This window comes from Vigna radiata, chromosome 8 (assembly GCF_000741045.1).
Source record: "Vigna radiata var. radiata cultivar VC1973A chromosome 8, Vradiata_ver6, whole genome shotgun sequence".
NCBI lineage: Eukaryota > Viridiplantae > Streptophyta > Magnoliopsida > Fabales > Fabaceae > Vigna > Vigna radiata.
The window spans coordinates 29,075,756-29,219,934 of NC_028358.1; the positions used below are offsets into that span (position 1 = coordinate 29,075,756).

The 144,179-nt window shown below is 29.6% G+C and overlaps 8 protein-coding genes and 1 long non-coding RNA gene across 26 annotated transcripts; 4 read left to right on the forward strand and 5 right to left on the reverse strand.

Annotated features, from left to right (window-relative positions):
• Positions 1-18,689: 18,689 nt before the first annotated feature.
• LOC106772171 (probable WRKY transcription factor 23) lies at positions 18,690-20,877 on the forward strand. The gene is made up of 3 exons (XM_014658384.2): positions 18,690-19,334; positions 19,872-20,015; positions 20,214-20,877. Exons 1-3 carry the CDS (start codon positions 18,928-18,930, stop codon positions 20,620-20,622), a joined length of 960 nt encoding a protein of 319 aa, XP_014513870.1. The 5' UTR covers positions 18,690-18,927; the 3' UTR covers positions 20,623-20,877.
• A 148-nt stretch (positions 20,878-21,025) lies between these two features.
• LOC111242323 lies at positions 21,026-24,838 on the reverse strand. Of its 6 annotated transcripts, none has more exons than XR_002669119.1 (3): positions 24,606-24,838; positions 24,286-24,457; positions 21,026-24,141 (listed from the first exon to the last, which is right to left on the reverse strand). It is a non-coding gene; the product is annotated as an uncharacterized LOC111242323 (long non-coding RNA). The 6 variants fall into 6 exon arrangements; XR_002669120.1 differs by having other exon boundaries at positions 24,541-24,838; XR_002669123.1 differs by having other exon boundaries at positions 21,026-23,986; positions 24,069-24,141; positions 24,338-24,838.
• Positions 24,839-31,087: 6,249 nt separating this feature from the next.
• Positions 31,088-31,962, reverse strand: LOC111242310. Of its 3 annotated transcripts, none has more exons than XR_002669110.1 (2): positions 31,649-31,962; positions 31,088-31,551 (listed from the first exon to the last, which is right to left on the reverse strand). XR_002669110.1 is itself a non-coding variant. In XM_022784941.1 (2 exons), exon 2 carries the CDS (start codon positions 31,563-31,565, stop codon positions 31,110-31,112), a length of 456 nt encoding a protein of 151 aa, XP_022640662.1. In that variant the 5' UTR covers positions 31,566-31,695; positions 31,799-31,962; the 3' UTR covers positions 31,088-31,109. The 3 variants fall into 3 exon arrangements, 2 of the variants coding, with proteins under 2 accessions (XP_022640662.1, XP_022640661.1); XM_022784941.1 differs by having other exon boundaries at positions 31,088-31,695; positions 31,799-31,962; XM_022784940.1 differs by having other exon boundaries at positions 31,730-31,962.
• An 8,556-nt stretch (positions 31,963-40,518) lies between these two features.
• On the reverse strand, positions 40,519-41,112 carry LOC106770478. The gene has a single exon (XM_014656286.1). It carries the CDS (start codon positions 41,110-41,112, stop codon positions 40,519-40,521), a length of 594 nt encoding a protein of 197 aa, XP_014511772.1.
• Positions 41,113-58,468: 17,356 nt separating this feature from the next.
• LOC106771337 lies at positions 58,469-61,237 on the forward strand. 4 transcript variants are annotated; one of them, XM_014657304.2, is made up of 4 exons: positions 58,474-58,562; positions 58,764-59,325; positions 60,786-60,926; positions 61,008-61,237. In XM_014657304.2, exons 2-4 carry the CDS (start codon positions 58,764-58,766, stop codon positions 61,013-61,015), a joined length of 711 nt encoding a protein of 236 aa, XP_014512790.1. In that variant the 5' UTR covers positions 58,474-58,562; the 3' UTR covers positions 61,016-61,237. The 4 variants fall into 4 exon arrangements, with proteins under 4 accessions (XP_014512789.1, XP_014512790.1, XP_014512788.1 ...); XM_014657303.2 differs by having other exon boundaries at positions 58,469-58,562; positions 58,734-59,325; positions 60,786-61,237; XM_014657302.2 differs by having other exon boundaries at positions 60,786-61,237.
• Positions 61,238-82,627: 21,390 nt separating this feature from the next.
• Positions 82,628-85,189, forward strand: LOC106769907 (probable glycerol-3-phosphate acyltransferase 3). The gene is made up of 2 exons (XM_014655708.2): positions 82,628-83,419; positions 84,129-85,189. Exons 1-2 carry the CDS (start codon positions 82,703-82,705, stop codon positions 85,014-85,016), a joined length of 1,605 nt encoding a protein of 534 aa, XP_014511194.1. The 5' UTR covers positions 82,628-82,702; the 3' UTR covers positions 85,017-85,189.
• A 21,715-nt stretch (positions 85,190-106,904) lies between these two features.
• LOC106772476 (probable pre-mRNA-splicing factor ATP-dependent RNA helicase DEAH2) lies at positions 106,905-110,632 on the forward strand. 4 transcript variants are annotated; one of them, XM_014658896.2, is made up of 7 exons: positions 106,914-107,300; positions 107,570-107,772; positions 107,884-108,968; positions 109,385-109,510; positions 109,612-109,850; positions 109,978-110,096; positions 110,256-110,632. In XM_014658896.2, exons 1-7 carry the CDS (start codon positions 107,037-107,039, stop codon positions 110,380-110,382), a joined length of 2,163 nt encoding a protein of 720 aa, XP_014514382.1. In that variant the 5' UTR covers positions 106,914-107,036; the 3' UTR covers positions 110,383-110,632. The 4 variants fall into 4 exon arrangements, 3 of the variants coding, with proteins under 3 accessions (XP_022640716.1, XP_022640717.1, XP_014514382.1); XR_002669130.1 differs by lacking the exons at positions 109,978-110,096; positions 110,256-110,632 and having other exon boundaries at positions 106,905-107,300; positions 109,279-109,510; positions 109,612-109,754; XM_022784995.1 differs by lacking the exons at positions 109,612-109,850; positions 109,978-110,096; positions 110,256-110,632 and having other exon boundaries at positions 106,905-107,300; positions 109,269-109,476.
• A 1,495-nt stretch (positions 110,633-112,127) lies between these two features.
• On the reverse strand, positions 112,128-117,562 carry LOC106772483 (long chain acyl-CoA synthetase 1). Of its 4 annotated transcripts, none has more exons than XM_014658904.2 (20): positions 117,479-117,562; positions 116,699-116,862; positions 116,437-116,500; positions 116,265-116,354; positions 116,121-116,177; positions 115,967-116,015; positions 115,788-115,864; positions 115,618-115,657; positions 115,434-115,528; positions 114,985-115,152; positions 114,811-114,921; positions 114,624-114,711; positions 114,366-114,432; positions 114,213-114,288; positions 113,959-114,076; positions 113,201-113,446; positions 112,981-113,120; positions 112,716-112,898; positions 112,464-112,583; positions 112,128-112,383 (listed from the first exon to the last, which is right to left on the reverse strand). In XM_014658904.2, exons 2-20 carry the CDS (start codon positions 116,842-116,844, stop codon positions 112,330-112,332), a joined length of 1,989 nt encoding a protein of 662 aa, XP_014514390.1. In that variant the 5' UTR covers positions 116,845-116,862; positions 117,479-117,562; the 3' UTR covers positions 112,128-112,329. The 4 variants fall into 4 exon arrangements, with proteins under 4 accessions (XP_014514390.1, XP_014514389.1, XP_022640719.1 ...); XM_014658903.2 differs by having other exon boundaries at positions 117,428-117,545; XM_022784998.1 differs by having other exon boundaries at positions 117,391-117,492.
• A 17,646-nt stretch (positions 117,563-135,208) lies between these two features.
• Positions 135,209-137,220, reverse strand: LOC106771460. Of its 2 annotated transcripts, XM_014657445.2 has the most exons (5): positions 136,913-137,220; positions 136,704-136,822; positions 136,423-136,611; positions 136,288-136,339; positions 135,213-136,202 (listed from the first exon to the last, which is right to left on the reverse strand). In XM_014657445.2, the coding sequence occupies exons 1-5, from the start codon at positions 137,201-137,203 to the stop codon at positions 136,092-136,094; spliced, it is 762 nt and encodes a 253-aa protein (XP_014512931.1). In that variant the 5' UTR covers positions 137,204-137,220; the 3' UTR covers positions 135,213-136,091. The 2 variants fall into 2 exon arrangements, with proteins under 2 accessions (XP_014512932.1, XP_014512931.1); XM_014657446.2 differs by lacking the exon at positions 136,288-136,339 and having other exon boundaries at positions 135,209-136,202.
• Between the last annotated feature and the right edge of the window lie 6,959 nt (positions 137,221-144,179).

Here is a 144,179-nt window from a genome sequence, read left to right on the forward strand (position 1 = left end):
AAAAAATAAACTTATTACTTTTTTTTATTTTTATATAATTTACCAAGTGTTAAAATTTGTCATTCAAAAAAGGAAAAAAATGTTAAAGAAATTTACTGTCATCATGAAACGCATGTGTTGTTACGGTAACTTAAAGCTGGACTGCTCTACATTGACGGGACAGAACACTGATGATGGGTCATGTTGCTACTGCGAGGGTGCAGTCCAATTAAGTATTAATTACTTTTTTTTTTTTTTTATCACGCCTTTACGAATATTTTAAATAAAAATACTTAGATAATATCTCCTAAAATAGTAAAATATAGATCACATTTTTTTATTCATAAGTAATGATCAGATAATGTGTGGAAGCGATTTATGATTATAGGATCTTGTTTTAGGGAATTTTCAATATTTTTTTTTATCAGTAGTGAAGATGTATACTAAGCATATTAGCAGTATTCCAGATTTTGTTATAGATGTATTTGATTTAGTGATAATTTTTAATGATTAATCAATTATAAACATGTTTTATCCTTTGAAATACACTTATTAAGCTTTGGATGATAAAAATGTGTTTATCAATGGTTAGACGAGGAATTGAATTTTAAAGTGAGGCTCCAATCCAGGAAGTTTATAGTTTATGGAGGTTTAGGAAAAATACTGCCTTTAATTCACTTTGTTTGTGAGATTTAGCAGGTCTTATTGGGCTTAGAGTTTTCTTCATGGGCCTCTATTGTTACTGTATAAATATTAGCTTTATTTCTTCCAGATCCATAATTTCTAACTGCCTTCCCTTGTAAAAGTGATTTTCTAGTTGTCCGTTTCCAAAATCACGTGGAACAGACCTTCCAGAATTTCTGGAAGAGGCTTTCGAAATACGTGAAATTCATTTTGAAATTAGCTTTCCATAATAAAATGTCTCGAACAAGCTTTTCCTATATACCATCTTGTAGAACAAGATTTCTAAAACGAGCTTTCTAGAGACTTAAGTTTTTTTTTTTTTTTTTTCAGAACAAGCTCTCTTTTTCTTTTCTTCCTCTCAAGGAGTGCAATGGAAGCACAACAGCAATGATGCAGCAGCAGCGGCTTGACTCAGTAAAGAGGGTATTTTAATCTTTTAATATTTATATAGGGTGCAGTTAGTAATAATGAGGTGCGGAAAGAGGAAGCCGAAAATTTTCAATAAATGTTCTTGTAACGACGGGCCTTCGGTGGAGTGTGTAAAAAGTGTGGATGGGCTTGGGCTTGGGCTTGGGCCTGGTGCTATCTTTGTTATGGAGAAAAGGAATAAAGGGAAAAGGCAGGATGGAAGAAAAAGATGATTGTTTGTTATTGAAGGACAGAAAATGATGGAGAGAGAGGGTTAAGAAATGGAGCTTGGTTATAGGTGGTAGTTGTGAATTGTGATTGATATTAGATTATATAAATGTTAAGATTTGTATTTTCAAAGCATGGGGCATTTGTGGTAAGAATTGGTAGGTCCATAGGTTCACCTAAAAGTGATTTTTCCAAAAGGGAAATGTAAAATATAATAAAATTGTTAATTATTATTTTTGAAGTGAGAAGTGTTGGGTGGTGAGGTGAATAAAACTGAATGTATTGACTTAACAAATTTAGGTGTTGACAAGATCACATGATCACTCTTTCTCATCATCCCTGTTTCTTTTATCTAATCTTTATCACTAAAAGCCATGGATTTAGAACATTTCCAAGCCACTATGCATCTCAAGTGGGACTCACACAGCCATTATGACAACTTTAATGCCCATAGATAATAATAATAATAATAATAATGTATCAAACCAATGAAATTCCAAGGTCATTTGGAAAAAGGGAAAATATTCCCCACACCCATATCATTCACAGTACAACTTATATTAATATTACTATGTCTGCTTATATTAATACTGTCATTAATTTTCCCAACAAAAAATTAATCAACAGAAAATGAAATGACGTGCGATGCGAGTTCATTAATTGTTGTGGATGATGATGATGAAGGAATACTCGTACCTTAATTTCCATGCTTTTTAAACTTTGAATCAGAGCTAGTGTAGGAATTGGAACATACCGTTTTGAATTAGAAATTTCTGCTAAAAAATATTCCCAGATTATCAGAGGTGTCGGTAGGCACCTTTGACCGACGAAAATTATTCCAATGTCACTGTTTCGCTCATATATAAAATACATAAATACAAATAAAAAAATACCACCAAAATCAAGAAAAAAAAAACACAAACACAAAATATTAATTACGCATAACACAACTTTAGAAAGTTCAATTATTTAAAATGAGAGGTAAAATACATTTAGATTTATTTTTAAGATAGTTAACTCTATCTTGAATGAAAAAAATAAATAAATCTTAATTAGTCACATTCTTTAATATTTATATTGAAGCAGTAATTAAAAAGACCTGACTCAGCCGAAAGAAGACAGTGAGTGAATGGTGTGGGTGTGTTATTGAAGAAAAAAGATAATTAGTGATATTAGTTATAAAGTATTATGGAAGTTTGTCTCTTATACTTGACTGAGCAAGGTGTTACTCATTGGCAAGCAAAATATATTTTATATATATATATATATATATCCTTGAGAGGGGGTTGAATTTGAATGCTGAGATGAAAGGCAGTGTTACTGAACTTTTTTATTTTTATTTTTTAATTTTGACTTGACTCCATGTGGAGGAAGCACGTTGAGGGTCTGAAAGCTGATCCAAACGCTAAAATAATTAAAAATGTTTGGTTTTAGTAAAGAAAAAGGAAAGAAATAGGGAAGCTTCATGGACAGTGAGGAATAGGATTTAGCTAAATGCCGGAGCTTCTCTTGCCTTAAATTATGTCAATCTTCTAGAAAGTGTTGTTCCCATAGATTGAGAGAGAAAAGAATAAAGATTTGAGCACTCAGAGGGTGATTTATGAGGAAAAGTAACGGTTAGGTGGGGTAACAAATCTTATATCAAATATACATCAATCATCACCCTTTCAGCAACCACTAATCCCACAAATTAACCATTTTCTTTCCGCCAATCTTCTAACTTATCACCACACCAACCAAACCTACGCCTTCCACACCCTAACATTTTCTCTAATATTCTATTTCTTTGAAAATTTTTATAAAGTACTACCTACCCAACATCAACAACAAAACCTCTCGTCACCCTATTTTTCCTTTTAATAAAAGTTATTTTTTCCGTAAAAAGTATGATAGGAATTGTTCTAAGATTGCGATTCCTTCTTTCCCAAATTAACGTGTTTATGTGTTAGCTAGACCATAATATATATATAGCATGATATGGTTTGAATGATCAAGTATCTAACATTTAAAATCATTGCAATATGCAAGGAAATAACAGTTCAATAATATAATGGGATTCTAGTGCATTCTCACATGCAACTGAGAAGAAGAAACGATACATAAACATTAAAAAGGAAAAAGTCTTTTTAATAATTTTTTTTTTATAATTTTTTACAACGCATACGTGACAATATGTGATTGGTCCGTTTTAAATATTGTTTTAGAATAAATTCAAACAGACTAATAAAATAATAACATATATTCTGTTATCAAAAAATTATTAAAAAAATTATTAAAATATCATTTTTCTATTTAAAAAAATTAGGTTTTACGATGCAACAAACAACAGCATTGCATTGACAAGAGAATAATGAAGTATAAAATAAAATAAAATAAAAAGTGGGAAATATTTATAGAAAAATAGAAATGAAAATGGGATAAGTAGCGTGGACCAGTGACAGTGGTCAATTCTAGGGTTGGGGGACCTGCTACTGCTATACTGTTGCTGCTGCTGCATATTGGGCTTGTAAGAGAAGACGGTGACGTATCGCGACAAGACAAAATTAGTTTTTATTATTTAATTTATTTGTTTTGTCCCTACATTGAGCTCCCAAAAACGTATCCCACGAGCAACCAACCCCAATCAAACACAGTCCCAGATTGATACTTGTATGTGCAAAACCTATTATTTTATCTAAACATCCCTCAATCACCGTAACACTCAAAATTTGGAAATCAAAAATCCCGCCCCAGAAACAACCTCTATCAATTCCAAACTAATCATAATTTTAAACAATAATCTACCGTGTTTTTTTTTCTATATTATACAGGGAGTGTTCGTAGAAAAAACATAATATTCCTTTTATGGATTTCATTATTATTTTAATTAGTACATCTTATATAGTGTTGTCTTAGGTCATCTATCACTCTTTTCTTTTATTTCTTTTAATTGAATTAGAGTACTTTTTTAAAAAGTTGTCATAAGTGTAACTGTCACTCTTAGGACACGTATAGTGTCAAGTTTTACATTATGACTTGCATATATCACTTTATCATATAAAAATTCATCGATGTAAGTACTTTTGTTAAATAGACAATATCATATTTTATCGTTTTATTTTTATATTTAATATAAGAATATGTTTAGTCAACAAGCACATAAAAATAAAAGTTAATCTCATACTAAATAAAAGTAGATAAATATTTATTTTATATTGTAGATACTTTTTTTTGTCAAAAAAAATCATTATAAAAAAATAAATCACATCAAATAATATCTTGAATAAAGAGTAAATTTCTCTTTCAAAAAATCATTAAACTAAACATTGTAATTGTATACTTTATATAACATATATGTTGAATATTGATATAATATAATCGATAAATAAATCACTTATTAGATAAATGATCAAAAGAATGCAAAAAGAATTAGAGAAGGAAACATTACAAGATAAAGAAGTCTTATATATCAAGTTAAAATGGAAGCTATTGAACCTCTTAGCACAAGGAGAAACCCGCTCAACACAAGTTACATGAGAACCGATATGCTCACTTTCGGATCAGGCCGTGCCCAACGAAGGAGGGCTTGCACCTCACAGCTCGTAAGAGTTTCTAGAAATTTCATCCGAGTTAAAGTGTGATTTGTAAGTTAAAGAGTTTCTAGAGTACTAAATCCTATATACGCCAATAGACAATCAATCTCTCTAATGAGTTAAAGTGTGATTTACGATCACTAATAATCTTAACAATCTATCTTTTTCAAGAGTGGTTGTTTGCCAAAAATATACTTGTGTAAACAAGAAGTGACTTGTGAAAGAATAATTGACTAAGTCATTAATAGCTTATGGAATTAAAAGCTACTTAAATGGAGTAAACCATGAGTTACTAAAAGCTTAAACAATACTCGAGTTAAGTCATGTCTCGTAAAATAATACCTTATCGAGTCAAGAGCCACTTGTGAAATAATATTTGGTTTAGTAATGAGTAGCTTATTAAAAGATAACTAAAGGGGTTATCCAAATAGACTATGAACAATACTCACATTGTACTTTGTAGAGCTAGTCTTCTTAGTGAAACTCGGTCAATTGATTGAAAATTGGATGTAGTATGCATGATTAGATAAACAAATATAAAAATATGGTGTGTATACTCTCTTTTTACTTACATTCTTACGTTACATGTTATTATTAACTACGCTAACTAGAAGGGAATTCTTTTGAAGAATACACGTAATAAAATGTTTTCAAATAAGCAAATAAATTAAGTTTAAAAGCTTCAAATGATACATTCTATCAAATGCAACTACCATAAATTGATTACTTAAAAGAAAAAACCTATCATTTGAATATTCCCTATCATATGATATTTGTGAAAGATATTTACACATTTTTTTTATAATTTTTGTTGAATAATCTCAAAACATCTATTTCTTGATCAACAAGATCTTTCATTAAAATAGACTATTCTTACAAGATACAATTATTATTTGGAATCAACCACTTTCGATAAAACAATAAGTATTCTTTGAACACAACCACTTTTAGATAAATCAGAGTGTTATTTATACCCACCAACTCCTAGCTAAACCTGAGCATCCTTTAGACTTAGCCACTCTTGGCTAAAAATGAATATTCACTCATGAACAAATTCAAGTATTGTTTGGACTTGACCACTCGTGGTTAACCTGATTATTCTTCGAAACATTGTCACTCTTGGATAAAACTGTATTCTTTGGAATATAACTGTTTTTAAATAAACCCCTTTTAAACAAAGGGTAACATTTACAATATCACAAGTTGTTAGTTGAAAGAGGTCAACGCCTTAAGACTAATATGAGAAGATAAACACTCTTTTAAGTTTCTCTTAAACATCAATAATGTTATTCCTCACACAATACAAGGCCAAAGATTATTGAAGACTATAATAACTTGTAACCACTTTTGTTAAAAAAGTTCAATCAATTTTCCTTCTTCATATGAATTTTCTTTGTATAGAGCTAAAAAGAAAAGAATTATTGCAAATCCTTTTAAACTTGTGAGGTTTGCAAGCTTGTCATCTTCATTAGCTATCATGTGACCATGTTCAAGCAATTAGACACATTAAATGCTTTTTGTGAAACATTAAATATATGTGACTTCTTTGTGAAACTTCTATGATAATTGGCATGACTAATCATGCTTAGACATGTACCTTTTTCCTTCCTTTTGCAAAAAAGCACAAGACTTGACAAAATTGGCTAACACTGTAACATTAAGGTATTTCCTTTTCAAAAATTTTGTTTCCACGGATTAAGTTTAAGCATGCTCTTCAAGACAATTTTGACGTATACATATCACTGTGAGATTCTCATGAGGGAAACAAACCAATGAACATTCCTTTCATACAGAAAATAAGCTTTTATAATTATTTGATATTAACATGAATATTCAAGGCTTATTATCTGTGAAATGGTGTATGTTTATCATCTATTCAAGCAAAAGCTTAGTAGACGAAGAACATGACCAAACTATTTGTATTTATTCAATCACGTGACTTGCAAGACTAAATAAGATACTTACATTTAATGAGGCATCATGGTCATAAATAAACATTTTATTGTTTAAGCATAAAATCAAAACCAACTAAAGGTTTTGTTGAACTTGAAATTTTTTACTTGTTTCAATCTCCAAATCCTTGGTTTGGACACGAGTCCAATTGTATTACAATTGAATTGTGTTCAGGCCTAAGATCCTTCATTTTTCTCAAGTGCTCTTAAATGTCTTAAATTCTTTTATGATCTTCTATAACTATCATGTCATCAATATAGATAAAAATAATTGTAGTATTTCTTTCCTTTTTCTTTAGAAATAAGGTATGATTTCGGTTGCTTATTCATATCCAAAAAGTAAACATCAACTTGGTGAATCTACTAAATCATATTTGTGGCCTCTTCAACTTACACATACCTTTCTATGTATATATGAGATCCCACATCCTTCTAGTAGTTTTATATAAACTTCATCATACAATTCCTCATGTAAGAAGACATTAATCATATAAAATTGTTGTAAGGACCAATCAAGGTTTATATATAGAGATAACAATATTAAAAATTTTCTAATTTTGGCTATATTAGTAAATGTTTAAGTGTAATCATATGCTTTTGTATACCCCTCTAGTATTAATCTAACTTTGAACATCTGAATTGTATCATTTCTATTAAATTTTATAGTGTACATCGATCAACATCTTATTGTTTTTTTTTAAATTTAACAATCTATATTAGTTCTCATGTTTCATTTCTTTGTAAGAATTTTATATCATTTGTAATATCCTTTCACCTAGAGTTAGATAAAACTTCCACACACTATTAAGAATCAACAGTAGATAATTGACTTATAAATGCGACATTTGAGTTAGACAATTTTTGATTATAAATGTAATTACAAGAAGATTCCTTCTCTAGTGATAATAAATTTACGGTTTAAACCTCTTTTTGGTCCCTAAGTTATGAGCGGATGTTTAGTTTAGTCCCCGTTTTTAAAAATGTAAACCTTTGATTCCTAAGTTATTAAAAATGTATCAAATGAGTCCTTTTTTTATGTTCATGGTCAAAGTACAAAGAACAATCTAAAGTGCTGTTATTATTAAGAAACAAATCAGAGCAATCTAAAGATGTAGCAGTTGTTAAGAAACAACCAAAAACAGTATTTCAAGTTAAAAAAGGACTCATTTGATACATTTTTTATAACTTAGGGACCAAAGATTTACATTTTTAAAAACGGGGACTAAACTGAACATCCGCTTATAACTTAGGGACCAAAAAGAGGTCTAAACCTAAATTTACTGTCGCTAGTTGTGGAAATATTTTTTTTTGTGAGGAAAATGTAAGATTTTTACTGTTTTCTAGCATAAGAAGTCACGTGATCAAAACACACAAAGTTAATTATTCACACATAATATAGTGGACATGCTTATGAAAGTCTTGTCATTGTAACTATCACCACTTACACTTATATCATGCCGTTGTCACCCTTCTCATTAGTAGTTACAGTAACAATTGAATTTCCTTTTGAATTCTTCTTTGACTTCTGATTATGATTCTCCACTCTGGATATTCTATGATTTCATAGTATCATTCATTTATCTGGTTATTCTTATTACATTGAGTACACTTGTAGTTACTTTTTTTTAGAACCTCTTGATTACTTTGTGTGTATCCTCAATCTTTCAATTTATTACTTCTAATATGATTTCATATTATCAAGGTCCTTAATAAATATTTTGTCACGATGGTTTAAATTCCTAAATTTTTCAACCAACTTTCTAAAATATTCAATTAAGGTTCTATTATTTTGTTTTACAATGAATATCCTTTGATTTAAAACAAACACCTATAGCTTAATACAGTGGGCAAACAAAGATACATTTTCACAATTTTTGGCTTTATGGACATTAATAACCGTATTTTTACTTCTAGCATATCATTTTTCATATCTCATCTTCTTTTATAGAAGGTTTCACCTTTTTACAAATGTTGAACAATTTTTCTCACTTTAGTGTGCATTTACCTTGATTGTTTTGGATTCATTTAAAGTAATGTTTATGTTAAGTTGATAGTGTAAATTTCTCTATCATCTCGAGTTAAGATCTCCAAGAACTTAAAGAAAATAATTCTAAGTTTTGATATCAATTTAAACAATAAAACCCATTTTATAATTTTCATTCATATATTTTTGTATACAAATACTCTATTTTTACAAATTTTATTCTTACAACTAATGACTAAATTAAGATAGCTCTCATTATGCAATGTTTTGTATTGTTGTAAAACTTATAATTTTTGGTAATAAAATATTTTCATCCCAACACAGAACACATAGTTAGTGTATTTTTTTTTCTATAGTATTAACTTCGTAACTTTTATATTTAAACACATAGTTAATCTTTTTTTTTTTCATTAACTTCATGATTTTTATACTGATATGCATATAAATGATTATGGGAAAAGCGAGAATACATGTGAGCATAATTAACATATAATCACACGATTTTCTCTTAAATTATATTGAAGTTAACTAAAAGTAGTGTCATTAGATAATAATTCAATTTGTAAGATTGAATTATAAAAAATATTAGTCTTATTATCTCTTTGATTTGAGACCAAAGGATTATGTGTCTTCAAGTAATCATACGACCTAGTGATCGAGTCAATAAACATAAAGACATCAGTATTTTAACATCTTGTTATTAAAGAGAATAATTTCTAATTATATAAGTTGTTTTTATCAATCGAACAAACAACCTAAATCAAAATCTCCAAATATTTAAGAACAAAAATAATTCTTCGGAACAAAAATTAAGAATATCTTATATGAAATTTTTAGGTTGACCCAAGTGACACAAATCTTTGGTAATTTTTTAAATTCAGTTGTTAACCCTATGAGGTCTTTACCTTTCAATTTTAGTCATGGTAAAATCTCCATTATTTGATTTTAATATCTACTAAAAGTTTAAATTATATATGTTGTAATCCTTAATTAATTTTTATCATTCTTTAATCATTTCAAAACTTTTAATATCTTTCTTTTCTCACCACAAATACAAAAATCTAAAACATTTTATCAACTAAAAGAAATTATTTGGCCGTAATATAATAAAAATATTCCCTACAACTTGCCTATCGACAAAGTAGGACCCATCACCCCTTAAAGACCGGCCACCATGTATCTTGCTTTGTGTTGCTTTTATCCCAATTTTTCAGTTTTCTACGTAAACAGTCTATCTAATCCCTTTCATTTTTCTTACCATATCAAATTTTCAGTACTTATTTCTATGAAAAATATATAATAAATAGAATCTCACTCAACCCTAGAGTTTATTATTTTAAACCAGTCTGTGGATTGAACCTTAAGTTAAGGTATTCTTTCTTATGTATTTTTTGGCAGTCAAAATTTGTGTACTACATACGTACATTAATTAATCACGTGGGTGCTATATTTATGTGTTCAAAATTAAGTTTTTTGTTTTTTTAAAGATGTTGAAAATGACACTGAATTTATGGAAGAACTACCAAATTATATCCTCTTCTGCAAAACTGTCTCTTCTTCAGTACAAAATAATAAAAGAGAAAAGGAGGAGAGAAAGAAGAAACCAAATGAGAAATTTTTTTTTGAAAGGTTGTAAAGAGAGTGATGTAAAAAATCTAAGAACAATTGGATGACGTACGTATGTGTTAGGCATGATGTAAAAATTTGATTACTTTACTAATTACTTACATGTGATTGATTATAACTAAAATATTCTTTTACTTAGATACATTTGTTGAAACAGGCTTTTAAAATTATTAATTTCATTTAAGTATATAAAAGATAATTTTTTTTATTTACTAAATCATGAAAAATATCATGTACATTGTTTTTTAGAAGAACAATAATAGTTGGAAATTCTGGGACTAACTAAGGCTTTTTATTTAGGAAAAAAGATTGAGAAAAATAACTAAATTTGTAAATATAACAAAAAAATTCAATTTTTGTTGAAATCTTGAGTAAATATTAACATAAACAACAACCTAAACAGTATACTAATCTACTATTGATTCTCTTAAGTAGCACATGTTTTTAAAATTTAAAATGAAGAGTAACGTGTGCTTGTTTTATTTTGAAAAAATGATTGTGATAATTTTGTAACTATGATATAAATTGTTATTTTAAATTTATAAGGACATTACGAAAACTTTTACTCTTAATAAAACTTTCACAACACGATCTTATCATGTTCGGATATGGAATTATTTTTAAGGTCTATTTGAATAAAAGATTAAAAAAAAAACTTAATTGTTACTTAAATCAATTCATGTCTTCTTTTTTTCTGAAAATTTTGAAGGAGTAATTGATTCCATTTTTCTTTATTTTTTCTCCTAAAAAACCTATGAAAAAATTTCTTCCATCATACTTTTTATATAAAAAAATTGTATGTCCAACTTAATACTATACACTACGATATTTAGACCAAAACTACCCAACTGTATTGTACACAAATAAATGAATTAATAAGGAAGCTTTTGTAATTTAATTTCATTTTAAAAGTATAAAAATAAAAATTTTGTACTATTTCCTCGGCTGAATTTTTTCGGTGGGTAGAAAAACTATTTTCTTTCTTCAAAAGTCATATATTCCCAATACTTCTCTGCTAACGTAGGAATGATGTGGTGAAAGATTTATCAATATATTTTATGATAGAGACCACTATGATTATGATAGATAGGTTTTATTTGGATAATATTTTAATAATAAGTTCTTGTAATTAAAAAAAAAGTAGAATAAAAAATCCTTAAATTTTAATAAATAAGAAAATTTGTAGAATATTTTTTATTTAGTTTCTTTAAAATCAATTTAAGCTATACATAAATATTTGTCTTATAAAAAAAAAACTTATTTTGACTTATAGAAAAGTTAAATCATTTTCTCACATTCTATGAATATTTATAAGTGTTTCCTTACCATTTACAAGTGTTAGAAAAGAAAATTTAGAACAAAAGATAAAATAATTTATAAAGAATATCTTCGAACGGGTTGACATACCAACGAGTAAAAGTATTTTTCTTACAATAAAATTAACATAAAATATTGCTAATTAATTTGTTTGTTGCTAACATGAACACTTAAATTTAGGTTTTATTAATGATAACAAATCTGTCTCCATTTTTTCCCTTGACTTTAGTTCTTTATTTATTTTTAATTATTTACAATTTTATTTTCTATACAAATTATGATGATTATAGCTTTTATTTAATGTGTCATGTTTAGAAGAATAAAACACTACAAAGAAAAATTTATATTATTAATTATTGATATACATGTTCAATCAAATAAATATACTAAGTAATGCAAGGTCTATTTAACTTTATCAATATAAAATAATTAAAATATATTCTAAAATATAATTGTTGGTGTAAATATTTATATATTATTAGAATATTTAACTAAATATTGGTGATTTAGTTATATCATGATGTTTTTTAATATCATATATTTAAAGAATATATGATATATTGAATAAGATATCATATATTAAAATTATTATTATTATTATTATTATTATTATTATTATTTTAATTATAATATATATGACCACTGATATTTTAATATTAGTTTATATTATCTTAACATTGTTTGTCTTTATCACATAAGTCATAAGATTCAAAAATTCTATAAACGCACGTGATATTTCACTAAAAAATACATTTTTTTGAATTCACTCTCTTTTACTTAAAAGATTAAAACTCTCTTACTGACTTGAACAGAGAGTCATTTGTAGTTAGATCTTTGTATTTCAATCTTCAAGAATTCACATCATGTTACTCAAATTTTGTCACGTGTTTGAAAGTGCACATTCTGAATCTTGATAAGAATGATGAGTAATGCTTAAAACTCATAGGTAAATTAAAAATACTGACATCTTATTAATGATAAAATGTTCTTAATTAAATTTTATCAACAGATTGAAAATTTTGTCAAAAATTTGTTGGTAAACTTTTACAGATAATTATTGAAAAAAAAATGTTGATTATTTTATGGTAAAATTTGTCTGTAAATATCTGATTCGGTTCTTCCTCCTCCTCCCTACTTTTTCTTCCTTTTATTATTTTTTTCTTTTCTACTTCTTCTTCTTCCTCCAACACTCATCTTTCTCTGACAAGATTTTCAACACCATCTTTGGCTCCGTCGACTTCATGGTCATTGTTGTCAGCTTCCCCTCATCTCCTTCTTCTCCTCCTCATTCTCCTCATATTCCTCTTTCTCTTACTCTTCCTTTTATTCCTTCGTTGTCACACCACCTCCACAATTATCACCGCTTTGTTACCATTGTCGCACATGCACTATCATTTATTGTTGCTACCTTACTTTTGTCGCTCCAATAATTTATCGTCTCCACTCATCTCTTTCTCCTCCTTCTCCACCTTTTCCTCTTCATTCTTATGCTCCTTTTTTTTTTTTCACACATTTCTAATTAATTTATAAACATATATTTCTTTAGGTTGGGGAAAGAATTTTGGAACTTAAATTTTTGATGGATTTATTGATAGACTTTTTATTGATAATCAAAATTATATTTTACTGACACATCTTACTAATGAATTTTAAGAAATCCAATTGCCTACGAATTTACTAACAAACTTTACTATGAAAAGGTCAAAACTCAAAATAGGAAATGTAACTTTATTTTACCAACATATTTTACCAATGGACTTTTACCAATAGATAAATTCATCGGAACTAATTATTCTAAAATATCTATGGATTTTCTCGACAAAGTTTACCAATGGAATATATTCTTGCCAATAATGAAAATTTTAATTTATCAGTGAATTTATTTCTATTGATAAAATCCATCAATAAATAATGTTTTATCAGAAAAATTATTTTTATAAACAAGATTGTGTCAATAATTAAAAAAAATTGAAATGCAAAATTATGAATATGAAAATAAGATTATGAATAATAAAAATAATTATATAAAAGAATTCAAATAATAAAATTACATATAGTTAGAAATTGAGAATTAAAATCACAAAAGACAAGTAAAGACTAAAACTATAATTTTGATCAAATATAAATACTAAAATTATCATTGAGGAAAAAATATAAAAATTATATATAACATGACATAAGGAGATATAAACGTAATAATAATAATAGTAGTAAAAGTAAAAAATGGTGTGAATTTTTTAAAGTGTGTAAACTAAATTATCACATGTTCTTCTATTATTATTTTAAAAAATATAACAATGTATTATTTGTATTACTTCTCCTTTACCTAGTCAAACAAAATATATGATTTTCTTTCTATATTTTTGTATGATATTAGAGTATGTAATCTTTTGGAGAAAAAATATTAAATAGTCTTGGACTAGGAGATGAGACAACGATGAATTCTAAAATATAAATATATGCCTTTGAAAGGGGACGAAGATAATTAGATTAAACTCGCATAATATTTTAGAGATATAGTTTTCATTTAAAATTTTAATTAAACAAGATTTTTCAAAATTTAAAATTCCCAAACTAATGTTGTTGAGGATAATATCAATGAATTGATTAAATTATGTCTGTGTAAAAGAAACTAATTAAGAAAACAAAAATTACATAAAAGCTACCCAAATGATACAGTCAGAATGATTGAAGATTAAGTAGTAATTTAATTTTAAGTAAGGGTGGACGAGAGTAGTTTCAATATTCTATCTCCATCTCTAAAATAAAAATTTATTCATATCCTTATCTCCTAATTTAACAAGTACAAAATTTTTTACTAATAATTTTTCTCGTACTCTTTTTCTTTTTACTGTTTCAATATTATTTAATTAATTATTTTTAAAATAAAAATAAAATAAATAAAATATAATTATTAAATATTCAATATCTAAATACGTATTTCATTTATTTAATGTCATGTATTTTAAAAAAATTATAATTGTATAAATTTTAAATCAAAATATTAAATAATAATTAGATATAAGTAAATAATTATATAAAATATTACACAATTACAATTACTCATAAATAAAATTTCATGACAATTGAAACAACCATTAGTACAGTGAAAACTTTCTATGCTAATTTTGGACTTGTTAATTTTGGACTTGTTATAAATACAACCAAAGAAAAGATTCACTTTTTATGTGAGTTCTATGTTGGTTATAAACTCAATGGACATAAAAAGTCATGCATGTATCTCTACATCTTTGGCCTCATCCAATCAATCTTAGAACTCATAGTCTGGGTTTCACAATTCTAACACGATTATTTCTTTCTTTATCTTAATCTTTCCAATCTTGAAGGGTATCAATTAACTTGGCATGATCCCTGTCACTAATCGAAGGTATCTCAAACAATGTGGATGAAAGAGACTAAACATTGAAGTGAACAAAGGCATTGTTGTAGGCCCGCCTACACAAGTGCTCAGATTTTAGGGTGACACCTTTATAGTCAAAGATAAGAGCCTGAAGAGAATGTGAAGAAGATGAAGTGGAAGCAAAAAAGACGAATAGAAATCATTGATAAATTATATTCGTAATAACAATAATCAATAGTAACAATAATAACAAAGATTATGGTTCAGGGTTAACCTTCTCTATGTTTTCCAAAAACCTTAAACGAGACAAAAAGCACAAAAGCGACAATGATGTGCAAAGCACAAGAGTGAGAGCCACCAAAACCAGAGCAAGAGCCAATGTGAAGTGAGGTTCGAGAACAAAGATAAGGAGACGAGAGGAGAGATTTTAAGGAGACAAGGAGGAAAGTGATGGGAGTGTAGAGAATGAGAGCAACTAATACAAGGAGGGTGAAATACCATGAGAAGGAGAGGAGGGAAGAAGTAAATTAAAGATATTATATCAATTATAATGATGGAGATATGAAGGGAAAATATGTTTGTAGTCTCTAATATTGGGCATGAAATCGAAATTTGTTCTTGTCTTAAAATTTGGTATATTTTGATCCCAAACTTTAAAAATGAATGAATTTAGTTTTTTTAGCCTAATGATAATTATTTTTTACGTGTTAAATGACATTCTAGGCTGAAATCTAAGATCGAGCATGTCAAATGATATAAACAACTCAAAATTTAGGAACTATAAGCATATCTAACTCGGTTAATAATAATAATTTGCATTTAAACATAAATGTTTCATCTTTTAAACTTTAATTTATCTTGGATGGTGATAAGAAATTTCATTAAAACGATATTAAGTTATTATATTATACTATAATAAATAAAAAATTTTAAATTATTGTGGTGATAAAATTACACTTATAAAAATTAAAAATTAAAAATTTCATCAAAGCAATATTTGACATTATAAAAGTAAATAATATATTAGAGACTACAAATATCTATCTATCTATCTATATATATATATATTAATGTTATTTAATAATTATAGATGTTTTAGTAATTTAACCGGGATGCAAATGACTAATCAAATTGGTATGGGAGAATTCTACCTCAAAATAAGAGAGTTGGACAATAATGAATTTACTTGTCATTCTTAATTTTAAGTTTTTTTTTTTATTATTTATTGTGATGAGAATCAATCTTAAATGAAATTCTCCTCAAATTTATTTGTGATAATTTTTAACGAGATGACAAAAAGGCTTGAAAAGTTTTGATGTTACAAAGTATAAAAGTAACACATAACTTTCACGAAGGGAACTATCATATTGATAACCTTGCAAATTTAGAGATTTATAAAAGACAAAACTTGCAATGGTTTGATTTTCTTTTTCTAGTTATTAATCTATAATTTTTTTCATAATAGCCGGGTTTTGTTAAAAAGGAGTTTGTTTTGTATTTTCTTCCTCATGAGTTTGGTTTTACTTTTCATATATTTTGTTTTCTTAGTTTTTATTTTTAATGATTAAATTTTGAATTTTTGGTCTAACTAAGGTGCTATAAATTCACAATCATGTATGCGAACAATTTAAAAAGAAAATGAAAATCTTTACATTCTCAGCAAACTATGAGGAAATGTATATTAAAAATTAAGAGAAGATTTCGTATCGGAAACCTTCAAAATTAGAAGTGAAATTTGAATTTTGCATCATAAATCATTCTATACAATAATATTATAGATGGAATAGGAAATAGGGAGTAGTGTAGTAGGGACCATTGGAAGTTAATTAAATTTATAAGGGACGAAGGAAGTTGATTTTTCTGCGGGCATGCATCCAGAAGAATAGGTGACGTACAACAAGGTACATCCCTAACAGATCTTCAACATTCACACAAGCTATTCATTCCACAAAACTCCAACACCTTATTTATTGCTACTAAAACGCACTCTAAGTATATGGTACTCTCTCAACAGAGTCATCAGAAAAGTAATGGAGAAAATATAAATCAGCTCTCACTCTTCAAAATGATAATATAATTAATGGATAATTTTAAGTGTAACTCAATCTAATAAAATCGGCTTGTAAAATTTACACTCTCTTACATATTATAAATTGATTTTATTTTTAATCGGTGTATTATTTTCAATACATTTATAAACATACGTTGATATCCAACAAAAATCAATATCTTCAAAATGAGAGAAGGAGAAATTCTAATTATTGAGACGCATGCTGGATAGCAGTCAAGTACTTGCACTCGGAAACCATGTCAGCATGCTTTTCGTGGTCGTGGCTCACTTAAAACCACACGTGCATAACCTTTTTCCGTTCTCTTCTCATCACATAATAAAACACTTCCTTCCACATCTTCTTATGCTACTTTTTTTTTTCTTTTTTCTTATGCAGTTTCTCTCTTCTTTTTTACTTTCAAACTCTAATACAAATAAACGATGGAAGTTGAAGAACATTTTTAGTATGGGTTTTATAGCTTTGCCTGTAAGAAAATTACATCCACCGACAATACATGGGTATGCTGACTTTCTTAGAGATATTCACACAACTTAAGGTTTGTGGCTCCGAATCCTTTATGTGTGACTTTCCTCCGTCAGATATGGTCGGATGTGATGTGGTCGATTTAGCAACAAAAGTTTTTATGAATACTATTCTCTTACACTCAACTATAACCGGATAAGTTTCTTTCCAATTTATACACCAAATCGAAATCAACCAAAGCCAAAGCTTCCATCTGCAATGAGGTATATTCTCATTGGAACACTCACTTTGGTACAATTCCCTGTTTAACCATAGACGAATCATATGTATTATGATAAGTATATTTCTCTCTCTATATGAATGGATGAATAATATTAATTATCCCCTATTGTATTGCTAGTTTTCCTCACTATACTTCTTTTAACTATTGTCTTTATACACCAAACAAAATACAACATGTAGTGAATATGGTTGCCCTTTTCATTTACGAGAACTTGCTTTTTTGGGAATTTCAAATGTTGATTTCACAAGAGTCAAGAGGAGGAAATTAGGCTCACCGATTCAATCAATTTATTTAAGGATTTAGGATTAGTTTTGTTTAGCCATCTATTTTTTTACGACTTTTTTTCCCAACCTATTCACGAATCCCTGTGCTACGTTGGTTTGTAAGACAAGTTGGCGTAATACCAAAACCCGCTGCAAAAGCTTCACAAAGTGAAAGAAAAATAATAATGAAAAAGGTAGGTCGAAAAAGAAAAAAAGAAAAACTAAAGAATTAAGAAAACGACGATCAACTTTGAAGGATTGATCAGATTTCGTAGATCACTTGCACACGAGTGAACACTATTATTACAATTTGGCATTTTTAGAAACGAGGGAGAGTAAAAAAAAAAAAATCATTTAACGCCGTTAGAATCTAGGAGATGGCGGAACCCCTTTCACACACACCCTAAACCAGTTAAGGGGTCAAATGCTACGTATGAAAGCGTCGACCATGGCATGCATTGATTGCCACCGGCTCAGCGTTGTCCGTACCAGATCATGACCTACACTTGCCGGTCAAATCTCGCCTTCATTTCTATCTTTGTTCCTTCCACACAGTTTTCACTTTCTTCTAAATCCAAAAGTACTCACAAACTTTCTCTCTCTCTTTCACACACACCTAAGCTATAAACCAGATCAACCCTACCTCTCTCCACTTCTCTCACTAGTGTTAAGTTCGAGTTTGTGGCGTGTGAGAGATGAAGGATTTGAGCATTTGAGAGATCAACTCGTTTGGTATATGGAGAAGAAGGAGATGGTCGTGAAGACTGAGGATGCGGTTGGGTCCTCTTCCTTCCCTTGTTATAATTCAAACGTTTATCCATTCTCGAACGCCTTTGATTTCTCTGAGGTGGAAAAGAGCTCTTTAGGGTTTATGGAGCTACTGGGTGTGCAGGATTACAGTCCTCTGCTTGAGTTGCCTCAACTTTCAACCGTTTCTGTGCCTCATCACTCTACAGTTAAGGCTCCACCTGATAACGGAAAAGAGTGTTCCGAGGTGTTGAACCACCAACCCGCCACTCCGAACTCTTCTTCTATTTCATCTGCATCCAGTGATGCTGTCAATGATGAACAGAATAAGACTCTAGACCAAGTTGAAGAAGATGACGATGAAGAAGAAGAAGGACAACAAAAGACTAAGAAACAGTGGGTTTTTTTTTCTTCTATTTATCTCATCACTTTTTCTTTTCTCGGGGATTGCTGGAATTATTTTTTTTCTAGTGAAAGGATTACTGATATATATGGTGGATTTTTTTCAGTTTTGTGCAAGTATTGAGTATTTTTTTATTAAGACTGCGGTATCTTCTCAGCGAAGACTAGCTTAGTCTAGAATAGGTTTTGTTTTCATTTTTTGTGGTTGTTGGGGCGGGGCGATGAAGCTTTGGTTTTAAAAAGTTAATTTTAGAAATGAATGGTTGATGGGATGTGAAGAACATAGAATTTGGGATGGTCTCTCTAGTATAAAGTACGTGTTTTTATATGATGTTTGGGTTTACTATGTATAGCAAGGGAGAAGGTGTTTGACGATCCAATTAGATAAAAGTAACGAGATCATGGGGTACATTTTGTTTTGTTTAGTTATGTTTTGGTTTTGAGATAAAATAAGAATACATGTGATGTGGTTGATGTGAGGAAGGTTCTAAGATTTGATGGTTTCTGGGATCTGATTCTTATTGGGTTTAGGTTGAAGGCCAAGAAGACAAATCAGAAGAGACAGAGAGAACCAAGATTCGCGTTCATGACGAAAAGCGAGGTCGATCATCTGGAAGATGGGTACAGATGGAGGAAGTACGGTCAAAAGGCCGTGAAAAACAGCCCTTTTCCCAGGTAACATCCGATTTAATTCTCCCGGTAAACTCTAATCTCAAGTCTTACAGTGCCTGCACCTACCTACTTTTCCTTCCTTCCCTACTTTATCTTAATTCGTTTAATTCACTCACAAGTTACACCAAACAAATTAATTAAATAATTAATTAATTAAATAGCCTTAACATTTGGAATATACTATGTGTGGATCACATGTAGGAGTTACTATCGTTGCACCAGTGTTTCATGTAATGTGAAGAAACGCGTGGAGCGATCTTTCACTGATCCAAGCGTGGTAGTCACAACCTACGAAGGCCAACACACACATCCAAGCCCGGTTATGCCTCGCTCAGGTGTCCCCGCTGGATACGCTACCAACTTTGCTTCAGTTTTTCCACAAGCAGGAAACTACTTATCCCACTATCAGGAGCAGCAGCAGCACCAACAGCAACAACTTATTTTCAACACATTGTCCTTTTTGGGTTTCCCTTACAATGATTCTTCCACTTCAAAGAACGCGGGTTTTACTCAAGAGAGACGGCTTTGTAATCCGGGGACGAATGCATTTCTAAGGGACCATGGACTTCTTCAAGATGTTGTTCCCTCACACATGTTGAAAGAAGAGTAGAGATGATAACTCCATTACTCATGCTTCTATGTGGTTTATTTTTTTGCTGACTTTTTCCTATGAGAGTTAGGTGAGAACTCTAGTAATGGTACATGTAATTTTTCTTCCTGACCGATGGTAATATTAGTGATCATGATCATATATATATATACACTTGTAAAACCCAGTTTATAGCTTTTTGCACATATAGCCCATGGATCATTACTATGTCTGTATAAGAAGATGGATTATGATCTAATGCAGGGAGTACTCCTAGTTGTAGTTTATTTTGCTTCGATGTTAATTTTCTTATTATGGTATAGAAAAAACAATCGTCCTCCCAAGAAAAGAAGAGAAAGAAAAGGGAAGAAAGCATTGATTGGTGGGTTGGGGTGTGTGGAAATGATAAAAAAGAAATAGGCAAATAGACTTCTATCTTCTTTTTAATATTCTGATTCTGACTCCTCGTTTTGTCTTGTATTTTTGTTTGTTCTAGTTGAAGGAATGTGCATTGATTTCACAGATGTACAGCAGTGAAGATTGTTAGGTTAAGGTTTTTAAACGGGAACGAAGAATTGGTGTAGAAACTTGGTTTGGCTTGTTTTGTTCCCGGAATCGATCGAAAAGTAATTATAGATAAATGGTTTTTGAAATTAGGAGGATATGGTGGTAAAAGCCTTGTCCAAATATGGAGAGGAGGTTATAAATAGGAAGAGTATTTCAACTACTCTCCGATCCATTTTGAGGTGCGTGAGTTAATGGTTCTCTGTATCCTGCACGCGATGCAATCTATTCACGGATTGAAGAGTGGCGGAGACGGGGGGAATTAAAGAAGAACATAAGCAAAAGGAGAAAAAATTATACAAGCTTAGCATAACGAGTGTGATATGGTCACCATGATGGAATAGATCTTGATAACGACACATGTTAGCTTTATTTATGAAGGTATCAAAGATAGCTCTCGTGCTTGTTTACAAGTTTTGTTTTATCGAGCAGATTGTGAACAAGAATAATTGAAGTTTTTGATATATAGCCGTTCACGGATAGATAGGCATAGGCTAACATATTGTAAGATGTTACATACGACACGCCACCGTCAAACAAACAACTGGGACCAGCTCTCTCTTTTTCTCTTCTACGCTTTCGTTTTCTTTCTCTTTAACGCCAAATGCCAAATACATTGCATCCAATTCAAATCCTTCACCACCCCTGCTCTCTTCTTCTAAAGCCAAAATTGTCTCTTCATTTCCATTATTTCGGCCTAGGCCTTGTTGACTTCATTAAACAAATAATATATTAATCTTTTTTTTACAAAGGGAATAAGCCCACGATCCTTTTAGAATCCACCATCAATCAGAATTTCAACATGAAAAGCAACACGAGTTCATGAAACAGATATTTTGCCTCCGTTTATCACATGTTGTTATGTCCAATTTCAATGTAGAAAATATTTTTAGAGTTAAAGTTTTAGGAATGCAACGAGCAGACAACGAATCTTAATCGTGTGGTGCCTACAGTAGTAGTGGAGCCACACTTCTTATCTTGCCTCGTAGGCTTAATTTAGTTTCTTATTCCTCTCTCACCCACAAGCAATCCCAAGTACGAATAAAAATCTAAAGATTTCTTTGATTGACAAGCCGAGTATGAACGTGAATCAACAGCAGCAATAACCTGCCCCCACCAAAAAAATGGAAAAGCCTGGCACAGCATCATGAAATGCGAATAGCACGCCTTATTCAGAAAAAAAATAAAATAAAATAAATGTCCATGTTAATTTTTGGTGTGCGTGTGGAGAGGGGCCTGTTTTACAATCACCTGAATTATGCTACCTCCACAGGTTTAAACAGTTCTAATTAACATCATTTTAGTGGATCCTTTACTTGTCTAGCTATCAATTCAATAAATTACCCACACAGTATATATCTTTTCAAGTGCATTTCCAAGAATGAAAACAAAAATGCAAAAAGGTTTCCCAATTACAAGATTTAGTTGCTGCAAGTAAATTGAGAAAGTGAGTATATTACGATTACAAAATACTTTAGTTTAAATCGACAATGGATTGTTTTTTCTCTTTCTTGCTCTAAACTCTACTTAAATTACTTGAGGAGTTAAATCCTAAATAACCAAATAGCAATAGCTTATGATACAAGAAAGGGTGCGCTTGTAGAATACTCGAGTGTATCAAGTTGGTTATCTAACTTCCAATTTTTTTATTAGTTTGAATCAGTTATCAAGACTCATATCACTCCAACAGTATAGTTAAAAGTGAATAACATTTGAATAGTTTTTCTGTCAGACAGAGGCATATTTGGTGTTTTCTTTTGAGCCGTATAAAGAATCTTACTGATAAGTTTTGATATCAAACAAAAACAGCCATATGAAACATTAGAAGATAAAATTTGAAGATATTTTAAAATTCTCAATGATAATAACTTTCAACAATCTGGTAATTCAGGAAACCAAGAATAATGTAATTAAACCTCTAGAACAATAGGACTTGTTTCTGACAGCCAATGAACAATAGGACTTGTTCCTGCATAATTTCATCAAGTTAAATAAAGTAGCAGACTGAACAAATAACGTTTAGCACCAAATACAGGCCACTCTGTGAAATAAACACGAGTAAATTAGTTTATAGTTTAAAAAAATTAGCTGTCACAATATGATCAAGTTTCAAGAAGCAAAAACTGGGCATGTGCAAGTTCGAGAAATGGTAAGAGCCTAACCATCCTTAATGCCTTGCAAAAGTACAAAATAACCAGAATAATTCATTGGAAGAGGCCAGAATATAATTATCTACTCAGAGAGGGGGAGAGAAAAGAGAGGAGGGGAATCGCTAATGGTTTTGAGTGTACGATACTACCAATACATTGACCGAATAAACCCTGTTTTGGCTACTCCTGCAGAAGATCTGTAAAGTAGAATTATTGAAATAGGAATATGGCATCAGAATGCACAGGAAGATTGCCATATTTGTGCAAAAATAAAGAAACGATACCCTAACTTATACCATTGAAAGACAACTAAGTTTATTCATGATCAGAGATAAAGCAAGACGAAATTCAATGGGACTACATTACACTTTTGAAACGATGATCGACCAATTAGAAACATGGTTTCCAAAACCGGTCTATAGCCTAAGGTTTTTGGATTCACCGTGAACACATTCCTTCCACAATTTAAAACCTTGATAAGAAGAATCCTAGATTTAAGAGGATAAGAAGCTTGCTGATTTCTTATATATAGCTGAGTGTGTTAATGGAACTGATTTGAGAGTGTACCTGTTGTCTATAAGCATTTTTGTTGAGAGCAATGAGACCAGCTAAGACCCTTGTGTTCTTCCTGCTATTTTTGTCACTCTTTCCGTCATACAAGGCTTCTCCCACTGCACAGACTTAAAAGAGTAATAATCATCGCAGACTAAAGCTGCAGAAACATAGCACAAACAAAAAGGGTTTAAACATTACTCCGCTGCCACAAGCTACACCGATGCAACAGTACTTGCAAGAATTGCTTCCAGGCTGAGTACCGAGTAGGCAACTGCAAAGAAGGTGAAATAAACTAGAAAATTGTCAAATTAGATAATTCACTTCAAACATTTCTAAAGTAGTCGGAACTGATCCTAAATTATGCAATCCCATAAAAAAAAAAAAAAAAAAAAAAAAAAAAAAAAAAAAACTGAACTTGAAGCATCAATCGAAGGGTTTAGGAAAGCTCAAAGTGAGAACGAACACACATTTAAGAGTTGAATAAGTAAGAGCATCGGTTAAACGACGTCACTCCACGTCTTCCATATCAGAAATTCAATTCACAGCGATGATAGATTGCAGTTACTTCCATAACGATTACCAACCCTCTTGTCGAGAAGAAGAAGAAAAGTGTTAGATATGATAAATTAGAAAAAGGATTCAATTCCTATAACTGCTACGATGATTTTACCATGTGTCTTCTCTCCACTGGCAAAACTGCAAAAACAATTGGATAATGTTTAGAACTGCTTGTACCTGTAGAAGTTCGAATTCGGGCGAGGACAAGGCATGCTTAGCAAACCCTTTTTTGTCGTTGAAAGTTGAAATTGTGATGCTCTCTGTGCAAATTAAACTATTTGCTTGCTTGGCTCTTCCGATTCGAAAAAATCACTGAGGAAATATACTTCTGAGGACAACTGAATGTTAGAAAAACTAAGAAAATCCGTGTTACAAGAAAATTAAGGTTCATTTCTGTTAAAAAAGATAGAGTTACTCCTTCACCCGAATACAATCAAAGTTTGCAATTTTTTGTAATAATGATTGAAAAGGTTGTATAAAGTAATTTTTACCTAATTAAGAGTGTCACATCTTTTATAAACTAAGTATATAATTCATTAATATATATATATATATATATATATATATATATATATATATATATATATATGGGTTTGCTAATATCCGTAAAGTGGTTTTTCAGTTGGTACATCTTAACAAAGTGTACCAAATTTTAGGTTACAAAAATGTTCCTGTTAAAAAAAAAGACCAACTTTAAATCTAAGGATATTTTAATAATTTTAAAATTTAATTTAAAATAAAAAAATTAAAGGTAATTATTAAAAGTCCTGAATGGTCCTAGTTTTTATTATATATTTTATTATATATTTTTTAAAATGTAGTTGTTTTTTAAAATAAAAAATAAAATAAAAGATAATTGTTTTTTTAACCCAGACTGGTTTTATAAACCCGGGTTCCATAAACTCAGACGGGTTCTATAAACCCAGACGGGTTCTATAAACCCTAAACTCTAAACCATTATATTTTTTAAAAGGTAATTGTTTTTTAAAATAAAAAATAAAATAAAAGGTAGTTGTTTTTTAAAATTAAAAATAAAATAAAAGCTAATAACATCTCTTGTACACATGGACCAATCAGGATTTTTAGTAACTACTTTTAATTTTTTATTTTAAATTAAATTTTAAAATTATTAAAATACCCTTGGATTTAAAGTTGGTTTTCTTTTTAACGGGACATTTTTGTAATCTAAAATTTGGTACACTTTGCTAGAATGTACCAACTGAAAAATCACTTTAAGTAAATTAGTAAACCCCATATATATATATATATATATATATATATATATATATATATATATATATATATATATATAATTTACGCTTTTTTTAATTGGTACATTTTAGTAAAGTGTACCAAGTTTTAAGTTACAAAAAAGTCTCTATTAAAAAATAGTAACGGTAAATCCAAGGCTATTTTAATAATTTTAAAATTTAATTTAAAATAAAAAAAATAAAAAGTAGTTATTACCTTTTACTTTTTTTTATTTTAAATTAAATTTTAAAATTATTAAAATATTTAAAGTTAGTTTTCTTTTTTAACAGGGATATTTTTGTAACCTAAATTTGGTACACTTTGCTAGGATGTACCAACTAAAAAACCTCCTTACGTAATATATATATATATATATATATATATATATATGTGTGTGTGTGTGTGTGTGTGTGATTTTTAGCAAAGTGTACCAAGTTTTAGGTTACAAAAAAGTCTATATTAAAAAAAAAAACTAACTGTAAAGGGTATTTTAATAATTTTAAAATTTAATTTAATATAAAAAAAATAAAAGGTAGTTATTAAAAGTCTTGATTGGTTCAGAGAAGTTATTGGCTTTTATTATGTATTTTTTAAAAGGTAGTTGTTTTTTAAAATAAAAAATAAAATAAAAGGTAGTTGTCTTTTTAAGTCAGACAGGTTCTATAAATCCATACGGATTCTATAAACCCATACGGGTTCTATAAACCCTAAACCCTATACTATAAACCCTAGGTAGTTGTTTTTTTAATCCAGACGGGTTCTATAAACCCTAAACCCTAAACTATTATTTTTTTAAAAGGTAGTTGTGTTTTAAAATAAAAAATAAAATAAAAGTTAGTTGTTTTTTAAAATTAAAAATAAAAGAAAAGCTAATAACTTCTCTTGTACACGTGGACCAATCAGGATTTTTAATAACTACCTTTTATTTTTTTATTTTAAATTAAATTTTAAAATTATTAAAATATCCTTGGATTTAAAGTTGGTTTTCTTTTTTTAACAAGGACATTTTTGTAACCTAAAATTTGGTACACTTTGCTAAAATCTACCAACTAAAAGACCCCCTTATCTAAATTAGCAACATACTTTGAATCCAAGAATATTTTAATAATTTTAAGGTTTAATTTAAAATAAAATAAAATAATATAAAATGTAATTATTTATCATCCAATTGCTTCCACGTAGTTATTTAAAATCCATGATTATGTTACATGTATTAGTAGTTATTAGTTTTTTTAAATAAAAAAATAAAAGGTAGTTATTACCTTTTATTTTTTATTTTAAATTATGTTTTTCTTTGAATGGGAAGTTTTTTGTTCATTAAAACTAGATACACTTTACTAAAATGTACTAACTAAAAATAGATCTTACATAAATTAGCAAACCATATATATATATATATATATATATATATATATATATATATATGAATATTTTTAGAAAAGAAGCTCATTCTCCTCACTCAAAAGATAAAAATAAAAATAATTCACCTGTCTTATTTCTTGAGGAATTATGTTCCAGACAATTTCTCAATTAAAAAGACAATTTCGTCCTATAATAGTTTCAATAAGGTAGGGTAGTTTCATTTAGGGAAATAATATGGCAAGTTCCATTTGGCTTTAGATGAATGTTAATAGTTCAACTAGGAATTGTCCTAATTTGGCTTCATGAGTGGGTATTTTAAGAAGAAGTCGGGATTGATATGTTTTTTTTCATAATTTTTTTAGGGTTATACTTCTATTTTTGCTAAATTTATGGAGGTCATATATGCGTTGGAGCAAGTTTGGAGAGAGGACTTTCAAAAGCTTTGGTTGAAGAATGATTCTTCTTTAATGTGCCATGGTTGTTTGGTTCAATGAATGGTTTCTTGGGGTCTTAGAAGAAAATGACATTAATACTTATATTTTTGTAAGCATATGCAGTCCAAATTTTCTCATGTTTTCTTTAAAGAAAATAATTTTGGTGATAAATTAACTAATTTAACTTTAATTTATAGAAAACAACATAAAATAATATGAGTGATTTAATATTTTACCTCCATATATTTATTTTTATTTTTTTTCGTATAATTTGTTTACGTTTAATTTTTATCATGGATTTAATGTGATATTTTATTCTTTACATTATTATTTTTTCTTTTAAATAACTTTTCATATAATGAAAAAAAAAAATCATAAACTTTGAAATAACAACGTTGAAATGTCAAAGTTAATGATAATACTATTTAAAAGTATAATTTATTTTAAATTTATTATATATGTCAAGAAATAATTATTTTCTTACGAAGAAACTAGCAAAGGAAGGTGTTACTACTCTACTCTAAGACACGACAAAAACCGCACCAAAACACAACGATCACTTCATAGACGTCAATTAATGTACAAACCGACGTCTATGATGTCCCAAAGACGTCGGTTAATGCAATGTTTGACAGCTTTATAGACGTCTCAAGTGTTACAGACCGACGTTTATATCGACCTTAGACGTCCGTTAGCGCAGTATCTGATGTTTTTGTAGACGTCGGTCTTTGAACTGAACGTCTACAAAAAACCGACGTCCCATTAACATCACCCTATAGAGGTGGGTTTTGGTGGTGACATTAAAAGTTCAAAATATCTAACGTCTAAAATCCTTTCTGCACTAGTGTTTGTTGTCTAGGTTGGATTAGACTATTTCAAAGGTTTCTATATACAATCTTTATAATCATATATTATTTTATCTTGTTTTAGACAACATTACTTAAAAGATATATTTTTTTTATTTGTTTGTCTTCTTTTATTCTTATATAATTAGTGGTCGTGCCATTCTTTTGTCATTTTCAATATTAATAAGATTTTCTGACTTTTCGATGTTATTCTTTTTTGGTTTATTAACCGAATTTTGGATGTATTTTGCTATTGAAATGAAATAATTTCAAGTCAAGATATCACAACGGCGAGTTTTGACTCATGAAAAACCTTTAACAATAAGCTTTTCTTTGAGACACAGAAATCAATTTGTAAAAACTTAGAATAGATTATCTTGTGCACAAAAAACATGAACACAAATACATTTTAGAGTGTTCCTCCCTACACCTTCTTCGTCTCGTCCTGCACCTCCAAATTTAATTTTAATTCCTATTGTACCCCTAGCTTCTCTAAGCCTCAGCCTATTGATTACTTTTATAAAAAGTCAGAAGACTCTGCCGCAACTGACACCACAAGAACCCTACACCCCCTTTCTTCTTACCCCTTACCCATCTTGCTCTCCTCCGCTGCTAAGACCAAATTTTTAAACTGCAGTTTGGTAATATCAGTTTCTTCAGTCATAATATCCATTATTTTTTTCCTATTTCCTTTATATGCATTGCCTACAATGTTGTTTAAAGAAAATTCATCACTTGAGTAGGTTTTAAGAATCAATTAACGACGCATACATTCCATGATAGAATCTGGTGGTGTGCATTTATATTTATTTCTTGCTAAGATTTATTCTTTGGACTTACCAAGTATACATTTTCTCCAGATGAAGAGGTTCTTCCTGGCAGGCCCCTTTCACCTGAGTGCCATGCTGAACTTCATACAGATTATGATGGTTCTGCAGTAAGATGGGGTCTTACACACCACAAGAAGGTGAAAAGAAATGCAATATTTGGGCTTATTGCCCATCTGAGTTTGGGTATCATTCTCCAGATATTTACCAGCACAAACATTAGGAATGTTGGCTATGTATATATATGAAATATGCCAATGGGATCGGCGGTGTGTGCGAATGAGATCGGCGGGAGGTGTGCGGGAATGTGATCAGCGGGAGGGTTGTGCGAATGGGGTGCCGCATATCGAACCGCACTTGGCACTGAGGTTAAGCTGTGCCGCAGTACGAACGGCGGTTGGGTTTCGAACATAAATGACTTTACGGTTAACGCCTGCCGCAACTGGATCAGTACCTGAAACTAACCGCAGTTGGATCTGTGGTTGGTCATTCTCATTCACCGCATATGGAAATGCAGTTTGGGGAAGCGGTTGTTGAAAACGAAGCTCAGACTGCGGTTCTAATTTTTTTTTCGTTAAGTTTTTTTTGAAATGTTTTTTTTTTAGTTTTAGGTTGTTTGTTAATTTTTTATAATTGATAAAATTTTATAATTATTTATTATTAATGTAATTTACATTAAGTAATAATTACGAATTTAGATAAAGTATTAATTTATTAATTGAATTAATTAAATTTTTTTAGTTATTTTATCTCTTTTCATTTTAATTGTTTCATATAATATATTGGTAATCCATAAAACTAATATAATAATAAGGCATCACTGAAACTACCATCAGTGAAACTTAAAACTAATATATATATATCAATTCATAATCCATAAATTCAATAATAAAACATATGAAATGTGTGCACCAGAAACATAACCGCAACACAAAGTGCGGTTAGGGGAAGCCGCAATTCGATGTGCGACTGTAGAGAAACGTCGTTCGAACGACGACAGCATGAACCGCAACACGAAATGCGGTTAAATCAATTAACCGCAACATGAAGTGCGGTTGGATTTTGTCGCAACTCGATATGCGGCGACAGTAACCGCAACACGAAGTACAGTTAAATATGTTTGTTTCCATACTAAACCTTCTTCTTCTTCAGCAACTCAGTTCTTCAGCAACAAGTATCACCACCACTCTTCTTCTTCCTCCCACCAACAACCAACTATCACCACCAGATGACCACCACGCTCAACTTAAACTAATGAAAGAGTAATAAGTGAACTCAAGGAAATGATTCAGAGTATAAGAAAAACGAAGAAGGGGGTGCATCTCTTAAGGTTTATAGGGGTGTATCATTAATGCTACTTTAACTTTTATTAAATGAGGGACAAATATGTAATTTTAGAAGTACAAGTAGAAAGCGGTGAAGTGCAGGGAGAAACACTCTACGGTTTATAAGCTACTCAAAAGTACAACTCCTGGTTAAAATACTTATCCCCAGTTGGAATAAAACCTAAAAAAAACTACAATAACACTCTAAAAAAACAATTTAAACTGACTAGAATTGTTCCGCAAAGTGAATTACATAAAGTTATTATGATATACTTGTTTGATATGCTTAAATAATTTTATGGTTAATGTTTTACATAGAATATTGTTTAGAGCACGTTAACTTTTTCCCTCTTCTCTTCGTATATATATATATATATATAATTGATTGTTAAGTTCAAAGCTATGTACATTTTTAATGTCAATAATAAAATGTTTTCAACGAAGATTATTTTAGTAAAGTGTTTTCAGCATTAACACCATTATTATAATTATCCCTAAAACTTGTTATAGAAAACATTAAACAACAAGTTCAGATAAATAAGATTGGATAAAAACAAAGGACAGATTACACAAAACCACAAACAAAGCAAAGAAAAACACATCTCCTACAAAGACTTAATCTATTCCACCGTCCTCCTTACATAATAAACTTTTTCATAATACATCCTACGAACACTAGAAAAATCATTACAAACACTGCAAATCTTGACTTACGAAATCCAAACCACACAAGCCAATTCCTACGAATCACACCTCCTACCTTCGCAGAAATAGCAGGTTTCTCGAACAATTTCCTCCCAATCTGGTAGCAACAGCAAACATTGACAGTTGGAAGAAGTAAATCACCATAAGAATCCTCATACAACCAACTCAAGAGTCTCCAACTTCCATCACGATCAAACCCAAGAACTTCAAGAGCGAGTTTACCAACACCACAAGTTCCCAAATGAGGAATGTCCAATACATCAGCAGCCCATGGCCCTAATTCCACGCCATTTCTGCATCTAATCCCAAACTGCGTCTCCAACATTTCCATCTTTCCCTCAATGCCAACGCCAACAAAAGTATGGTCCGGCCGACTAAGAAAATTCATCAGTGATTTGGGAATCGAATTCAGTTGCAGCAAAGGAATAATGATACATGTAAATTCATCACAAAGATATAATGTAAATTTACCCCAAGGATATAATGTGTAACTGTATCCTATATCCAAACCGACAAACCTGGATACACAGTCATAAAACATAAATTGTATACCGCTTTCCATTCACATCAATTTCATCCTCAGAATCCATTGAAATGGTGTGCTATTAGCTAAAGGCTAACCTGGCTTCAGTCAAAAAGCAAAAGTGAGGGCTATATATAGAGATACAGAATGCGTTCACCGTTGTAACACGCTAGAACAACCTCATGCATCGAGTTTGATGCAGGAAGCTCAAGGGACTTAACCAAACACCACCGTGAAATACAACTTGGAAATAAATTCTACATTAAATTGCATCATATTATCTTTGCCTAGTTCCAAGACTAATTATATCAGATTTATTGTCGGTCGCTTGAACTTTCCAAAGATGAAATCGTTCCAAAAAGATAAAAAAATAGGTACATGTTCGCTTTTAATCTCACCATAACTTTCTATTTTGATTTCAAAGGTTCCTTTACTTTTTAACATTTCAATTGAATTATTATTTTTTTAAATTGATCCCATTAAAAATTTGCCGTCAAATTACACACGGCTATTAAGACTTGTTTATTTATGAATGTAATTAGATTTTTGAAAGGACAAAGTGACAATAATTAAAAAAATTTAAGTGTAACCCCTTTGAGAAATGTAACTGAGATTAGGAAAAAAATTAGGATTAAGGTTCGTGTAATATGCTAACTTTGTCTGTGTTGTTTTGCATATTAAAGGATATTAAATCATTTAAAATGGGTTTCGGTCGAACTTCGACCTCGAGAAGTGGAGATTACTTGGAAGGGATGATTAATGACTATGTTGGAGAAAGAAACAAAGTGAAGGCTCAGAGAGTTTCCTCCACAAAGTTTGTTGCAGCACTCAACTGTTTTCAGTTTTTCTTTGCAGTTTATGCAACATTCATATTGTATTACACGGGGCCTTCCATTGATTTAAGAACCAAACCAGAGTTCACATGGACTACTAAAATTGCCCAACAGTGGAAACAACTTATGATCACACCCCACGTTATTGGCCGCTACTAAGAAGCTGCTTCCTCTCTCGTCATGGAGGGTGTTCTTCCTACAAGTCCGTCACAAGTGTGTGAGAATGAGAAGATAGACTTCCAGCAACAACACGCGTTCCGATCCCAGTTCCGATCGAACATCTCGAACACGCGCCTCACGTCCATCGCCTCACGTCCATTACGCATAACACAATGCCAATTTTTTCCCTAATTTTCTCACATGAACCCTGTTGGGAAAGTCTTCCTGGACAAACACAAACTCACACCACACAAATAATAAAAAGGTTTAATAGGTTCGGAGGTCCCTATATTTGGGGGTTTATTTCAATTGGATCCTCCAATTTTGAAAATGATCAATTAGGTCCCTGATTTTGTCAATTTGAATCAATAAAAGTTAAATGCAGTTAACGTGAAGTTTTTGAACATGTGACATGTTGACGCTTCCACGTGGCACCGTTTGTATAGGTGGATTATAAAAGTTGAAATCCCTTTTAATTTAGGAATTTCACCTTCAAATACACCATTTTAATTTAGGGATTTCATCCTTTTATAATCCACCTATGCACTTAAAACGATGTCACCTGGAAGCGTAAAGCATGCCACATGTTCAAAAACTTCACGGCGTTAACTGCACTTAACAAAAAGGCTTTTATTGATTCAAATTGACCAAATTAGGGACCTAATTCATCACTTCAAAAATTGGAGGACCCAATTGAAACAAACCTCCAAATATAGGGACTTCAGAACCTATTAAACCTAATAAAAACTCACAATAAAATATCAACTTACCTAAAAATAAAATTTCCTTATTCTATCATAAAATAATATTCTACTTAATAAATACAAAATCATAATTACTCATTCCTCTTTTATCTCTATCAAATCAAAACAAATATTACTGTACCCAAACCTAATAAAATAATAAATCTCTAAAATTTAAGTTTATCTCAATTTTTCTTCAATCTCAATTACATTTCTCGCACTTAAATTTTTTTAATTATTCTCACTTTCCTCTTCCAAAAATCTGATCACATTCATAATATTTAATAAAAAATTCCTATATAATACCACATAAACAAGTCTTAACTTAGTATAATTTGACAGCAAATCCTTAATTAAATCAATTTTATAAAATAAGAGACTCAATTGAAATATCAAAAAAAAAAATGACCTATTTAAAATTTCAAACAAAAATAGAGAGATTAAACCTTAAAATATCAAAAGATTGAAAGAAAAAAATATAGTAATTGTTTACTTTTAAATATATAAATCATACCGTATTTTATTTTCCATTTTAAATTTTAAATATTTATTCAACATCTCTTCCTCTTTCATAATGCAATTAAACAATTTTAGAAGAAAATTTATTTATCTCTGAACTTAAAAGATTAAAATAAATTTTTAATCACAACTTCTGTAACTCTTATGTCGATAGAATTCTTAATCACAAGTTTTTTAGTTTCAAGGTTACGCAAAACCAATGAAATAGACTATAACACCGTTCACTTCAATATATTTTACCGTTTAAGCAAATTAAGAGACAAATGTAAGTGATAATTCATGTTTACTTTCATGAATTTGAAAAGAAGGAAGAGCGAAAATTTGTGAGATACATTACATTGTTTTATCTCTGCTGAAGGAAGGGGAAGGGGATTTGTCCATTTTATCCCTTCTGTTTATAAGGTACATGAGGTGGACCTTGAATGAACATGGTGATGTAGAAAACCTGGAGATGAGTGCTCTCTTCATTTTATTTTACTTTATAATTTATCATAAGTTTATTTCGATTTTATCGTCGAATTAAAATACATTAAATTGAAATAATTTTTTAATTTAAAATGGTTTGTTTTTTAACTATTTCATTCGTTCAAATATAAGTATTGAATAAAATAATACTTTATTCTTAAAAAATTATATTTTAAATATAACTATTTAATTTTACTTAAATACAATTTTTTTATTTTAAAAAATAATTTTGATTTTTTTTCTCTTTATAATACTTTTTTAATAAATATATTATTAATAAATATAATTTTATATTATTTTTATCACAAGATATTTTGGTAGTTTTTAATTTCTATCAATTAAACAAATTTTTTTATCTGTCACATCAATTAAATCCTAAACTAATTCTCACACACTTTATTCTGAAATCCACTTTCATTTACTTCCAAATCCACTTAAATAAACAACAAAATATTTACCCTCAAATCTTCTCATATTTATCCACTCACTCTTCTCTAAATCATCTCAAGTGAATAAAGTCTAAAAGAATAAATGAGAAATAACATCTCGGCATTAGTAATTGTTTCGGTTGTGAGGTCACTACCAACACCTCCACAATTTGTCTTCTCAGCCGTCTAGTTCTACTTTCAGATCTCCCTCAATATTCTTTTATCACCATCAGGTCGCACTCATATGTCTCCTTCCTAAAACTGATCGGTCGGATACCTGTCAAAGGTTTTCCGGCGCTCAAGTCAGTGTACAGTCCACACACTAAATTTGGAAAAGTAATAAATGTGCAGTAAATGTGAATCACATACCTCATACCTTTTACCTGTATTTATAATTTTTGTCATGGGTCTGGGATTAGTGAAACTTTAATCACGACCTAATCCCAATCCAATGACCCTAATCACTCCTTACCTTAATCTCAATGTAAATCATAGATTTTGCCTAGCCGTCCATCCTAAAGCGTCCGATTATATCTTTACAAGCTAATTTTCAAGTCGTTCGATCCATAAAACTGGACCATCACGATGGAGACTAGTTTTTGGTGACGAGTCTACATAATAATGGTCCAATTGTCGTCCGCCCCCCTGGTATCGTAATAGTTCAGTGATCGTCCGGTCCATCTGGTACAGTAATCATGATAAAATTAACAAGTCAAGTAATACTCAAAAAGTTTACTTAGGAAATGTCTTAATATATACAATCTAACCTCATTCAAGTAGATGTTCATTGTAATATTATAAATACACGGTTTATGAAATAATACTTACATATTTAATATTATGTTTATTGATTGTTTATGTAAATACTTCTAACTTAGAAGTACTCGAATTGGAAGGAAATATATTGTCTTTTATGTAAAAAGACTTGGTACATTTGGGTTGTTTGCAGCGGAAGAAGGAAGAATATTTATAACGGACATGTATTTTTGTGTTTACTTAAGAAAAGTAAGAAGTTAATTTAGGAACAAAATCAAAGGAAAAAAGACATATGAAAGATAATCATTTGAGCCTAATTAACTTGAATCCAAGGGCTTTTCTTCTTACACCCCAATTTTCTTCTTGCATCCTATTAAAATTACCAACTTTAGCCCTAAGTCAAAGTCAAAACCTTATCTTTCCTTTTCATTTTACCTTGGTCCCTTGGGTCATTCTACACCTTTATCTCCCCACCTTTTCCTACACCCTTATCTCCTATGTCTCTATATACCTCCTTTGATCTTGATTATCGTTACACCTCCTTTTAGTTTAGGGAATAATGACTAGGACTCAAAAAGAACTCAGGGCTTAAAGGACACGAATAGACCCTCTTCAATTCTTTAGTGAGAGAACTTTTGAATTGAATGTTCTAAAAGATATTTCTGGATCTGGAAATGTCTTTTAGAACAATCAATCAGAAAAATATTTTTATAATTCAGATCAAATTCTAAAATACCTTTTTGAACACTCAGTCTAAAAAGTATAAAACAAGAGACATTTGGATGTTTTTAAAGGTATTTTCGTATTCGAAAATGCCTTCTAAAACACTAAATCGGATTAATTTTTTATATTTTGGATTGAAGCTTTTGAAGGCATTTTTTGAATTCGAAAATATATTCTGAAACACCCTGATCTGAATTATAAAAGAAAAATCTAGATTTAGTTTTCTGGAAGGTATTTCCGGATCTCAAAATATCCTTTGGAACACCCAATCCAAAATGTTTTTTTTATACTTTTTGGAGTAGATATTTCAAAACAAATTTCTAGATCTATAAATACTTTATGAAACACCTATTTTTGAATATAAAAATATTTTTTTAAATTGAGTGCTCTGAAATATATTTCCAGACCTAAAAGTATCTTATCAAACACTTAATCTGAAAGGTTATCCTCCTTCTTGGAGAATTGTAGGGAGTCGTATTCTTGGCCTTCAAACCCTCTTTTTGCTTCCTTAATCCTTATCATGTATCATTGTATTCATATAGAAGTGTAGTGAAAATCAAGATTAAAGGAGGTGTGTAGAGATGTAAATGATGGAGGTGTGGGAAGATGCATGGGAATGCAAAAGGGTGGGAGGTGGAAGAATTCATTGACGGGATGAGAAGGAAAGTGGAACCACTCACAGATGTTGGAGGGAGGTGCAAGAACTTAAAAAGAGGAATGGAGGTGCATGGACACATGATTGAAAAAGAAATATGGGGGAGAAAAATGAAAGGAAGAGATGTTTAGGATTTTGACTTTGACAAAATGGTAAGGATGGTATTTTAATTTAATTTTAGAAGGTGCAGGAAGAAATATAGTGGTGCAAGAAGAAAGCTTCGAATCCAAACCTATTTGGTCACATGTTATATTCTCAGTCGGGACTTTCTTCCTACACCTCTAAGTTTCTTTCTACACTACCAAAATACTGTAATGTCGAATATATCCTTTTGATATATATATATATATATATATATATATATATATATATGAACATATTCATGCTAGAAGGTGCTAAATTTATTGATCCTAGCACCGCGAAGTCACTCTCACAAAACTCAAACGACCTTTTTTCTCTCCTTGAACTTCAACTTTCTTCTTCTTCCAACGTCGTTTTTGTGTGTTTCTTCCTTCATTTTCTTTCGTTTGAAAAATAAACGTATGTATTAACTCCGTTCTTCTTTACTTATGCAGTTTTTTTTTAATGTTTTTTTGAGAGAATAATATTATATGATTAAATATGATTTTGATTTTTTAATTTTTAGTGAAAATCGAAATTAGTTTTTCTTTTTTTAAAATTTTTGCTCATTAATTCCTCAATTATAGAAATTTGTAAATTTAGTTTTTTTTATTTAAATTTTAAGTTTTTTTACGTTTCTACCATGTTTCATGATAAATTATAAGTTTGATGAATTACATGTCCAAGTGATTTAGTGTTGTGAAGGTGTTTTAAACTTTGTTTTCTTCTTTCTTTGTTTAGAATTACAAACCTCTAACTGTGAAGTGTGTTAAGTGTCAAATTAAACACATTTTTTTTTGTGTTTTATTGCACTTCATTGGGGAGTTTTCTTATCTTTATTTTTTGTTTTTAGTTTATTTTCATATTTTTCTCCAAAAAGCATAGTTTTAATAAAAATGTATTAGAAAGGTGGTTTAGATTGTATATTGTATTGTAAATTTTTGTGAATAACTTCAAAACGTCACCACTTTAATATAGACTATCTTTTTCGAATAACAGTAGTTTATCATGCGTAATAATTTTCCATATTTGTACCACTAAATGTTTTAATTTAATGCATATGACATAAATAGCAATTAAAGTATAAAAACGTTGTTTTTTGTTTTTTTCTGTTGCATCTTATCCATGCCTAAAATCTCATCTGGATCATATATAAGATTTCCACCCCATGAGCCTTGACCTTTCTAAACAAAAGATATTTCTTTTGTTCCATATAATCCGTATGATGGCTATCCACATCTCCATCTAAATTATACTTTCGTTTTTGTATAGTTCCATGAGATTAAACTGTTTAGTACTTGTATGATCATGATGTACATTGTTTACCCTTATCCATAGATGACATATTCCATACTTTAGAAGCTATCTTACATCCAAAAAACAAATGATTAGTTGTTTCCCCGCTCTCCTAACACAACACATAAATCATCATCAAGCCTACATCCCTCGCATTTTATTTATTCCTTAGTAGTTAGTCTATCTAGGATACTTCATCACTAGTGCAAAATAGGGTTTTAACGTTACCACATAGACGTCGAACCAGAAAACACCCAACATAAATTATTAATTGGTGGCATTTTCGTAAATAAGTGGGCATATAGACGTCAGTTCGGAGGGGCACCGACGTCTATAATATTATAGATGTCGGTACCCCTTCTAACAAATGTCTATATGTCTGACAGGTAAGTAGAAAGTCATTTTTTTTCGCCATATAGACGTCGTTTAAGAGGTGCACTTACGTCTATAATATTATAGACATCAGTGTCCCCTAACCGACGTCAATATGTTTGTCAGGTAGGTGAAAAATCATTTCTTTCCGCCATTTAGACGTCAGATCCCGCCAAACTGACATCTATATGCGATTATAGACGTCGAGGCCCCTACATCCGACGTCTATATATATCACGAATATTAATTTTTAAATTGAATGAACATTACGTTAGTGGGACCTGACATATATACGACAATAGACGTCACTCGCTAGTGAAACCGACGTCTATAATATTCTTTTAAATAACACGTTACGAACTAGTAGTTACCCGCACTTCATCGTCTTGCTTCGCCTTTTCTCTTCGTGGCATTGCATTTCCAAGTGTGTTTGATCTCTTTTGAACCGTTTAATCTTTCGTTTACTCCGATTAAAGTAATCTTTGATGTATTTTCTTTCGTTTGAACTGATTAAAATGAGTTTTCGTTGTGTTTTTATGCGGTTTTTCTCGTGTCTTTGGATAGCATAATGTACCTGCTTCCTTTGCTAGCTTCCTCGTAATAAAAGTTTGCGTCTTTTGGATCTCTTATGACATTTCAACCCAAAGTCGAACCTGGGTCCTTGCCTAGTTTTCATGTCACCGTATTATTTTTCTTTGGCAGTTGGAATGGAACTAGACAATGACCTAAATTCTGTTTTGAGTTGAAATGTTATAAGTGATGCAAAAGATGTAATTTTTAATTACGAAGAAGTTAGCAAAAGAAGGAGGTGCTACAACACTACCCAAAGACACGAACAAAACTACATTAAATTACAACGAATACTCAGTAAATGTCGGTTAATGTCATATCCGACGTCTTTTGTGTCCTTAGACATCGGTCTCGTCAGTTATTTGCATGGACCAACATCTGTATAGACGGCGTGGAACTTAACTGACGTCTAAGATGACGTCGTACCTGCAAATAACCGACGTCTAATTAATATCACCCATATAGACATGAGTTCTAGATGTAACGTTAAAAACCAAGTTTAAAACCCTTCCTCCACTAGTACATGCAAAATATAGACAAATAATAATGCTAGCCCATAATATTGTATCTTCCCTCTATGCAACTTTTTATAAGATCTTTAACCATATAAAAGTTATCATTTCGGCCCTCGTGTACAAAGTGTCTTTCCTTTCCATTCCACAATTAAATTAAACACTAGTTACAATTAAAATTGTATTAGACATCAATGTTTCTATTCCAAAATATACAAGAAACAATAATATGGTAGCAACAAACAAACAACTTTATTGTTTGGTTAAGTTAACGAAGTTCTTAAACGAACCAAAAAATCCAATTGCAACATGCTGTCACTGATTGATTCACAAGCATTATAAAATTCTTGAATTGGGTTGATGCTTGCATTTGAGACGAAAATACTCAACGTAGAATCCACTCTATCAAATCTAATTTCTATGGAACTGCACATACGTACCAATAACTGAGGTCAATAGATCAGACCAGAGCTAAGACAATTCATCAACATCGAGCAAGATCCGCATTGCTAGGTTCAAATTACCGCTATATTTTACATGAAGAAGACAATGGAAACAAAAGTAGTTTTTGGCCGAAGAAAAAGAAACATAATACAAGATAGGTATCTCTTAATAGACATCATTACAAAGAAATATAAACTTAAAGAGAGAAAATAATTGAACATTATCAAGGTTCAAGCAATTTGCTCCCGACTTTATAATAAGAGTAAACATTAACAGTAGCTAGTTTAGCAAGCTTTTTGCCTAGTTCATATTTACCCCAATCCTCAAAGACAGCAGATAAAGGTCTATGTTTTCGAAGATCAAGATTATTAACCACACGGGTTAGTTCATCGATGCCACAACCACTCAAACGAGGCATCTTCATGACAGTAGCAGCCAAAGGCCCTAGTTCCACTGCATTTTTGCATCTGATCCCATACTCAACCTCCAATTTATGCAAATCATCTTTAATGCCAACACCCACAAAAGTATAACTTGGAAGACGAAGAAAATTAAACAGACATACGGGAATGGAATTCATATGTAGAAGCTGGATAATAAGACATGACTGTCCATCACAAAGATGCAATGTGACACATTTGGTTTTATCTACATCCTTTGACAGATGACACTCAATATCGATCCCAATAACTTTCGCTTGCTCGGACTCTGAGGAAAACAAAAAAGATTCCAGAACATCACGGATTGTACTCTTCTTCTTGGTGACATGGGTCGTAATTTGCTCTCCGTTAAGATTGAAACTCTGAACAGAGTCCATATACCTATGCATTACAGCCTCTTTGACGACAGAGTGTAAAAATCACGGCTATATATTGACACAAGATAGGTTAAGGTGTGACTTTCCAATTCTTATACCATCTTTAATGATTTGATGGAGAATCTATGAATGATTTGATGGGGGAAGTGAAAGAGTTTATCTGCATATCATAAATTACGTAATCCAAGCATTAGAAGTAGCTCTCATATTTATTAGTAAATATTATAAGATTTTTTTTTTCTGAATCAGGATAGTAGATTATATCTATCAAACCAGCATATTTTTTTGAAGTTAAAATTCGATTTTCGAGTAATAAAATTTTAACCTATTTTTGTTTTCTTTTTATAATCTTAACTTAAAATTCGGTTTAAAAAAACCAAATTCTTAGTTATTTTAATATTCTTTTTTAAATCTTAAATTTATCTTTTATATTTTAATATTTTTTATAAAAACTTTTATTTTTTAAATATTTATATTTTAAGTTTTTTTATAATGTTAGGTTAGAATTTCATATTTCAACATTATTTTTTATAAAGAATTTTATTTTCTAAAGCATTTATATTTTAATTTTATTTTATAATTTTCGGTTAGAATTTATATTGTAATATTTTTTTATAAAAACTTTTATTCTTTAAGTTTATAGGAAAAGTATATTGGAGTTGGGTTTCCAACAAACTAGATTTTGACTTATATTTTGAACTCTTTACTAAGTCTTCAAAAAGGAAACAATGACGTAAATGGACAACTTTTTTTGACAAAATCAATGATGTAATGTGTTCATTGGTGCACTAAACACCATCCATGACCATTAAACTCATTCACTCCTATAAGAAACATGAAACAATAACTTCAAAGTAAACTCATCTAGGAAGCTTAAAAAACGTTTTTCTAAATTAAGTGTCATCTAGGAAGCTTAAAAAAACGTTTTTCTAAATTAAGTGCATCGAGTACAACGGTCTAAAATTTTTAGACTGTTGTACTCAGATGCAGTTAATTTTCGAAAACAAAAATCCAAGCTATTGTTTCGTGTTTCTTATGTCCATTTACTGTCTAAAATTTAATTGTCATTTTGGTAAAAAAAAATTGTCCATTTACTGTTTGCTCCAATTGAGGTGATGTACCTAACCATTGTTTCCTCTTTAAAGGCCTAATAAAGAATTCAAAATATAAGTCAAAATTCGATTTGTTTGAAATCCAATTCCAATATATTTTTCTTATAAACTTAAAGAATAAAAGTTTTTATAAAAAAAAATATTAAAATATAAATTCTAACCTAAAATTATAAAATAAAATTAAAATATAAATACTTAAAAATTAAAATTCTTTATAAAAAATAATATTAAAATATAAAATTCTAACATAACATTATAAAAAATTTAAAATATAAACATTTAAAAAATAAAAATCTTTATAAAAATATTAAAATATAAAAGATAAACTTAAAATTTTTAAAAAATATTAAAATAACTCAAAATTCGGTTTTTTAAAAACCAAATTCTAAGTTAAGATTTAAAAAAAAAAAACAAAAATAGGTTAGAATTCGGTTATTCGAAAACCGAATTCTGACTTTAGGAAAGGTGTGTTAGTTTGATAAATATAATCTAGACTGTGCTATCCTCGTAATTATAAACATGTTTTGTGCTATATCAGAAAAAAAATCAATATTATTATCATGTCTATTTCTATTTTTTGAAACATGTTTAATTAATTGAAGATTTTTTCATTACAAAATTAATAAATATTTGAAATAAATAATATAAAATTTTTATTTTAGTGTAATTTGAGAATATAAGTATTTATGATATCAAAATATCACTCAAACTTTAATTTTAAATGCAATAAGAATAAATTTAAAATATTTATTGACTAATTTATATTTTTAACTATTATTTCTTTAAATATATAAATTAGAAACGAATAGAAATTAGAGCAGTGCTCCCTGCACCTCATCTCCTTCTTCCTACACCTCTAAATTTATGTATTTGTCCTTCATTTAATAAAAGCCAAAATGTAATTAATGAATAGTTAATAATTTCTTAACCCCTAACAAGTTTCCTAACTCTCGACAACTCTGTACGAGGGTATAAACCCTAGCATGCACCCCCCTTTCCTGGTTACCATCACGAGCAACAACGTTTTCCTTCTTCACTTCACTGTTTTATTGAGTTGAGAGGGTATCCATTAGTGATTCTGATCAGTGGTGGTGATAGCTGGTGGGAGGAGGAAGAAAAGGAAGAGAAAGCTTCGTCCAGGTTAGCAAAAAATTAATTTAATATAATAATATAAGAAAAAAAAATGGATACCTCACCGCAATTCGCAACGAACCACAACTCAGCTCTGCCGCCGCATCTTGATTATCGGCTAACAACTGCCGCATTCCCAACTACGGCTACCCTTAACCGCATCCCCAAGTGCGGTTATGCACAGTCGCACCTCCCAGGTGTGGCACCCCTCAACCGTGCCTCTCAGGTGTGGCATTTCTCAACCGCGCCTCCAGATGCGGTTCTGTGCGAGCACCTCCCTCTGAACCCAGATCAAATACCCAACCCCAACCCCACCCCAACCCCTTTTCAATCCTAGCTAATGCGACTAATAGCAGTAATTCAATCCCGGTGGTTCCTCTCACAGCATATAAACAACATATCTACGAGACAAATAGCCTAATGCAGTTCAAGGAAAAAAATGCAACTAACCTGAACACCTACTAGAAGAAGCGCTGAATCTCACCACCACCAACAACGAACACGAGCCCGTGAAAATGATGAAAGACAAAAGAGAAAGCAGAGTGTCCTTCCCTGGGCAAAGTAAAAGAAAGAAGAAGGGAGTGTAGAGGTCTTGTGAAATGCGGTGGGAAAGAAGCATGGGAAAGGAGCATTTTTCAATGCATCAGATCAACTTTTTCAGTCTTTTTATGGGTAAAATTGGAAATATAGAAAGAATGGGAGGTGCAGGACGAAGTGAGTGAGGTACAGAGAGAAACACTCTAGAAACTATACGAAAAATTAATTAAAGGCCATAAAACAAAGTATTTTATGATCATTCTTATTTAAATTGTGTGAAATTTGCACGTTCAATATGTCACTTCAAGCCTAGTTAATATTTGAATGATTACTTTTTTTTTCACTAAATGTTAAAGTATTTGTCTCATATCTATGAGTCAATTAAAAGATTAATAAAGTATAGCCAAAGATTATTTTTGTAAAATACAAAATGGATATTATGTTTCCAACAAGTTCATATTATCATCACTCCAAATTTTGGTATTTGAGTTATATACCATTTCAAAATTTATCAATTATTTACCATCATATGAAAATTTATTAAAAATAAAATAAAATAAAAAATATAAAACATAAGAAATAAGATAAAATTCATATTTCACCCAACATAAATAAACTATACCTATTATAAAAATATATAAATAAATTTATATCATATTTATTATCGGTTGGACGCAGGAAGCTCAAGGGACTCAGCCAAACACCATCGTGAAATACAACTTCCCAAGGAAGTAAATAATTGCCAAATTATGTGTTATGTTAACTTCGCTTAGTTGTTCCAAGATTATTTATATCATATTTATTATCCGTAGCTTGAAGGTTCCAAGTACAAACCGTTGCAAAAGATAAATGAAGGTAAATGCTGCCTTTTAAAATATCAAAATATTGAGAAAACAAAATCATTTTTTCCTTTTAAAAATATAAATAAATTATATAGTATTTTATTTTCCTTTTTAACTTTTAAATATTTATTCACCGCCTACCTCTTTTTTATATAACGGAATTTAATAATTTTAGAAGAAAAATAATTTGTTTGTCAATTTAAAAAATTAAAATAAAATTTTAATTACGACCTTTTGTGTTTACCGTACTATGGGTTTATACAAGAAAAACACCTCCATATTTTTTTGCCCTCCACCTTCCCATCCCATATTTATCCCTTCTTTTTTATTTATATTTTTATTTTTTATTTATATTCCTATTATACCCTTTAAGTAAAATTTATTTTATAGGTTAATTATAATTTCATTCTCTTAAAGTAAAAAATCTATTTTTTTTCTCACGTTCTGCTCTCTCGTTTCTGTTTCGTTGTTTTTTAGAATTCTTTTATGCTCTCTTTTTTTTTACTGTGAGAATCGTTGGTCTAGTGGAAGAAAAGTTGCAACAGAGTTCTTCATCTTCATTTCTGTAATCGCGATCGTGTTTGAAGGCGTGGTGGTAAAAGGAAAAACGTAAGCGACGGAGAGGTACGTAACTGTTAAAAATAGCCTAAACCCTTAAATGAATTTGATCATCCTTCAACGGATGTCAACATCTGTTTAAAGTGAAACGGATGTCGACATCCATTTCACCTTAAACGGATGTTGACATCCGTTGAAGGATGATCAAATCCATTTAAAGGTGCGGCGATGCAGAATATATAAATCAAATCCGTTGACATCCGTTACATGCATATATAAACAAATCTTCCTTCAATCTTCTGTTCAACCTCGTCCTTCTAGCATAAGTGAGAGTCAGAAGAATCAATTTCTTTAGTTGCATACTAATACACAAAGTCCTAATTTTCTAAATTAGTATGGAATGGTAATGATTGCGAGAGCAGATGTTATAATTTTTCACAAGTGTGATTGAATTCTCTGCAACTTCTGAAGGTATGAAATCAGGATCATCAAGGCAATTCACATTTGATGGTTCAAAGTTTCATAGTCCCTGCATGATTAACAAACAATATTGAGATATAATTTTATTATTCAAAATAGCATATTTAATGTTTGTAAACTTACTTGTATGTGCAAATGGCATGTAGCACTTGAACCGAAGCGCCTACCATGAAGATGACAAATATTGTGTGTTTGCTTCGTTCTGGTCAATATGAAGATGACAAATATTGATATGGAATAAACGAAGAAAGCTTTGATCATTCTAGATCAGCACCCCCGCACACCGCACTGCCGCATCCGGCACCGCCGCACTCACCGCATCCGCCGCACCACGAAATGCACAGAGAGGACTAAAGTTGGGAGTCAGAAGTTAAAAAAGATGAAAATGAGAGTGAAGGGAAACAGATAGGGTGCTCTGTTACCGTTAGGGAAGAATAAAATCGAAAATGGGAAAGTAAAAAATTTAAGATTAGTTAAATAAAAGAGGGTTAAAAAAGTAAATTACAAAATACATAAAAGGTTATTTTTGTAATATAAAAAAAATTAAAAAAAATGGGAAGGTAGAGGGCCAAAATGTGGAGGTGCATGGATCAACACCCAAAAATGAAAGACAAAATAGCATTAAGGCCTAATCGTCCTCAAATCCAAACCTATTTGGTTATACAATATGCCTATTGCTTCTTAAAATCTCACAATTACTAACTGCACCCCACCAATAAATAAAAAGACTTAAAAACCCCTTACTATCATCGTTATCGTCACGTCATCTCGCCACCACTTTCATCGTACTAACAAAGGACAAATAAAAAAGAGAAACTCTGCAGAAGAAGAAAAAGACAAAAAAAAAAATCGCTCTGAAAATCCTTTATAAAACTTATTTTATATATTTCGGAAAGTTTGAAACTTCCAAAATATATTTGGGTGTTGCTTCCTCCACCTTTCCAAGTGGGTCATGTATCTTTCCACTATTTTAATTTATTTCAAAAATATTCTACACCTTCCCACTATTTTCTTTTATTCCAAAAATAACATACATCTCTCCACTATCCTTAATAATCTTTCTCTTTCCCTCTCTACATCAATGGAGCATTTACATGGTTCAGATTTGAATTTGTGATATATTACAAAATATAAAATTTAGAGAAAACTTCAATATTAGTACTTCTACCATTTCCATTTTATAAGATTAAAAGTTAGATACAAATACAAAATAATAAACATAATAATATTAATAGTAAATAATGATATATTATTATTATTATTATTATTATTATTATATACTAACTTTATACTGACAAAAGAACTAAATAAATTCTAAATCTTTAACAAATAATTTTTTTTTATATTATAAGTATTTAATAATATTTTATATTATTTATCTAATAAATTAAATATTTTATTCAAGTTATTTGAGTAAAACATATCAGTGAGTTAAAACATAATATAATGTTAAAAATTATAGATATTATATGTAAAAAAACACACATATATATAAACATTTTTCTAGAAATTTAGAATAAAATTTTATCATTTATTAAGTAATTTGAAAAGAAAAAAGATATTCAACAGCGAAAATAAGATTGAATAAAACTTATTTAAGAAAATATATCACAAGTTCACATTTGAGTCATGTAAATGCTCCATTAATGAGCCATGTAAATGCTCCATTAATGTAGAGAGAGAAAGAAAAAGATTGTTAAGAATAGTTCAGAGATGTAGGGTAGTTTTGGAATAAAAGAAATAGTGGAGAGATATAAAATATTTTTAAAATAAATTAAAATAGTTGGGAGGTGGAGGAAGCAACACCCAATATATTTTATGTACAGAAAAATCTAATTCAATCTTATCGGAAGTACTACATGTGTTTCGAAAATCTTATTGTAGAAATCTAATTCCAAAAAATATTTTATGTGTTCTGAAAATTTTGTTCCGAAAATTTATTCCAAAAAAAATTATTTCAGAAATTTCATTTTGAAAGTATTATTTTGAAAATCGTGAAAAACTTATTTCAAATATTTTTCGGAATATGTTTTTCAAAAATCACTTTTACAGTAAAATTGTCATTTTGAAAATTTGAAGGAATGTGCTGTGTTTCAAAAATAACACATAAAATTGTTATTTTGAAAATAAGAGAATGTGCGAAGAAATTGACGGGGGTGTAGGAAGTAAAATCCTGCTATCTTCTTTGTACAAATTTAAATGTATATTTGATTTAAAGTTTAGTTATATTTTATGTTAAAAGATAAAACAATATTTAAAACTACTTCGATTGGGATGTATATTATATAGTGACATTTAACTATACCCAACTTAAATATAATAGAACGATAAACAAAACATTTGTTTGAAGGCACTTAAACACTCTTGACGTAGAGGATTTCATTCTGAACCGATTACTTTCTCTGTCTCCTTCCGATAAGTGGTTCTTCTGTTTCCTCCGTTATTTTCGAAACCTAGGGCTTGGGTTTTATTGATCTCATGCAGTTAGAACCTCCCCTTTTCTGATTTCTATTATATTCTAGCTCTAAGAGCTGTTTTCCATCACCTGTTTGGTGATTTATAGGTCTTGTGAGTTCACTACTGTGTCGGTATTGTTAGAACATCCCCAAGTAACTGTTCTACGTGAGGTAAGGGGAGCTAATTATTTTGTGTGAATTTATTTTATAAAATATATGCTTGTTGAATTCGAAGCTTATGTACCGTTTGAACTGCATTTCTCACTATTTTATATATTTGTTGAGTATGAATTGGACTGTGCAAATGATGAACCTGTGATTGATTGCCTGTGGCGTGTTTTGATGAACTTGATTGCGATAATTTGGACTGTTTTGCGTTGATGGAAGAAATCCCTTTTTATTCGGTTAGAATTTAATATAAAATATTATAATGTATTATATGTTAGAAAGTTTAGGATTTTGATATAATATATTATATTTTATACATGATATATTGTACAGTATGTTGAAATCCTTTTAATTCGGTTAGAATTTAATATAAAATATTATAATGTAATATATGTTAGAAAGTTTAGGATTTTGATATAATATATTATATTTTATACATGAAATTTATACCGTATGTTGAAATCCTTTTTATTCAGTTAGGATTGAATATAAAATATTAATCTATTTTGGGTGAAACTGATTTGGTTGGAGGGTTTGGAGTAAAGGCTCTGTGATAACATGTATATGGGTATTAAGGTACTGTTTTTAAGGTTGCTGTGAGAGGAAGTGAAATATTAAAATTAAGCATTTCAGATTTACAGCATAAGAGAACAGGGTAGATAACTTACATAAATCAAACGGGGTTGTTGAGAGCCTTTCTTTGTTGGTAGGATAGAGGAACCTTAAAAACCTGAGTTGACATATCCGTGATCATATAGCATCCCTGGCCTGGTCCAGTCAATTGTGACTAGTCATATGTGCTGGCATCGAAGGTGAGTTTGATGCGTTCAGACATCTGGGTCCTCTCCGGTGACCAACTGGGGGAAAGTAACATCTCTACTATGATAAAAATAGAATAAAACAAGTTTATTGTAGACGCATAAAGTTATCATGTGTTAATTTCTAGTCAGTTATAATTTTAGAAAGTTAGTCACTATGTGTTTGGGGTTTAAAGTAAGGATCCATATATATATATATATTAGTTTAATATAATATAAATATATATTTATAAGATAAATACGTAACATATATATATATATATATATATATATATATATATATATATATAAAAAAATATATATATATATATATATATATATATATATATATATATATATATATATAACAAAGTAAGGATAGTTGTTTCTTATATTGAAACGTGATGGTTAATCAATAATTATATTACTTGTAGGTATGTATAAATTGATGCATTTTATTAGCTGGTTGGAGCTGCTTGGTTCTTGGTATTGATTAACTTAGATTCAATTGTGGAGATGATATTTTTATAACTTGTGATTGGTGAGAAATGTATATTGTTGAGATTATGTATATGTTGATTGGGGCAAAAAGTAAACGATTACAAAGTGATGAAAGTACGATCCAAGTTGTAAACCAAGTTCCATCTGTGTAGAATCTCTTGGTGAGATTCTTAGTGTTTTAGAATGAAAGTAGGAGCTCAGTCTTGGGGATCTTCTTGACGCTCCAATGGTCTTTCTTCTCATGTAGAGAGGATTGAACCATGTGGTGAGGAGTAGCAGGAGGTCATAGTCTTGGAGGCTTCCATCATGCTCCAAGGCGCGGAACAGACTAACCTCGTGAGTGGCAGGGCGGGGGAGCCTAAGTATCACAAGCCACCACGGGTGCATGACCCACCATAGCTCGACTATCACTCTAAAGTCCGAACGAGTCAAGTCTAGAAGATAACATGCTAGGATCTGTGTTGTATATATTGCCTTGCTTGTATGTTCATGTTGGTATAATTGCATGCTTTTTATATAATTAGCTCACCCTTGCTTGCTTGTTGTGTTGTGCCATGTTGTGTGTGCTTTCCTGTTGCAATGATCATCCACTTGGATGTGAGCAGAGGAAGATGAGGTTCCTTTGGAGTCAGCTTTGGAAGGAGATGGCGATGCTGCAGTCTAGCCCTCTAGGCTTCACTTCTCTGAGTCTATGTTATTTTGAAGAACTTTAGTATGTCTAAAGTTTTAAATTCCTTATACTTTGAAGGGAGAAACTCTAGTACTCCAAGTTTTTAAATTCTAGTGCTCTATTTATGGATGACGGTAATTCCTAAACACCTTAAACTATTGTCTTAACTGTTTTCTATTATTATGATTGATGACGTCTTTATAAATATATACTGCTATATATTTGGGATGTCACATTTGTCATCACTATCCTTTTAAAACACAATTTTAATAAAAAAGTATATTTTAAAAATGATTTTTATTTAGTTTTTTTTTTTAAATGATTGAATAACTACCGAATCTTACCGTATTATCAAACAACTACTACTAATCGAAACTTTGAAAAACATCACAACTTTTCAAATCATTTTAGTCGAGTAGGATTGATTTATTTATTTTTTCTATTAATTACGAGAATACTTCAAAATTATATATCTTCTATCATAAACCTCATATATCTACACTCTTATGATAAGTCATTACATAACATCTAAAAACACAAATCTATATTCGTGAACAAAATAGTTATTTTCATTCAAGAGAAACGAAACATAAATTTCATGTTATGCATTTTTTAACTTAGTATTAGATGTTCGTACACAAATATTAAACTACACTTGAGCTTGTCATTAACATAGTCTGTGTGCGCGCGTTCAAACATTTAGATCAATCTATTTTGGTTTAATTTCTTAAAGCAAGTTATAAATATATATATATATATATATATATATATATATATATATATATATTAAATCATTAATTTCTTAATTAATCTGATAAGTGTGAAAAATAGTTATTTTTACATTTATAAATGATCTTAATCTTGTAATTATTTATGTTATTACTCAGTGAAATGTTGTAATAGGAAGTAGATTGTTACGTAAATTATTATTCAGGAAAAGATGTATAAATGAAAATATTTCAACCAATTCTCGCAGAGCGCAAGCCAAATTAGCAGAGCCAGAAAAAATAGATTCGCACAGCGCACCAGGACCTGTGCGCTCAGCGAATAAGAGAAGTTGAAGAAAAGAAAATTTTGAAATTCGCTTAGCGCACACATACTTGTGCGCTCAGCGAATAACAGTGCAGCAATTAAAATAAATTCGCACAGCGCACACACTCTTGTGCGCTGAGCGAATTAAGGGAGTTAAGTGACTCTTAAAAGACGTGACAGAAAAGGCAGAAACGATCTCCTGACACGAAAAATAGAAAAACGCTCTGGAGAACTAGAGAAGACCATCAGGAGACTCTTCAAGACATCAAGACTTCACTTTCTGCAAGGAATTGTTGTAAAGAGTACGTTTTAGATGCCTAGGAGAGGCTAGTTTTTCTGTTCATTGGAATTGGTTGTATGACGATACATTAATGTAAATTTCCTGTGCAATATATCTCTCTGTTCTTGTTCTTTTCTTGACTTGCTTTAGATAATACGGAAGTATAATTCTTTTTAAAGGTTCTTTTGTACTGGAAAGTATTTTTAGAACCAGAAACGTAAGAAAAGAAACTAAAAGGAACGATGCTAGGGATAACTTCTATATTTTTGGTCATTCTAAACATTTGATTTTAATGCAAAATTATCTGTTGAATTAGTTAAGGAATTAATAATTTAATAGATAATTTTAGAACTTGCTTTAAGGAATTAAATCAAGATACGATTATGTGAATGTTTGAACAGAGAACTTATTTTATCCAGGATGTTACTGTAATGTTAGTAAAAAACCAATTCCTGGCACACCAACTGTGTTTCTTGTATTGTTTTATGTATTTTGATGTCTAATTGAGTTATAAAAGGAAGAATTGTCATGTGTTACACAAGTCCCTTGGGAGAATGATACTTTACTTATCCATTGTATTACTTGTAATGATTTGGTATACTTGCCAAAAAGTTATCAAGTTTTGGCGCCGTTGCCGGGGACTTGTGTTCCAACACAAGGCAATTTGGACATTTGTGACTCTTTTAGACTTTGTTGTGAGTTTTCCTTTCGAATGTTGTTATGTATGCAATTGTAACTACAAATGTTTATACTTTCCACTGGTTTGGTTTGTGCTTAAGCTTGTTTCCGGGTAAACCTTAGAGCATGATCTAGTTGTTGAAAGATCCTAGGGATGGGATTTCAGCAGCCGAACTAGCTAAATTAACCCTGATTTTGCAAATCACCAGGGATGGGATTGTGAGTTTGGCCCCCCACTGTTCTGATTCTTAATGCAAGTTTTGATACATTCTTAGGCCAAGGGATTGGGTGAGGTGTGTCAAGCTCAGATAGGCGCAACAAGAGAAATCTGAGTGTTTTTACCTTAGAGAACAGGGAAAGTAATATTCGTCACCTTAGGAAAGTACTAAGTGATCTTGCAACAAGAGGGATCTGAGTGAGGTTATTTAGGAAATCCATTTCGATCATTCTGCATATCAGAACTGTTGTTTGGTTGGTGTGCTCACGTACAACAATATTTGTTATTTTTTCCTTGTCTCTTTGTTTATGTTTTTCATTCTTCTATGTTACTTCTCTATATGTCACTTTTATTTTTATCTTTATGTTTTAGTTTTTGTTAGAAATTGTTGAGTTTGAGTGTGGAGAGGAGGTCTGGTAGAAGCTTAAATGTGCTTTTGTGACGCTCCAGTCGTAGAGCGCACAGCTGAAGTGCGCTCAACGACCAAATTATTTTTTTTAAAGAAGTGGTTTGCTCACACAGCGCACCACATGCGTTTTGCGTGAGAGAAAGAGAAGTTGTTAATTAAATTGAGGTTCGCACAGCGTATCACTTGCGCTTTGCGATAAAAAAAAATTAAAACTAATTTTCTCTCTGTAAGACAATTCGCATAGCAAAGCGAGAAAAATCTGTAAGACAAACTGGGAGAAATTAAGTGGTTAAATCGCATAGCACAAAATGTGAGAGAGGATTCTGTACATTAATTCACACAACGCAAATTGAAGTGCGCTCTGCAAATTATGCAAAAAAAAAAAAAAATTAAAAATGCATATTAGCAAAGCGCACAACATGATGAGATGCACTAAGCTAATGGTACATGCTTTAAAAAAAAAAAACTTTAAATCCGCATAGCGCACACCTTTTGGTGCGCCAACGAATACAACCAAAAGAAAAATATAAAAAAAAGTAAAAATAAAGAAAAAATGAAAAAAAAATATAATAAAATTGACATTAGCATAGCGCACAGGTTTAGATGCGTTAAGCTAATGCTTCTTCTTATTAAAAAGAAACAAATTTCTAAAAAAAAAATTAAAAAAAAAATTAAAAAAAAAATTAAAAAATCACATTAGCAAAACGCACAAATTGGGTGCACTCAGCTAATTTCTCCATGTTTAAAAAAAATAATAATAAAATAAATAAATAAAAATAAATAAATAAATAAATAAATAATTTAAAAGTGATTAGTAAAGCGCACATCCTTAGGTGCACTAAGCTAATTTTGTTTTTTCTTAAAAAAAAAAGAAAAAAAAGAAAAACTTAAAAAAAGAAAAAAATGATTTATTCGGCATAGTTTTTGTGTGCTTAGTGAATTTTGTGCAAATGACATCTCTTATAACCACTACAAGATCTTCTTCAAGAGCATATCCTGTTGCAGCATAGGAAGAAAATCTTGTTTAAACTATGATCGGTATAGATTCTCTTTTGAGTTTGCGAACCCCTACTATGGCTTGGGGGCAGGCCTAAGTCCAGGTGGGGGAGTGCCTATGCGGAGGATGATGATGACGAGGATGATGAGGAGCCCAATCTCAGATGGACACAACAAAGTCACGAGACATATGAAAGCCAGTGGAAATCCGGACCAGATGGGTCCTGGTAGAGCAGATAGACAAACTCTCCTGTTGTTTCATGTTTATTGTTATGTTTGTATTTCAGTCAGTTGTTATATTGTGGAACTCTGTTTAGATTTATGTTTGTGGATGTAAAGACAATGACATTTTGATTTAATGAATGATGTGTGTTTTGATTAATTGGTATGATTTTTCAAGATGAGAACATGTATGATTGTGGTGCAATGCGCTTAAACTGTGATCTTGTGCATGAGTTGAACTAAGACCAGATACTGTGGAGTGTTTAAGAGCATAAATGAGTGAAACATATGAGATGATAAATTTGTTTGGATATGGAATTGATTTTTGCATGATTGTGATTCTACATACACACTTGTGGTTAAGAATGAGAAAGGCATTGTTCTTATTGATTGTATAGCTACTGGCCAAATAGTCAACCTTCATACATCATATATGAGACCATTGTGAGCCCTTTTGAACCTTGAAAATTTTTCCTTCCACCTTGAGTCAATTAGATGATGTCCTACCTTACACTTTAGAAGAGAACAAGTAATATGTTATGAGTGAAGGTATGATTGGGTTAAAGTTTGAGGGAAGAAAAAAGTCAATGAAAAATGTCAATAATAAAAAAGGATCAAAAAGGGTACATGATTTGAAGAATTGAAGGTTGTAAAGAGAAAGAATATGGTATGAAATGTTGTTGAATATATTGGGATTGTGATGATGATTAAGATTTGAAACATATACTTATGTTNTCTTCTTAGGTGTCTTTGAATCCAAGAAAAACCATGATTCTTCTAGCCAAGCCAAGCTTTCACCCTTAAAAGACCTTTTGACTTAACCAAATGTGTGTGAAATGTATGAATTAGATGATGTGCAAAAGTTGATGAAGTTCTTAAACAAATTTGTTACAGGTGAGGACAAACACTGGAAGTGAGAGATCTTAATATCTGGTCTGGTTGTTCATANTCAATGCATAAGTGAACTTTTATTGATGAATGCACCATGTCATGTTTGTTTCAAGTCTTTGGAAATTCATATAATTTTTCTAATAAGCACATTCATTTCATCAAAATGTCAAATGTCTGTTATGTGTTGTTCATTTATTTTCTGTGATTTCCTGAGGGCATGAAATAATTCAAGTTTGGGGGAGTTGATAAGTGTGAAAAATAGTTATTTTTACACTTATAAATTATCTTAATCTTGTAATTATTTATGTTATTACTCAGTGAAATGTTGTAATAGGAAGTAGATTGTTACGTAAATTATTGTTCAGGAAAAGATGTATAAATGGGAATATGTCAACCAATTCTCGCAGAGTGCAAGCCAAATTCGTAGAGCCAGAAAAAATAGATTCGCACAACGCACCAGGACCTGTGCGCTAAGCGAATAAGAGAAGTTGAAGAAAAGGAAATTTTGAAATTCGCCTAGCGCACACATACTTGTGCGCTCAACGAATAACAGTGCAACAATTAAAATAAATTCGCACAGCGCACACACTCTTGTGCGTTGAGCGAATTAAGGAAGTTAAGTGGCTCTTAAAAGACGTGACAGAAAAGGCAGAAACGATCTCCTGATACGAAAAATGGAAAAACGCTCTGGAGAACTGGAGAAGACCATCAGGAGACCTTTCAAGACATCAAGACTTCACTTTCTGCAAGGAATTGCTGTAAAGAGTACGTTTTAGATGTCTAGGAGAGACTAGTTTTTCTGTTCATTGGAATTGATTGTATGACGATACATTAATGTATATTTCCTGTGCAATATATGTCTCTGTTCTTGTTCTTTTCTTGACTTGCTTTAGATTATACGGAAGTATAATTCTTTTTAAAGGTTATTTTGTACTGGAAAGTATTTTTAGAACAAGAAACGTAAGAAAAGAAACTAAAAGGAACGATGCTAGGGATAGCTTCTGTACTTTTGGTCATTCTAAACATCTGATTTTAATACAAAATTATCTGTTGAATTAATTAAGGAATTAATAATTTAATAGATAATTTTAGAACTTGCTTTAAGGAATTAAATCAAGATACGATTATGTGAATGCTTGAACAAATAACGTATTTTATCCAGGATGTTACTGTAATGTTAGTCAAAGACTAATTCCTGGCACACCAACTATGTTTCTTGTATTGTTTTATGTATTTTGGTGTCTAATTGAGTTATAAAAGGAAGAATTGTCATGTGTTACACAAGTCCCTTGGGAGAACGATACTTTACTTATCCATTGTATTACTTGTAACGATTTGGTATACTTGTCAAAAAGTTATCATAATCTAACACAAATTTGCATTAAAATATGATGTTAATAAACGACTAGAAGAATTGAAACTATTTCTAACATTTTTTTTATTGTTTTTTTTATGTTTATATTTACTTCCTAGTACAAATAAATATTTAAATTACATCATATTTCTGTATAATGAAAATTAAATTAAGGAAAACATATAAACACAAATATATAAAATTTGATTTAATATATTTAAATATATTAAATTATAATAAAATATTAGATTATTAAGATTAATTTTTTTTTAAAAAAGTTGGAGATAGATGGTGAAATGTTAGAAGTAGAGGGTAAATATATATATATATATATATATATATATATATATATATATATATATATATATATATATATATATATATATATATATAAAATTTTACTTTTAACGAATTTTTCTGAGTAGTTAATTTTTCTCATTAACCTCACAATCTTTCTTATATTTCCTTTCATTTTTACTACAAATAACTTTATACCTCGACTAAAATTAATGTTGTTAGTAAAGTGTCTTGTCCTAATTAAAGAAGTTCAAATTCTTAATTTATTAACTTTATTTTAATTCTTGTTTTCTTAGTTTTGGTATTTTTAATTATATATATATATATATATATATATATATAACTATATAAATATTTTTTTTTATTTTAAATAATATTTTTAATTAAATATATTAAAATAATTATTATAATTCTTTATTATAACTAATAATTGCAATTTAATTTATAAATGTCAATTATTTAAATTACAATCTTATTATATATCTATAATTTTTGAATGAGGTAATAAAAATAATATTTTAAATTATTTTTTATTTTATTTGAAAAAAAAATAATGGGTCAATCTATCTCGTCGTGTATTTAACCTTCTAGTTCGATAGATTATAAAGGACAGGTCAAAGGAAATTGATGGATTAAAACATGAATCGAGTCCTTCAAATTTGGATGTGTTAATGGATTCATCCATAAGTCAAAACTTGTTTTGTTATTTAATAGGTTATATGGAACAGGTCAAACCAAACTGATGAATTAAAAACATCAACCAAACTCTCCAAATTTGGTAAGTTAAGAGACTCATCGCAGACAAAACTCATTTTACCATTTCTTAATCATACTTACTAAAATAAAATAAATTATTTTAAAGGCTTTGAAAAATAGAAAATGTAGAAAACAAATCTAATAGTTTCCATAATTTTGGAAATGCATAATTACGATTCTTAAAAATTTTAACGATGAATTTGTTTATTAATTCTTTAAAATTAAGCATTTTTTATTTTTTAATGTGATTGAATTACGAACACAGAATCTTACATCTAAGAACGAAATAATAAATAATATCGTATTTACCTAATATATCAATGATAAAGTTTATTAACTAATTTTACTCATATTACTCTCAGACATTAACGTTAATCTTTACAATGAAGAATTCAGTGATATAGGACAGTGAAATAAAATTGTTTAAATTTATAGTTAAATTTTCATGTAAATAAAAATGATGAATTCTCGAAACTAAAAGTAAATTTAAATGATATATTACATCCAAACTAGTCTTCATTTAATCAAAATTGTATTTTCAGTGATCTTTTTCATTGGTAATATTAATTTTTGAAGAATTACAATTTAATAAAAAAAAATTATTTTTGGAATAAATTAATAAAATGAATATATCTTAAATAATTCATACGTTATTTTATTTATTTATTTATATAGAATAAGAATATAACAGACATGACTTTCTACGCTAACCTAGTTTAAAAAAGTAGGCAGAGTGGAAAATAATTGATATAACTTGGAAATGGTCCTTTTGTCTTCTTGCGGAGGTGTGATTTGGGAGCAGAGAGCATGTCTTATGATTCTATCCAAAACCAGTACATTGACGTTGGGTTTCATTAAAAACATGAAAATAAATTTATTTAAAAAATAAGTAAAAGAAAGATACAGAAATAATTGGCCATTATTAAAAGAGAAAGAAAAAGTTTAAATTGTTGGTTTTTTTTTTTGTTATTTGTTTAAAAAAAATGTCACGTTTGTGTATGAGTGCGCCTGCGGGCATTTGATTCCTAGTTTGGAATGTTTCTAGGGTTCTACCCTTTGACACAAGGTACATCTCACTTATTTTTTTCTTTATCTTCTATTCATTTTCGATTTACTGTTTTTGGTTTTCCTATTCCATCTTAATTTTCAATCATTGTTTTGGCCATAATGTTCATACTTTTTACGATTGAAAATTTCATATTTGGTGTGATTCTGAGCTGGGTTTTTCAAATTGAAGCTCCTTGTTAATGAAACTGATTCTCCCCAGATGGACCATACTATTCCAAGAGAGAAAGACGTTGAATTTGACCTTGAAAGTGGTGGGAACACTAGCGAAGAGGATGTAGGCAAGGATCGTTATGTTAGTGATAAAGAATCAAAGGGTGCTTTGAGCTGGGCGGGGAATAGGACTCCGAATATTGATGGAACATATAAGGGTAAAACTGAGATTGAGTCATTTAGAAATTCTGCAAAATCTGGAGATGTTGTGATTATAGATGAAAATAGTTTAGAAGTGTTTATGGATAGGACTTTTGTTCAACAGCAATGGTCTAATGTACATGGTAACCATCACAAACAAAAGATTAAACCTTTCCACCCCAAAAAGCCTCCAAAGCCACCCCTGCCTCCCACAGGTCCTTCACTAGATGCTGGTGATCAGAAGTTTGTCAAGGATCTTGCTGAGCTTGCCTTGAGAAAGCGCGCAAGGGTTAAGAAAATGAAAGCAGTGAGAAAGATGAAAGCAAACAAGTCATCATCATCATCAACTTATACCAACCTTTCTGCCATGGTCATTACTGTTTTCTTCTTCCTTGTAATAATACTCCATGGTAAATAATCTTTTCTTCTATTGGCTGTCTTCAAAGTGCTGTGATTGATGCACGTTTTCATTTTGATTTCTTTCTAGGAAGCTGTTTTGAGAATATCTCATGATTTGGTATATATGCTATTCTGAATGTAAATATGATTCTTCAAAGACACACTTAATATTTACTAGCATATCACCCCCCAAAATCTCAAATTACTGTCTTTTCATATTTGCAGCCACTTAGAAACTTGAACAGAATAACTATATTCTATCCCCGCTGATAGTAAATTGGTGATTTAAAAACAATAACAGAGAGAACCATTTGTTCTGAAAAATTGTAGCATAGTTGCCCTCATTGTACATTAGCTTGAGTTCATTTACGTTGGAACTGTGGTTCTTGTAAAGCTTATGTTGATGGCCCAAACTTGTAACTTAGTTTACCATACACTTTACACCCTTCTTTTTCTCTTGCTCTTTTCTTATATTACCTTTCACGATGTCTTACAATGTCTCCAAACATTTTATTTCCGTAATTAGTTGATTTACATCTACCGCTTTTGAAAAAATTAATGGCTATTTTTTCTGACTCTTACAGCTAAGGTTTGTCTTAAATGAGAAGTTTCCAATGTAGTTTTATTATCACCAAGAATATAGGCATATTATTGGGGTCTGATTTACTTTTTGTTGTTTCCCTGTATTTTCTTTTACCTCTCGTCCATCTTAGCAAAAATCGAAGACTTTACTTTGAGATCAAATGCTTATTCTGAACTGACAAAATATGAGTGGTATTTTGCATAATACATGCAGGTATATACATTAGTCTCATTTCTGATTCAATGTATGCATTTGATGGTCTTATTCTTTTTCAGTTTTTTCCTATGATACTATATAAATACACAACTGTGAGGATGTATCCTGATACTAAATTATCATTCCATACTATACATAATGAATTTTGTGCTACTGGATATGCAAAATTATAAGAACACTGAATCCAAACATACTCTGTGAGTAGTTATGATAGGGAGGCAGTTAGATTGACATATGATCTGCCATCTTGAGTATGGATTGAACATCTTGAGAGATTGTAAACTAACTTTTGGAGTTATTGTATTTTTTTTTTTTATAGTTTTTCAAAATGTTTTGAAAATGTCTCATTCCTTTTATTAGCTTTTGTGATGTGGTTCTTGTCTTGTTGCCTAGTAAGGGCCAAACTATTTTGCATAATATTAAATAATACTAAGCTTCACCTTTTCATATTTATTCACATGTAACTATATTGGCATTCATTACATGGTGTATCTTATAAAATCTTTCTTGCTTTCTTGGCTTCACCTTGCCTTCAAAAAAAGTTATAGTTTATCTTCAAACTCTAGGCTATCTGGTTTCTTACATATCAAACTTTAGACTAGTATTTTGGACGATCTCGTTTGGAAGCCTGGTATTTAGGGAATACTCATGTTGATTAGACTTTGCATGCAGGAATCAGATCTGTGAGTAGTGCTAGTGTTGGGGTAATGGATTCCCCTGAGGCTAAATTTGCAGCAGATGAAGGCTTGATTTCTGTTCGCATTCCCACGAACTTCAACACTAATGAAGGAAATGTACCTGCCTCTCATTCATGTATGCCTTTCTTTCCCACACAGTGTAATTGAAGTAAACTTTTATGCTCACTAAGGTAATGACTTTGCATCAAAATTGCAGCAATTTGATAGTTCTCCTAGTGTCTTATATTGTAGCAGTTCTGCAAGAAAGATGATGTGCAAATTTTGAAGGTTCTTTCCCTTTCAATGTGAGTTTAGTCTATTCTTTACTAGTTTGGATTATGTATGTCTTCTTGTACAGCCATTAGGAATCTTAGCCATTGGTCAAGTTTGCTGTATAGTGACTTGATTGGTAATGTTAATAAAAAGGAGAGTCCTGCTTATGGATTATGATGTGCGTCTAGTTGAATTTTTTGGTTCACCTTGGTACCGATGACACTGCTGATTTATCCCAGTATTTTACGACAAAACAAATATTTTAAATTTATTTTATTGTATCAAATACCAGTTATGAACTTTTATTTATTTAGATCAACAATCTAAGATTTTGTAGTTTGATGAACTTGAAAGTGTAAAATAACCCTTATGCAAAATAATAAAATCCAATACAAGGATTGAAGGTAGAACAACATATTTTTAATTTAACGAGAATCTGACTTTCTTAAATAAAACTTACACATCTTTAAGGGTTTTATTATTATTATTTTTTTTTATCAAGTTTAGAACCTTGATTAAACAAATAGATTGCATTAACTACTTCTCCAAAGTTTTTTTTTTCAGAAACAAGTTTTATATTTGAAAATACTTTAACTGGTTGAAAATGAAATGTGGTAAATGTTATCCAAAGGAAAGTTTCATTCTGCGCTCTATCAAATTTCTCTCTGCACCCATAATTTCAGATTTTATTTTCTGGAATACATAAAGTCAATCCTGTAAATATTTTTCCAGAAGACACTCACATACACTCATCTACTCCTTTTCTGGAATTGATTTAGTGTATTTCGAAAAATAAAAAATATAGATTGATGAGCTGAAGAAATTTGATAGGGTGCAGAAATTAAGTACAATCATGTCATAAAATTTCAAGTAACTTAAAGTAAAGAATGTAAGCAAAAGAAAGAAAAGTGCAAGAAAATGATATAGGATACTTGTTTTAAATGAGAGTTAATTTCAAAAGACTAAATATAGATGCTATAAGTGAAAGAATTTTGAAATTGAAAGAAAAGTTTTGAAATGAACAACACAATTCCGAATATAAGAATAACGAAAAAAAATATTCTCATTACCTCGGTTTTGCGAGTATTCATGGAGTGATTTTTCTTCATAACTTTCAATTCTTTCGAACTTGTGTCTCAATGGTCGCCTTCACCCATTAGATTTCTGCTTCTTAAAGTGAGAGATTTCCTTGACGAAGGAATATAATGAATGATTAATAGTTGTTGATAAAGAAATAACTGTCCAAGTTACAACAGATGCATCTTTTCTTATCCATGTGCTTTTATATTTTATGAAGACTTTTATCAGTTTTATAAACCTCATTTTATATACAAAAGAAAATAAATAGATGAATAAAGAGTTGTGTGTTATTAATATAATAAATTGATAGCTACACTTTCAGATGTACATTTATTTAAAGAAAAACAAATAATAAATGTAGTTACAATTGATAGTTGCACTTACAATATAGTCAAGCTCACGCATGTATATCTTTCATGTCCGACTTGGATAAATTGTCACGAAATATTCAGGAATGTAGAGGTTTGGTGAAGATATCATACACTTGAATAAAAGAAGAAACAAGAATTAAATAAATAAGACATTTTTTAGTAGTTTACTCCAAAATGATAATAAATTTCAATATACTTATCGTCTCATGAAATGTGGGATTAACTATGCAAATAGTATATTTATTGCCACAATGTATGACAAAAGATTCAGAAATATTAGTATACAAACTAGGACATAAATATTGTAACCATTAAAGTTCACAGAAAAGCAAAACTAGTCTCTATATTCTATGAAGAAGATCTGGACATTATAAACTACTTTTTAGACTTCCATGAGCACATAATAACTAATGATAGACCTTTTGGAAAGAATATACTAAGACTAGGACATCCTTTCAAATATCTTAATATATGAAGAGTTGTCATATGAGGTTTCTGTAGATGTAAAACAAATTAATTGAGTTTATGAACTGCGAAACTGATATCTGGCATGATGTGAGTGAAGTATAAGAGATGTCCAATCAATGTTCTATATTCATTAGGATCCAAAAACGATGAACTTTCATTGTCAAAGAGGGAACACGATGGTTTCATGGGAGAAGTAACAGGTTTGCAAGCTAATAAGCCACTATCAGAAATTAGATCAACGCATTATTTCCATTGATTGAAAACAATACCAGAATATGAACAACTTATTTCAAAGCCCAAAAAATATCAAAGACTACCAAGATCTTTGATACTAAATGAGTTATGAAGATGAGTTTTAGTACATTGAATTTTGCAAAATAATATGTTATAAAACAATTTGGAATTAGAAAGGTCGATTTCAGGATGATAAAGACATTTGGTTAAATTATTATTTATAAAGACATAACTAATCTGGAAGTTCGCTTTAAATGTAACCTTAGGTCTATTCTTGACACCTAGAGCCTAAGATCATAGTATAATTCCTCATTGATTGCTTGAATGTATTATTTGCATTAAGATTAAGGTTTTATAACTAGCTAGAGCCTTAGATATATATATTCCTAGTCTCCAAAAGCATGAAGAGAATTAGTTGGACCACAACATGGAACTAATTTCCACTCAATCTTAAGCTAGTGAAATAAAACGAGTGATCAGATCATCCAACCCAAGCATAAATTAATTCACAAACATGTAATAAAATAATACTTTGATAAATGAAACAATACTAATACAAGAGAGTTCCAAAGGAGATTTAGCTCTTCGTAATAGATGGAAAAATGCAATACAATGAAGAATCATAATCTCCTAAACCTCTAATAATATTCTTTAAAATACAAAGCAGGGAAAGTGTTTGAAAAACTCTCTAAAAAGTCTCTCTCTAAGGTCTATCCAGAAGTCTCTCAAAACAGAGAAGCAACTATATTTTTATAAAATTTCCAAGGCGTGGTTTCAACGGTGAAAGTCTAGCTCCAGCTATAGAGGTTTCCTTTCAAGGTGGTTTTCCTTTGTGGCTCAAGCCTCGTGCTTTTTGTGCTATAGCCCCTAAGATAACTTCTTAAAGAAGGAGTCTTCATGGTTTAGCCTCAACTTCAATGCTTTAGGTTTCCCACTAAGGTGGGTTTGCTCGTGAGTCGTCAAACCAATGTTAGTTTTACGCAAAATTGCTTGAATTTCCTCCATTTCCTTTATTTTTCACTTTTGACTCTTTTTAACCATCAAAGTCTTCAAAACAAATCAAATTGGGGATATTTCTACTTATATTTCCTAAAACCAAAACAAGATAAGTGTCAAATTGATCTCAAAGTTAATTTATATTGGACATTTATCACTTAGCTTTAAAGAACCATTTACACCTAATGCATAAACTTAATGAATCAGGTTTACTCAAAATTGATATAAGTTTAATCCTTATAGAAATTAAAATAGGTTTCATAAAAAAAAATGTGACACAAAAATATTCTTTTGATACATATAAATAGATGTAAATGTTTCAATATATCTTTGTAACATAGAAAAACACATTTTGTAGTTCTAAATCTAAGTTTTGTCCTTTGAAAATCACTAGTAAAAGAAAAAATGAGACAACCAAAAGCTTTTATAAAAGACAAATCTAGTATGACATCATAAACCATTTGGTATGATGATTAATTATGAAAAAGAGAAGTTGGGGTTCTATTGATTAAATGAACCATTTGTTTGACAACATATGATAAAAAATAAATAGGTAATTAAGATTGAAAGAAAAAAAATGCACGAGGAATACTTAATATATGATGATATTTGCATTCAACAATACTATTTTTGTTATGATGTTTTCACAAAACTAGTTTGATCAACAATCTTTTCTATTAAAGAAATTAGTCATAAGAAACACAAAATCGTTGTCACTTCTTAATACTTTTAAACAAGTATTAAACTAATTTTCATTCATAGTAATGAAATTTTGTAAATTTTTGTTTGTCTTAGTTTTTATTTTCATTAGACAAATCCACATAAATAGAGCAAAATCATCTAAAAGAGATAAAAAAGTATTTATATCCTTCAACAAAAACATGACTTAAAGAACCCCATATATTAAACATGAGGCAAGTCATAAAATTGCGTTCATATAATAAAAATAGAGGGAAAAGGTAATCTCTTGTATTTAGTAGAATAAATTATATGATAAGGTTCAACAAAAACATATTGAAATATCTAAGTAATATGAAGACAAAATTTTCATTCTATCACGAGATAAATGTCCAATTCTAAAATGCCAAAGCTTAGCACCATTAGTATCACCACCAATATTAATTCTACTCATTTTGTTGATGCATTGTCACACATTATAGATACTTGAAGTCCTAATCTAATAAAGATCATGTAATCTCTCAATTGTACTAGTCAGTCTCCATGGTTGTATACGAACAATTAAGCAAATACAAGGTTTAAAATTGGTTAAACAACTATGATTTATGATCAATTATAAAATAGAAATCAAATTGACTTAAAATGAAAATACTTATAAAATATCTTTCAAAGTGAGTAAAGGAGAGATTTGCACAGTACTAGACTAATTAACTAATATAACTGAAATACTACAAAGAGAAAACAAAATGTTCTATTGTAGCATATATGACCTTTAACCCTTATGTGTAATACTTGGTGACTATAAACCTTATCTGATTTGGTTGAATTAATTTGAAAAATACTAACGTGATTGAAGTTGGGGTTTGAGAAGTTGATTATTGAATCAAAGCCACTAAATCGTTGTGGTGTTCTTGAGAAATCTAAATAATAAAATTGGATGGACTAGACTTGAAAGGAACAATATATTCTTTAGTATTAACGAATATGGCTAGGAATGACTATTGGTCGGATTGAACATGGATAATGCCTATTCACTACCGGATCTACAACAAAAAATCTGATTTGTTATCTATCTCGTTACACATTTAAAAAAATGTCCAAATATTGTAGAAAACTAACGGGTATCCATGGATACCAACAAATATTTAAAAATAGATAATTTATAGATTTTCAAAATAAAATATAAAATAAAATTACAAAAAATGTTATAAATATAATGTAAATTAAATTAAATATAAATAAAATTTTAATTAATATAAATTAAATTTTTTATTTTAATCTTTTACAAATAACGGATATTAGTGAATAATGATAATATAATATGACAGTCGAGTGGATATTAAATTATTACATGTGAATACCTGTTTAAAGTATCTATCTACATTTTATCTACAATACTCATGGAAATTAATATTTTTGTCGTCCTTAAATATATAGTTGCGCTCCTTGTTTGAATTTATAACCCATGGATAACCATGTTTCTGATAGCATGTGTGCACGAAAATGTAAATTATTTTCCCTTCCGGTTCGTCTAGTCAAGCCAAAACTCCTTTCTCTATCGTGTCTTCCATTCAAATTTTGTTGGGCAACCACACTATCAATCAACACATTGTCGATCTCATTAATAATTTAGAGGTGTAAGGAGTAATAGCCTGGCCCACGGAAACAAGTAAATCCAGTTTTCTCAAATCCTAAATTTTGTTAGTTTTTTGTTCTAGACTTCAGTTATAGGAGGCAAAACCTTTTTAGGTGGAAACATTTCATAATATCTTCAAACAATTTTCTTAATATTTTCTTTCCATTTATGTTTTAGCTGAAAACCTTTCCAAGCAAACCAAACATGTATAATTTGAACGAAGCATTTAGCTGTTTCTACTACAGTTTCTTTAAGAACATCATAATAAAATGCTAAGAAGCTGTTTACACTGTACGAGTTTTTAAATTATGTAAAGTTTAAAATATATAAAAACGAATCATATATTATTACGGCTAAATAATAATTAGTGAATCTTATATTTTGAGTTGTTCTTATAGGGTCTGTACGTTTTGGACAAGTAGCATTACATGAGTGGTTTTAAAGTCTATTATGTGTACTCGTGATGGTTGAAATATAAAGAAATATTTATTTGTAAAAGATTATTCGACGTTTAACTCATTAAGAGAGTTTAGATCTTTGTAAGTAAAAGAAAAAATAAATATTAGAGTGAGTATTTATAGGATTTTTTGGATCTTGGACATATGTTGTATGATATCAAACAATATTATTGAAATAACGTTAACCTCAAATAGATAACAATAACATGATATCTTATGGTAAATAATAATTATAATATTACACTGACAAGATTCGATTACCCTTAATATGTGAATATTTTTCTAATATATGTATTTTGAATGATTTGAAGATGAAGAAGCTTAATAGGTCTTGTTGGATTGCGTTTTTTATCACACTTATTGGCTAGATAAGTACATGAGTAAAAGACTATATAAAAAAAATTAATAAATAAGACAATCAAGATGCAATACAATAGACTTTTTTCTAACTTAATTATGTAAATTGTTAAAGTATTTATGAATGTAGTCGGCTTAAAAAAATTTGGAAAGAAGACTCTACCCATGATTTAGTTTTTTCTACATTAGTTAGAACAAAATAGTAGAGGGGAAATTAAAGAGTATGTGATACGTTAAAATTCAAAATTAAAGAAGTTGTTTAATGATTAACTAAAGTTAAGTAATAATTAATGTTTTGGTTCGTTTTAGTTCGATCGGGAGGGGTTCCTTAAGTGGAACTCGCTCTTATCCAATGGAGTTTTTGGAAGGGGTTCCTTCTTTAGAACTCGTCCTTATCTGAATGTTTTAGTTTGATTGGGAGAGGTTCTTTAGTTGGAACTTGTCCTTTCCTAATGGATTTTTTAGGAAGGGTTTCTTGGTTGGAACTCGCCTTTACCCCTAATGTTTTAGCCAAATAGGTTTGTTCTGATATGAATCCACTGGTAGCCCTTTTGAGCCTTAAAGCTCTTTTTCTTATTTTAAGCCACTACAACCTTAAAAAGAAAAAGAGCAAGAAACTGATGGATTGTGTTGGGAATGAGTGATGAATAAAGTGTATGAGTAAACACCTCACCCAAAAAATAATAAAGATGATAAAAGGAAGAAAAAAGTTTCATGGAAAAAAGAGGGTGAAGGGAAAAAAAGATAAGAAAAATTGAAAGTGGAAAAAAATATAGAAAAAGAAGGATAATTGCTTTCTCAAGAACAACACAAAGAAAATAATATATTTATGTTTTAAAATCTTTGCTCCTTAATTCTTTTTTTCCAAACTTTTTAAGTCTTTAATCCTAAATTTTTCCTACTTTTTCTTTGGTCACATTACGACATTTTTTTTTAAAGTCCTCATGATCTTTGAATGCATATTTTTCAAAAGTATATGAATATTGTAATCTTCCTAAGTTATGGTAGTGTTTACTTACATCAGTATTTTGAATGAAAACACAAGCTTAAATACTTAAGAGAGCATTGGTGAGAGAATACAAATTTTAACTTGAGTGATCTCTTTCAGATATGATTTCCTGGTAAATTCTAAAGATTAACTCATGTGCTTAAATAAACTTTTCTCATTCGCATGACAACTTGGTTTAGAAAGTTGATTACTTTCCAATGAAGTTATTTCCTTTAATTTAATTTTGATATTAATATTGGCTCAGAATAAAGTTTTGAAATTACTAATTTTGTCAAGGAGTGAAAAAGGACAAAAGTGGAAAAGTTGTGAAGGCATAAATTAGTGCATATTTATGCCTTCATCTAGTTTTAATCTTGGATTCTTAACTAGCTTTTGTACTTTAAAATAATATTTTAATTAGAATTTGTTCTAATTGGTTTTATTGAATATGAGATACAAAATCATATAAAAAATAACTTTTTAGTTGCATAAATATTTTTTTCATATTTTAAAGTATGGTAGTGCACCTACAACTAAGCTGAGCTCGTGGAGGTATAGAAATAAATTAGTTAAAGTTTTATGACACCTTAAAGATAAATCAAAGAATAGAAAATAATTAAAACCACAAGAAGTCAACCCAAATATTCCATGAAGAAGGCAAAAAAACATGAAAATTTGAAGAAATTTGGCTAAGTCAAGAATAGGCAATCGACAATAAAAACTGGACTTTGTTGTTTTTTTATATTTTTTCTACAAAAGGACTTTGATAATTGATAAATATTTATGATAATAGATAATTTAGGAAAAATATTATTAAGACAAAATCGTCTAAAAAATAGAGTATATAAGCAACCTAGGTTTTGAGTTTAACAAAAAGCATTAAATGAAATATTCTTGTATATGAAAAGTTGTTTAAAAGAGGAACATCTAATGAAGAAATATTTTATAATGTATGAAGCCAAGATTATAAATAACGTTTTCTAGAATAAAATGTTTAAATGAATTAGACAATCATAAACGTCGTTTGAATGAAAGTATCTCTCATTGAGTTCATCTAATAAAGTATATGAGCAGAACAAACTAACGTATAATGAAAATAAAAGTCTATCTCTTGTATAATACTAAGGATAAAAGAAGTCTCTATTCAATACAATGTTATATCAAACAACACTTTGGCCTTTGAAAAAGGACCATATGTTGATATCGTCTGATGATTATACATGTATGTCTTACCAAACGATGCATTTATTAATGAAATAACAAATGGTAAAATGTCTTGAACACACTACACTGTCTAACATTGATCAATGTTCAAAGTATTTAATGCATGTACTATAAAGAACCTTGATGCTTGGATACTTTATTCTTAGTATTCGTGCATATCAATAAAGCAGAAAGATATTATCAGAATTACGACACCTAAGAAAAAGACATTGTGAGAGAAGAAGAATATTACGAGAATGTTTTCCTTGAAGTCCTCTATTCATCATATCGTACAAGCTCAGTTTCACTTAAGGCTGTAAGAAAAGCTTTGTACCCAACAAAGTAGACTAAATAATGACTTCCCATCAAAAGGCTACATGTTATCTTAAAGTCAACTTCTCTATCTAACAGTCATCTTTAAAGAGAAGCTATATATAGAAGAAAGCTTGAAGATAAGAAGTTGTTGTTGATAACACAAGAAGGATAACGAAGTGAATACGATTAAATATTTCTTGCTTTGATCACTATGCTAAAATTTGTATAGCGTTTGAAGCTTTCTAATGAAAGAGAAAAACACCTTCAAGTGCCATAAATTGTATTGTATTAGAACACACATCCTCTTTCTAAGAGTTAATTGTCTGTACCTAGTAGAAAATCCATTTATGGATTTGTTGTAAGTTCTGAAGAGAACTCAAATACTTGTTTGTTCAACTCAGGTTGAGTTGAACGTCTAAATAGTTGTTAAGAATATTATGAGTGGTTAAACTTGGTATAGTCAGGGTTGACTAGGGAACCATGAGTGGTGTTGATACTCGTTGGAATCAAGAGTGGCGAGAATACTCAGTGAGATCTTGAAGAGACAAAACTCGTGTAATCTTGGAAAAGATTAGTGGAACCCTTAAGAGTTCTTAAGAGAAAACTGAACGTAGCTCAGGTTGAGTGAACCAATATAAACATTTGAGATTTATTACTTTCCTATTCAAAATGTTTTCCATTTACTCATCTTATAAAACCCAATGTCTAAAGATCTTATAATAGTTACACTTTCTCTTTAAAAACTATTAGATGTTGCTTTGTGAAAGAATTTCAAAAACATTTTTCACCTTTCTATTGTTTTTCTTGTGTTTTCAAATATATCTTTAGTTTTTTCTATATTTTTAAATAATTATCATATTTAACTATATCAATAAATATCAAAAGATAATATTTTCTAAATCTTTTTGAATCTAACAAAGATTTTCTCAAATATTTTTAAATTTTCACAACAATCAAATATATATTGAAGATTTTGGATTGTTTAGAAGATAATGGGAGGAGATTACCTTATTAGAAAAAAGATTACAATGATTGAAAAGCTCAAAACAAAGTCAGAACAATTTTTATATAAAGAGACTTAGGGAAACACATAATTTTTATATAAAGAGACTTAGGGAAACACATTAAAGGAGCTGAGGAACCCTTTGAGGATCTAATTTCGCCCTCTCCACCTTCTTTTATTCTATTTTTATGTTATTTCTACATTTCATGGAGTTTTAAGCCTTTAAATTTTATTCTGTTATAATTTTGTAATTGTATTATAAGATTAAATGAATAAATTTGTTTATTCTTTTGATTTTTCTTGTGATTTATTTTTTCTATATCTTTTGCTTCTTAATAAAGTAAAAGTAATTATTTTTCCATTATAGCAATTAGAATGATGTTAAATCTACATAACATATCAATCATATGAATCCAAGATTTTTTAGTTTTAATTGAAAATTTACTTTGATTACAATTAGAAACTTTCATGTGATTGAATGAGTTCTTTTTTTTTTTTTTTTTTTTGCTAATAATTGATAATGTACTTTGATTAAAGGTGAAAACTTTAATTAGAATTAATCAAGAATATATGTTAGCTAATTAGATTTTTACTTAATAAAAGAGGTAAGGGAATCAATATAATTAGACCTAGTAATATTTAATTGAGAATATCCTCTAGTTAAATTTACTATGACGAGTCTTCAAATGTCTTGTTTTTAATTGAGAATGTACTTTAGTTGATAGTGAGAATGTCAACAAAATTAATTGAGAATTTAGATTGATTAATTTGAAAATCTAAGATAATAATTAATTGAACAATAATTTTTAAATACACAATGATGAATCCTATTTTGAAAAAGAAATAAAATCAATATATATATTTTTATTATTTTTATCTCTTTTTATCTTTTTTCTATTTTTATATTTAAGTTTTGTTATCTAATCTCTTATTTATTTTGTTAATATTTATTTTCTTTTATTACATCAATTATTTTATTTGAAGTATAGTTTTCATATCAACTAATATTTTAGAAATTAATTTGGTATTTATTAAAAGACAAGTCAGAGTTAATTTAATCCTATCTAGTTTGATAAAATAAATAGATAGATGATTAATCATTTAACACTATTATATGATATTTACAGGAGGTATTTCGATGTAATAAAATAATCAATAAAAAATACTAAACACAGTTATTTATGTGATGTATGTATATACAATCATACTTTATATATTTATTTGTAGATAATGTTATAAACTACTATTTTACTAATATAATCATAATATAATTATATTTTAATAAACATTAATTGATTCATAATTATTATTAATTAAACATTAATCAAACATTTATTCTATAATTAATCGATCAATCTGGCAGTCAATCTATCTGCTAGTCTATTGGTCGAGAGTTGATCCATCCATCAACATGAACAAGAAGAAGAATATGTACAATACAATTAATATTTTGATCCATCCATCAACATTAAGAAGAAGAAAAATATGTCCAATACAATTAATATTGTATTATCCGCGTCAATAGATAAGTAGTTTCCATGTAGTCAAAATTTGTAATAAATATGTTAAAATAATATCAATTTTATTAGAACAAAAATTTGTACTGTATTAATCTATTTTAATATGTAAACTTTTTTTCATTTATTACGATACATTATTTTATTTTTAAAAATTTCCATAATTTTTTTTAAAAATATACCTTAAGGAAATAGATTATGATGATCGAGTATCACCCTATGTTACTTTTTTTTTTCTTCAATTTTAACTGTTTATCATTTGAAAACATATTTTTCACTCTTTTTTTTGTTAGAAAAACAGTCTTAATGAAGTTAAAGAAAGATAGACATAAAATTTCCTTAATATGTGTGTATCTGAAACATTGTTTTGGGTCACTCTTGCCTAACTGGATAATGCTGTCCGAGTTTGAGCATATCGGGAATTGGCCGACAATGGAGGATCCACAGTTTCTGCAAAAACGGTGTAGAAAGTGGTAGAAAATGAGAAAAGATTATGCTAATAGAATCGCTTGACATGACTTTTTTGGAAGTGGTTTTAATTATGGTACATGTCCCTTTGTAGGATTGAGGAAGACGCCATGCATAATCCTTGTTTTCATGGGTTTTGAATGTTTTGAAGTATGGTGAATGGTCCATAGAGCATGGTCACATCGCCACAATAAAAGCTGGCGCCGGCACAATGGATCCTTTGATAGATTCAACGAACGACGTCGCGTACTGTTCCTCAAACAACAACTTCTGATATGATGTAAGAATTTTGGACGTAAGAGTTGTCTGATATATGACTAAATCCAATCCAATAGTCATGCAGAACCCATACACAGATTTCAAACCGTGGCCGGCTCAAACCGCCATTTGGTCGACCGACATGCTCTGCTTCCATTCGTGTTATCAGATAGGAGACACACTTCCACTCCTTTGGAAATCCATATTTTATTATCGTTACTGGTTTACATTTTATAAGATTATCGAATCGCATTGGATTCAGGCACTCAAATCAACTTCAATCATACAATTCAATTATTAGACTGCTTCAACCTCTTCATAACTAATTTCTTTAGAATAATTAAATGATGACTGGTTTTTAATATTAAATTATTCAATAAAAATAGTTGTAAGATAATAATGTGGAATAATAGAATTATCAACATATCCAATCGAAGATTAATAAATGCAAAGAATAATGTTATATATATATATATATATATATGAATTTGTTAAGACGCGTACGCCTGTTTTTCAGTTGGTACGTTTTAACAATGTGTACCGGATTATAGTAGACAAACATACTCTTGTTTATCATAGATTCTAAGTTTTAAGCTCAAGGATATTTAAATAAGTTTCATTCTCAAAACTACAACAAAAAAAAGAAACCCGAAACCCTTACTCACGTCCCTCCTCTCAACCCTTTCTCTTTCATCTCTCTCACTTCAACATTTTCTCTCTCATCCATACTTTTGCCCCAATTGAAAAAAAAAATCAGAAACCCTTTGTCATCAGAGATATTTTCTCTGTCATCTCAACATTTTCTCTGTCATCACTCCAATATTTTCTCTCTCATCTCAACCCAATTGAAGATGGTGGTGGTAATTTGAATCAGAGATATCTTATAAAAATTGAAAATGTTTATTCTTTTATAATCATTTTATATTTATTAATGTGTGTAAAATGAATATAAACTTTGTCACTTTATGTTACTCTTTCCAAATCTCAAAGGTAAAAAATGATTTTACTGTTTTTTATCTTGCACAGTGGTTAAAGTTTATTCTAAATGCCGGTAGAAGTTGATTCAGTGATAAAAAAGGGACATAAGGAAATTAAAGAAATAGGTATAGAAGAGCTCCCTAGGAGTACAATTCTTTCAATTCTAGGTTGTAATCTTACATCATGTATCCCATACAAATAGAGAAAGGAAAAAGAAACACTTTGTGTAAAGGGAAAAGGACAATAGAGGGAAATATTGTTCTTTAAAAATATAATGAAATGTGGTGTAGATGTGTAAATAATGAATGAAAATTTAATTGATTTATGAAGGTTTTATTTACATGATTTAATTTAAAAATGAAATTTAATAATAATAAGAAGGAAAAATATATAACACATCCTCCAAATGAACGAACAGAGCAAGAACAACAAATTATGATGTCACGGGTTGTTGTGTGTGGCTGAGGGAGAATATGGAGACGAGAGAGAAACAAATTGGATAAGTGAGGAAGGTGGATTAGGGTTAGAGAAGGGTTTCTAATTTTTTTGAGGTGAGTAAGGGTTTGGGAATTTTTTTTTTTTTTTTAGTTTTGAGAATGAAAATTATTTAAATATCCTTGACCTTAAAACTTAGAATCCATGATAAATGAGGGTATTTTTGTCTATCATAATCCGGTACACATTGTTAAAACGTATCAACTGAAAAACAGACGTACACGTGTTAACAAACCCTATATATATATATATATATATATATATATATATATATATATATATATATATATATATATATTACACGCATAATGTGACATGAATTTTTATTATCCTTGAAATATTACAAAATTTTCATTATGGGATTGTTTTAAGAAACTTTATGTATAACTACTCTGGAGACTGCTCACTACAATATTTAAAATTTAACAAAAGGTGGATTATAATTTTTTCAGTAGTATAATTTTCTTTTTACATTTCATTAAATAGACTTTCTAATATTTATTTCAAATAAAAATAAATTACATTTCTTTTTATAGTTAAGGCCTTTTGCTTCATCTACAGTAACATATCAATCTTCAAATGTTGCACTTCTAGCAGTAAGTGATTCATTTCAATGCATATGCTCATTTAAGAAAAAATTCTCTTGTTGGATTTTTGCATTATATGTTATTCTTTTCTAAATTTTCATTTTGGTACCTTGCAAAATTCATGGAATTTTCAGGATACCACAATAGTTTTTCTTCAGGGAAGAATACGACGAAAACTGAAAACTCTTCCTCCATGCATAATTTCTCACGAGATTAGTGTCCAAACGAATATGTAACATGTTAAGGCCAAACGAATCTTTAATATAAAAAAATCACTTCTTTTATACTGATTACGCTTTTAATCCGTATAAAATGTTATTGCTTTTATACCCGTTTTAGAATTAATATAAAAAATCTTTTCTAACCCATATTAAAAGACTTTTCTAGTGGTATAATAATAATAATAATAAAATTAATAATAATAATTATTATTATTATAATTAATATTATTAAATCCAATATTAATAAAAAATCATATTCATAATAACTATAATATTATTATTATTGTGAATTTTTATTATGACTTATATATAAATTGTGAATTTTTAGGTCATATACAACAACGTAATTTTATAATAAATTTAATAATAAAAATTAATTATTACTATAATTATAATGTTGAAAATAATTGTAATAATATATAAATTATTATTTAAGAAAATGTAATTTAAATTAAATACCTTTTAATTTTAATTTTACTTATCAAATTTTAACTTTTTTTAATTATAAATAACAACTTTAATTTTATTTTAATATAATTTTCACTATTTACATTTAAATTTTTATATTACATTTATTTTAAGAGTAAATTATTATTTTTTAAACAAACAACACTACAATTTCATCTATATCCCTTCAAATATATCTATTTACTCTCTCTCAAATCCTTTCACCAATCCAAAGACAATCTTAAACCTACTTAGCAATCATATTCAGATGGAAGCCTGTCTCAAAATATTTATTAAATCAATTCTAATAAGAATGGAAAATTTTCCAATGTTAACTCTATTAATTTCTTACATAGTCATTGCTTCTTTCAAAGTAGCGTGTGATAGAGGAATGTTGAAGCATAAACTCCCGCTTTTGTCATACATTTTTTTTATCAGGAAATTATCAAATATATACAAAGATACCAACTGTATGCATAACAATAAAATATAAAGGAGTCCATTCTAGAAGGATAATTATTTCTTATATGTACCAAAATTATATAAATAAGATTTAACCAAGAGGTTTTCCACCAAAACAAAACTCGAAAGTACTATTTGTAGATCCTAATGCTCTTTCTTAATATTATACTTTATTAATTAGAAGACAAGATCCCAATCCCAAATGGTAAGCATAAAAAAACTACTAGAGTTCAACAATTGTCTTAGTATAATAGTGAAATTGACATCTTTAATAATATTCTGTATAACAACCATGAACTTTCCCATTCAGACTTTTTACATACTTGTTTTGGACAGGTTTGAAAACTAAGTGGTAACTCTAAATATTCAGAATGCATATAATTGTAGTTAATTGATTAATAGTTTTTTAATATTTTAAATTTTATTGCTGACTAGTTTTACAAGTGGCTTTGAAGAGAGTTATATCAAATTTATAATCTTAAAATTAAAGTAAAGACTTGGAAAATAATGAAATTTAATGTTATTCGATAAACACCCACGGATATACAATGATGCCATTTGATATATTTTGTAGGGATTGAAGTGTTTCTGGAATTATGGTCTTGAGGCTTTCGTTCAATTCAAGAAAAACACGCCTTTTTAGCTACATTCATTTCATGAGGTCGGCAATGAATTAAAAACAAAACATAAGAAAAAAAAAAGAATATATATATATATATATATATATATATATATATATATATATATATATATTATGGTAAGATTTAATGTGTTTTTCGTTTCTAATCTTTCAAATTTTCCTTCTGCTTTTTGATAGTTGGAAAAGTGGTGGCATGTCATAAACTTATGACATGATATTTAAGTATGGTTTGATAAATTAAAGTCTTATTGTCTCTTCTTGTTTAAAAATCTAATTTTACTTTTTCACTAAAAGTTTGGTTGGTAAAATCTTATTAAATTCAATTTTAATCTTTTACTAAACTTTTTATTACTTTCAATCCGTCAACTACGTTGGTAATTATTTGTAGTCTTTTTTATTAAATATCATCATTAATTATTGATGTAACCAAACATGTGACTTTCCGGATATTATAATAGAAAGAAGAATTGATAAGGACAAAGATAATTAATAACTATCAATATGGGGTTTGTCAATATTTCTTTTAGTGAAATTGACATAGATATCTTAGGAAGATGTTAGATGAATTTTACCAAATTAAAAGAAGCTTTTGTAGAGTTTGATAAGAAATGACTAAATCGAACTACGAGATAATCAAAATACTTCGATTATTAAGCTGAGAGAGAAGATACAAAACATAAGGAAATAATAAACAACCAACAAATGTAGGAGAAAGGAAAACAGATCAAATGTAAGGCATTGTTGAATGATGAGATGCCTTATTATTGTTTAATCCATATTCATCAATATTTTATAGTATTTGCAAGAAGGGAGTGAATTAAATTTTGAAATATTTTTTCCTATTAAGTTGAAGAATAAGTTGTATTTCCAATACCATTCAGTTTAAATAAAGCAAGTTTACTAAAATTTTGGGTTTACGTGATAGTGGATTTAAGATATGATAAATTAAGAATGGAGGTGAGTTTGTGAATAATGAAATAAGAGATGAAGAGATATCAAATACTATATAACGGTAATGATAATATGAATTGTATTTAATTGAAACTTCTTCTAAATTAGATGGTCTATACACGAACATGAATTACTATTATCGAGGATAGGGGATGCAAAACATTTTCATAGATAAAGATGTCGTCAGTTGTTTTCGATTTCACATTGTGTTAATAGGTGACCGCATATGCAACCCACTAATGGAAAATACACATTATAATAAAAGTGGTTTTTTTCGTTTTTTATTTTTTATTTTTAATGTCAAAGGAAACTCTTATGTTTTAGTCGAAAATTAATTAATGTCGAAGTTGAAAAAAAAAACATTCAAGAACGTTGGTTATTTTAAGGATTTAATGAGTTTCAACCTTTGGATACAATATTTTAATTTACTGATGGACTTACTTATAATTGTAATTATATTTAAAACATAGGTTAATATATTATAATATCATAATGAAGTGATAGGAAAGAATGTAACATTTATGTTTGTAATAAGGACTTCAAGTGAGGTTTCATCTTCTTGTGAAGGAATAAAACCATACAAATATGCATTGACTTGGTATGATCACCATCCGTTGTCAATGGGTCCTATTATGAATTTCAAATAGTAGGTCAATTGATTAAGTAAACCTTCAAAAAATTTACTATCAATAACACATACCCACCAATGTATGACGCGAGGTACATCTCTCTTTTAGACTCAGTCATCTATGTTTGCAAATATGATTTCTTCAATTCAAACGTTTTTCCATAAGGTTGAATTGTTGATGTTCCAAAAATTCATACATGGACCTGACCTTGGTCCACAATGATGGTGTCCATGTACCTATAACAATAAAGTTAAGTGTGTGTGTGTATATATATATTAAAAAGTAACAATTTGAATATTTACATATGGAAGACAATGAAAAATCTTACATGCACCATAGTTGTAGGATTGAAATATTTAACATCTTGTCTCCCCCAATGACCTCCAGTGCATCATTTAGAGTACTATATAATGGCACATGACACTAGAGGTCAAATACTCTTAAATCTCATTCCAACTCTACCAGTCCTTTATTCGAGCTGTATAATTTGGTCATCAACTTTGCTAGAGGGTCATCCTTTGCTTTTGGCATGTCATCATCATGGATCACAAGTTCATGCATAGGTTGTTTCTCAAGACGGAAGAATTAAAATAAACATTTTAAAATACTAAGAATAACAATATAATACCTGTGGTGGGCCAAAATATGACATGATCAAAATAAACATTTTAAAAGTTATTTCCATCAATTTTCTTCTTGAATTGTGATAAACCATATTTTGGACTCACCTTTAGTGAAGCATACTTGTCTCTATACAATATAGAATCATTAGGACATGTATGTATCTTTTGGTATTCAAAACCTATTGGACATAAAATTTTCTACATCTCATAATTACGGATAGGTAACATGTTATTTTCTGGAAGCAGCTCCTTCAGCAACTCCAACAATTCTATGAAACTTTTATCAGTCCATCCATTCCTTTCTTTTAAACTAAACAATTTCAAAGTTGCTTTTAAACAACTTTCCCTCTGAATCATTCTTAAAAGAATCATATAAATTAGTTCTTCCAAAATTTTCTTAACCAACATTACGTACTATGTCCTCTAAATGATCATTCGTCCATTCATTCACATAATTTGTTCCTCTTTATGTTGTAGGCTTGTGTAGTACTTCTCCATGCCAAGTCAAAATTGTATAACTCCTCGTTTTACCACAGATGAATAGATGATCATGTTTGTTGTCCAAGTTTTTTGACATATTTGATTAAGACAACGAACACAATGACAAAAATATGTCTTGTTCACAGAGTTTGCATGTTCTTGAACATATTGTAAGAACTTGCAAATTTCCTTTTCATTATCTTGACTGATAAGACATTCATTTATCCAGTTTTTATCCATACTATTTTCAAAAAGTGAATTAAAAAAATGCAAAAATTCACATTACAAGAATTATCTAACTTACAAGAAACATAAAAAATTAATGACACCTACAAGAAACAGCACACAAAGTACAATAATGAAAACTAAAAAGCACTTATAGAATAATCAATCATTATATTGCAATGTATATCAAAACCAAGAAACTAACTTTGATAGAGGAGAGTTGTTGGCAACAATGGAGAATGAAGAACTTCCCGACGTTGCTAATTGTGGTGGAGCTTTAATGGAGCACGAAAACATGAAATGAATCCATAAAAACACAAACAAAATGGCAACCAAGATAACAAAAACACATACATTTAAGGTAAATGACACAAAACTGAGCTTTGTTCTTCCTTGCAATCGTGAACGAAGTAGTTCGTGTCTCTGAAAGTGGTGGAGTTTCAACTCGTGTTAAGGACATCAATGTTAAACGAAAAAGAAATGTCAATCGACAAAAACTAAAGAAATATCCAAATAAAGGCAACAAAAACCCTTTCGTTAAGGGAAATTACACAAAACTTATCTTTGTTCTTCCTCGCACTCGTGAACGAAGTCCCTGGTTCAAGCACAAGAGGAAGTGCGAAGAAACAGTGTGGTGGCACTACTTTTAGAAAATAATTACAATGTATATGAAGTGAAAAACTCCAAATTCGACGTCTTATAGCTCTTTAACATCTTATGATTCTTTGATGTCTGATATTAGGGCATTCTACCTCATATGTGTGTACATTTTCAACTTCGCACCAAACATTTTCATGAAATTTATCCAATATGACGTCGAAAATTGAGAATTTTGTGTCTAATGAAGATATGATGTCAAAAATGTATTAATTTTGATGTCTAAATTGAACATTTATTTACAAAAATATCACCGGTCATTTTTTACATTGCTTTTTCGTTTTCTAATATTGAATGCGAGACATGGAAAACTTATTTCGCACTAGTGTTTATCAATTTGTTTATTAAAATAAATTACCTTTAAAATGCAATTAACCTCAAAGAGAATCTTTTATTATTTGTATTTTGCTTTAATAAATTTAAAATTTTTGGTGACTTTTTTAAAATCAATTAAATATTAACATTAATTTTTCCTTTAATAAACATATGTGATAATTATTAAATAGCTTAATTATATCAATTACTAATGAAGTTTAAATAAAATTAACATAACTAATACTAAAACTAAAATATTATTTTATCAGTTAAGCCACTATTGGTCATAGATAGCGTCCAATAAATAACATTTTTTTTTACAAAACACTCTCTATAGGTAATTAATATTACTTTTTAAATTCATAATTTCAAATAGATCCATAAGATAGCGTTTTTTTTTTTAAATGTTGTTTAATGTGTTATAATAGATAACTGTTTTTTAGAAAACTGCTATCTATTTGGATACAACAGATAACGCTTCTTTATATAAGTGCTATCTACTGGACATTTAAAAAAAAATTTAAAGAGGTTTTTAGTTTCCCCTTCGTCTCTGTGCTTCTTTTTTGTTTTTTATTTGTTTTTCTGTTTGTCCTTCGTGCTTTGAAGAGATCATTCGGCTTCATTCTTCGTTTCGTTCATCTGACTTCGTGTTTCGTTATTCTTTGTGCTTGGTTTCGCGTTTCTGATAGAGTTCCAATTGGGGTTCTCTTTTTTCTAATTCTTGTGATTTGGGAGTTAGGGATTCAAAAAAGGTTTTCTTCCGATGCCTTGTGATTTTTGGTGTGACCGTGGAAGAAAATAAATTTCAAATATGAAGAGTTAACTCTTTGTATGTTTGATTAGATGCTTGCTATCTCAAATTAACTTTTAACCCCTTTATATAATTTTTTAACTATATCACATATAAGTCTTTACGATATCTTCCCTGACATATGCATTAAAAACCTAAGGGTGTGCATTAAAAAACTTAAACCACAAGGAATTTTGAAAAAGTGCCTCTTGGGTGGGGAGAACATGCCCTTTGCGTGACAAAATCGTTTTGCATATCATATATCATGAAGGTATTATATATACGATGGAAAAGAAATTTTGTTATTTTTAAATGATTGAAATTAAATTTTGTAATAGCAATTTGATAAGAATTTAATAGGGGTCCACTTTGTCATTCCTGTCCTATGAGTAAGAGATAATGTAAAAAATTGTCAGTGTTGATTTTAGTTTACTCTTTCAAACACATATTTGGGTCGAGTTTTATTAATATGATATTAGAAAGTTTATCCACATATTTTGAATGAAATTAAACTTACATAATTAAAATCATGTAAAGGGAATAAGTTTCCACATTGAAGACTTATATCATTTGTTTTTAGATATTTTACCCAATTTTTGGCATCATGTATGTGACTTAATTGACTAGCCATTTTCTGCTGTTGGAAATGAATGATTTGTGAAAAGCTTTACCACATAATGCCACTTGAAAGCGTGGTGCCGACAGAGAAATTTATTGTTACAGCACACAAGCATAAAGTAGTACTTGTTTCATTTTTTTCTTTTAAATTCTCAAGGTGATTCAAGTCAACGAGAGTTAAACTTATATTTGTAATATTTACTAAACGAGTGAAGACGCCGAAAAAGGTTGGCAAACATTATAATGGACTTGGGGAATTGGTCAACACAAACTAATAGAAAAAGTGTAGTTGGCAAACCATGTGAGACCAGCTCTAGCCGAACAAACTTTCATGTCAATATCGTAATAATAGCACAAAAGTATGGGTGTTAAGGTATGCTTATGGTATCCGTAGTTCTATAAATACCAAGCTTCCCCTACTGAGAATGGCAGCATATAGCAGCTAGCAACGTGTTGAGTTTAGTTAAGTCCCATATCGATAGTTTGTTTCCATGGCTAAATTGTTCAGAGCGTTTTTCTTCAAGTCTTTTTTCTTTTTCTGGTACCGTTTTCTCTTTAGACAATTCAAGAACCTTATTCGCTTCTACAGAACAATTAGCAATTCTTTTTCGGGTGCAACACAGTTTAGATATCCCAAATTCTCCTCTCTCCTTCACAGATCAGACCTCAACGATCACACGTTGGTGTTTGATGTGGAAAATGCTTTGTTGAGATCCTCTTCTCTGTTTCCATATTTCATGCTAGTGGCCTTTGAAGCTGGAGGACTCCTCAGGGCCATAGTTTTGGTTCTTCTATACCCTTTTGTCTGTGTAGTAGGAAGCGAGATGGGGTTGAAGATAATGGTGATGACATGCTTCTTGGGGATCAAAGCATCAAGCTTCAGAGTGGGACGGTCGGTACTGCCAAAATTCTTGTTGGAAGACGTTGGTGCTGAAATGTTTGAGACACTCAAAAAAGGAGGGAAGCAAGTGGGTGTGAGCAGACTCCCTCGAGTGATGGTGGAAAGCTTCTTGAGAGAATACCTGGAGATTGATTTCGTCGTAGGAAGAGAGCTCAAAATGTTCTGTGGATACTACCTGGGTCTCATGGACAACAACAAAACTGCGCATGTTTTAGACCTAGTTAAAGAAGGAAAAGGATGTTCTGATATGATCGGAATTACAAGTCACAACAACCTTCGGGACCATGAACTTTTCTCTCACTGCAAGGTTTGTCCCTTTTCTCTGCCTTTTAAGATTCATGATTTTTTTTTTCAAAACAAAAAAATTATCTGTTTGACAATCTCATTTTTTTAATAACCATAACAACGGTTTCTAATAATAAATATTATATTCAGATAACAGTAATATATAGTAATAATAAATTTGAAATAAAATAACAACTTTTTAGTTGTACAAATTTTGAATTCTTTCATCTTAAGGAATCATGTACGTTCTGTTCCTTAACAAAGAAATATTGCATCCCATAAAAAGTATAAACTTACTTATATCGAATTTGATCAAAAAGTGCAGAACAATTCAACTTAATTGATGATCTATTCACTCAACGGGAGGTTAATAAAACGTTTTTTAGTAAACTTTGTGAGCATACTTTTCTATTCAGTCTTGGTGAGTTTTAAGAAAAAATACTTGTTATTCAAAATGATAAAAAAGATATCGAAAATAATAATAATAATAATAATAATAATAAAGAGTTTGATGAATAATTGGATGAATTTTAAAAAAGTGGTTGTAATGTAAAGTAGTTCTCATGTGGTGTTTGTGTTTTTTTACCGAAAGTGGTGTTGAGTGGGTAAGTTTTTGAATGAAAAAATATGCATGTAATATTATTCCATGCAGTGATGTAGTTTGGGTGAGTGATGAGAGGTATCGAAATTTCAAACTGACATGTTATTTTGTCCTTGTGAACAATAAATAGGAAGTGGTGGTGGTGTCAGAAGGAGACAAGAGAAGCTGGCAAAAGCTTGGAAGGGAGAGATACCCGAGACCCCTTATTTTTCATGATGGAAGATTAGCACTCAGACCCACTCCAATGGACTCCATAGCAATCCTCATGTGGCTCCCCTACGGGATTATCCTCTCTGTTATTCGCATTATCTTAGCCGTCTCACTCCCATTTAACATGGCAACACCCTTGTTGGTCACCACTGGCCTACGTCTCACAACATCTGCACCCACACGCTCCCACCATAAGAATAATAATCTCTACGTGTGTAACCACAGAACCTTGCTAGACCCTCTCTACATCTCTTTCTCCCTGCAAAGGAACTTGAGTGCAGTGACATACAGTCTAAGCAGGATGTCTGAGGTGCTGTCTCCAATCAAAACGGTGCGGTTAACGAGAAACCGCGACAAGGATGCCAAAACAATGAAACACTTGCTGGGTCAAGGTGACCTGGTGGTGTGTCCGGAGGGGACCACTTGTAGAGAACCCTATTTATTGAGGTTCAGCCCTCTGTTCTCAGAAATGTGCGATGAAATTGTGCCGGTCGCAATTGATACCCATGTTACTATGTTCCACGGAACCACTGCAGGAGGATTCAAATGCTTGGACCCATTCTTCTTTCTCATGAATCCATCTCCTGTTTACACTGTTCAACTTCTGCACCATGTCTTCCCTTCACACTTTTCTCACACGACCACCACCCACGTTGACCAAGATTCCAAATTTCAAGTGGCTAATCAGGTTCAATCGCAAATCGGAACCGCGTTGGGATTTAACTGCACCAGACTCACCCGCAAGGACAAGTACTTGATGTTGGCCGGTAATGAAGGCACTGTTGCCTCAAAGAATAACTCCCAGTAACGGACACTTTACCGTTGTTCTTTGTAAAATCGACAACAACTTTCAGCTGTCATGAAAATGACCACATATGTATAAAAAAGAAAAATTAAATTCCGACCTATTCCTTTCTATTGATATTTGTTGCACCTGTTATTTTTTACTCAATCCATAATAATTCCTTGTGTAGTACATAATCAATATTTATTCATTCTTTTATATATTTATATAACATATATCATCATGAAATTAATGGATCGAGCTAACACTTGAGCTGTTTTATGTGGGTGCCTGGAATGAGATTTTACAGATCCAGATCCCATTCATTTAATGTTTTTGCATTTCTCACTTTCTCTACACGACCTTTTCCTATCATGTATCAATAGACATGTTATAAAGTCAAAATCAGGGGACTTATTTCCTTAGAAAAGGTGGTTCTACCTATCTTTTGTACAAATTTAAAATGCTTTTATGAGGTGAAACTTTATATCATTATGCTCCTTAATTTATAAACCTTATCAGAACTTGTGGGGGTAATTGGAAGTGTCTTGAAATACTACTCTTGCAATGCATTTAACTCACCTTAATTTCCACCATTAATTTAACACCTGAATCTGGTCCCATCATCAATACTGCTGCTAAAAAATTCATCCAGTCACTGAACCTGTCATTTTCTAATCATCATCTTTCTGTTTCCTTTCTATTTTTTTATTTTTCCAGAATTCTCCGCAGCTTCTGATAATTAGCAAACTAGATATTAAAAACCCGTATTTCATACTTTAATTTTCTGAGATCAATTTTCAACCATATAATTAAGATGTTTAAGGAAGGACACTTTGCATTACGTCATTGGCATTACCATAAATAATTTATTAGTTAGTTGATACTTAAAGTTGTGATTAGATTATTAATATGGAATGATAGATGTGAAGGAAGAAATATCTCAGTCAAAAAATAAGTAAGAGGAATAAGACTTAAACCAGAAAATAACCATATATATATATATATATATATATATATATAATATTTTTCACCACATGTACTATCAACCCATTTTCTATAAAGAGACAACTTTGCCTAGTTCTCACGTCTTTGATTATTTATAACAAAATATTTATTTCATTGTTGTTATGTTGTGACTTGTTGATGACAATCTTTCCATTGTATTTATTCCTCCGGTCCAATAAATATTTCCTCCATATTTTGTTGTAATTCATTGTTTTCACTATTATTAATTTAAAGTATTTGCTATTTCAAAATATTGATTAGTTTTTAATTGTAATACAATATATATAATTTAATAATTAATATTGAATAATTTTAGGTGGATCATGCAACGAATTGTGTTATTAATATATATTTGAGTAAAGTTTGAAATTAAAATTTTAAAAATGAAAAAAGAAACGTGGACAAAAAAATTTGACTAAAAATATCACGGCATTTTTTGAAGAAAAAAAGAAGTAATAATAAATAAAATTTTACTGATATTATATACGAACCTTATTATTTAAAAAAATTGATATAAATTTTGTAATAGCAATCGGGTAATTTTTTTTATAATTTATGTACATCAAAGTCTTACTTTTATATGTATTAAACAAATTTAATTGAAACAAAACCACTTCAACCCATTTGTACGGCCAGTAGTTTGAAATATCTGTGATATGCATTTCTCTCCACGAACTATGATGTCACAGAAAAAAAAAAAAAAAAAAAAAAAAAAAATATATATATATATATATATATATATGAATTTGTTAAGACGCGTACGCCTGTTTTTCAGTTGGTACGTTTTAACAATGTGTACCGGATTATAGTAGACAAACATACTCTTGTTTATCATAGATTCTAAGTTTTAAGCTCAAGGATATTTAAATAAGTTTCATTCTCAAAACTACAACAAAAAAAAGAAACCCGAAACCCTTACTCACGTCCCTCCTCTCAACCCTTTCTCTTTCATCTCTCTCACTTCAACATTTTCTCTCTCATCCATACTTTTGCCCCAATTGAAAAAAAAAATCAGAAACCCTTTGTCATCAGAGATATTTTCTCTGTCATCTCAACATTTTCTCTGTCATCACTCCAATATTTTCTCTCTCATCTCAACCCAATTGAAGATGGTGGTGGTAATTTGAATCAGAGATATCTTATAAAAATTGAAAATGTTTATTCTTTTATAATCATTTTATATTTATTAATGTGTGTAAAATGAATATAAACTTTGTCACTTTATGTTACTCTTTCCAAATCTCAAAGGTAAAAAATGATTTTACTGTTTTTTNAAAAAAAAAAAAAAAAAAAAAAAATATATATATATATATATATATATATATATATATATATATATTTATTTATTTATTTATTTCTTCCTAAAGAATAAATGCTGCTCTCTTAAAACGCTCAACCGCACACAAAAAAATAGAAGATAGAGCAATGGCAAGGAATGATCAATGAAATGTTCAATTGGTCAGAGATAAATTTCATATAATATTTAACTACAAAATAAAATATTAACTATGGGTAGTCGTCTTATATTTTTAAAAGAAAATGTTCAAAGAAGTTAAGGATCTCACTGTTTCTTTACCAATATATAGATTATCTGAACTTAGTTGTTTACATTATCTCTTACATTCGAGTTTCTATATATATGCAAATGCACATGTTGTTTGCGTTGCAACTACAAAGTTGTACCGAAACTTCTTCATCCATAAGAAGAGTCTGTGTGCCGCTATAAAATAATAAGAAAAAGTTTTTTTTATCAATTTTTTTACAACCGTTTTACGTGATAGTTCGTGATTTATCCGTTTCAAATATAAGAACCAATAAAATAGTGACATATAATTTTTTATAAAAAAATTCTTAACATAATAAAAAAATAATAACCCTAACCAACGGTTTTGAATGTCAATGCACTTGTAAGCTTTGTAAAAATTCATAAGGCTTTCTGATTTAATCTTGAACATAAATTCACAATGTAAATGCAATGCAACTGTAATGGTGTTGCTTGATTTAAATTTATATTAAAGCAAACTTCAACTATTTAAATTTCTGTTTAATTGAAATATTTACTTTAAAAAAAATCAGCTAAATCAATCATAAATACATTATAGCCGTATATAATTAGTCAAAAGAGTACGACTTATATATCTAAGCGTAGATGCTACTTAACTTCCGCATAATAAATATGATAAGTCAAAAATCGCTTGGACCATTATTAAGTACTTAGCTAATACGAAACCTTCCACTTTCATTAAAATCGCAAACTTTTCGCAATTGCACCACTAGATATGTACTTACTTCGTATATATTTATTTATTTATGTTTATTGTTAAAATATGTTAATAAATTATAATTAAAGATTATTTTTAATATATTTATAATGAAAAATAAACTGTTGATATGTCATGATTTTATTGTAATTCTTGGTCAAATCTGATAATTAAGAAAACTACAAAACATAAGTAAGTTTGTTAAAGAACATATTACTATATTATTATAATTATTCTTCTTTAAAAATATTTGAATGGAATCAAATTAAACTGAATTGAATCTTATAAAAAAAATTAAGTTATTTTGAAAAGTAGCTTTAATTTAATCTTTGAAAATAAAATCATTCCTAAGTTTAAATTTATGAAATTAAAAAATATATTTCAAAGTAAAATGTGTTCATAAATTATAATTAAAACAATTTCAAATAGTTTAATTCACTAAAATCATATTTCAGTTCAATTAGTTTAGATCAATTCAATGAAATTGCTTTTAAAATATAATTTAATTTTAAATTTATTCTAGTGCATTCAATAATTTCAAGTTGATTAAGAGTCTAGATTGAGAATAATTTAAATTTATCTTAATTCTTCAAGCTTTCAAAGTATTTTTTAAAGATAAAACTAAAACAAAATTTCATATTTCAAAATTTCATATTTCAAAATTTCATATTTTAAAATGAATAATAACTCAAATACAGTTATTGAGATTAATTTTATCATAATAGATTTGAGAGGAAATATTAGTTTTGTATGTGAATTGAAAAAGTGATTCAAAAGAGAAAACATCATTACTTTCATATCTTGAATGGGTTTGTTCAATTTGAATACATTTTTTTCTTTTAATTTTTCTAAACATGTTTTAAAGACAATTAATTTAAACAATTAAATTAAACTGCTTTTAAAATTTAGTTCAATTTTAATATATTTCACTTCAATTCAGATACTTTACCTACTATATAGCTGTAATGATAAAAATGGTTATAAATAAAATAATGTTCTTAGGTTAAAATACTTTATCTTTTTCGAAAAATTTAATTAAGTTATTATAATTTAATTGGTCTTAATTGAATCTCTATTTTCAAAAATATACAATGATAAGCTCTTTTTTTATAGAACTATATGGCCGGTTAAATATGTTACGTATTAGATTGTTGTTGTTGTTTTCTTATTTTAATTTTTTTAATTTATTTTTTTTATATTTTTTTTAAAAAACTATTTTTATCATGTGCCATATCAACATCATTACATTATATCACATGTCAAGGCACTATTTAAATCTTAATTTAATTTTTATATTTGTTAATTTTTTAATGTAATCTTAATTTTTTTTTAAAATAAAATAATTTTGTTTCTCTTTAAATTTAAACCAAATTTAAATTTTATATAAATATCATACAACTTTTGAATTAAAATTATATTTTCATTAAATATTTTTAACAAAATTAAATTTATTTAAATTTATATTTTTAACCTTATATTTATTTTATACAAAATTAAATTTATATTGTATATTTTTAACCTTATATTTTATACAAAATTAAATTTATATTTTTAACCTTATCATTTTTATATTTTATACAAAATTAAATTTATTTTAAAATTTTAAATATATTTGTATTGATAATTCATTATATTAAACTTTATATTGTTTTTATTTGAATTTATATTTCAAATAGCTGTATATAAATTTATATTTGTATAAAATTATATATCAATTGATTTAAAATTAAACTTTATATTGTTTTTATTTGAATTTATATTTCAAATAGCTGTATATAAATTTATATTTGTATAAAATTATATATCAATTGATTTAAAAATAAAAATTTTAATTTTAAAATAAAATTTAAATATAAAATATAAATTTAAATAAACTTATAGCGTTAAAACATTTAATAAGTGTTAAAAGTATTTAATAAAAATATTAATTTTAAAGAAAATATCGTTATGATATTTGTATAAAAATTAAATCAATCTAAAGAACGAAATTTGTCAATTAAAAAAAATAAGACTGAATTAAGTCGAAACAACAAACAATAATTTAACATATGAAAAAAAATTATAAAAAAATAAAGAAAGTAAAAAAAAAAAACAAAGAAAATATGACACATGATACCTATTTAATAATTTTAATATAATATTATAGAGAAAGAGCTATTACACGTTAAAAAAATTGAAAACTTTATTGAGATGAATCAAAATTATGAAAACTTAATTAATTTTGGAACAAAGAAGAACAACTAAATATTTTAACCTAATTTTTAAGAGAAAAGTTTATAAATGCTAAAAGGAGTTTCTCATGATGTAATGATATTAATAAAGTCAAATATGTACATCCTGCCGCCCTTGAGAGTCCAACTAATCAGAACTCAAAATCAAATTTAAGTCTACTCTCTGGCTTCTTAATACTGTTAAAACGCAAATCTAATTAATTATTAGAACATGCTTCCACCTACTTCCATATTCTTAACAATCCTTTTAATTGTGTCTGGGAGACAGAAAACAAAAGGATATTTAGACAACATTTCTTTGAAAACATTTGAACATGTGTCAATCTGTGATTGATAAAAATTACTCCACAATCAATAATAATAATCATAAACATTATTTTGGAGTAATTTTTAACTAATCATATATTGACACGTAATCAATATTTAAATATTGTCAAAAAAATATTGTCTAAATATCATTATCCAAACAAAAATATAACAAATGAATATTGATGGTAAAGACATTTTGAGGTCCCTAGGTAGGGTTTCACTCAAATTTTAGTTCTTCAAGTTGGAAAACTGCTCTCTTCTATTTTCTTACTTTTTACTAAGTCGTATTTTTGTCTTAAAATTATTCCATAAAAAAGTAACAGATTTTTCATTTGTTAAAATTTATTATATTTGTCATTTATGATTTTTTTTTTCTTGAGTTGGTTCATACAAGGTACTAAGAAGATTTTTAATCAATAATTAAATAAATATTCACGTTAATAATCTTGAATAATGCGTTTGTTATATTAATTTTAAACTAATGAAAATCAAATCAATTTATTAAGTTTTTCGATAACCAATTAGTTTGTTTATCGTGGACTTGTAAGAATCATACATACACATCTAATCGATTAAATCAACTAATAGACATATATATTTAATCAATTTTTATTACGAAATAATATATTATATGTAACAATTCGAGTTTTTAAAATCTTTTTTTTTTATTTAAAATAATTGGTTATATTGTATTGGGCTATTACTTTTATGTTAGATTCATGGGATAGTTGCAGATAAATATTAAGTTAATGGGATGTTAGCGGTACATTGAATAAGGTTAAATAAGATACTATCTATATTAATATACTCTATAAAATCAGCAATCCAACAAAACAAGATTAGTTACACATATGTACGAGTGATTAATGATAGAATAGGATTATATATATATATTTTTTATTTTTTCTTTGATGTGAAATTAGAATTCATTTATTTTTTAAATTTTGGCCTTTAAATTTAAAAAATAATCAATATAATATTTTTAATCTAATTATGTAAAATATTTTTACATGTTAAACATCTTTCAACCGAAATTAAAGTTAAAACATATCTAAACAACTCAAATGTTAATTTAAAATGTGTTTGGTACTTTAAAAAAATTTAACATTCATTTATTTCTAAAATTTGGAGAACAAAATATATATTTCAATGTTTCATACATATGCGAATTTCAATTTCGCATGAAAGTTTAAGGACTACTAAAACTACTTAATCTTAGAATATCTAGCTTTATGTTTCATGGTTTCATGGTTTCATATACTCAATCAATTGTCTCATCTCCCAGTGTCTTTCAAGTGTTTAATTGTTTTTATGTTTTATTTTTCTCTCTAGATGTAAACAAACTTTTTACAATAATTTTTTTTTTCTCTATATGTTTCTATTTATTGGTTTAATGTATTAGTCTTATGTATTCTTTCTAGTCTTCTTCGTTTTTCCTTGGTCATTTGTTGAGGTTGTTATCTATCGGTAGTCTTAAGGAAAAAGATTAATCAAGTTTGTTTTCTTTCCTTGTTAAATCGCTCTATTTTGGTAGATCCGATAAATAATGCTTATACCCAATTTTGCATCCGTAAATTTACTCCACATTTAAATATAATCACTAAAAACAACTTAAAACGTCGCATATTTTTTACTTTTCACGTCGAATTCGAGAACGACGTTATATTAGAAGACATTAAATTGACGTCGAATTTAAAAAAACCAACGTTAATTTAACGTCGAACTTTGTCAATATACAACGTTAATTTAACATCGAATTTTGTGTTAATTAATTTGTTTTTATTTTTTTAATTAATTGTGATCATTTTTTACAACTCTACGAAACCTGAAAAGCAGGAAAACAACAAATTTCAGTTTCTAGTATTTTATAAAGCATAAACTATGAAGTTCAATCAAACAACAAACAAGTTCAAACAAACAACAACAACAAACAAGTTCAACAAAAAAAAAATAACAAACAAGTTATCAACAAATAAGTTCTTCAAAAGGAAAACGAAACGAAAACTAACCTTTAAAAAGTGGGTTCATCGGAATAGTGTTGTCATCAGTGAGAGAGAAAGCAGAATGCGCCTGTGAAGGACAAAAACACGAAAATAATAGGTGAAAACAAATAAAAATCATATCTAAAGTAGTTAATTAACATGCATTTGTATCAAATGAAAGAAAGATTACATGTGATGGTGGTCAAACTTCGTTCGACAAAAATTTAAGCAGAGAAAAGGGTCTCGCACTAAGATAAAGTGAATGAATTTTTAATCTTCCGCTCAATTTTTTTTGAATTCACTAACTTTTAAAGTCTAAAGCTAGGGCATTCGACGTTTTATATATTTTTACGTCGAATTACAATTTTAAATGACGTTTAATAATTGTATTTATTTACAAAAATGTTACCGGTCATTTTTAACGTTGACTATTAAGTGGTTCGACGTTAAACGCGTGACGTTATAAGCTGTTTTTTCACTAGTGAATGTTTCTCATGGTTTGGAAATTCGAATTTTGTGCTCATAAGCATTAGACATCCATTAGCATTGATTCATCTTCCAATTTTAGATTACAACACCTAAGGTATGAAGGAGTTTTCCTGTTTTGGCGGGGTCAATTTGAACGTTTTATTTTGTGTTAACTCAATAGTAGCAAAATGGATGTATATATTTATATTTGAAATGTATAACTTTGTGCCTTTAAGTGATCTAGAATGTTGGTGATGTATATTTAAATATGATGTCAAGAATTTTTTTTCCGAAGAATATAAGTGAAGAATAAAAGAAAAAAAAATTAATCAAAATTCTATTATAAATACAATTAATTATTTCATGTTATTATTAAGAAAAGAAATTTAAGCCATAAATTGGATTCCTAAAATATTGGTGAAAGTAAAAGTAAAGGTGTTAATTTTGAAATGTTTTCTAATGATAAGTTATCATTCCTAAATGAGTGAGTTTTAGGAAAAGATGAAAACCATAAACTAAAATACATTATGCATGAATATTGATAAATAAATAAGATTTATAAGAAACTTAATTCAATCATGATGTAAATTATGGGGTGTGCAAAGGTTCCAATCATGTGGTTATTGTAATGGATAATGACACTTTGGTAGAGACTCATGTGATGAGAAAAATGTCTTTGTATTATAATTTGGTTTGGTGGACTTTTGTTAGGCACTTTTTGACTTAGGAACCCACATAAGTCTTAGAAAATTAATAAATATAGTTAGCTTCAAAATTTCCATAATAAATGACGAGAATCCATAACCTACTTTAGGATTAAGGATATCTAATTTCAAAATTCATCCAATGATAATTAGTTTAGTTTTGATTATTAATTATATAGTTAGTTTAAGTTTTATTCAAGTTTTACATATGGATGTTAATATACTTAATTAGTAGAATTATTAATAAATTTACTATTTTAAATGAATGTGAAATCTATTTTTTCTGATGAATATATATTAATTGAATTTATTAATAAATTTACTATATTTTCTATTGATTGGTTGAATATTGAATTTTAATTTATTTTTATTTTAAAATAATAAAAGTTGATGAAATTTTAATTTTTTAAAATGATCTATTCAATAAATTTTATATAAACTTTTAAATAAATTAATTAGTAAATATATTTATTGTTAAAAAAATATCCATTTATGAATTTTAATAATAATAATTATTAAAAACTAGTTCTATTAACTAAATTTAATTTAATATAAATTATTAAAGTTAATAGTTGAACATAAATTGTTGTAATATTTTTCACACATAACAAAATATATTGTAAACGAGTTTCTCTTTCTCCTGCATATTGCACCACTCTCCCAAATGTGTATTGCAACACATGAACAATGCATATCAAATAAGTAGATCCTTCTTAATCACCAACGACATTGACCTTTGGTTTTGTTCTTAGAGAAAGAAACATCATTAATATAGTGGATTTAACAACGAAGTTGGAGTGTCAAGATTCATCACGCTCCTTATTAAGATTTGTCATTAAAAGTTTATTGTAGGACATAAAATTATTGTTCAAGTATGACAATCTTTTAATAATTGAGACATGATATTAATAGTGTAACTTGTTAATAAAGTCTTCACACTAGTGGTATTGAAATATAAATGTAAAAAATATAAATTTTAACTCTAAACCCAAAATTAATATACATAAAACATGCAAGACACATCACTTACTTGCTTTAAAAAGTTTAGTATAGAAGAATTCAGTATTATTAGTGCATTTAACTTATTGAATTACTAAAAACTCAATATTGATCAGAAATAAAATAAATTCAAGTTAGTGTAAATCTTATTTTATAATTTATTTTATAAAATTGAATTAGACTCGAAATTAATTCTTAACATAAATTTCAAAATTATAAATTAAATTTATTCTAATAAAATTTTTTGTTTATTTAATACATTGTGTCACTCATTATTTTGTCGTTATTAAACTAAATATTAATATTGAGTTTTAAAATTCACTGTTTACAAATTTCTTTGACTTCATTTCTTCATAAAATTTTGAAATGAATTTCTCTGACTTCATTTCTTCATCAAATTTTGAAATAATAAAAGAATTTAAGGGAAATTGTTGGTACTGTATTGACTTTTAAACATTTAAGACACTTGTTGTAACATTCCGAATTTTCGAGATGTCACCATAATTTATTTTTTTAACATTACCTTTTTAAAAAATATTCATTAAAAATGATCAAACTTTACTCTATTGAAATGCGAAAGCAAAACATATATATTAACATCGTCTGAAAAATTCAAAATATCACTTTTACATAAAAATATAGCAAATCTAAAAATTCTTTAAATAATAACCAATTAACCCCAAAATCAATCTCCACATCTCTCGTCCAGCTACTTCAATCTGGTCTTATCTGCAACGCCATCTACTCTCGTACAAGTACGATCATCGTAGTTGGAAACCACATCCACAACAAGCAAGGGTGAACAACCGAAAATATCATCATAAAATATAATATAGTAAAACGACATCAAACACAGGCTATACCAAGTAATGAATTCATATCTCAAAGCTTAAACAATATCACACCAATCCATCTATAAACCAATGTCGTTTTTCTTGTACTTTGTTGTCCCAACCTGTTACGCAAAACAGGGCGATTCGAGTTGTCCTTCATTGCAACTTCAGACCTATCTCCCCGACTTACCGAAAAGCCCTTTGGGCGAGACATTCACCTCCTTTCGCAAAAGAAAGTGACACTCGAATCTCTATCTCTATACAAGACCCAACATCCTTATCGTATCACAATACAGAAGAGTCACACAACGACTAGTATGAAGAAATAACAGTTTCATGTTCATATCACAATTTCACGTACATTCTCATTATCATACATCCCTCCACAAATCATAAGATTTATCTCACTATTCTCATAACATACATAGTCTCAAAACATATAGTGTTCATCAATCACAAAATTCATAACACAATTCTCATTACCCTTCATACGCAGTTTCCACAACATTAAGTCATAAATCATAAAATTCTATTACACCAAGATTATAATAATTTAATTCAAATAAATAAAATACTCGCGTCATTCACTCTTCACATTACTAAAGTAAAGCTCGCTTCCAATTGCAAATAAAGTGGAACCCGCAACGAGTTCTCCCTCTTAAAACAAAGTACAGTAATTTTCCTTTATCACATTCCTCATTTATTTTTACTACCCTTTCTATACTTAATGTTTTATTTATTTATTTATTTTTTTATCTTCATCCGTAAGACCTACACCACCTAATAATTTTCCAAATACAATAATTTAGTTTTCTCTCTCCCGTAAGTTTCATGCATCCTTTTAAAATATCCTTTCAACATAAAATTTACTTTCTTCCCATATTAAACCCCTGTGCCGAAATTCACTTTCTATATATATACATATAATATTTACAATTAACATAAACCACCAAGAAGATGTCCCAGCATGTTTTCATTCCCTTCCTTCCAAACTTTTCTCACTCTTCATTTAATACAGTAATCCTAAGAAATAAAACTTTTCATTTTTTTTTTATCTTCTTCACTTACTCATACTCTTCATTTAATACAGTAATCCTAACAAATAAAACTTTTCATTTTTTTTTTATCTTCTTCACTTACTCATTCCTGTTACTCAAAAATGAAGGAAAACTCTGATATTGCATTCAAAAATAAATCTCTCCGCCATAAAAGAACCATGCATCTCAACACGTGATCAATGCACCCTTATATCTACCCATACTATTAACAATTAATCCTTCAATCTATTTCAAACAATATACTCCTTGACCATTATAAAATACCTAACACTTAAAGCAAAATAAGACTCCTTTCATGACAGCCCCTTGTACCCCTCTGCAACAAAAAAAAAAAAATCACCAACCTCTTTTATATAAAAATATATACGCCTATATTGACGTGCCTACACATCTTCCATTTTGTTTTCTTTCTCTTTTTAAACCACCGTATACTAACTTTTACAAGCATTCAACATTCTCTTCTTCTTCATTTAAGACTATCATCACTTAAAACTTTCTCTTATACCCCTTTACGTAAACTATTCCCTCTGCATGAAAAACGCTCTACTCAAAACCTCTTATGTCACTCACGCTTTGCCCAAGGGAAGATTAAAACCTTCACTCTCAATAGTTTCGGTCTACCTAAGGTGGAACCGTGTCTCTGACGAAACAAGAACTTTCATCCTTAAAACCTTTCTCAACATAGTGCACATTGAGCGAAGTTCAGCACCAAAGTAATTCAAACGGAAAGCAGTTTCATGCTAGTGATCGATCAAAACACAACATACAAACCTTATGCAAATGAGATAAATCAAGTTACTCCCCTTACTTGGAATTTCAAGAGGATTGCTATCTTCCGTTTGGTTCATTGCAAGGTTGACAAGATCCCATTCTTCACGAGACACTCCCACTTTGTTTGGCAAGGCACAAATGTATCTAGGATTGTTATCCATGTTCTCTTACCACTAAGGTGTATCTTCCCCGTTTCACCAAAACAACATATTTTATATCCCCTTTCTTCTAACTCCAAAACTGCCTATACATAACAGCCTCCCTTCCACTAACCCAATATTCTATCAATATCCTACTCCTTGTCTCCCTTTGCAATGGCTTGGAAAAGAGAATTAAAAACCTAACTTGACCTGGTCTCATGAAGAAAACAAAACAGATAAAACTCATGTTTATCTTTTCACTAAAACTAAGGAAACTAATTATAATTAATTAAAACAATTATTCCTTTGTCCACAAAACCACGTGCAACCAAAGAAAATACAAAAATAGAATTTGGCAAAGTAATGTTATAACCCTTCCTACCAGTTACACTAAAATAAAAGAACCTCTCTCTCTCAAGCCATGCACGAGAAAATATCCCTTCTCTCTCTTCTCATTGGTTTAATCAAACTAAGGGCCCTACTATCTCTTTCTTCCATTCACAAAATATAAACATATTAAAATAAATCTCTTGCATAAGGGAATAACGAATGGATAATAAAACAACCCTGCCAATGCAATGAAATAATTATTAATTAATTTTTATACAACTCCTAAATACTTTAATCACTTAATTCTATATCATAATTAAATGTTTAATATTAAAATTTACAACAAAATAAAAATAAGATATTTTTATTTTACCGGGGTATTACACTTGTGAATATACATTAGAAAGATAAAAGGCTTCTTCACTTGAGTGAATTTAAGAGAGAGTAATTGAAAGGATCTGAGAAGATTTGATGATAAATTTTTGTTGTTGTTTATTTGAATAAATTTGAAGGTAAAAGAGAATGAATTTAGAAGTAAATTTTTTTAATCTATCACATAAATTAAATTCTATACTAATTCTCACAAATTTTACTTCAAAATTTACTCTTACTTACTTCCAAATCTATTTAAATAACTAACAACAAAATTTACTTTCAAATCCTCTCAATTACTCTCTCCAACCAATTTACTTAACTGAAGAAGGCCTAAAGGAATTGAAATACTAAATTTATGCACATTTATGTTAAAAGAATCATCAACCAATTATAATTTGGTCAACTAATAATGATGATGGAAAATGATTTATTGACAAACGGTATCACTTTACTATTTACATATTGTGGAAGACAAACATACAATGAATGTGAACTTTCAATTACCATTCTTCATCATTATTTATCACGTTAAAAAAGTGGGTCAAAGAAATTAAGGGCCTTATGCACCATTTTTAAGTAAATAAAAACATTTTTTTAATTTTTAATTATATTATTATATTTGATTGTTATTTTCTAATCATTAGTGTTTTTTAAATATTCTTCTATATATATATATATATATATATATATATATATTTTAACTTCAAAAATTTATTCTAACAAAAATGTATTCAACTATAAAATAATTTCTATTAAAAATAATTATAAAATATATTGTTAATAATTTTTATATTTAAATAAAATTTTTAGGATAAATAATTATTTAAATTTAAATTTTTAAAAGGATAAAATAATAAAATATTTATTTTAATTTATAAAATGAATAAGTTTAGATTAATTATGAATAAAAATAAAAATATAATTATTTTAGGTTAAAACAACGGTTATTTAAGGTAATTTTAGAAAAAAATATATACACTAAAAAATGAATCTCCTCTTTATATAGGTATAAATAATTATTTAAATTTTAAAAAATAGTTATTGAAAGGATAAAATTATTATTTTCATTTATAAAATAATTAAATTTAGATTAACGGTTTTTAGTTTAAAATAACGATTACTTAAAAATAAAATTAAAAAAAATCGTGCATAAGATAATAATCCTCATGTATAATCTTAATTAATAATATTTGTGTTTATAATATAATGTCAGTATTTAATTTTGTCAAAACTACCGACGAAAACATAACTACTTATATTACTTAAAATTTTAAATATTTGTGTATATATCACATTAAATTAAATAATTAATTTTAATTTTCCATCTATATTTTTAATTTTAAATATGTGATAATATTATCGAAATTAAAAGGTATTATTTTTAACACAAAATTTTATTATCTAAATTTTCATAATTTTCAAAAGTGCTAATACTTCAGAGTTAAAATTTTATTTTGATTATTCTATTAGTAGTCACGTAAAACTAATCACATTGGTTAAAATATCTATATATTTCAAATATTATATTACTATTTTTTAAATAGTCATAATATATACTAAAATTGTAAACATTAACCATTTCAATTAATAAAATCACTATTTTAAACAAAGTTCATATTAATAAAATTATTAAGTTAAATTAATAAGGCATATATCTATTCATATGATAGATAAATAAATGACCGAATTTGCTTAATTTAAAATTAATTTTTTGGATATTAACTTATTAATTTAATTAATTATTTAAATTAAAAGGAGAAACATTTCTTCATTTTTTTTTGTTTTACTAGTATTTCTATATAAATTATCAATAAGAATAATAAATTTTTAAATGAAATTAAACAAAAATTAATATTAATTTATATTTAACTATTTAGTTAGATTTTTTAAATTTAATAATTTATACACAATCAAATTTCATTAACACTACAACTTTTTTAATATTAAAAATGGATAAAATTTTTAAAATTCATAATTTTTTTAACAACAGAAATGCCTATTGATTTTAGTTATTTAATTTAGTAGTTTATATAAAATTTATCAACCAAATAATGTTAAGAAATTTCATTTTTTTATTTTCTATTTTCTTATTAATAAAAAGAAAAAAATAGGCTGGAATTAAATTCTTCGACAACCACATTTCCGTCAATTCTTGGGTATTGTGTGTTACTTGGATATTTGGTTCTTAGTCAGAGATTTTTGAAAACTTCTTTAAGAAATTTAATGAAAGTAAAATGCTTGACAAATCTTTCAAAACATCCCTATCCCAACCTTGAAACAAAGTATGAATTGAATACTTCACTAAAGCAACTTTTGCTATTTTTTTAAAATATAAAATTTATTTTATCATGATAATTAATTGTTTTGAGTTTTATAACGAAACATTATTTTTAAAACATTTTTGCAATTTTTATTTCAATATAAAAAGCTTATAAGATTCATATTGTCGTTAACATTTTTTATTTAATTGTTAAAAAAAAAGTATTTTTAAAATAAAGATAACTTTTTATTCCTAAGATTCAAAATCTTATTTTTTGTATCATTTGTTATGTTTATTCAGTGTATAGGTTATACAATAAAAGTGGTCCACTACAAGAATTTGATTTGTTCAGTAGAAAATGTTTTAGAGGTACTTACGCGTTAGAATTTTCAATGCAAGAACACACATATTCACACAGTAAACAATAAAGACCGTTGTACCAAAATCAGAGTATTGATATATACATTTATTGAATAAATTAAATTTGAAATAGATATTTGATATGGCTATGTATCCCTCCACGCAAAAGTTCAAAGAAATGGTTGTTGGCATTTCAAAATCCTTTCCTTTTCAAGTTAGGCTTATGGAAAGTCAGAATTCATGTTATATCATATAATGATGAATAATTGTAAAAGGCGTAGTTTTAGATTTTGTTTCTTTGGTGCTACTTTCAACCTATCTACCCTACAAGAGACCCATTCACGTCAAATGATTGTGTTGCTTATACCATTATCATTATCTGCTACATCCAACATTTTCCTTCTCAATTGTAGGTTTTATAGGGTGCAGGAAGAAAACAGGGGAGTACAAAAGTGACCTAGAAAAATTGTGAATTAGTCCAATTGTAGACACGAGTCCAGGCCCACTATAGTGTAGCTGCTAAGGGGCAGTTGCTCTGTACACCATCATATACTACTTCCAGCACCTCTCCATTCCTGTTTTGTCCTCCAGTAAAAAAAATTAATTTTTAGGATTAATATTTTTTAATTTTTACTTTGTTTTAAGTGTGGTGGTGGTGTGAGTGTCTTTCACGGTGTGCTTATTGGAAGGTTACAAAGATTAGTAGTGGTGCAAGGAACTCAGCGAAAGATTAATCTTGTTGTTAATGCTTGAAGGTGCATCGGGGAAAGTCACTATTGAAGATATAATTTAGGTTTAAATTATTGTTGTGCTTAGTTAGGAATAAGTTGAAAGTTGTTTTCTGTTTTTAAAGTTGTTTCCTAATTTTACGTAAAAGCTGTTAACAATGCTTATATAATTGTATCTCATTTTGGGAAAAAAGTATGAATGAAAAGTATCGTATTTGTTCCATGTGAATTGTTTAACATGGTATCAGATGTTGTTTAAATTCTGGGAACACCTCTCTTCATCTCTGTATTGTTTTCAATCCCTAAATTTCCAATTTCGCCATGGCCAATACTTCCACCTCCTCACCGCCTACCGTCTCCAATATTATCATTTAGCAAGACAATTCTTCTTTTCCCATCACTATTATTTTGATGACTCAAACTACCCCCTTTGGTCCTAGCTAATGAACATACACATTGGTGCTCGAAACAAATCGGGGTATCTCATTGGCGCAACTGTGAAACCCTCCATTGATGACCCAACCTATGATAACTGGGTTATTGAGACTAAACGGGTGAAAAGCTGGCTTATTGACTCCATGAGCCCCCCGTTGATGCAGCGGTTTATCCGCCTTGAATCTGCCCACCAAATTTGGGATGCAGCTCTCTGCATATTCTACGATGGATCCGACGAAACTTGCCTGTTCGAACTAAATCAGCGGTTTTTCTCCACCAAACAACATGGTCGTCCCCTCTCTACTTATTATAACGAATTACTCTCCATATTTCAAGAAATCCATGATCGTATGTCCTCTTCTGAAACCACGTGAATGGCGTGGTCCAGATGCATTCTTCCATGGCTCGTCTACGCGTTCACATCTTTCTTAGCGGTTTGGATTCTGATTTCGACCAAGTTCGCAGAGAGATTCTTCGTAAAGACCCAAAATTGGACCTTGAGAGCACATATGCATATGTCCGTCGTGAACATCAGCAACGTATCACTATGGGTCGTCCTGCCCTTACATCGAATTCCTCAACTCTACTATCTCAGGTTCCTCATTCTTCCCCTGTTAATTATCCTCCTAAACACCGTAAGGATAATTCCTCTGGCAAACCCTTGTTATGTTCTCATTGTGGTGATACTGGTCACTCTAAGAATCGTTGCTATGAAATCATCGGGTATCCAACATGGTGGGACTTCATCAAACGTCCTTGCAGGAAAGTCTCCTCCAAAGCCCTCCATTCCTCTTCTGATGGTGACTCCTCTCTCTCTCTCTCCTCAAGCTAATGTTGTGTATGAAGGTATCCTAGGTAAAACTCTTGCTTTCTCTACTCACTCTAGGAATTCTACTTGGATAATTGATACTGGCGCATCAGATCATATGATTCGTGATGCTTCTATATTAAAACATTGTTTCCCATGCAATAAGTCCACCATAACCACTGCTAATGGTGGTTCTGCCTCCATTACTGGTCAGGGTACCATTACTTTATCAAAAACTCTCACTCTTCATTCTGTTCTTGTTGTTCCTTCTCTTGATTTCAATCTCTTATCTGTTAGTCGGCTTACATCACAACTTAACTGTAGTGTGATTTTTTGGCCCATGTTTTGTGTCTTTCAGGACGTCCAGACCAAGGTGATTATTGGATATGGTGTTAGACGTGGTAATCTTTACTTCTTAGACATCTTTGAGGGTGGTACTGACTTGCATTGCAGAGCATTTGCTACTAACACTCCAGATTCTTCCCCTGCTGCTGCTTGGCTTTGGCATAAAAGACTCGGACACCTTTCCTTTGGTTATCTTCAAAAATTATTTCCCTATTTATTTTCAAATTGTCATCCCTCTAAATTTCAATGTTCTACTTGTGAAATGGCTAAAAGCCACCGCATTCCTTTTTACCCCAGTATGAATAAAAGTTGTATTCCTTTTCAAGTCATTCATTCTGACATTTGGGGCCCTGCTAAAGTCCCTTCTTGTTCTCAATCTTATTATTATGTCTCCTTTATTGATGAATGTACTCGAATGGTGTGAGTCTCTTTGCTTAAACATAAAAATGATGTCTTCCCTGTCTTTCAGAAATTTCACATATGGTTCAAACACAATTTAATACTTCCATCCAAATTTTTCAATCGGATAATGGCCTCGAGTATAAGAATGGATCCTTTTTTGAATTCTTAACCTCTAAAGGGATAAAACATCAAACCTCTTGTACATATACACCTCAACAAAATGGACTAGCTGAGAGAAAAAACAGACAATTGTTAGAGGTTGTACGGGCTTCATTATTTGAACGTCCCTTCCCATTATTGGGGTAAGGCTGCCCTCTTTGCGGCCTATCTTATAAATCGCACTCCTTCTAGTGTTTTAGGTTTTCTCACCCCTCAAAAGAAGCTTGAAACTTTCTTTTCTATTCCACATGTCATGAATCTTGAACCTCGAGTTTTTGGTTGCACTGCCTTTGTTCATGTTCCAAAAAAACTACGTGGCAAGCTTGATCCTTGTGCTAAAAAATGCATCTTTGTCGGCTATTCCGACGTCCAAAAAGGATGTCGTTGTTTTGACCCTCAAACACACAAAATTCATGTAACACTTGAAGTATCCTTTAGGGAGTCCGAACCTTTCTATTCAGAGGGAGTCACCCCTTCTTCTTCTCAGGGGGAGATTCATCATATTGGAGAAGAAGAATTATGCTTACCTATACCTGTGACTTCTACTCCAACATCTCCTCTTGTTATGGACAGTCCACAAAATCAAAATCCTTCTCCTGGAGTCTCCATTGATCTTTCAGGTACAGATCTTATCAATGCAAGTCATCCTCCACAAAATGAGACACCGAGTCTATCTCACATACCAAAATCACCCGTTTTGGACAGTTCTGAAACACATCCAAAACCTATTACTGAGGTAACTTTTGTCCCTATTGTAAACTCTTCCACCCTAACTTCTTCTAACACTCAAAAATACAAATCTGAAGATCAGAGCAACAAAATCAAGGTATACCAAAACCAGTTTATGAACCATATCCGAGAGTGGAAGTAAAATACCCTATTAGCAGTTATGTATCATCTCATAGATTATTTGAATCATATGCTCTAACGGTTGATTAATTATCCACTGTATATATTCCTAACAGTGTGTAGGAAGCATTAGAAGATCCTAGATGGAAGCAAGCAATGAACATAGAGATGGAAGCACTTCAGAAAAATGAAACTTGGAAACTAACTTCTTTACCAAGTGGAAAAAAGACAATTTGGTGCAAATGGGTATACACTATGAAGTTAAAAACAAATGGAAGTATTGATAAATACAAGGCTAGACTCATGGCAAAGGGATACACAAAAATATGGGGTAGACTATCAAGATACGTTTGCTCTGGTGGCTAAACTCAACACAGTCCGAGTCCTAATTTCCATAGCAACTAATAGAGATTGGCCCCTGAAGCAATTTGATGTAAATAATGCTTTCTTGAATGGTGATTTGGAAGAGGAGGTCTACATGGAGGTTCCACCGGGAGTGCAGCCACCACCTTCAAAAGAAAGTGTAGTCTGCAAATTAAAAAAGGTTTTATATGGCCTTAAACAATCACCCAAGACATGGTTTGGAAGACTCACGTTAGCAATGAAGAAGTTTGGGTATAAACAAAGTAATTCAGACCATACCTTGTTTATAAAGCATAACAAAGGAAAAAGGGTCATACTTATTGTCTATGTAGATGATATGGTGTTAACAGGAGATGATGTGGAAGAAATGAAATTACTTAAGAAGAAACTGGCGGTTGAATTTGAAATGAAGGATCTGGGACAACTAAAATACTTTCTTGGCATAGAAATTGCAAGATCTGAACGAAGTATTTTTCTATCTCAAAGAAAATATATTCTAGACCTTCTATCTGAGACTGGAATGTTGGCTTGCAAGCTAGCCGATACTCTAATTGAAATGAATCATTCTCTTGTTGTATATCCAGACCAGATTGTGACGGACAAGCATAAATACCAAAGTTTAGTAGGAAAGTTAATTTATTTATCTCACACTAGACCTGACATTGCCTATTCTGTGAGCATTGTAAGTAGGTTCATTCATTCTCCTAGTGAAGAATATATGACAACAATATACCGTATCCTCAAATACCTCAAAGGTTCACTAGGGAAAGGTTTATTATTTTCAAAAAATGGTAGAGCTTGCATAGAAGGATACGCGAATTTAGATTGAGCTAGAGATAAAACTACAAGGCAATCAACTTCAAGGTATTTTACCTTTGTAGAAGGCAACTTAGTCACATGGAGAAGCAAGAAGCAAAAGGTAGTTGCAAGGTATAGTGCTGAAGCTGAATTTAGAGGTATGACACATGACATTTGTGAATTACTATGGATTAGAAGCATCCTAGCTGATTTGGGAATCAAATATGAACAACCGATGAACCTTTTCTGTGACAACAAGGTTGCGGTAGAAATTGCACATAACCCGGTTCAACATGATAGAACCAAACATGTTGAAGTGGATAAACATTTTATTAAGGAAAAGCTAGACAATAAAGTAATTCAAATCTTGGTATTTTGATTCATGTTAAAAAAGGGCTACCTTTTTAATGAGTTCTCTTCATGGTGTTCGATTTCTTAAAGACGGGGCAAAAGGTGTTCTTGGAGTTAATGGTAACTTTCATAATCTCTTTCCTTTGGGAGCTAAGAGATTTTACAGTATTGATCCATATAATGTGTAACATTTCAAGCCGTGAGGACAAGATTTGGGTCTGTTTCATGAGTTTACAGGAGATGATGATGTAAGGTTGATTGGAGTTGAAGGTGGAGGTTTGGAACTTGATAGTGACAAACATTCTTCAACATTGATCAAAGGAGAAGTTGGAGTAGAAAGTAAATAAATATGATTAAAGTAAAAAAGGGTATTTTGTAATTAAAAAATTTTGGAGAGGTGGAGGAAGTATTTGGTGGTGGTGAAGGGAGAAACTGCTAAGGACATAATAAGCCCATTATAATACGGCGTAAGATCCAAAAGAGAAGGCCCAAATAAAGTAGGTAGGTATGCTATAGTTGGCAATTCCTCTTTAATTTTATTTGGACTTATATAATAGAGAATTGCACCGTATCATAGTGTGTAGCCCTGGCCTGGCCTGGCTTGGCCTCAACCTGCTTCTAGTTTCTAGGAGCTTCCACTGAGAGCTGCTAATTTATTATTACGGAATTTGCGAAAGGATTGTTACGGGTGGTTGGGGGATTGGGATTAGGGTTTTGATGGGTACAGAGAGGAAGAGGAAGGTAAGCTTGTTCGACGTGGTGGACGATACTGTCGGTAAGATGGCCAAATCAAACGGATTCGTCGGTAACAACCTCATCAACCGATGGAACGGGAAGCCTTATTCGCAGAGGTATCACGATATTTTGGAGAAGAGGAAGACCCTCCCGGTCTGGCACCAGAAGGAGGAGTTCTTGCAGGTTTTGAAGGATAACCAGACTCTCATTCTCGTTGGTGAAACTGGTAGTGGAAAAACCACTCAGGTCAGTTTCTAATGCTTTGTATTGCTTTTGCTTTACCTTCTGCAATGTTACTAGCACTAGGAGTTACTTCAAGACATTAGGGAGCGTTCTGTTTAAAACACTAAGGGGTAGATAACAACTTGTACGAAGCGGACTAGGTGTGAATGTTAGATTCATTGTCAGATATTATTGTTTATCTTGTCTGTGAGTTTATATTTGTGTTAATTCTGTTCTGTATTTTAATGTGGCACGTTTCTTATTGTCTTTTCTTTTATGTTCTTGTGGAACAGATTCCTCAGTTTGTGTTGGAAGCTGTGGATATAGAAACCCCTGATAAACGTAGGAAGATGATGATTGCGTGCACTCAGCCTCGGAGAGTGGCTGCGATGTCTGTTTCCAGGCGTGTGGCTGAGGAGATGGACGTGAATATTGGAGAAGAGGTTGGTTACAGCATCAGATTTGAGGATTGCAGTAGCGCCAGAACAGTTTTGAAGTATGTTATATTTTACTAATTGATTCATATAGCTTGCTTTGCAATTTTCGTTTTGTTTACTGTTTTCTTTTGTTGCTAATGGAATGTTATGTTTTTCTCTGCCGCTAATAGGTATCTCACAGATGGTATGCTTTTGAGAGAAGCAATGACGGATCCACTTTTGGAACGATACAAAGTAATTATTCTTGATGAGGCACATGAGAGGACTTTGGCTACCGATGTGCTGTTTGGTCTTCTTAAGGAAGTGCTTAGAAATAGACCTGACTTGAAGTTGGTTGTTATGAGTGCAACTCTTGAAGCTGAAAAGTTCCAGGGATACTTTAATGGGGCTCCTCTTATGAAGGTTCCTGGAAGACTACATCCGGTGGAAATCTTCTATACTCAGGAGCCAGAGAGGGATTACTTGGAGGCTGCTATTAGGACTGTGGTGCAGATACACAAAGATGAACCTCCTGGAGATATACTTGTTTTTCTCACTGGAGAGGAAGAGATTGAGGATGCATGCCGCAAAATTTCGAAAGAAATATCAAATTTGGGAGACCAGGTGGGTCCTGTGAAAGCAGTTCCCCTGTATTCTACCCTTCCTCCTGCTATGCAACAAAAGATTTTTGAGCCAGCTCCACCTCCACTAAAGGAGGGAGGGCAACCTGGGAGGAAGATTGTAATATCAACAAATATAGCAGAAACTTCGTTGACAATTGATGGTATAGTCTATGTTATTGACCCTGGATTTGCTAAGCAGAAGGTTTATAACCCTCGAGTCCGTGTTGAGTCTTTGTTGGTATCTCCAATATCAAAGGCTAGTGCTCATCAGAGATCTGGGCGAGCTGGAAGAACTCAGCCAGGGAAATGTTTTAGACTTTATACTGAAAGAAGTTTCAATAATGATCTTCAGCCACAGACCTACCCTGAAATCTTGAGATCTAATCTAGCCAACACTGTTCTTACCTTAAAGAAACTTGGTATAGACGATTTAGTGCATTTTGATTTCATGGACCCTCCTGCCCCAGAGACCTTAATGCGTGCACTGGAAGTGTTGAATTACTTGGGTGCTCTGGACGATGATGGCAACTTAACCAAGCTGGGTGAGATTATGAGTGAATTTCCACTGGATCCTCAGATGTCGAAGATGCTCGTTGTTAGTCCTGAATTCAACTGTTCAAATGAGATTCTTTCTGTTTCTGCCATGCTATCAGGTATTTTTCCTTTATTTAATTGCTTTTGTGTGTGTCCAGAGTCCAACCTTAATATTAAGGGGTTGTAGGTTTGCGGGATCCACTTTAAAGGGGATGCCCCGCATTTGCACATGTAACACATGCACAAAGGCAATATTGTGCATATGATGGGGATGTTTGACTGCTTACCAGTGTGTTTAGTTGCACATGGATGCGGTTAGTGGAACATGTCCTGTTAGGTAGTCATCAGCAACTGTCTTCTCTGGGTTCCATGCCCCCGGTTGGCATGCACCATAGGATTCTAAGTAAATGCTGATGCAGATAGTTGCAGTTTCTCAGTATTCTCTCAATCTCATGAAGAAAATGGTGTGGTCTCGCCTCTATGCATCTGCTGACCTTCCGTGGGCCTCCTCTGTGATAATCATTTCTTTCTTTAGTACCCAATTGCTTTGTCCGGCCTAGGGAGGCACAGAAAGCTGCGGATGAAGCAAAAGCTAGGTTTGGACACATTGATGGAGATCACCTCACGCTCTTGAATGTATACCATGCGTACAAGCAAAATAGTAAGCACAATGCTTTTAGCTTTTTATTTAAACCATCGCATTCTTGCTAGTAATTTGTTATATTCTCACATGTATTAATTGTATGTGAATGGCTTTTTCAGATGAGGACCCTTCTTGGTGCTACGATAACTTCGTCAATCACAGGGCGTTGAAAGCAGCCGATAATGTTAGACAACAACTAGTGCGAATCATGGCTCGGTTTAACCTGAAGTTATGCAGTACTGATTTTAATAGCCGTGACTACTATGTAAACATAAGAAAGGCAATGCTAGCGGGATATTTCATGCAGGTGGCTCATCTGGAGCGGACAGGACATTACCTGACGGTGAAAGACAACCAGGTCTGTTAAGGGCTGCTATTTGTATTTTATCTTTTCCCTTCTCATTATGTTTTCATTACTAAAATAACTATCGTGTATGATGGAAGATTATATTTATATTAATGATTTATGTTTCTTATCTGAGTAGGTGGTGCACTTGCATCCATCAAATTGCCTGGACCACAAGCCGGAGTGGGTAATTTATAATGAATATGTTCTTACCAGTCGGAATTTTATTCGAACTGTCACAGATATACGTGGAGAATGGTAAGGATTTTGTTTGATGTTAGTATCTGGATTGCTATGATGTTTAAACTAATATATTAATTATATGGTAGTTCTATTGTAAAGTTTCTTAGTTGCAAGACAAACTGACATGATGTTAGTTAGATATACTTAGCTTGATGAGAAATTGATGTTGAACAGGTTGGTGGATATAGCCCCACATTACTATGATCTATCGAATTTTCCACAATGTGAAGCGAAGCGTGTTCTTGAAAGGCTCTACAAGAAGCGAGAGAAGGAAAAAGACGAAGCCAGAAGTCGTAAGTGAAGTCCTACCATCCACGCCTTTTTTGCCTTTGGATTGGAATTGGACCTTTAGTTTCTGCAATTTCGTCAGAGGAATGTTTACCTTTTTATTTATTACCACCTCTGAAAGACATTCATTGTTAATTTAAGCGAGAAAAAGATAGGCGGTTTCTTGTAAAGTGTATTAGTAACATGTTTTATATTCGTTGATCTTCTGTTGTTACTTTTGACTATTCCATGTCTTCTTTCATTCTTTTGGTTTAGATACCTCATCATTGCATTATCCCCATGAGTTATATTTTCATTTTTCTCAAAAAAGATAAATGTTGGCATCAAATGCTTCGAAATGAAGTGGTGTTCATTTTTCTTGAATGGAACGAGTGCGTTTGTTAATGCTTTATTTCTATTAGAATAGAAAATAGAAATAGAGAGGAATGAAATAAAACAGATTGAATAAGAAGCAAGTAAAAGATAATAACTAGATCAATCGGAATGATTTCCCTTATAACTAGATCATAGAGATATGTTTGTTTGGATCTTTAAAAAGATGAGAAACCAAGTCAATATTTTAGAGAGACAAATTTTATAAGAACTAAACTTGACTCTTATAAATGTTTCTTTTTATACCATTTTCCTTGTTTTGCTAATAATAGTATTTGTGTACTTATCTTATAAATGTCACTGCATTTATAAAAAATTACAAAAATGTCACTTAAAATCGTAATGTGTCCAAAGACTTATATATGTTATATTGGACTTAAAGTGATTCATCTTTGGTTCACAATTTATTTTTTCAATAGATTTAATTATTTATTTGACTTTTACAATTTATTTCTTTATTGTTTTCAATGCTGTCCGAAAATTACTTAAGAAAAGGTCCAATTTAGTCTTACTCTTTTCAAACGCATGGCAGTGTTTTTATTTTCGTTAAATTGATCTAGAAACAAACTTTAAATAACGCAAATTGTTACAGTAGACATGTTAATGTTAACACGGTTATTGTTGAATGTGACATTAAAACTTTCATTGCAACCAATATTATATCTAAGAAAAATCCTTACAACACAAAACACCCTCTTCTTCAATTATTCTTCTATCCCCACAAATTCTTTCTTCCAAAACATTACACAGAAAATGGTGATCAACCTACCAAATCTTTAGAATCAGCTTCAACTTCATCACTCTTCTTTTATTTTCAGCAAAGAAAAAAAACAATATGACATTGGTCTCCAAGTACACTTGCAACTCTAACACATTTAAAATGAAAATGACAACTTCCACTCAATCATATTGTCTCACTTAAATGTCAACCGACACATCAACGATACAATGATACGTTTGCACTGTTTAAATACCCTTTCTATCAATTCAACCAAGGACTGAAGAAACTGAATATGGAAAACAAAAATGGTAAATGATAGTATTGCTCTCACTAGACAAGTTTCAATTATTTACAAAAATATCATTACACTTTTTTTTTTTTCGTAGCTTTTTTATGAATCTCACGTATATAAACGCTAATTTTGCACTATTGTAATCCTTCTAATATATTAGAAAAAAATGTGCTTGTTTATTCATCCATCAATTTACCGCGTTAGCCTGTCTGTGGCAGACACAAAAATCCCGACAATTTAAAAAAAAAAAAAATCTATTTTTGCTATATAATATATGCTTCTGTTTTTTTTATATTAGTATATAAGTCCGACTTTAATAGTGGGATCAGTATTTAAGAGGTAAAAATAAAAAAATAAGATATTTAATCGTGAATTTGGAAAATTAAAGAGTCTAAGTGCCCACCCTCAAATTGAATAAATTAGAACAAGTTCACACAAGTTGATCTACGCGCGACATTTGCTAGAGCTAAATAATACAAATTAGCACTGAGTTTTTGGGATTATATAAGATGAGTTTGAGAAGGGAAACAAGTGCTACAGTGAAGCACTAAATAGCATATTCGTGCCTAAAAACCTTAATTGTTTTTCTTGTCTTTTGTCAAATTTTGGTATAGTTCATCTATTTCCACCTGTGACAACAATATCAATAATTTTGTGAGTATTTCTAAACTGCAATTCAGAAATCCGAATGAAGAAATGTGAGGTGTACCTGATAATATTTGAGCAGCTTGTTTCTTTTCTTCTTTAGTGTTGCAGTGACCAATTCTCTTTCCATGTCAAATGGCTGCGCCTCTAATATCACACCCTTTATATGTTCAAAGCCCCTCAGCTAGTTTTGAAATATCAAATTTAAGAGGAAACAACACAATTAGAGAATCATAGTTTGCATTATTATGTTTTAAGGTTTAAGGTTGTTTTTTCATTCCAAATGCAATAAAGTTTTATTACGTATAGATGTTACCTTGTTTCTCTCAGCTGTCAATTTGAGCTCAGATATCACATATTTGTTGAGTTGGTCAAGAGAGCACAGTTTGGGGAAAGAAGATATGTGACCATTTGTATATGCCCATTTGTTCACAACTTCTTCATTAGGAACTACTACTGCAACCAGCATTGACTTCAAGCTATTCCCATATACCCATATCTAAAAGTATAACATACAGGAATATATGAATTCACAAAAACTTTATGAGTTCTAACAGCAATAAACTGATGAAAATACTTACATCTTCAACTATAGGAGTGATTCCATAAACATTTTCTAGATGCTCAAGTGCTATATACTCTCCCTGTGTGAGTTTGATAAGATTCTTTTTCCTGTCAATAATCTTAATTACACCATTGGGAAGCACTTCTCCTATGTCCCCTGAGGATACAGGAATATATCAGACTGTATAAAGATTCTTACAAACTCACTTTTTATGCAGAAAATGACAACTGAATTACCTGTGTGAAACCATCCATCTATAATAGCTTCCCTTGTTAACTCTGGATTTTTGTAGTAACCACTAAAAACAGTTTTCCCTCTTACACATATTTCACCACATGGAGGAGTTTCAAGAGGGTTGTATCCCATTTCTGCAACCTCTTCCAGCCTTATTTCATTATATATTGATACAGCTCCAACAGTACCAACCATACACATTTCATCAGGAAAACCAAGAGTAGTTGGTCCGCATGTTTCAGTCAAACCTGGATTAACCTTTCTGTCACATGCTGTCTTCTCTTATAATTTCATCAAAACTATATAAATCATTTTTCAATGGTTTTTTTACCTATACAGTTAAATCTGACCAACAAATTATGGATCTAGACAAAAAATTTCAAATTATGAAAGTAGGTAAGTCGTGGAGTCTAGATAACTTAAAATGAAGAAGTCGTGTTCTCACCATAATTTCATCCTGTCGCATTGATTAAGATGAAGTCGTGTACCCAAAAACGACTTTAGAGGTGCATGACTTCACCTCTAATCAATGTGACATGATAAAGTCGTGCTGAGGAATACTACTTTTTCATTTGAAGTCGTCTGGGTCTCCACAATTTGTCTACTTTTGTAATTTGAAATTTTTTTCCTAAATTCGTAATTTCTTGGTTAGATTTACCTATATACGTACAAAAACCTTTTTCAATCGGTAACATTCTTATACGTGGGTAACTCTCATTCTTTTAAGAGCGAGAATGTGGTGAATTAGATTTTTAATTACCATAGCCTTGGCATACAAAGGCACAAGTAGTGACACGCAAGAACTCTTCCACCTCAGGGCTCAATGCTGCTCCACCAGAGATTATTAGTCGAACACGACCACCAAGCCTGGCTTTTACCTAAAATGGAGAAATTCTTACCCATACATAAAAGAAATCAAATTTCAAGAAAACTACTGATAAAAGGTCACATCTATTGCCCTTTTAAGAAAATAAATACATGTTTTTCGTTAAGTAAGAGATTATCTCATACAACCTTTCTGAAGGCTAACAAATCTGCCAAACGTGATGCTTCTCTTTGCTTATATCCCTTTTTCATCCAACCAAGTTTGCTGCATTTGAAAATAAATGTGAATTAAATGGGTAAAGATAAACACTGATAAAGATACGATACAAAATTCTAACTTACTAGTTGTAGAGCATGCCGAAAACAGTTCTCCTAATTGGATTAAGTTCTTCCACTGCTTTCTTGATCCCTGAAAAAGACATTCTTGGATAAATTATAAGTTGGCGAGATTGGATTACTTGATAATATTTTCAGTAATATTATATTTTTAATTAAAAGTGGTTAAAAATTAGAGTCTATTAATAATATCTGAAGTATATAGAATATTATAATCTCTAATAAGTTTCATTAAGTATTTAATCTGTGGAAGTGTAGCCTTGCCTTCATAGACCTTCTCAAAAACACGTGGAACACCAGCAAACAGTGTTGGCTTTAACTCCATTAAATCATCCCTCAACGCATTCAGATCCTTGAATTTAAAAATATGGTATGAAGCATAGAAAAATCATTAACATGTCAATGCCACCAAGGAAATCCAGATTATGAATAAATTCTTGAACAAAATTACCCCATGATAGTAACCAACAGATGCACCCTTACGGAAAAAGTACTCCTCAATTGTGCGATCAAGGATATGGGCCAGAGGTAGGAATGACAAGTACACATCATTCACAGTCATCTGTTCAAATTAAAATTCGTGTCACTTTTGCTAAAAGAAAAATGGATCAAACATCAGATTTACCTTGTCTTCAAATTGTTCCATGAAAAGATCCATTCCTCTTACTAAAGCCATCACGTTTTCGTATATTAAAACAACTCCTTTAGGGTCTCCACTTGTCCCACTAGTGTACATTATTGTACAGATGTCATGACTCTGAGGAGGAAAACTACTTTTCGGATTGGCTTTTCCCTGAAACATAATACCAGGAATCACAGTTTTACCACTTTATATCCTTATCACCTGCTTCTCAGTAAGTTGTCATATCAAAGTTTCTGCAACCTTTAGATTGCATTTTATTTTCATTGATGACCAAAGTTATTGTAACACAACATCTTTATAAAAGGAAAAACTAACTCATTTTTCCTGTGTGAATAACTTTTATAACGTGTGGCATCTAAGCTTTAAAGGCAAAACAAATTCCATAATTGCAAAAGTAGAAAAAAGTAAGAACTAATTCTCTACTAACTAACCAAGTTCAAGAACTCATCCCAGGAATATGGCTTAATTCCAATAGCAGAAGCCTTATCTTTCTCTTCCTGTGTTAATGTAGTGAAGCACACAATGGCTGTACCATAATCAAATTTAGTGTAATTCTTTTAATCATTCTGATAATTCTACCACAGAACTACTGAAATGAAAACCAGAAAAGTTTACCTTTAAGTCGCTTTGAGGATTTACATTCAGGATTTAAAACCTGCAAATGGTATATTTACTCAGAACTAAGAATCTATAAACTGCAGCTAGCTCTGAATCCCTGATATATAAAAAAATCTGAAGTGAAACATCATATTTTGTGTTTTTTTTACATTATCGTTATTGCTTACCTCTTTAACCTTCTTATCCTGGACGAACACAACATCTATTTCTGCATGATCTATGATATAGTTTACAGCACCAGGTCCTGCATTAAAAGTCTTAAAATTTGATCAGGATCTTAATTACAATACAACAAAGGAGAGAGAGAGAGGGAGGTGGTGATACAACTTTATTTGAGTGAACTTACCGAGAGTGTCGTAAAGAGGCACACAAATTAAGCTCTGAGCAGAACAAGCCTAAACCAATTAAGACATAATTATGAATCATGGTATGATATACAGTGTGATAGAAAGAACAAAAGGTAAAACTTTGAGAAGACAAGAGTTATAGAAGTATCAAACCTCCATTGCCACAATCCATTCAGGACAATTAGATCCATAAATTCCAATTCGACCACCCTGTTACATAAAAAAGATTCCCTTTGAAAACTGCTGATCTACTGTGCTTACAAATCACGAGGGAAAAACCCTTTAACAAGCACTTACAACTTCGGCTCCAGATGCTCGTAAAGCAGAACTTATATGCAGAACTTCATCATAAACTTCCTTATACGTGCTCCACACATATGGTCCAAACTATTAACATGATTCAAAAATAGTTACCTGGTTTTCTTGACATATAAAAAGTGATATAACAAAATAAAGCTCAGAAATATACCTTTCCATCAACAATTTTACGTCGTCCGAGCATCGGGTTGTTAGGATAGTTTTTGACAGAGTCACTGCAGCCATGAAAGAAAGGCTTTCCATGATGAAAATATCATTCATTGATGAACCACCAAAATCTCAATTTTTATTACGTCGTTATTTGACAGACCCCACATTGTTACTATATGGGTAAAGCTGAGTACAGAACATATGTAGTATCTTTAAAATCTAATAGCAACTGCTGAATAATTGTAGGTACTAAAAGCAATTACCAGAAAATATCCCATGTTGTAGAGAAAACAGGATCCAAAGGAGGAAATTCCTTTTGGGAGAGGAGATTGCGGTACACCGGACCAACAGAGAGGTTACCATTTTTACCTTCTCTTCCTTCTTCAACCTTAACCGAAAAGGCCTTCATTCTCCCTTGTTATCAAACCTGAACAAGGCACAAAACAAGTGTATCAACCACCGTCAGTTTCCCTCAACTTGATTCGCTTGTGTCTATTACTACATTTAAGTCATCCAAGTATCCGGTCAATGACAGGCACCAAAAAGTCAATCATTTTCTTTTTTATTATTAAAATAATAGTAACAAGACACATTGCATGGTTCGGAAGAAACTCTGAATTATCCACAATCCCCCAACTAATTTTTAAGTATGCTTTATGATTAAAGTTTTATCAAGCACTTCACATCAATCAAAAAGAAGCGTAACTATTCGTTGAAGTTTGGCAGAGGTGGTCCCGGATCACAGAACAAGACAATAAAACAGTTTTTTCATGTCAAATATATAGAAAAACAAGACTCCAAGACGCCGGGAACGAAGGAGAAGCTGAGAATGAGAATGGTCTTTGCTAGCACGATTATCATAGTTTATAAATTACTATAACATTAGAAGAAAAGGGCAAAGAGAAGAAAATTGAAAAGTGAAAAGGTGAACGACATAGGGCATAAGAAACACAACATGGCACATATATCTGTGGCTAGAGATAGGTACGGACGTTTGCGTGGATGTATGAACTGAGACTGGTTTCCGTGTATATAGGGTGTACCTCTCTGCTTCTCTGCAAATTGTGTTGAAACAAAGTTGATAGCAGACATATTAGCGAAGAACCAAGTTGAGAATTTTATAGCCAAGAAAGGAGTTACAAGTGCAAGTTGCAAGTGTAAATGAGGTTGTTGAAGGTTGGAAACGAATAATAATGAAGACTGAAAACCACCCATATCGTACAGTAACTTCAATTTTTTCCATGTGACCATGTCCTCCTTTTCCATCTCATGGTTATTGCAAAGATAAATAGAAATATGTAAAAGTAAATCAAATTTAATATTTTATCTTAAAATAACACATTTTACCAACTTTCTTTAATCCCAACCAATCAAGAAAAATTATTTAATTTATAAATTTTTCATTTCCGTTTATGTTTGTAATTTGGTCAATTTCTTTTTTTCTCTCTGTTGAACACAAATACTACTAGTGTTTTCATTTTAAATTATCTAAAAAATCTCAGTCACCTCACCTCATACCTGCTCATCAGCCATTAGGATGAAAATGCAGACAGACCAACTCATTGAGTGTGTTAGGCTGACAATACAGAGAGGCTCATAAGTGTGCTCATTGATAACTTTACAATGTTATCACTTATGATTTTTTTTTTCTTATCCACTTATAGAAGTATAGATTGTGTTTCGGTAGGTATTTGGCTGAGCCTTTAGTTGTAGTAGATTGCCTGCTTGAGCCAATTTTTGGGTTGTTTGTTTGTTTTTTGTTTAGCTTTTATGTCATTGAAAGTGTCATGGAATTTAGAAAAGGAATTTCAATGTTAAAATTAGTAGATGACTTTTCACTTAACCAATAATGTTGAAATACATTTTATTTATATCATTAGAGTTTATTATGAAAAAATCATAAAATATAAGACATGGTATACAAAAATTAGATTTTAGGTTTGAGAATCTATTACACCTTTAATTAAATGTATAAAAAAAATAGATTTTAAGTTCTAGAGTTGGTTACACCTTTCACTAAATGTATAAAATTGATTTGATTTTCAAAATATTTAAATCTCTTCAAAAATAACACTATAAAGAAAAAAAAAACACTATAAACCAATATTAACCTTGTTCTTAATTATTCTCATTAAGAAGAAATCAAAAGTTATATATTTCTTTATAAAACTATTTAAAAATGATTTTAGAAAATTTGATATTTTAGTTTTTGAAGATTTTAGATTTTTTTTTTTTTTGTATTTTTGTATGAGAAAAAAATGGAAGATAGTAAGTATTAGGCCAACGAGGATATCGATAATGCTCATATCTTTAAGATATTATTTAATTATTAAAAAAAAGTTAGGATATTAGGAGTACTCGTACCTCTGAAATGTTAAAAAGAAAAACTTTTTTCTTATTTTCTAAATATATTTCTTCCAAAATTTTAATTTTTAATAATTTTATATTTATTTTTAGTCTTTATTTGAATTATTTAGAATGAGTGTACATGGCATAGGGTAGTCTGCATCTTCATAGACATGTCTATTTCACCGAGTCTCTCTTCGAGACCATGCCTAGATCGTTACGTCTTTCGAGTGGGTCGAAACTTACCCAACAAGGAATTTCATTACCTTAGGACTGTTATAGTTACGGCCGCTGTTCACCGGGGCTTCGGTCGTCGGCTCCCTTGTCATCAAGTCACCAACTTCTTTGACCTTCCGATACTGGGCAAGCGTCAACCCCCATACATGGTCTTACGACTTTGCGGAGACTTGTGTTTTTGGTAAGCAGTCACCCAAGCATGGTCATTGCGACCCCACCAAAATAAAAGGAAAATATTTTTTTATTTTTTGAAATTGTTTATTTAATTTTTTATATTTTCTTTATAAAAAAATTAAAAATTAGTGTTACACAATGCGAGAGATCGAACAAGCACTAAAAGAAATAAGAAAAGACATTATTTATATGATTTTTAAAACAAGATATTTGTAAATAGTAAAAATAATGTCTCTAGAAGAAAATGTCAAAATTAGGTATAAAAGAAAAATACGTACAATATTAGCACATAATATAGTACCTAAATCAAAAGAAAAAAAATGGGAGGAACATACCTTCCAAGCTTTACCGTTACCTTTTCATATATCTCCTAAAATTTCTATGCTTTAATGATTTCTTCTTTTGTAATTGTTGTTAGGAGAATTCCTTTACACTTTCTTCTAGTCTCTCTTTGTCTTTCTCCCTCAACCTTCCTCTTTTTTTTTTCATATGTATTGACACACATTAAAATATCCTGATAATCTTGTCTTAATTGTGAACTAATTGGTAATTAACAATATAAAGAAAGAATTGAATTTGATAACAATATATTTCAAAAATAATATTCGGGACATTAATTATAATTATTGTTAGAAATTATGCAAATCTTTAGGATCATATATTTTTTTTATAAAAACTAATTTAGTAAATCATAGCATAATATCATATATTGATTCTAATTAAAATAATCTTTCTTTTTAAAGACTAAGATGTCATGTGAGGGATGCAAAGAGAAAAGATGGGTGAGAATATGTATAGAACCTTGGGTTGGACTCACAAAATGGATTAAAAACAAATTGTACTATTTTATTTTATTATTATTTTTGCTATTATATTTTCTATTCTTTTTGTGCTAAAATTAAAGTTTGAAAATTTAAAGAAAATTTATTTCATTTGTTGTCCTTTTTACCTACCATTAATTGAAAACATTTTTTTTTATTTTTTATTTTTCTTTTTAAAAATGAATTTATATACTCTGACAAAATTGGGTGTTAACACATACCTTAGACCTTTATATAGTGGTTATTCCGAGCTTTTACCTTTTTTTTGGTCTAATCACGGTCTATCATACCTTAATTAACATTAAGAGGTTAATTTGTCATTACCATTGCTAATCTGACCATGTTGTGATCAGTCGATCATGTTGTTTAATATGACCATATTGTAACCGCTCGACCATGCTGTTTAATTTGACCATACTATAATTGCTTGGTCCAAGTGGGCGACTAAAGGAGCTTTGCCTAAAGCGATTGGTCTTGGAGCTTGGTTTAAGAGAGCTTAATCTTGGAGCTTGGTCTTGGAAAGTTTGATCTGAAGGAGCTCGGGTAAATGAATATACGGTATACAGGCTCCCTAAACCCGAGCATTAAATAATTTGTGAAGAAGTTTGAATTTGGCCGTTTGGTTCTTAACGCTCACATGTTGAAAAGTGTAACCCAATCAGGAGGGGTTCCCTAGTTGGAACTCGTCGTTGTACGCTTTGTTGCACGTTGATTGTATGAGCTTTATCATTTTGAAGATGAGTGTTTTGTCAAGGATTGATTGAGACTGTGCATTGAGATTGGTTTGTCAACATGTTGAAGCTAAGAGAGGTTGGTGGACGTTGGTTGAGACCCTATGATGAAGACTGGACTACTAATGTGATAAATTTGAAAGAGTGATGGACATTGGATAAGATTATACATTTGAGATTGGTCAGCCAACAAGCTGAATTCAAAGAACTTATGGACATTGGCTAAGACCCTACATTAAAGACTGGGCGACCAACATGTTGAAGGATCGAGTCCATGTAGTAGAGCTCGAGCGACCAAACCCCACATTAGAGACTGGACAACCAACATGCTGAAGAATTGAATCCATGCGATGAAGCTCGAACGACCATCATGTTGAAGGATTGAGTTGTACATAGAGCTCAAACGACCATCATACCGAAGTCAAAAGGGATGTTGAGTAAAACCTTATAGTTGAGATTGGTCGCCTAACAGGCAAAAGTCGCAGGATTGATGAACATTGGCTAAGACCCTACAGTAAAGACTAGACGGGTGACATGCTGAGGGACTAAGTCTATGCGATAGAGCTCGGACGACCATCATTCTGAAGTCGAAAGGTTGATTGGACATTGGCTAAGACCCAACAGTAGAGACTAGATGATTTTAAACGAGCACCCTTTCGATCGAGCTGTTGAAGTTGTACGCTTGAGATGGTAGAGGTTCTTTTCATAACTCTTCCTTAACAGACCTATTGTGATTGGACCGAGTGGTAGTGGTTCTTTGAAAAACTCTTCCTTGATTGACTCGACATTTGGTTGACTGGGTTTCACTTGGGTGAACTCTTCCTTGAACGACTATTGCGATTGGACCAAGCGGCATGGGTTCTTTGCATAACCATCCTTGACAAACTTGACATTTAATTGATAGAGGTTCACTTAGGTGAATTATTCCTCAACTGAGTTGTTGGAGGTGCGGTAGGGATTCACTTAGATGAACTCTTCCTTGATTGACGCGTTGACAGACCAAGCTATAAACCTGAAGAAAAGAAATCGAGTGATCCAAACTAAATGACCAAAACAATAAAGCCGAAAGACTAGCATAGATAAGGCAAAATGCTTGACCTGTCAAGCTTGGTCAACAGGTTGAGACCTAAGGATACTAACATGCAAGTTGGGCTCCTTAGATCAATCTAGATTTATGATCCGTTTACGATCCACCATTCAAGGAGGCAAAAAAAAAAAACTTAAATAATATTATTAAATTTATCAATAATAATCTTTAATTGATTCTTATACTACTTTAACTTGAGTATATCTTAAGCTTGACGAAATTTACTATCAAAATTGTGTTTTATTGAGGTGTGAATGCTGAGAAAGAAAAGTTTCATAACAAACTGATAAAATGAACGCTCTAATTCTTATTTCATAAACTTCAGTTCCTATTTACTATAAAATTTATTATTAAAATATTTTGAATCTTACATCAATTCCTCTTTCTATCCCTCTTCCATCATATAAACAAAAACTTATAAAAACATACCTTTTGTTATAATTGTTATAGAATTAAGGAATTAAATTTTATTCTTTTAATGATTAAATTAGCACTTTTTATTACATGCTTTAAAATTAAAATTATACTTTAGAATTTTAATAAGATTTTAAAGAATTAATATCATAACAAAAAATTACTTTGAGATTAAAATTGTTTAAAACTATTTAATTTTCAACACAATAAAATTAATAGCGACTAAGAGTCATTATTATATGATAATTCATAATTATATGTTGTTATAATTTTTATATTATTAATTTTCTTTAAGATATTAAATATAAACTGTAAAATTATGTGGATATAACATTCATAAAACTCATTAGTGCAAATGATCACGTTTTACATGTTTGAGATAACACATTAGATATACCATTTTACAATGAAAAAATTTAAAAAATTTGTTAGAAAGTTTTACATCAACTTAAAATAAAATTAATTTCAAATATATAAATAGATATAAATCTCACAAATCATAAAACTTTATAAAATTGAATTAAATTTTTCACTTTTTTAACATGATATAAAAATCTTATTCTAAACTGAGAGTTATTATCAAAAAAATCATAAAACTTATTCTAACGAGAGTTATTATGGAACAAATCATTAATATTTAGTCTCATTATAACTTTATATATATATAGAGGGATTTATAATAAAAACCTAACGTTAAATTTATTTATAAAGATGTTACATCGGTTTTCTATCAATCAAATCAAATGAATATAATATTTTTTTTATTTCACCATTTAGTTTAATCCTATATTTATAGCTTTTTAAAAAAAAATTCTTATTTTTCTAAGGTTAAAATTAAAGAATTAATATACTATCTCATTATATACACCTGTGTGAATGAAATGGATAGTATATTAAAAATATTAATGTTAAATATGGTTTTAGTTTATAAATTTAGATGCAAAGTTAATTTTTTTTTTCGTGCCTTAAACTTTAATGAAGTTTGGTTTAATAAAGTTTGGTCCTCGAAAGTTAAAATTGAATAGTGAACATCATTATAACCCATTGCATGTAATTTTGTAATGTTTTAATTGATTTTTAAGATTGAAGTTTGAGTTGTTTACATTATTTAATATTATTTAATATGTTGGAATTCAAAAGGTTAACCTAAATTGTTAAAAACACAAAAAAATTAATGTTGTTAGGTTAAAAATGATTATATCTATTATTTTTTAAATTTGAAGACTAAAATATATCAAAGTCTCAAATAAAGACAAATTCTAATTTGATTTCTAAATTTAAATATTAAAAACATATTTAACTAAAATGTATTATTACTATTTATAATTTTATATTTATTTTGACTAAACTACTTTTTCTTTCCATTATTATAAATAACCGAAAAGGAATAATACAATTTTTTATAAACTTTTTTTAAATTGTCCTCTGTTGTGTTTTCATCTCTTTCCGTTGTTCCAAAGAAGGTGGATATAGAATGCACTAAACTTGTCAAATTAGCTAATCTTATAAGATTTGGTCATAGTTCTCATGAGTCCTTTATTAAAAAAGTTAATAAGATCAAATATTCATAAAATTTTATAGATTTGGATTAGTCCATATATCTTCTTTTAACATATTTACTATTTTATTCATAATAATATTCAAAAGTTTTTTTTTATTAAGTTAACCTATTGATCCAATTCATGTTAACATATCCACTAGTAATGTGTTTATGAATCAAACTATGTAATTATATTAATATTTAGTTTCCTTTTTTTTAACTTTATAAAATTGTGTGTATTTTTATTTAATTTTGATATACAAAAGTGTTTATGTCATATTATCATTGTTTTATAAAAATAATAATTTATTTGATTTTTTATGGATGATTCTTTTAAAAAAATATTTCTTTTAAACTGAAACATACTTATAACATTTTAGACGTTAAAATTAAAAATAAGTTAAAAGCTTATTATATATAATATTTTTTAAATAATTTATGAAAATAAATTCATAAAAACTTTCACGAAAGAATTAAAAGAAAATATACTTTTACAATTAGATGCAAATATTAATTATTTCTAGACTTATAAAAAGGACTTATTTTGAACATTATTTTTCTCTTTCAAAATTATTTTATTTTTAAACTTAAACAAACTCAACATGTATTTTCAACTTTTCAAAATCATGAAACTATGTATATAAAATATTATTAAATGAAAAAATTAAAAATTATTCTAAATAATTTTTTATAAAACTGTATTTATATATTCTTTAAGAATAAATAATATAATAGAAACAAATATAAATTAACTTTCATTTTCCAAATCTATACAAAATAATTATTATACTAATTTCTATCAAAACTATCTATTTTTATTAGATAATAAAAAATTACCTTAATGCAATAAAATTTTTAAATTATATATATTTTTTTTTGGGTATTCAACATTGCAGTGTTTGGAATGAAGAAAAAAAAAAGAGAATATTAATGTAAAAACTGTTAAACAAATATTAAAAAACAAAATGAAATGAATAATTAAAAATATATTAAAAATAAACTAATTTAGTTTTATGGATTAACTAGACTCTAACACTGTCTCAATCATTTTATGTGAAGTTTTGGATACTATAGATTTTAAAATGCCCTAAAAATAAAAGTTGATTTTGGAAGAGAACTAAAAGCTAGTAAGACAATATAGGATGCAACAATTCACTTTAAGCATTCACCTATGATATGACTATCCTATTCCGTGTGAGTCATTAATATGCAAGCCAGAGTAGATTTTGGTGAAAGATATAAATATATATTCAATATTCAACTCAAATATTTTTTACTTTTTTTCTGTGGCTAAACAAGTTCTGATATTCAAATTTAAGGAAATTCTTCTCTCTCTTCTATACAGACATTTTATAAAATTCTTTTCATTAATTATTGAATTCACATGTTAATGTAGTTTATTCAACTGTTTTTTAACTCAAATTTTAATAAAAATATTTATATAACATTTATATACAAATTAAATTTTATTTGAATTTGGAGAGAGATAAAATTATTTAATTTAAAAAAGAAATTATGACTAAATTGAAACAAAATAAAAATACATAAAATTGAAATTAATGCAATGATAGGTGACACTGCACTCTTACCTTACATTGTTATTGGCATATGACACAATATCAATTTGACACTTAACAATTTTTTTAAAAATATTTAAAAAATAAAAATAATTAAACAAATATTTAAAAAATTCAAAAAAATTACAAAACATATATTCTTTAAACGATGTTAATACATTGGAAGAAAAAAAAAGATAATAATAACCCATTTCAGAAAAATCATAAAAAATAAAAATCCATTGTATGATTAAATCTATTATAAACAAAATGTTTCTTTTTCTTTTTTGAATTTCAACGAATGACCAAGCAATATGTAACTTTATAACTTTGCCCTTAATTATGTGAAGAAGTAAATGTTAAATTAATCATATATTTTAAATAAAATCATGTTTATAATAAAAATTATTTAAATATCTCCAATCACGATATATACATTTCAACCACTATACTAGTTTTCTTTTCTTAGCAAATATGGCTTTTCTGACATTAAAGTTGTACTGTGGGTGGATGTGCGACAAGCCTTAATTAAATTGGTAGATACAGGCAGAAAATACTTAATTTATCTTTTGAGAAAAAATATTTTATTTATTACCTTTTCAATTCTTTTTATCTATTTCAATAAAAAAAAGTTGTATTTTTTTGTTTTGTTTTTTATTCTATTATACCTTATACATCTTCTAATTTTTAAATAAATGTTACATTAGTATTTAGTGTTTTAGATAGAGGAATGAGTAAAATAAGAAAATGAAAAACTATTTTATTATAATGAACAAAATGTATTGTGTTTCTTGATTGTTGAAAATAAAATTGACCACTATAAATGAAGGGAGAGATTCATTTAATTCATACTGCCAAATGCCACTCTTTCCCAGCTGGCTTATGTGAATAAACAGTATTTGTGAAATATTCAGTGTCACTAGCAAAAAGTAACTTACAAAATGGTAAGAAATAAATTACTTTACATCTGAAAACTGTAATTAACTATAAGATACTACTTTCCATGAATTCAAACTTAAAATCCATTTCAGAAAATATAGTTTCTTGCGCTTTAATTATATCACTAAAACCTCTCTATTTAACACATTGTTTTTCTTTACTTTTTTTAAATATAATAAATTATTAAATTCATGAATTAAAATTTCGATAAATAACTATTCCTAAGAATTAAAATCATATTAAAATTTTCACGTATTTTAATCCAAATACTTTAACAAGAAATTAAGGCAGCAAACTACTCACACTCTGGATTCTTTTTAAGATTAATGATAGTAAATTACTACTTTAAATACTAATGTTTAATTGTAAAAAATCAAATATAAATATAGATATAAATAAACTTAGTGCTTATTAACCAAATCCATCATTAGGTAAAACGTAAAAAGGTAAGATCATACACAAGTAAATTAGATTTTTCTTAGTTTTGTTTACAAAAAATAGGTATGATAGTAAGGTAAACTTTTTATCTTTTTTCTACTAAATATAAATTATAATGCTTTTTTTTCCAGAAAAAAGAAGTTGTTGGTGATAATACTTATTAAAGTTATATTTAGAAAAATCTATAATTAGTTAATGGATACGAATATTTGCATTGATTTTTTCTTATAATATAATGAAGGGGGAATTTTAGAGTCCTTAAATTGGAGCTACGTGGATAAATCGTCAATTTTGTTAGTTTTATTATACCCTATTATTTATTAGCATACAGGGATGTATATCCGTTGCTTTAATTTATTAGCATAAAAGTATACAAATTTCTAACGTAACAGATAGAGGCTCTCTCCTAACTTTTTTTATGGGATATGACACTTTTAGACTCTTCTATTGGTTAATTCTTCATTTTATATATCCTATTTGTGTATATAAAATATGTGAAAAAAATGAAGCATGATAATATGTACTTTTCAGATCTTTGTGCTTCACCGAATGAATTGAATGTAGTATTCGAAACTTGTATTTGAAAATATACCTCAGTTATTCATCCTTTCTTTTCTCTGTTTGAGACAGATCTGCCCATTCCATAACTTATATAAAAGAAAAATTATGATGGATTAGATAAAACTTGTCAATTTGAATTAAATAGCCACAATAAATATTGTTCATCAATGCATTAATAGTACTAAGGATTTCTAAGAGCCATTAGTCTATTATTATTACGTCTAATATTATAGTACCTATCCCACTGTATAGGCTTTGTTTTTCGTCTAAAAATCTCACCTTAATTAATGCCATTAGAGTTTCATTTTTTTTTAATATGTATTGTTATTTGTCAGCTCAAACACTTACTCTTGTTTTATAACTTTTTAGCCATCTTGTATTTTCCAAGACAATAAATAGAGGACAATAATTCGATCATGCAATGTAACACACCATAAAAGTTATAATTATCATAATAGTGAGATAATGGTAATATAATATTATGTTGTATGCTTATACATGTACAATTATCTTGAAGAATGAAAAGATTATCTCGTAACATAATATATATATATATATATATATATATATATATATATATATATATATATAATATCCAACTTTTAAAATAATAAAAGTTATCACATTTTGAAAGTTTAAGTACAATTATAATAGTTAACATACACTTTCAAATTTAAACTCATGAAATTAAAACTTGATATCATTTTATAATATATTTAATTAGGAATCTGGTTATTATATTTAGGTATTTTATTAGTTTTATTTTTTATATTGGTTTTTAATTCAATTGAGTTTTAGTTTTATAAAAAGACTAGAGTTGTCAAGATGGGTCACAATTCGCGGGCCAACCCAGTCACCATGGGTTCGGGTCGAGTTGGACTTAGAAAATTGTGTTTTTTTTTTATGCAGATCAAATTTAAATCCGGCTCATTTAAACCTGACTCATGCAAGTTGAGCTCATGGTGGACCGGATTGGCCCACCAACCCACCTACCTAATTTTATTTTATTAAAATTTAATTTTAATTTTATAAAATGATATTTATTATTTTTTTTGTTTGGAAAAATTATTTAAGTTTCTATTTTAAAAATTAATTAAACAATCATGTTGGGAGTGAATTTTGAGAGTGAAATTTGTTTAGATTTAAATTATAAAAAATTTGTAATATTTTTATTTTAAAAAAATTGTAATTAAGTGAACCAGTGAGTCAAACCGTTTACCCACCAACCCGTGGCAGGTCGGACCGGGTTCGAATTTTTCTGGCTCGCTAATAAATGAGCCGGGTTGAATTGACTCACTAAGTGACCAACCTGTGATGGGTCGAACCGGGTTACCTGCTTTGATAACTCTAGAAAAGACTCAATGTGACATTTTTTTTAAATGACATTAAAATTGTTTAAAAGTGTCATGTATCAAAATTTAGATCATTTCCTATCTTGAACTCCGTTGATTTTTACATGTATTACATTTAAGGTAGAAGATAACTCATTTTGATATGTAACAAATCTTAATTATGACACATAATATTTTTAAACAACATTAACATCAATTTAACTAAAGAGATCATGCTAAATCCTTTTTATAAATATAGGAACTTAATCCAATATTTTTCTAAAAAATAAAAACTCAATTGAATCAATTAAAAAAATATAAAGACTAAAAGAAATTAAAAGACTGGACCAAATTACTAATTAAATCTTTTATAGTATTATCATATTGCATGGCAATCATTACCTTTCAAAGCATATATAATTAGTCCACTCCTTATATATAATACTACATTAACATAAGTGTGTATAAAAACATACATCTCAATATGTATAAAATAAAACAACACCGTCATATTACAACCCAATATTGGTTGAGGGACTTACTCAACATATATAGAAAGCAATATCTATTTTAGTATTAGGATATTTTCTTAACCAAAATGCAAGTCAAAAACATTATCTCTTAGGATTCTCCTCACTGTAATGATTACCTTGTCACTTAAGCGTTTTAACTTGTGACAACCTCATGTTATCATACAAGTTCTATAGCATTTTCTCACTAGCCTAAGATGTTAGTGCCAACTAGAGCTTAGGATGTTAGAGTGCCAACTAGAGCTTAGCCTCACACTTAAGTGTTTACAACCACAAACAATATCACTTGGACACCATGTTCAATGCTTAAGTGATTTGCTTCTAAATGATATAAAATGGTATCAATATCTCTATTTTTTAAGCTGCAAATTATCACTTATGCTATTTGTTACATCGTTCGAACAATGTAAGGTGGTTACAATTCATGCACACCGCTTGGTCTCACCTACGCAACCACCTATCACTTGAGTGATACCCAGCTCGAAAGTAACCTTAAATACAAATTACACAACATTTCCAAAAGTATTTAAAGTAATTGAAGTCATTTCTCTAACTTTATCCATTTGATTTTTTGTCATAACATTTGGTGAATTGACTAAGAGCCATTGTATTTCTTATCTTTTTATATTAGAACAAAAAAAACATGACATTTTATAGCAATTCATTCTTATGTTACAGGTCATACAAAGATCCTAACTCTTTCCCAAGTTCAATATATATTTGGTTTTATAATGACTTGGGTGTCTTTACTAAAAGAGTGAAATGTATGTAGTGTCTCCTGACTTTCATAATATGATAAAATCTTTGCATGTGAGTGTGTCTATATGTTTGTATTTGTATCAGTATTTATATTTGTGTGTGTTTCTATATCTATGTGTATGTCAACAAAGATATTTCATCATTTACAATCAACAATATTATATATATATATATATATATATATATATATATATATATATATTTAAATAATTAATCATTTAACGTATTGAAATATATACAGTTAATCTACTTACTCACTTTTTTTTATTATGTTAATTCTTTAGTAAGTAGTTAGTTAGATATTATTTTATTATATAACATTTTGTAAAATAATAAGAATTTTATATTATTGTACTATATATTTATTTAACTTAATGATGAATATTTTTCTAAAAATTAGTATATTTGTAGATCAAATTAATTTCTCCTTTACAACTTAATTAAGTCTTATTTGATCACTAAGATATATCAATTGAATTTTAATAAATACTAATTTATTTTTATATACGAAAATATATCTTATTTTTTTTTTCAACTTTAAAGCTTTGATAAGATAAAATTATTTAACGCTATGTGTTAAGACACTAAATGCTATACATAAAAATTATCCTAAACTGTTATATGTTACTCAAACAGACAATGTCTAAACGTTTATTCTCGTATAATGCCTAAATTTTTAGGATCGTCTAATACTTTAATATATGTATATATTTTTTATGTGTTGTGTTATGCTGTCTTTTTCTATGTTGATCATCTCTATACAATACCTTTGTACACAAGCCTGCATTAGAATCAAAAGAATGTTTAGAGATAAAAAGATGTTTTATGAATGTTTCTTTCATACCTTTTTGTTCTCTCGTCCCTACATACAACACAGTTGTCTTTGCAAGACGTAAAATAGCTTCTAACTTCGTAAAAAGACTATATCTCACGTGAAAGTTAAAGTTGAGTAACAGATCTTTTTCGAATATAAGTCTACGTAAAGAAGACTGTATGAAGAGAAAATTATCAAGAATTATTCTTTACATTCTCTCACGTTACTGTTTTCTATAAGCTTATATTGTTCAACACTTATTCTATGAAAAAAAATTCTTTGTCAGTTTTCAGAATCTCTTAGTATTAATATCATATTCTCTCTATTAGAGTTATTTTCTGATCTTGTATCTTGAAAAACACTTTGTTTTTCTCATATTCGAAAATGAGTTCAAATACTTGTAAGTTTAACTTAGCGGAGTTAAACAGTCAATAGTATTAGACTATTGTATACCAAGAGTGGTGATACTCATTCTAACCGGTTAGATTAGTTGTAATATTAAAAAGTGATTTAAATCATGTGTAATCTTTTAAGATCAATTAAACTCTTTACAAATGTTTAACGGAAAACTAGACATAGCTTGATTTAAAATAAACCAATATAAAATTAAGTTTGTCTTATAACTTTTGTTTTTAAAGTTTTTTTCTATATACTTTTCAAATTACTTAAATGTTTAATATTTATTATAAACCTTCCAAACTTTGTAAAAGAGTTTAAACATTTGTGAAAAATTTTAAAAATTCTATTCTAAGTATCTCTTTTTTAGAGTTTTTTTCCTGTATTTTAAACTTAAATTCAATATAATAATAAAAATTAGGATAAAAAAATGAATTTTGCAAGTGGCTGAAAATACAACTTTTAAATAATTTTAATGAAACAAATTTATTATAGTTATGGTTGAAATTCCTTCTTATGTTACCATTAATTATTATAGAACTAACTACTAACAGATTTAGTTTGATAAATTGACAATATTCGTTATCACATACCTACCAACAACTTTAGTTAATATTAATCTAAATGTAAAACATAAATGAATAATTTGCCAAAAAGAGAATCTGAAGAATAATTAAGCCCAACCAATTGGAGAAGAATTTAAAACCTAATTATTGCGGGTAGGTTCAGTTGGAAGCACAGTATTGTGTGTTTAATCAATGTATTAGTAGTTACTAATCTTCGCCGTCCCAAAATAGTAACAGTCACGTTACATCGCAAACATTCATTAATCACTTTCTTCCCAAATTCATCTCTCTTATTAATTATGATGTCATGGGTGGCTCACTTTAATACGATCTCACCCTATCGTTGTCGTCATCTCCTTATTGGATAGCAACTTAATAGCCACTTAACTGTAATGTCCTAACAGAACTGCCACTAATTCTACCTTTTCATTAATTGTCTAAATTATCTTTATTAATTATCAAAATGTCATTCGATCATATTTTCCATATATATATATATATATATATATATATATATATATATATATATATATATATATATCTTGAGTCTCGATTTTCTTATTTCATAATTGTTTATTAATTGTGCATATAATTGAGATAATTTGTGATGAATATTAACTGTAAGATAGTTTGGTATCTTGTATTTTGTCAGTCTTTATTTAATGTGAGAATATGATCAAATATTTTTATATTTGAATATTGTAAACTTATGTGTAGAAAGTCGTAAAATGAACAATTATTACTATGGAATTAAATTTTGTCTAATTTTTATTAATAGTTACATAAATAATTAGAAAGGATAAAAATAGTTGTTTTAATTTATGTGTTTAAAGCTACTTGTCAAATAACATATGCTTCTGGTATTGGTCAAATGGTATGTGTGTTTTCTTTATGCTTTTCTTTTCACTTTTCCTTTCTTTTCTCTATATTGTTCTTTTTTTGTTCCTTCAAAACATGACAAGATCTTTGTGTAGATGACTGTTGGGTCTAGGGTTAACAACTTTTGACGTTATAGTTTTGTAAGAAAAATAGTTTACTATTCATATGGGTTACATCTTACAATATTTTCAATAAAAGTTAAAATAAAGTTAAAATATTGTGCTTTTAACTAGTCAAGATACTTTTTGCTATGCTAATTAACATGTTTAGTACAGTGTAAATGACTATTAATTATCGATATCAATATCTTAAAGCTTAATACTAATAAAAAATAATATTAAAATATTATAGTTGAAATAAATAGTGTAGCATAAAAATATCATCAAACTAATTATTATTCATCATTATCAAGATGTTATGTAATAAAACGTAAAAAAAGAGAAAAGTTTATCGTATATAAACAAAATAAAATACTAAGTGAAAGAAGATAAACAAAAGATTATATGATAAAATCTTAGCTTTTATGTAGTAAAATCTAAAAGAAAAATTTAATAATAAAAGGGAAACACTTTTTAAAAAACACTATAATAAAAAAAGCTTGTTAATACCAAGTGTATAGCATCACCGTTGGGTCAACAGAAAATCGGACGATTCTGTTAGTCTTAAATATTAAAAAACTGGGTTAGCTAGTTGAACAGACAATTAAATAAAGATTAATGTTAAGGATAATTATTTTAAAACTAAGCAAGATTATTACTTGTTGAATTGTAATTAGATTGATATTAATATGAAACTCATTGCATGTGTCAACAATTTAGATTGACCCAATTTTATTACTAATATTATCAGATTTTAGTGGGATGAGTTCAAGTTTACAGCATGAATAAACCAAAATGCTGAATAAAATAGTAATGTAAGTAAAAGTAATCCGTGACATAAGTTTTATCACTTTCTTTATTTGGTAAGTGACCTGGTGGAGAAGATGACAACTCAATAAATGAGGGGAGTAAGATATTGTTTGCATAATAAATTAGGTTTAATACATTCGAAGGTTCCTTTGTGGGTTCATTTCAATTGGGTTCTTCAATTTTGGAACTGATTAATCGAGTGTTTTATTTGCTAAATTTTATTCAATTATAACCTTTCTGTTAAATGCAAGACGTTAACTTGTGGCATGTTGAGGCATCCAGTGGCACCGTTTGAACTGTATAGTTGGATTTTTAACATTTTTAATTGTTAAATATATTAAAGAATGAAAATATAATTAGAAATTATTAAACATATTAAATTATTAAACATATTGTAGCAATGAACCCTAACTTCTCTGATTTCCCCAATTTCACAGACAAGACTTATGACTCTCAATTTCCGAGGCCGACACCGACATCCTTAGCGGCAGCGGAGAGCTCAGCGAGAACGTCGCCGATTCCGTTCTTCTAGTTGTTGGAACACACGAAATAGTCAGTGTAATCAAATATAAATGGAGTTCTAATTTAACATGTGAGTTGTTGAGAGGTATATTGACATATATTTGTCATGCGTTATATTTTTTTAGTGAAAAAATCATTTTAAGGATTAATTTCAGAATTTATTTAAAGATTTGATGTAGATGTTCCTAGTGGAAGGGTATATAAAGAAAGTAGTTTCACAGAATCAGGTTTGCTTAGTCATGAGTGTAACATCCATTCTGAAAAGTCTGAGGCTAGTTTCAAAATTTTTATATGCTTGCTTCCTCCGAGGGCCACATGCAGAACCCATCGTGGTGTTTTGCAGTGAGGATTACCATGGAAAAACCAGAATCTTTAGCGACCCTTATCCACTACGATGCGTTGAGCTTGGTGGGGTTGAAGACGAAGGAGTGAGCGTGGCCGAAACCCTACTCGGAGTTCGTGAAGGTGTTGGTGCCAAAAAGAGGGTGATTTTTAATATATTTAATAATTTCTAATTATATTTTCATTTATTAATATATTTAACAATTAAAAATGTTAAAAATCTAGCTATACAGCTCAAACGGTGCTACCTGCATGCCTCAACATGCCATATGTATAAAAAGTTAACGTCGTTAACTGCATTTAACGGAAAAGCTATAATTGAATGAAATTTAGCAAATGAGGAATCCAATTTATCAGTTCTAAAATTGAAAGATCCAATTGAAACAAACTCACAAATATAGAGACCTCCGATCCTATTAAACCTATCCGATCCTATTAAACCTATAAATTATTATGTTTCGCTTTTCAGTATAGGAAATAACTGTCTTAGACAGGATATATTTAATAATTCAAATTCTTTTCTCATTGTATATATCAGGCTGACTTAATTCTTTTCCTAAAACATATAAAAAAACAAAACAAATTCATTATAAACAACTTTCTTTTAAAATGCATTACTTTAAACTTAAATTTACAACTAAACTAATTGGATGGTTATAATAAATTTAATGTAATTGAATTAAATGTTTTTTTATCTAAAAAGGCATCAACCTCAACTCACAAACATCCTTTAATCTGTATACTTTTAAAATCACTTTATAAATAAATAAATTAATTTCAAAGTCTTATTTAAAGCTCTATCATATTGTTGGTAATGTCTGTTACTTCAATGATTTCGTGAGGTACTTATATGTGTTGAATAAGATCATGCCCAAGCCCAACTACACTTATGATAGGCCAATTCAAAAGTTTTTTTGTTTTATCTTGCTTCAACATCATTGAACTGAGAGTGGGATCCATATTTAAACCATAGGCACATCACGATAAAAAAATAAAATAAAAATGATAAAAAAAACTAATAAAAAATTATTGTTATTAATGAATTATGAATCAATTAACCTTCATCTCGGCTCAACCCATTTAACCTGTGTGTCGGATTCAGTTTGATCTACATTTATAAAAGTTAAATTTCTTTTGACCCTATTCAATTCAAACATGTGAGTAGTCGGACTAACTTACTTGAACAAATTTTAACATCTTTATATATCAATCTCAAAAAGAAAAGGTGTGAAAGAAATTATTGGAGTGCAGGAATTAACTGCATTTGCAAGAAGGTAAAATACCGATGAAGTGATAGCCCAATAATAGTATCTATGTATTGCTCCACTAAAAAAAATGAAGCTTTCAAAAACAAGCACAGCCTAATTTATTTGATGTGCCTGGATAGGCCATGCTTTAAAATCGGTATCATCTATGTTTTTAAAAGTATGATGCAATGAACAAAAGCCAATGTGGGCATACACACAAGCTCACAATGCCTTTTAAGAGTTTCTCATTTGAAATATTTTAAAGTTAAAACTTTTAATTCTGCATTCAAACTACTAATAATTAACTATTGGTGGAAGTCGGTTTAATGTTCAAGGTGCAAACCTCACCTATGTAGTTATATATTATGATCACCGTTAAGATAAATTATAACATGAGTAAAGTAAAGTTTACATCTTCTTATATACTTTAAATTGGTGAAATTTCTAATCGATATAGGAATTAATTGATGTGGTTAAGCATAAGGTTAATGGAATACGCAGAAGGGATACATAATGTTTTAGGCAGACTCATCTGTTGGAGGAGCATAAACTGTTCTCAACCAGCGTGACAGATTGATTAAGAATGGCGTATACACGAAGTAGCAAGTGAGTGTCCATGTAACCAGTCCCTGCACACGGTTTTGAGAGGTGGCATGAGAAAGAGAAATCATCAACAAGTTCAAAATTTGATGAAACTGTTTGCAAAATGATCACCTGACCAAAGATTTCAATGTTGGGTTTAGGGTAATACCAAAGGTGGAAGAACCTGAAAGAAGTAAGTTCAAAAGAGAAACGACCATGCATATGAAGGAAAAGCAAACATTGAAAAGTAAGAGAGAAACTGTTTACTTCATAATTGGAACCTCAGCCAGTGGGCAACCAAGGCCAACAATACATGCCAAGGTGAAACCTAGCCATGTCCTATCCAACAAAAACCACATCAACTCTGCTGCGGCAAATAATATGTAGGCCTCAATATTCTCCGCTATTCCACCTTTGTAAAGTTCAGCACTCACTTCAATAAACAGCGCCAGCAATCTACGACAAGACAACCTCAATTTATCAAAACATCATGTCACTTAATTAAATTAAGGACTAAAATGAAAGAAGAGATATTTATTGGTACTTACACGAGTGAGACAATTGTTTTTGATAAACTTGCCTCTTGAACCTTGTTGAAGAGCTTTTGGTCTAGGTAGAGTTGAAGCAAACCAACAGAGGAATAAAATAGCCCTAGCAAGAAAGGCACCTGTGAATTTGGATTTTGGAGAAGATGAATTAATTAAGAAGCAAAGGCTATAAAACAAAGTGGAGAAAATTGAAGTTGAAACACACCCACCCAGATGTTTGTGTGGAGTGGACCTATGTTAATGGAGCCTGAGTCGTAGACGACGAGATTGACCCTGGAATGGAGTCCATCGAGAAGGGGACCCAGTAAGAAACCTGTGCCAAAAAGTGTGAGTGAGATTGAAGGCCATGAACTTTTGAGGTTTGTTGAAGTCTCTTTTCTCTTAGCACACTGCGGCTTAAGCAAACCCAACTTTCGTATTCTGGGAATATGGTAACTGTGGCGGAGGAGAGTATAAGGATGAACAGAGTAAGAGGAAGCACATGCAAGAAGGTATTGCATCCTTATCTCTCTTTGCGATATTCAGACAAAGAAACAAAAACCATTCCTTTCTTTTTTTTTTTTTAAAAAAAAAACAGCATAAAGAACACATGTTTTAATCTTTTTATAAATACTTATAAAATGGAAAATAAAAGTTTTTTTTTTTTTTTTTATAAATTGTAATTAACTTATAATCACTATATATCTAAAAATTTAAAATATTTTATTAATCTTAATTTTAAAAATATACATTTTACTAACTTTGTTAGATTCACAAACATAATAAAATTGAGATATTCTTTTTGTCCTCGAGAGAATAACTCAGTTAACGTAAATATTAATTTGACAAATAATTTTTATAGTTGAGATGAGACATATATTTCTCATTCCTAAAAGTAATGTGTCATTCATATTTTGTAATTATTCCATCCTTCACCAAGATAACAACGTATAATTACTTTTTGTAATCAACTACTCATTAAAATTTAAAAATATGTTTCAAGCAATAAGACACTAAAACAATAAATTTCACTTTAATAGTTATAATTTAATTTAAAATGTATATTGCACGTTGCCTTATTTACCAGCTTGATGAATTATGTCTCACATATAATTAAAGATATAGTACTAATCTTATTTTAAATTTTAATTAAAATTATAAGGAATTATAACTAGTTTAATATTATAATCTTAGTTTTTATTGTGTTCACTCATAGTTGCATAATAACTGCTTTGATTCATTTAAATCATTCTTCTTGTATGAACATAAGTTCTTTCATCTTATATATATTTTTACTATATTTAATAGTTTTGTATTATTTAAAAGTTAAAATATAAAATTGTCACTTCTTAAATCGATAATGAGTTTCTCTACTTCCTTTTCAATATGTGCTTTGAAATTCTTGAATATTTTGAACATTTCATATTTTTAATGCAAAAAGTAATTCTAAGTTTTACAAAAATAATCATTAATAAAACTTAAAATGTATCTTATGTTGTTGTGTGAGGAAGGAGAAATGAGATTGCATACATCAACATGAATTAACTAGAGTTTCATTGATGTCCTCCATGAACTTAGTTTTGATATGACATCCCTATGTTGTCTTTCTACAAGGCAAATAATGCAGATAGTCTTAGGAGTTTTTAGAGAGGGAGACCAATAACCATTTGCTTATTCACAAGTGTGTAGAAATTTTAAAAGTTTAGATGTCCAAATTGTTTATGCTACAACATAGTCTTATCTGGAACCTCTTCAGCTTAGAAGCACTAAGCCTGTTAAGGAATCATTGAAGTTGACACACAGAACATCCTATATCCTCTCATGTTAGTTTGAATGAGTAAACCTTTATCTGGATGAAATATCTGACACGTATAATCTTGGATTGAGATAGCTAGACCTTTTGCTTGAAGTTTTCCCAGACTTAAGAGATTTGTCTTAAGCTTTGGAACATAATACACATCAAATATAACATGAGTAATATCGTTGATTTGAACTTAAATACTTCCTTTGGCAACAATGTTCAGTGTTGTGTCATTTTCAAGTTTGACACTTTTGTTGAGCCCTTCTTCATGTATTTTTGAAAACCATTGCTTATTACCGGGTCGTATGATTACTACACCCTGAGTCTAGAAACCAGTCTTCCCTTTGGACAGACTATGTCATTTCTTCATATGTTACCAACAAGATCTTATTTTCTGCCTCTGTTGTATCCTTAAATGTTTCATAATGAGTGTGTTTCTTTGTTTTAGGACATTCATACCTAAAATGGCCTAGTTTGTGACATCGGAAGCATAAAAAAATGCTTTGTTTAAAGGTTGTCTCCCACGTCCTCATCCCCAACCACGATTTCCTCTACCACAATCATGACTTGGTCCTACCCGTGACTTTAAGGACTTGTTCAATAAATTGAGCACTCTGCATTCGTTGCTCATGAACAAGTAAGCTGCCATGTAGTTCATCAAGACCCAGAGTGCTCAAGTAATTGGTCTCCTTAATGGACACCACATAATTGAAATTTCAAGTTAGAGATCTGAGTATCTTGCTGACTATTGTGCTTGAGGCCAAAGTTTCTCCATTGGCTTTCATTTTGTTAATAACACTAAGAGTGCATCCCAGATAGTTATCAATCCTCTCGCCATCTTTCATGGTTAGTAGTTCGAACTCCCGTCGTAGTGCCTGAAGTTGAGCCCGTTTAACTCGTGTTAAGCCTTGGTATTTCTGCTGCATGGACCTCCATATCGCTTGGGACGTGCTTTTGTCCAGTATTGTTTCAAGAATATCTCTATCAATAGCTTGAAACAAATAGTTCTTTACTTTCATATCCTTTAGATTTGCCTCAACAACATTCCTCCTTTGTGCTTTAGCGGGCGAGGTTCCAAGCGTTGGAACCCCATCTTCTACTAGTTCCCATAATTTCTTACTGCGCAAAAAAATTTCCATGGTCGTGGACTAGAAATCGTAGTAGCCATCAAACCTTGGAATGGCCGATTTAATGAACTTTTCTATTATGAACATCCATGTCCTCACGGAGCTTTGATACCAATTATAGGGAGATTCAACACACGCATAGGTCTCAATAATGATAAGATATCGTCTGCTTTAGGCCCAACCCTCATAGATTTTCTTTTGGTAGCACTCCAAAAGGCCTCTTAGCAATGGAGATATCTTATGTATATATAGACTCATGTCCTATCTCTTATTTTATCTAATGTGGGAATTTTTTTGTATCCTAACAATCCTTCCTTAAAAAAAAGGACTATGGTTCGCCACCTCTCCTACAACGAAAGTCCTTTTTTATCCACGAGTACACCATGGTCTACAGACCCATGGTCACACTACTTAGTATCTCTTTGCTCTTCGCCTCCCATGATTTATCTGGTTGTCTACCACCAGTCAATTGCTAGGGTTTCACTTACCATGGAAGGACATACTCATCTATGTCCGATCACCAAACTTGAACCATCGGCTTTGATACCAATTATTGTTGCAATGCAGATAACACAAAATAAAGCAGCGACAACTGGTTTTATCTATTGTTTATTATTCGAAAGCAAAGACTGACTTATACAGGCCTTACAACTTGCAAAAAAAAAAACTAACTGAAGCCTACATATTTGGTGGCATCAAAAGTAGGCAGAATAAAGTAACAAGTAAAGTAACTAATATATACTTATTCAACCCTATATAATAAGAGCTTTTATTGATACGACTCCTCACACTACTAACACGTAAACCACTAATATTCTCTCCCTTTAGTTTCAATAATTTTAACTACCTTAAGCATGTGTCTAAATTTCTCAAATTGATCAACTCTCAAAGCTTTAGTCATCACATCAACCATTTTTTCATTAGTATTGCAGTATTTTAGTTGAACCACTTGATCATTCACCAAGTCTCTGAAAAAGTGAAATCTTACTATAATATGCTTGCTTCTTCCATGAAAAATAGGATTCTTGGATAATTGGATTGTTTAGTTGTTGTCACATAGAATTACAATGGCTTATTTTTCTTCAAATTCAAGATGTTCCAAAATTCTTCTGTGTCAAATGCATTGACATGCACAAGATGTTGTAGCAATATATTCAGCCTCTATAATAGATAAACTTACTACAGACTGCTTTTTCGAAGCCCATGAAACAATTGCAGTTCCCATTACAAATACAGATTCATATGTGCTTCTTTTATCATCTAAATCTTCTGCATAGTTGTTATCACTATAGGCTATGAGACCTTTTTGTTTCCCTTTTGGTAGAAAAGGTCATGCTCAATGGTGCCTTTTAAATATCTAAAATTTTATTTTGTTGCAGTCTATAATAAGTTTATCTATTACAAAGACTGAATATATTATTGCAACATCTTGTGCATGTCAATGCATTTGGCTCAAAAGAATTCTAGAACATCTTGAATTAGAAGAAAAAGAAGTCGTTGTAATTCTATGTGACAACAACTCAATAATCCAATTATTTAATAATCCTATTTTTAATAGAAAAAGCAATCAGATTGCAGTAAAATCTCACTTTCTCATAGACTTAGTGAATAATCAAGTGGTTTAACTAAAATACTACCATACTAATGAACAAATGGTTGATGTGATAACTAAAGTTTTGAAGGTTGATCAATTTGAGAAATTTAGACAAATGCTTGAAATAATTAAAGTTATTGAAACTTAAAAAAAATGTTAGTGATTTACGTGTGAGTAATAAGTAGTCGTATCAATAAAAATAAAAACTTGTTTTGTAATAAGTATTTATTAGTTATGTTACTTTATTTCTAATGTCACTAAATATGTAGGCTTGAGATAGTTTATTTATGCATGTTGTAAGGCTAATATAAGACAGTTTTTGATTTCGAATAGTACACCAACAAATAAAACTATTTGCCTCTATTTTATTTTGTGCTCTCTGCATTTGAACAAAAATTGTTTAAATATTATTTTATTATATAATGAGTGTTTTAAATACAAAATCCTAAGAGACAAATATTCTAAAGTAATTATGTAAACATATTAGACGTGGGAATTTCATATCTAAAGCCATTTTTCCGTTAAAATGAGCCATTCTTTTTCCACCTTCAACACTCCTGTCAATCTCAAGTTGGATGTGTAACTTCTTAATATTAACTTTGAGAAATAAGTATACTGGCATCGGATTTAGCGGTTGATACATTTATATTTGAAAATTTTCCTAAAATAAGACATTTTCCGTATTTGAAATGAAGGATTGTAATTTTTTTTATCAAATGATAATTAATTTCATGAATAAATTTGTAATTAGTTATCACAATATATATTATATTGATGAATCAAATATTACTATAATTAAAAAAATGGTTGTATATATGAGAGAGAGCTTAGAAAAGCTATATGAGATAACGCTTAAGCTTAGATATAAATTAATTTCAACTAATAGAAAAATAATTTTATTTTTCTATTTTGAAAATTTATATAAAATAACTTGTATAAATTAGCTTTATACATGAACTCAATTTTAAAAAATATTTATAATTTGCTAATTAATATATATACCTTTTACTTTTATATAGTATTGCAGATAATGTATATTGAATCAAACATATTAACATAGACATATATGTGCCTAAATATCGTAAAATTTATGTATTCAAAACAATAAATTTTAAGAGTGAAGATTTAGAGAGAAGGAGTTTAGTCTTTAACCTAGTATAATAGGAGAAACATGTCTTATGATAGAAACATTATATAACAATTTATGTTAAATCATCATCTATTAAATTATTTATATTATATTTATTGTGGTGTTAGACTTAATCCCCATTAAGTTAATAGGTCTAATTTCGAAAGTTTTATTAGACCTATTTTCTATTATTATGATTGAGTATATATAAGGAGTAAAAAAAACTTTGGAATAAATGATAAATATGTTTTGTTACATAATAAGTTTTTATAAGAAAATATAATTCTTGATGATCATATAAATTGATGATAGAAATGAAAAACCAATTAAAAAAAGTAAAAAGACAGAGCGACAAAGATACAAGAATGAAGTATAAGAAAGAAAAGTAAAATGCAATGAATGCTCCAACTTTAAAGATATTGTTAGATTCATTCTCTTCTGAATAAATTATATTTTTTTTTTGTTACATAAGACGATTTTATTATTGGAATATAATTCTTGATGATTGTATGAATAGAGGAGAGAAAGTATAACATATAAGAATAATTATTATCTAACTTTTTGGGCCTCGGCCATTTCACTATCAAAAGCCCAAATATCTTACATCCTGTTGCTAAATTATATTTTTCTCGGTTTCAATCATTCTCTCCTGTATCTGGGTTAAAATTGTTGTTTTATTTTGATCTCGAAAAAAAATAATTATTTTGGAATGAGAAAAAAAAATGCTAATTTTGCTTTACAGCATCTTGAGCTGATAAATAAATAAAAAAAAAAAAAACTTCGAATCTTATTCTGATTGTCCCCATTGAAGACAAAAACACCACACAGCTCAAATACGGTCTCTGGGCCGGTTGGTTTCTGGTTTTTGGGCTGGCCCACCATGGTCTATGCCCCTTTGATGTTTGTTGATCTCATTCTCCTTTATGTGGACGCCATAGTTACACATCTTAAGATGCAGAGGCAGAGATCCAACACACACCCGAACCAAATATTAAAATTCTCTGCCAAAAACTTCTCTCCAATCATAATTTTATCAAAAGCATCATCGCAATGTTTTCTAACAAAAGAAAAGATCGATGAAGCAATTATAGCCGCGCCAATAATGAGAGAAACATCGGAATAATTAATATTCTTGTTTATGATGTAACACCGATAGCAAATATATAAATATAATAAAACAAACGAGTTTACTTTTAACATATGGATTGTGTTGGTACACGTATGCACAGGAAGAAATTCCGAAACAATTTTTAATTCTGAAATCTCCATTTCCATTTGCAGGCCTGGAGAGTTATTTTAAAGCAAAAGAAGTTGAATTGAGATGACGCAAGAAAAGTTGCTGCTGCTGCTGATAGCTGCTAGCTGCTCTTGATTCAAGTTTGCACAAGAGTCCACTGAACAAGACACAACAGAAAACTTCCAACACTTGACTCATTTTTGTACACGAACTTCTCCTTTTTACCCAAACGACACCATTTTTGGCTTTTGTTTCTCATTGTCATATTCTTATCTATCCTTTCTTATATCACCTTTGTCTCTTAATTTCATCTTTTCCTGTCAATTCCATCTTGTCTTCTATTGCAGGCGCTTCTATACTAAATTTAACACACTCACTGGAATATTATAAGTCATTTTTATTAGATGAATATAAAAGTATTATTGTATTATTTGTGTGAACAAGTTAAGTATAGTTATATTTGCAGAAACATTGGTTGTCCATAAGCAAATGTCTCCATTTGTTGTTGTTTTCCATATCGTTATTCTTCAGACAAAAGTTAAGGTATTATTATATTATGAAATATTTTCCCCCTTTACAGACAGATAAATCAACTTCATATTATCACTT

Coding starts and splice junctions, on each gene's coding strand:
- LOC106770478 (XM_014656286.1), bottom strand. CDS start 41,112: ATGGACTCTGTTCAGAGTTTCAATCTTAACGGAGAGCAAATTACGACC.
- LOC106769907 (XM_014655708.2), top strand. CDS start 82,703: ATGGCTAAATTGTTCAGAGCGTTTTTCTTCAAGTCTTTTTTCTTTTTC. Junction 83,420..84,128: donor AACTTTTCTCTCACTGCAAG/GTTTGTCCCTTT, acceptor AACAATAAATAG/GAAGTGGTGGTGGTGTCAGA.
- LOC106771337 (XM_014657303.2), top strand. CDS start 58,764: ATGGACCATACTATTCCAAGAGAGAAAGACGTTGAATTTGACCTTGAA. Junction 59,326..60,785: donor CCTTGTAATAATACTCCATG/GTAAATAATCTT, acceptor CTTTGCATGCAG/GAATCAGATCTGTGAGTAGT.
- LOC106771460 (XM_014657445.2), bottom strand. CDS start 137,203: ATGCAATACCTTCTTGCATGTGCTTCCTCTTACTCTGTTCATCCTTAT. Junction 136,823..136,912: donor CACTCCACACAAACATCTGG/GTGGGTGTGTTT, acceptor CCAAATTCACAG/GTGCCTTTCTTGCTAGGGCT. Junction 136,612..136,703: donor AAAACAATTGTCTCACTCGT/GTAAGTACCAAT, acceptor GTCTTGTCGTAG/ATTGCTGGCGCTGTTTATTG.
- LOC106772483 (XM_014658904.2), bottom strand. CDS start 116,844: ATGAAGGCCTTTTCGGTTAAGGTTGAAGAAGGAAGAGAAGGTAAAAAT. Junction 115,658..115,787: donor AGGATAAGAAGGTTAAAGAG/GTAAGCAATAAC, acceptor TACCATTTGCAG/GTTTTAAATCCTGAATGTAA. Junction 113,121..113,200: donor AGATGGATGGTTTCACACAG/GTAATTCAGTTG, acceptor CTGTATCCTCAG/GGGACATAGGAGAAGTGCTT.
- LOC106772476 (XM_014658896.2), top strand. CDS start 107,037: ATGGGTACAGAGAGGAAGAGGAAGGTAAGCTTGTTCGACGTGGTGGAC. Junction 109,511..109,611: donor CCATGCGTACAAGCAAAATA/GTAAGCACAATG, acceptor TGGCTTTTTCAG/ATGAGGACCCTTCTTGGTGC. Junction 110,097..110,255: donor ACAGATATACGTGGAGAATG/GTAAGGATTTTG, acceptor GATGTTGAACAG/GTTGGTGGATATAGCCCCAC.
- LOC111242310 (XM_022784940.1), bottom strand. CDS start 31,767: ATGGATTCTGAGGATGAAATTGATGTGAATGGAAAGCG. Junction 31,552..31,729: donor ATTGATGTGAATGGAAAGCG/GTATACAATTTA, acceptor GAATTTTCTTAG/TCGGCCGGACCATACTTTTG.
- LOC106772171 (XM_014658384.2), top strand. CDS start 18,928: ATGGAGAAGAAGGAGATGGTCGTGAAGACTGAGGATGCGGTTGGGTCC. Junction 19,335..19,871: donor CAACAAAAGACTAAGAAACA/GTGGGTTTTTTT, acceptor TATTGGGTTTAG/GTTGAAGGCCAAGAAGACAA. Junction 20,016..20,213: donor AAAAACAGCCCTTTTCCCAG/GTAACATCCGAT, acceptor GATCACATGTAG/GAGTTACTATCGTTGCACCA.